General features: G+C 49.8%; 7 protein-coding genes across 11 annotated transcripts; 5 read left to right on the top strand and 2 right to left on the bottom strand.

The window, feature by feature from the left end:
* The first annotated feature begins 7,620 nt into the window (after positions 1-7,620).
* On the top strand, positions 7,621-31,658 carry micu1 (mitochondrial calcium uptake 1). Of its 2 annotated transcripts, XM_062463026.1 has the most exons (13): positions 7,621-7,779; positions 10,606-10,770; positions 10,855-11,041; positions 11,653-11,815; positions 13,396-13,439; positions 15,457-15,468; positions 25,735-25,849; positions 26,078-26,160; positions 26,277-26,477; positions 27,507-27,644; positions 28,751-28,859; positions 30,769-30,858; positions 31,021-31,658. In XM_062463026.1, the coding sequence occupies exons 2-13, from the start codon at positions 10,607-10,609 to the stop codon at positions 31,182-31,184; spliced, it is 1,470 nt and encodes a 489-aa protein (XP_062319010.1). In that variant the 5' UTR covers positions 7,621-7,779; position 10,606; the 3' UTR covers positions 31,185-31,658. The 2 variants fall into 2 exon arrangements, with proteins under 2 accessions (XP_062319010.1, XP_062319011.1); XM_062463027.1 differs by lacking the exon at positions 15,457-15,468.
* Positions 31,659-33,763: 2,105 nt separating this feature from the next.
* nolc1 (nucleolar and coiled-body phosphoprotein 1) lies at positions 33,764-47,825 on the bottom strand. Its single transcript, XM_062463025.1, has 14 exons — positions 47,635-47,825; positions 47,300-47,355; positions 46,826-46,965; positions 46,563-46,669; positions 45,910-46,030; positions 45,666-45,751; positions 42,656-42,776; positions 42,408-42,548; positions 41,986-42,090; positions 40,881-41,897; positions 38,163-39,044; positions 37,671-37,798; positions 35,554-35,637; positions 33,764-35,340 (listed from the first exon to the last, which is right to left on the bottom strand). Exons 1-14 carry the CDS (start codon positions 47,743-47,745, stop codon positions 35,182-35,184), a joined length of 3,258 nt encoding a protein of 1,085 aa, XP_062319009.1. The 5' UTR covers positions 47,746-47,825; the 3' UTR covers positions 33,764-35,181.
* Positions 47,826-48,003: 178 nt separating this feature from the next.
* Positions 48,004-49,071, top strand: mrps6 (mitochondrial ribosomal protein S6). Its single transcript, XM_062463024.1, has 2 exons — positions 48,004-48,526; positions 48,706-49,071. The coding sequence occupies exon 1, from the start codon at positions 48,165-48,167 to the stop codon at positions 48,522-48,524; it is 360 nt and encodes a 119-aa protein (XP_062319008.1). The 5' UTR covers positions 48,004-48,164; the 3' UTR covers positions 48,525-48,526; positions 48,706-49,071.
* Positions 49,072-49,353: 282 nt separating this feature from the next.
* On the top strand, positions 49,354-61,966 carry psap (prosaposin). Of its 2 annotated transcripts, none has more exons than XM_062463022.1 (14): positions 49,354-49,511; positions 53,948-54,087; positions 54,171-54,245; positions 54,559-54,684; positions 55,318-55,509; positions 55,597-55,740; positions 55,982-56,038; positions 58,031-58,174; positions 58,785-58,877; positions 58,988-59,171; positions 59,366-59,529; positions 59,625-59,705; positions 59,940-60,047; positions 61,064-61,966. In XM_062463022.1, exons 1-14 carry the CDS (start codon positions 49,478-49,480, stop codon positions 61,097-61,099), a joined length of 1,578 nt encoding a protein of 525 aa, XP_062319006.1. In that variant the 5' UTR covers positions 49,354-49,477; the 3' UTR covers positions 61,100-61,966. The 2 variants fall into 2 exon arrangements, with proteins under 2 accessions (XP_062319006.1, XP_062319007.1); XM_062463023.1 differs by having other exon boundaries at positions 49,382-49,503; positions 53,946-54,087.
* Positions 61,967-62,353: 387 nt separating this feature from the next.
* agpat4 (1-acylglycerol-3-phosphate O-acyltransferase 4 (lysophosphatidic acid acyltransferase, delta)) lies at positions 62,354-71,697 on the top strand. The gene is made up of 9 exons (XM_062463021.1): positions 62,354-62,525; positions 64,594-64,792; positions 65,109-65,278; positions 65,500-65,661; positions 66,221-66,374; positions 67,545-67,647; positions 67,839-67,914; positions 69,026-69,224; positions 71,133-71,697. The coding sequence occupies exons 1-9, from the start codon at positions 62,493-62,495 to the stop codon at positions 71,222-71,224; spliced, it is 1,188 nt and encodes a 395-aa protein (XP_062319005.1). The 5' UTR covers positions 62,354-62,492; the 3' UTR covers positions 71,225-71,697.
* Positions 71,698-71,756: 59 nt separating this feature from the next.
* On the bottom strand, positions 71,757-105,612 carry map3k4 (mitogen-activated protein kinase kinase kinase 4). Of its 3 annotated transcripts, none has more exons than XM_062463017.1 (29): positions 105,316-105,611; positions 96,965-97,149; positions 95,692-96,632; positions 94,037-94,636; positions 93,133-93,237; positions 92,428-92,583; positions 91,828-91,980; positions 91,260-91,417; positions 90,876-90,998; positions 90,537-90,636; positions 90,210-90,293; positions 89,567-89,836; positions 89,176-89,325; positions 88,578-88,739; positions 87,954-88,087; positions 87,748-87,826; positions 87,530-87,608; positions 86,985-87,078; positions 85,832-85,969; positions 77,782-77,882; positions 76,484-76,564; positions 75,845-76,036; positions 75,548-75,618; positions 74,803-74,919; positions 74,422-74,581; positions 74,091-74,213; positions 73,538-73,644; positions 73,208-73,387; positions 71,757-72,659 (listed from the first exon to the last, which is right to left on the bottom strand). In XM_062463017.1, the coding sequence occupies exons 1-29, from the start codon at positions 105,348-105,350 to the stop codon at positions 72,639-72,641; spliced, it is 4,899 nt and encodes a 1,632-aa protein (XP_062319001.1). In that variant the 5' UTR covers positions 105,351-105,611; the 3' UTR covers positions 71,757-72,638. The 3 variants fall into 3 exon arrangements, with proteins under 3 accessions (XP_062319001.1, XP_062319003.1, XP_062319002.1); XM_062463019.1 differs by lacking the exon at positions 105,316-105,611 and adding an exon at positions 105,018-105,175; XM_062463018.1 differs by lacking the exon at positions 85,832-85,969 and having other exon boundaries at positions 105,316-105,612.
* Positions 105,613-109,427: 3,815 nt separating this feature from the next.
* On the top strand, positions 109,428-117,162 carry kcnk1b (potassium channel, subfamily K, member 1b). The gene is made up of 3 exons (XM_062464564.1): positions 109,428-110,635; positions 112,389-112,784; positions 116,866-117,162. The coding sequence occupies exons 1-3, from the start codon at positions 110,281-110,283 to the stop codon at positions 117,111-117,113; spliced, it is 999 nt and encodes a 332-aa protein (XP_062320548.1). The 5' UTR covers positions 109,428-110,280; the 3' UTR covers positions 117,114-117,162.
* The last annotated feature ends 23,405 nt before the right edge of the window (positions 117,163-140,567 follow it).

The following is a 140,567-nucleotide window of genomic DNA, read 5'->3' as shown; positions in this document are numbered from 1 at the left end:
TGCTCACATCCTGCCCACTGCCGTGTTGGCCAGGGGTCCCACCTCCCTGCACGCTGCTCACATCCTGCCCACTGCCGTGTTGGCCAGGGGCCCCACCTCCCTGCACGCTGCTCACATCCTGCCCACTGCCGTGTTGGCCAGGGGCCCCACCTCCCTGCACGCTGCTCACATCCTGCCCACTGCCGTGTTGGCCAGGGGCCCCACCTCCCTGCACGCTGCTCACATCCTGCCCACTGCCGTGTTGGCCAGGGGCCCCACCTCCCTGCACGCTGCTCACATCCTGCCCACTGCCGTGTTGGCCAGGGGTCCCACCTCCCTGCACGCTGCTCACATCCTGCCCACTGCCGTGTTGGCCAGGGGTCCCACCTCCCTGCACGCTGCTCACATCCTGCCCACTGCCGTGTTGGCCAGGGGTCCCACCTCCCTGCACGCTGCTCACATCCTGCCCACTGCCGTGTTGGCCAGGGGTCCCAGCTCCCTGAACGCTGCTCACATCCTGCCCACTGCCGTGTTGGCCAGGGGTCCCACCTCCCTGCACGCTGCTCACATCCTGCCCACTGCCGTGTTGGCCAGGGGTCCCACCTCCCTGCACGCTGCTCACATCCTGCCCACTGCCGTGTTGGCCAGGGGTCCCACCTCCCTGCACGCTGCTCACATCCTGCCCACTGCCGTGTTGGCCAGGGGTCCCACCTCCCTGCACGCTGCTCACATCCTGCCCACTGCCGTGTTGGCCAGGGGCCCCACCTCCCTGCACGCTGCTCACATCCTGCCCACTGCCATGTTGGCCAGGGGTCCCAGCTCCCTGAACGCTGCTCACATCCTGCCCACTGCCGTGTTGGCCAGGGGCCCCACCTCCCTGCACGCTGCTCACATCCTGCCCACTGCCGTGTTGGCCAGGGGTCCCAGCTCCCTGAACGCTGCTCACATCCTGCCCACTGCCGTGTTGGCCAGGGGCCCCACCTCCCTGCACGCTGCTCACATCCTGCCCTTATCTATGTTAAAATACATTATTAGTACATTTTATTACAAATACCTTCTGCCACCTCTTTGAACCCCAGGTGAAAATGTCTAGATCCGCCCCTGCCTATGCCTAAAATGTAGGCATAGGCGACATAGGCATAGGCGACATAGGCATAGGCGACATAGGCATCTTGCCGGTAGCAGCAGGGTGTCCACGCACCCCCAAAAAACATTGGAATGGTGAAATTTGCGCAATCCGTTTTCTATCGCTCATTTGCACGTCATTTCAATGATATAATAGGTGCGTTCGACTTCATGCAGCGCCGCCGTCACCTGCAGCCGCCTGCAGCCGCCTGCAGCCCGGCTGACTTGAAGCAGCCAATGGCATTCTCAACTTCAAGGCCCACAGCTGACAAGGGGCCCCTTGAAAGACTCCATAAAAAATACTATATGATCAATAATAACTATAACTAGAGAGGATACAATTTCTGGAGAAATTGTAGGGTGTGCTTGCTTGGGTCGGTTGCACAGGGGTCCGTTTTTTAATGACATTTTTACAACTGATATTTCTGTATATTTTATATAAAAATGCATACTTATTATTTATAAAGATTACATAGATTTAAAAGCATTTTTTGTGCTGCTCGTTTACAACTGAAAATACGAGTGAAGTGTAGAATTAAATATGATGTCTTCTCATTTCCCCTGCAAGAGGCAGCCTCATAGCTGAATCAAAACGAATAAATTTGGCAGACCGGTGTAAAAATGGACCTAATCTCTATGACTTAAACGTCCTTTTAAGTTTTCCCTTCTCGTGATATGTTCAGGCATTTAGCCTACTCATATTGCATTCATTAATAAAGAACCCCCTTTGAAGATTATTCTACGACGTTACCCGGCAGTAGAAGCTAACTGAAAATATGCCCCCAAAAACGTAAATAAGCTTGACATTTATTTAGTGGAAAATCGCTCATTCATAAAAAGCTCACTGGTAGCAATCAGTCAGTAACAACGCAAAATGCGATTAAGCCCTGTGTGGAGAAGCTGCCCCGGTAAATTCTACTACTACGGCACAGTACTAGACTACAGTACTGCTGTGTTCGTCTTGGTAGCGATTGCGTTGGTTGAATCTGATTTAACGTTCCGTTGTACGGTTTAGGCTGAAAATAATTATTTTCATGAACAGATTGACAAAGTTTAGGCTGTGGCAATGAAGTTAAGGTTAGTAGTTAGACTTTTGATTTAAGTAAGGGGAGTGCCAACATGTTTGACTTCCTACAGCTGTGTAGATGTTTTTGTAGTGTCTCGCGTAGGCTACAGCGTTGCAGTGAGCAACACTGGTTTGAAACCACAGGTAATGATAATTTCACCCACAAATCGTTTACTTGTAATGTAATGTCATAATAAATCCTACAACGAAAATGTATTTGTGAGGAATGTTTATTTTAACGATTGAAAACAGATGCATCATAGACCACTGTAGTATGTGTTGCCCGGGCAACAGAGGCTAATGTCATGATGCTAATACTTCAGTGACATAGTAGACTACTGTTTCCGAAAGTAGATGTACTTCCTTAATAAAATCAGCTTATATTGTACATTACACGTCACAATTGTGTGTCATATCACAAAGTAAAATTAGTAAATAGTTATCACCCTGGCCTCTTTGCTTGTGGCGTTTCTGCAGCTGCCTTGCAGTAAAGCAGTTAGCTTAGCTATCTCCCAGAAGTTAACGAGCTGCTAAACTAATGTTCTGCTAGAGGTAGTCACGCGAGTTTTCGTGACGTTAGTGACGTAAGTAGCGTCATTGACTCTGGCTAGCAAGTTAGCCACCGTTAGCTTCACTTTTCGCCACAAAAACTTAATTTCCACTTAAACCATGCAACGGAACGTAAATCCCAATAGAAGCAACTCAATCGCTACCAAGACGAAACTTTTGACACCTAGGTTGTCTATGTAGGCCAAATATTGACTGAGTTTTAGGGGGGCAAAAAGAATAAAAATAATAATAATAATATATATGTGAGAGAACAAAGGTTGTTCCCTTGCCGAAGGCAAAGCACACCCAATAATATGTGAGAGAACAAAGGTTGTGCCCTTGCCGAAGGCAAAGCACACCCAAATATAGCTGCAAGCAGCAATGGCGGATTCCTCCAAAACATTGCGAACCATTGAAAAATGTATATTCTTCACAAATTGTCACTGTATAGAAAAATCCATACTACAGACTTACCAATGGGATACCAACTCTTAAATGCAATACCATCAAGATCCACAAGGGCCTTCGCTTCAAGCCACGGAGTGAGTGGGGGCTTGGTCAGCCCACACTTTCCTGAAATGTTGTGTATGCGTCTTGCCAAGCTTGCGCGTGTGTCAAGGGAAAGGCTGAGTGTCTGTGAGAATGTGGAGCGCGCGCACTGAGGAGCAGGGGAGACATTTCATTGGAAATTTCACTAGCAATTAGCCAAGCATGCATGTTTCAAATATTCACAAAAAATCTATATTCTCATATTTGTGTACTAAACATTCTCAAGTCTTCATATGAACTTGTGATTGAATCAGAGTATCAGTTTTGGACCAGCGAATGTGTAAAGCGTTATTTTAGCATTAGCGATAAATTCGATTTCCTTTATTTCAATCATTTTTGAAGATATTAAGTTGCCTTTGCACATGGGAACATGTTGTAGTGTCTTCCACGTGACACACCAGGTTTGGTGTTGATATCTCAAACATTTGCTGAGATTTGACCCAACTTCCTGTTTGGTTGCTTTGTTGCCAAATTTGATTGGCTGTACCAGACAAACGGCTGTGAAAATAAAAAATGTGTTGAAGAATTGAGTGAGGGTTGCTCTGACGATGATGTGTGCCAATTCTGGGGAAGATTGGAGAAAAATTGTAGGAGGAGTATGCTTTCAAAGGTTTTTTATAAAACCGGAAATGGCGGAAAATCTATATAACCGGAAATTGACGTCATAGGGTGCGTTGAACTCGTCTTGATCCAATGGTACCTCATTTTTGAAAATCAGAGTGGTCTAATGGGATACATGAAACTTGGTGTAGGTATAGAAGGAACTGTCCTTAAAGAGTGTGCCAAATTTCACAAAAAGTTATCCAAGGGTTCTAGGGGCTGCCATTGACTCCAATGGTACAAGAATAAAAATAATAATAAAACTAACAATAACAATAGGTTTCCTCCTTACAGAGGAATCCTAATAATAATACACATCGATTAAAAGTCATAACTTTCCCCAAAAGAATCAACAAAGATACCAACAGAGCGTTTATTCTATTTGTGTCAACGCAGGCTTCCCCTCTCACCCGATACTATTGTGGACTATTCCATCGATTGCAGCTACTGCGCAGCAAAGCACGTCATTTCAGTTGGTTAATATGAGACAGTAGAATAGTGAAGTGAATGAAAAAAACTATTTGCTAAAGGAAACGCAACTCCGGGAACGGAGCACAAAAGATAAAGACAAAAGAGGAGAGTAAACAAGTAGTTGCCAAACTGAAACTACAGAAGGAAACGTAATTTTCTCTCCACTGGTATCCAATGATGCGGCAGCTAGCACAAGTGCTGCTCAGTGAAGTTTGGCTAGCAACAGCAGCTAGGCTAGCTTGCTCGTAGCACAATTTACCAGGGTCAGCTTCTCCACGCAGGGCTCTAGACTGAGATCAAATTTGGCATTGTTACTAATGATCGCTTCCAGCAAACATTTTTTGAATTTCCCTCTAAATAAATGTCAAGCTTATCTACGTTTTTGGGGGCATATTTTAAGTTAGCAGATGGTACTGTTTGAATTGCGATTCCATCTGAAATACTGCCGGTGATCAATGTTACAATAGCTTGTTTCAAAGGGGGTTCTTAATGAATTAATGCAATATGAGTAGGCTAAATTCTTGAAAATATCACTTGAAGGAAAAACCTTAAGGTGAAATAGAGTCATAGAGGTTAGGACCGTTTTACACCGGATTGCCCAATATCTTCGTTTGAACCAACTTTTCAATTGAGGCTGCTATAGTTTATCAATATTCCCTCTTGCAGGGGAAATGAAAAGACAACCGTTTCATTCTACACTTCACTTTTTGTATTTTGAATTGTAAATGAGCAACAAATGTATGCTTTTAAATCTATGCAATCTTCATAAATAGTAAGTACACATTTTTATATAAAATATACAGAAATATCAGTTGTAAAAATTACAGTTAATAAACGGACTCATCAGCAACCGACGCTAGCAAGCACACCCTACAACAGGGCTCTTCAATTAGTTTGGAGCCGGGGCCGGTTCTTGAAACTGAGGCAAAGTCAGGGGCCGGAGGATATGAGTAATCACGGTAACAAATAAAGAAATTACAACAACATACTGAAGGAGTCAATATATTCTATTTTGTAAGTGCTTAACAACATATGCCCAAGAGGCCACATAGGCCCAAGGATTAAAAAATCAAAGCAGGTGAGCAATAACCAAGAAGACTAAGGGCGGTGGGGGCCGTGGGCTTAGGTCATTTTCGGGCCCTACCAACTATACATGACTTTAAAGGAGACATGACATGCTGTTTTTGGATGCTTTTATATAGGCCTTAGTGGTCCCCTAATACTGTGTCAGAAGTCTATTTCCCGAAATTCAGCCTTGGTACAGAATTACAGCCACTACTAGTAGTCCCACAAGGAGCTTTCCTCAGAACACGTTGTTTTGGTGTCTGTAGCTTTAAATGCTAATGAGGAGCGGAGGGGCGGCACCATGTGCTAATGTTTACAATGGATGTATCGCAAAGGCTGTAGCCCCGTTGCTGTAAGATGCCTCGAATTTGCCCATTCTCATCTGATAACCCTGGTTTGCAGAGGCACACACTCAGTCAGTCACAGTAAAGCTACAAAATGATATAGCGTTAGTTAACTTACTTGTCCGAGGTTAGTAGCTGGACGAAGGAAAGTTAGTCCTGATCCAGAATTTAATTTCAGCAAGGCCAGTTTTGTATTAGCTCAAGTTGAGGAAACTGTCGTGGCTGAAGTGTTTGGCGCAGACATACAAAACAAATGCGCCTACAACAGAAGTTGTGTAGGCGCATTTCCAGAGAAAATAAAATTAAGATACTGGGTCTTCAGAAGCTCGGATGAAGGAACTGTAAAAAGATTTTTGTTTTCCTTTGTACATCCAAACTGAGCAAATGTAATGCTTCGTTCGTTTGCAAGCCATGATGTCTCTCGAGGATAAAAACACTTGCACGGTCATAGCTCAGTTTCTTATGGGCGGGCCAGATTCTCTGGGCGGGCAAAGCAGAGAGAGGGGAGGTAACCTTCCTCCTTGTGCCGTAACAAAGAGGAGATTTTCAAACAGAGCAATTGAGCTTTCATTTTCTGAAAGGCGGAGAAGAACACCCAGGGCTTGGTTTACACATATCGAAAATTCTAGCCACTGGGGGACCAAAGGCAGGCTAGGGGAACTCATATTAATGTTAAATAACCTCCTAAAGTGAAGTTTTCATGTCATGTCACCTTTAAATAGAACAAAATGATACATACACAAGCTATATGTATTTAGAGCTGCACGATTCTGGATAAATTGAGAATAAAATAGAGATCACGATTCTGAACAAACAACTAAACAAAATAACATAATTTATGTTAATTGCTGAAGTCTATTTAAAATGTTTAATTAATCTGAATTATTAAAAAAAACTTGGTTTGAATGCATGATTCGACTACTTCACTTGTTTCATGGATGAATCAGCATTTTTGAACTAATCTCCTGAATTAACGATTCAATGACTAAATGTTCCCCAATGACAAAACATTTTTGTAAGTTATTATACCATGGTCTGGGTGAATACTAATCTAGTGCTAATCAATGGGGAGTCAGGTGGCTGAGCGGCCTTGGGCAAGACACTTGACCCTACTTACCTCGGGGGAATGTCCCTGTACTTACTGTAAGTCGCTCTGGATAAGAGCGTCTGCTAAATGTGTGCTACACATGCTGCGGCCGTACTGTAGCGTACTAGTAGGCCTATATGGCCGACCTTGTTCGTGAAAACCTTGATATTGATTTGGGGACAATGACATGGCTTGTTAGCTAGTCTTCTTGTCAAACATATTGTCAAATTATATTTACTGTTTGTCAACCGTACACAATGTTCTTGCTAGCATAACTTAGCTTTCCGGCTAATAGCTCAGTCCTCCGCTGCACGTAAACGGGCGGGGACCCCTACAGGAGGGGGCCCATGGGCTGGAGCCCAGTCAAGCCCAATGGTAAATCCAGCCCTGGTCACGAGTGATTATTTTGTATTTTTTTTTGTCATAGTCACGAACTGAATGACTTATGGTTACCGGAGGGGGGCCAGTCCAAAGCTGCTCGGGGGCCGGATTCGGCCCGCGGGCCGCCTATTGAAGAGCCCTGCCCTACAATTTCCCCAGAAATTGTACCCTCTCTAGTTATTATTATTAGGCTATATTAATAATTATTATATGGATTGAAAAGAGTGAGAATAGGAGTTAAGGGGGCCCCATGCCTGTCTTCGCCTGGGGCCCGCAAATCCGCCACTGACAGAGTCATACAGACACCAAGAGGAAAATTAAATGCTTTCCAGTGGAATACATAGTGTTTAGGTGAGAAAGGACCCACCGCATGGGGTAGAGCTGAGCGCCACTCCCGCCCTTGAAACGAGCTTCGTAGCGTGGGGGCGGCGCTCTGCTGGGCAATGCGGAACTAGTGCTCAGCTGTACGTCAGACGGCAAAAACAGAAAACACATTTGGAAACGTCGTAGTTAGTTTGATATTAACACAGAAATTCTACAAGAGCCTTCATATAAAGACGAAAGTAAGTAACTCATTTGCTGATTTAGCTGGCTAAGCAAGACAAATACGATAGTAAGATCATTTTTGTGTGCAGATAGCTATCTTGCTGGCTTGTTAGTTGACATTAGCGAGCGGGCATCTCTGGACATTGTTGACAGGTACAAGACAGGGACAGGAGGCGGATTCTGATTAGAGAGAAGCCCGCTTTTTAACCTAAATGGTTTTCTAATGTTGTCTGTTGTATGTCAGTCGCTAGCCAAATCCTGAATAGCAACAAAAACCTAGCATGATGTGTTAGCAGCAGGGAAAGATAGTTTGGGTATGCACGTTTTAGACGTTAGCGTATCTCAACGGCAAGAGAGGGGTCATCAAGTCACTAGATAACAGCGTCACCAATTACAGGAGTTAATGATGAGTGTAAATCTTCTTTTCTCCTTCATTTGCAACACATTTGCAAAACAATTGCAACACATTTGCAACACAGTGTATTTAAAGCGTCCTATTTTGAAATGCATTTTCAACATCGCTAAAACCATAAAAACCCGTCTGTCCCAACCCGTATTATACAAAAGTACAGTCCCAATACCAAATAATACTCTCTATTTGTAGGTAATTCAGATGGACTCTGCTTAATATGTATGTGTTACATACAATCTAAAATAATGACTGGAACATTAATTCCAACCATTTGAAAGACAGCTAGTTCGTTAGGTTTGAAAGAGAGTTCCCCTCGAGTGTAGAGGGTGAGCTGAATGTAGTTAGGAGTTCAGGGGGCTTTCAAAATAAAAGCGAACCATTGGAAGTTTGGTAAGTTTAATTTTTTGTTGGAGCCGAAGCACACGTCCACAACCCTCTTCACACCAGCTCCACCAGTTGAGAAACATTGAGGTAGAGGACCCATTATCCCTTCCACAGGGCCGCTTGGAGATGCCAGCAGAGAGATGCTCTGACTGGTGTGAAGCTCACTTCAAAAAGATTAGTTTCACTAAGTGGACAGCCCAGGTGGCTGCTCTGGCAGAGAGGAGCTGGCTCTAAAGTACCTGTCTGGCACGCAGCTGCACACTGGAGGAAACTGCTGTGCTGGCTGCTGGTGGTATGATGGTGTCAATGTGTGCATGTGTAATTGTGTGTGTGTGATGAAGATTGAGTGCATGTGTAATTTTGTGTGGGTCAGTGAGGGAAAATGTGTGGTTGGTTGTGGTTTGTCATGATTGATCCTGGTTGGTTCCGGAGAGAGATGAAGGGGGCAAGAGAGCGATATGGTATGGAGGGAGATGGAGAAGAAGGGAGGGAGAAAGGGAGATTGATGTAGAGATGGATGGAGGGAAAGAGAATTAACGCTGAGAGGCAGTATGATCAGAGAAAGGGATGATGGATAGAGAAATACAGAGCAAGAGAGAGAGAGATGCAGAGAGAGTGAGAGAGAGAGACGAACACAGAGAGAGGGAGACAGTGTGAGAGAGACAGAGAAAGGGAGAAACAGAGAGAGATACAGCGAGAGACACACAGACAGAGAGAGAGAACAGTTGGAGGTCCTCTTTATACCTCAGACACTCAGTCCTCATCAGTCTCTGATGTCACGCCCCACTGATCGCTCCAATTAGTCACTTTCTGCTGAATCAGTGCCACAGTCCCAGACGGGGTATCTTTAATGGAGGACCCTCCACACACACCCCTCCACACACACACCCTCCACACACACCCCTCCACACACACACCCTCCACACACACACCCTCCACACACACCCCATCCACACACACCCTCCACACACACACCCTCCACACACACACCCTCCACACACACAGCCTCCACACACACACAGCCTCCACACACCACTTCACTCTCACCCCCTCCAAACACACCCCTCCACACACACACCCTCCACACACACAGCCTCCACACACACACACACCTCCACACACACAGCCTCCACACACACACACAGCCTCCACACACCACTTCACTCTTACCCCCTCCAAACACACCCCTCCACACACACACCCTCCACACACACCCCTCCACACACACACCCTCCACACACACAGCCTCCACACACACACCCTCCACACACACAGCCTCCACACACACACACCCTCCACACACACACCTCCACACACACACAGCCTCCACACACACACCCCTCCAAACACACCCCTCCACACACACACCCTCCACACAAACACACCCTCTCCACACACACAGCCTCCACACACACCCCTCCAAACACCGAAAAAGGTCGTAACAGGGCAAGTTCTCCACCCTGACCACGAGAGGACAAACACATTCACACACACATGCTGCATACACACACCAGCATCTGCTGTACCCTCCTTAATTGTTAATCAGTTGTGCGTGACACTGTTGAATGAAATTACAGGCTTGTTGGAAATTAAGTTGGGAGATTATCAGCGTGGTGAGAAATGAGTTGTGGCCATGTGGAGGTCTGCTTCTGGGTAACACTGCTGGGCTAGCAGCAGCCTGGAGCTGTGGGATTGGAGGAGGAGAGGATGAGGAAGAGAGGATGAGGAGGAGAGGAGGAGGAGAGGATGAGGAGGATGAGGAGGAGAAGAGAGGAGGATTGAGGCGCAGGACAGGAGAGGTGGAAGGGAAAAGTAGAGCAGATGAGGAGGTTGAAATGAGGGAGAGGAGAGAGGTGCAGGAGGAGCATACAGGTGGTGTACTCTTTAGGGGGTATGGAGACATCTCTAGAGGAGTGGACTGTTCAAGTGCTGCTTTTTCTGGATGCTGTTAATTAGATTTGAGAAGGACTCAAATCCCCTTCGCTACTCTGTCTGTCTGTCTCTCTGCCTGTCTGTCTGAATAATGAGAATGGTCTCTTCTCTCCAGGATGTTCCGCTTGCGGGCATTGTCGGCCGCCACCGTGGGACTAGCACAGTTGTCTCGGCGTTACCATGGTGATGCCGTGCGGGGCTCTGGTAGGAGGAGACTGATGCTAGCTGCTCTGGTGGGCGTGGCGGGGGCGTCAGCCAGCACTGGGCTGCTCTGGACAAGGTAGGAAGACCTCTCCCCCCCTCCCCCTCTTCCCTCTCATACCCTCTCCCTCCTCCTCCTGATTGTTTGTTTGTTGACGTCCAGAGCGTACGCAGACGCTGGCCCCTCCGTCAGACACGCAGAGCGCCCCGAGGCGGAGGAGGCGGCGTTTGTGAAGGAAGAGGCAGAGTCGGAGGCGGAGTCCGAGACCTCGGTGGAGGCCAGCGGAGGAGAGGAAGAGGGGACGGAGGGAAAGAAGAAGAAGCCACGCTCAGGGTTCCGTGACCGCAAGGTAATCAATAACCCTAAAGACCCCGCCCATCAGCCAGCTGGCCAATCGGCTGGGCCGATATCCTGCTGCATCCTTCTCAGGCGTGACCTTACGGAAGGTGTCAGAAACGGGATTGTACTGTATGCAAATACAAGGGTTTATATGAGGGATGGGATGGTTCTGGAGAGGAGGATGGAGGAGAGGGCACAGGGAGAGGAGGACAGGACGAGATGAGAGAAGGGAAGGAGGAGAGGCTATGGCCATTAACCCTAAGCACACACCCACAATACATGATGGATAGAGAAGGAGAGAGAGGGAGAGCGACAGAGAGATTAATCGAGGGTCGGAGAGATGGATGGAAAGGGAGATGCAGAGACGGAGGAATGAAAAGAAGAATTACCCCTGCAGCTGCTGCTCCTGGTCTCGGGGCAGGAGCTGGGGAGCTCGGGGGGGGTGTGTGTGTGTGTGTGTGCGTGTTGGGTGGGTGTTTCACTGTACTTTTTTTTAGGCCCCTCTCCATCCCTCATCTCTCTCTCCTCTCCTTCCATCTCTCCCTGTTCTGTTCCTTCTCCCCTCCACTCCTCCCTCCCCTCCCCTCGACCCCCCCCTCCCCCCCCTCCATCTGGGTGTAGGTGATGGAGTATGAGAACAGGATCAGAGCCTACTCCACACCGGACAAGATCTTCCGCTACTTTGCCACGCTGAAGATCATCAGTGAGCATGGAGATGCGGAGGTCTACATGACGCCCCAGGACTTTGTACGCTCCATCACCCCCAACGAGAAGCAGCCTGAAAGTAGGCCCCCCTCCTCTCTGTTTCTCTCTCTCTCTCTACCTCTCTCTTTCTTTTTCTCTCTCTCCATTTATTTCTCTCTGTCTCTCTTTCATTCCCTCTCTCTCTCTTTCTATTTCTTAGTTTCAAATTTCTCTCTCTTTACATCTCTATTTCTCTCTCTATCTCTTCCCATCTTTCTCTGTCCGTCTATTTGGTCTTGAAGCTAAGCTTCCAGGCACTGGCCCAGAAAAGTTATAAAACCCTGTGTGTGTGCGTGCGTGTGTGAGTGTGATTCCTTAGGGCTGAGGAGATGAGAAGGGGTGATTCATGATCACCACTCACTCAGGGCGAGATTCCTTTCCTCCCCTCTCCTTCACTCCTCTCCCCTTCTTCCCTCCTCTTCTCTCCTCTCCTTTTACCTCTCCCCTCCTCCTTTCTGCCCATCTCCCCCTGTTCCTTCTCTGGTTCAGACTGGACTGAACTGGACTCTCTGTAGTTCTATCCCTCCATCTGTCTCCTGCATTTGTGGTGAGGGGGGGGTGCCTGGTAGGCCCGGCTGGCAGCCAGGAAGGGTGATGGAGATGGGGGGGGGGGGGGGGGGGTTAGGAGTGTGTGGGGGGGGTCGTATTACCAAACCCTGCAGTTGGTATATTAATTAGCCGGGTTAAACTAGAGCAGGACACAGCAGTCACGCACAGAGTTGTTGGGGTGGGGGAGAGATGGAGGGAGGGAGGAGGAGAGAGAGAGAGAGAGAGAGGGAGAGATATCAGATCAGGAGGAAAGCTGGGGAGAAGCTTCATGTAGCTGTTTCGTGTAGCTGGTCTCTCTCAGCACACAGTCTCTCCAATACTGGTCTCTCTCAGCACACAGTCTCTCCAATACTGGTCTCTCTCAGCACACAGTTTCTCCAATACTGGTCTCTCTCAGCACACAGTCTCTCTTATACTGGTCTCTCTGAGCACACAGTCTCTCTTATACTGGTCTCTCTCAGCACACAGTCTCTCTTATACTGGTCTCTCTCAGCACACAGTCTCTCTTATACTGGTCTCTCTCAGCACACAGTCTCTCTCAGCACACAGTCTCTCCCATACTGGTCTCTCTCTGCACAAAGTCTCTCCCATACTGGTCTCTCTCAGCACACAGTCTCTCTCATACTGGTCTCTCTCTGCACCCCCCTCCTCCTCCTGTGCTGGCGTTTGAGTGTTGGAGCTGTCGATGAGACCGGGATCTGCTGATGGCTGCTCTCCTGTGCTTCTGAGCCTCTGTGAAGATACAGTCTATAAATACACACACACAGTCCTACAGTACATACACGGATAGAGTATATTATTTTCTCTGGATGGAGACGACTACCTCAATGCTATTTTGTCCAAATCAACATTAACATTCTGTTTCATCTCTTTTCGCTTTTCTTCTCTCCGTCTCCTTCTCTCTCTTCCTCCCTCTCGCTTTCTTTCTCTGTATCTCTCCCTCTCTCCTATCTCACTCACACTCTCTCTCTCCTTCTCTCTCTTCCTCCCTCTCTCTTTCTTTCTCTGTATCTCTCCCTCTCTCCTATCTCACTCACACTCACTCTCTCCTTCTCTCTCTCCCTCTCTCAGACCTGGGTCTGGACCAGTTCCACGTAAAACGCTATGATGGGAAGGTAAGCTGTATGTGTTTGTGCGCGCATGTGTGTGTGTGCAGAACAGGAACAATAGGATGTTACCTGGCTACTGTAAAGGCCACCTGGATGAGGCTAGTGGTGTCTTTCATGAGGAGCCCTTTTCATTTATCCTCACAAAGTCTTGTCTGGGCTGGCCTCTCCTCCACCCAGTCCTCCTCCTCTTCTCCTCCTCCTCCCTCTTCTATTTCTCTTTTATGGTCAGTGACGTTCATACTGTGTGTGTGCGTGTGTGCGTGTGTGTGTGTGTGTGTGTGCGCGTGCGTGCGTGCGCGCCCGTGTGTGTGTGTGTTTATCAACATGCTGCTCTCTAGTTGGACCAGCCCACCAGGATAATAACTCAACCAGACAGTTTCTCTCACGCGTCCTGCCTCCTCCCCTCCTCCCTTCCTCCCTTCCTCCTTCTTCCCTCCCTCTCGTTCCCTTCATTCGTCCCTCCTCTCTCCCTTGTTCCCTCGTTCCATTCCTTCCTCCCCTCCTCCCTCTCTCGTCTTTCTTCTGTGGGTGAGACACAGGGATGGAGGGAGACAGGGGAGGGGAAGGGAGAAGGCGGAAGAGGTGGAGGGAGAGACTGGAAGGGTAACGGAGAGGGAGGGAGGGACTGAGAACCACTTGGTCTCATACACAAGACTCTAGAATGAAGAGAACGTTTTGGGACCACTTCCCTCTGCTCTCCTCTTCAGAGAACCATTCTCTGGTCTCAACATTCTGGATTATGATTGGTGTCTCTGTCCCAACACACACCAAGCAGTTTGTGCACTTTTCCGATTCATGTCCTCTGCTGGATCATGTAAATGTCACCCATATATCCAGGATTTCTCAAGCTTTAATACCAAACAAATCACTATGCTCTCTCTCTCTCTCTCTCTCTCTCTCTCTCTCTCTCTCTCTCTCTCTCTCTCTCTCTCTTTTTCCATCCCCGCAGTTATTTATATTACACATACTGCAGTAGCGTTATAAATATCTAGAACAGGCAACTGCCATTTCTGTCAGTCCAGAATGAGGGGGAGTGGGGAGGGGCGGCGGGGAGGAAAGGGGGGTTGAGGTAGCTTGGGTCGGGAGAGCAGGGGGAGGTTGGGTGAGAAGGGGGTGGTAGTGTGAGTCTCTCTCCCCTTGTGTGTCTCTCTGTCCAGTCTTAGACCCGTCTATGAAGACATGCTTCCTCCACAGGGTGAGTGGGTGTGTGACCCCACATCCCATTCCTTCACCAGATTGACTGTGTTCTGTCGGGGGCGGTCATGGGGTGTCTGTTCATGGGGGAATGGTCTTCCTCATCTCTTCTCCTGTGTGTGTGTGTGTGTGTGTGTGTGTTTGTGCATGCTTTATTTGGTAATACACATCTCCATCTAAATAGATGACCTCAGATCCAAGTGCATCATAAACTGCCCTCGTCTTAGTTTGATGTGAAAGTCTTTCTCTCACCACCTTCTCTTTGTCTCACCTCCTCTCTCTTTCTCTCTCTCTCTACACTGTTCTCTCCATTGGCTCTCACCCTCCGTCTCCCTGTCTCTTCTTCTCCCTCTCTGTCCTCTCTCCTCCTGTGGGCGTTCATTCAGCTGTTAAAGTGTAATATTGTTGTGATGTTGTTCTTTTAACTGTTCCTGTGCTTGTGCAGTCTTCTCTTCTCCATTTAACCAATAATCCTTCCATGTCTCCACCTCTCCTCTTCTCTCCTCCACCTCCCCTCTCCTCTCCTCCCCATCAATCACCCCATCCTTCCCTCCATACAATCCCTTGTTTTCTCCTCCCCAATTATTCCTCCCCGCCGATCCCCTTCTTCCTCCCCCCCTCTCTCTCCCCTCCCTCCTCTCACCCTACACTTCCACTTTCCCCCTCTCTCCTCCCTGTCTCTCTCCTCCCTGTCTCCTGTCTCTCTCCTCCCTGTCTCTCTCCTCCCTGTCTCTCTCCTCCCTGTCTCCTGTCTCTCTCCTCCCTGTCTCTCTCCTCCCCCACTCCCCCCTCCTCCCTCCCCCCTCCCTCCCTCGCCCCCCCTCTGCAGGACTTCTGGCAGGTATGAAGCGTGTGCAAGCAGCATGTGTGTTTGTGTGCTCCCCAATGAGAACTGCACTATGTCATCACTCTGCCTTCACCTCTCTGCCGCTGTTCTCTCTTTCTGTCTCTCTGACTTACTCTCTGCCCCCCACCTTCACCTATCAACATAACTGTACACAGACCTACCTGGATGCAGTCTTATCTAAACGTACCTGAAGACAGTCATATCTAGACCTATTGTACCTGGACACACACGCATACAAAGTTGCATACACACACATATAGACACACACACGGACACAGAGCCAGTGTGTCTTTGTCCCAGCGTAGTGTGAGCCCAGCTGCTTGCCATAAAGCAGATACCTGCTGCATTATTGAGAGAGGGCTAAACTCTTGTTACTCGATTATTCAGTACTGCAACACAGGGTCATCACACACGCGTGACCAGAGAACCATCCCACGCACACGCACCACACACACACACACACTTGAAAGCGGGGAAGCGAGCCTGTTTAATTGAAACTTATCTGTCAGTGCTGATGTAATAGAGTCATGTCCCTCACTCTCCCTTTCAGCCCTCCACTCTTCTCTTCCACTCCTCTCCTCTGCTCTTTCTCTCCCCCTCCTCTCCTCTTTCTCTCCTCCTCTCCTTCTCTCCTCTTCTCTCCTTCTCCTCTCCTCCTCTTCTTTCAGCTGTTAGTCCTCTACCATGCTTTGGAGCTGTGCCCTTCCCAGCATGCCTAGCTCATGCCTGTGTCTGAGGGTGTAGAGTAGGTGGTCCTCTGTCTGCATGGTGGTCTCGCAGGGCTGGCCACGCCCAGGAAGTGGAGCTGCTCTTCCTCTGCATGGTGCCAGCTCTCCTCGCTGCTGGGTCGACCACGCCGGCGCCTCGAGGGCCGCCATTTAATCGAGTAGTGAATAAAAGTAAACATCATGGGCTGCTGTATTGGCAGCTTGGCTATTTAAAAATGGCGGTGTTTTCTTACAATTCTCTCTGACCAGTCAGCAGTCTGCTGCGTTTTCACTAGGGATGCACGATATATCGGCGGCCATATCGGTATCGGCTGATAAATGTTTATTTTTTGCGTTATCGGTCCGATAAGAAAAGTTTGATTATAAATTCAAGCAGATAAATTATGGATTATATCCACCCGTTGAAGCACTTATTTTTTTCGGTCAGGCAATATATTTTATTTATATAAAAGAAAGTCAGCCAAAGGAATGTATAATTAATTGTCAAATTTAAGAAATTTTCTAATTTTGGTCAAAGAAAGATCTAGATGTTTTATGCAGTTACGGTTTTAATAAAAGCAGTTGTCCACTGTATATGTTTGCCTTTTGTTTTTGTAATCAGACTCAGGCTTTGTATTTATCGGCATGTATCGGTTATCGGCTTCCCAATAAAAAGTTATCGCTATCTGCCAAAATGTCCATATCGGTGCATCCCTAGTTTTCACGTCACCTTTTAGTATCGCTTCAGCTTGCATGGAGCCTCAACAGAGAGGTTCCAGGACAAGGATCAGGTAGCTACTAGGGACCAGGTTTTCTTGATGGAAAACCTGAACAGGCGAGCTGAGCCGAGTCGGCACCATGCAGTGGATAAGCGCTGTAGAGTGGTCCAATGTGCAGCCTGCATGTTTAGACTCCCCCACTAGCCCTCCCCAGTCCTATTGGCTGGTTATCTGACTTCAGCTGCATGGTCACTTCCTGCAGAGCATGGTTTACAAACACAGGAAGTCCTCTCCCCACATGTGGAAACACCTCCCACTTTCCATACCCTGCGGTCTTTCTTAACTGTGTGAAGCCACGCCCACTCTGCGTCGTGACCGGGCAGGAGAGGTGCGGCCTTTCACTCACCTAGAATGCTCAGAGGCTGCTACCATGGAAAACAACCTGTTGTGTACCACAGAAACTTGTTGTTTTTAACTGTTTAATTTTCAGCCGGACACCAGTGGAGACTGGTCTCTTTACGTTCTCTCTCTGTCTCTCTATCTCTTTCTCTTACACACACACACACACACACACACACACACACACATACCCCGCCCATCCTGCGGTCTCTATTCCAGGTTGCTAGCTGCACACCTGGCCTGCTAAAGTGTGCAGCTGCCAGTGCTTAGTGGCAGTAATGCTGAGCTGGAGGGTGTTGGTGTGACAGCAGGAGTGTGGATGAGTTTGTGGGTGTCGTACGTGACTGTGTGTGACCTTGCAGAACAGACCTAGCTGGTGGCTCGCCAGGTAGAGCGCGTACCAGGTAGTCTGAGACCTAGCCCTGGGTGTCCGGGTTCAAACCCAGCCCAGGCCATTTCCTGTATGTCCTTCCCACTATTCCATACGTTTCCTGTCACTATACACTGTCTCTATCCTAATAAAGCAGAAATGCTGAAAATATATCTTACATATGTCCCAGAATAGACCTGGCTTAGTTGTGTGTCAGTGCTTCCAGAGCAGTAACATCACAAACACAACCAGCCTACCAATAGAATAGAACAGAACAGACCAGACCAGTTTTACAACAGACTAGACTAGACCAGATCAGACTACAATAAACCAGAGTAGAACCACACTGACCCAGCTGTGATTGGAATTGTCTAACCTCTAGATACATTATTTTCATCTCTCTCCCCATCTCTGTCCTCCTCTCCTCTGTGGGTCCCAGACAGACAGAAGACCAGCCGTTCTTCGGCACCAACTGGAGATGAAAGAGACTAGAGAGTTCAGGGTCTGCCTGCAGACACACACGCAAACACACAACAAAGTTGCTCAAGGTCAGACAAAAACACTTGACACACAGTAACTCATTACACACACACAGACTAGACTCAACATCCCTACAGAAACCGACTTTTTCCTGTTAGAAGGGAGAGTCAGAGTGCTGTTTAGAGCCTCAGACCTCACACACAGCAGGAACAACAGACTAGGCATCAGACACAAAGCAGAAACAGGCTAGACCTCAGACACACAGCAGGAACAACAGACTAGGCATCAGACACAAAGCATAAACAGGCTAGACCTCAGACACACAGCAGGAACAACAGACTAGGCATCAGACACAAAGCATAAACAGGCTAGACCTCAGACACACAGCAGGAACAACAGACTAGACCTCAGACACACAGCAGGAACAACAGACTAGACCTCAGACACACAGCAGGAACAGACTAGACCTCAGACACACAGCAGGAACAACAGACTAGACCTCAGACACACAGCAGGAACGGACAAGACCTCAGACACAAAGCAGAAACAGGCTAGACCTCAGACACACAGCAGGAACAGACTAGACCTCAGACACACAGCAGGAACAACAGACTAGACCTCAGACACACAGCAGGAACAACAGACTAGACCTCAGACACACAGCAGGAACGGACAAGACCTCAGACACAAAGCAGAAACAGGCTAGACCTCAGACACACAGCAGGAACAGACTAGACCTCAGACACACAGCAGGAACAACAGACTAGACCTCAGACACACAGCAGGAACAACAGACTAGACCTCAGACACACAGCAGGAACAGACTAGACCTCAGACACACAGCAGGAACAGACTAGACCTCAGACACACAGCAGGAACAGACTAGACCTCAGACACACAGCAGGAACAGACTAGACCTCAGACACACAGCAGGAACAGCAGACAAGAATATACACAGAAGGGCAGTCCTGTGTGGTAGTCTTTCACCCACTTTCTTTATACCTTACTTTTTCCACTTGTTTCATGTATTTATTTATTAGTGTAAAGTTGTGTTTTTTTAACGATTTTAGGGGCATTTATAATCTTTTGATAGGAATAGTGTAGAGGGGACAGGAAGTGTAGGGGGGAGAGAGAGAGGGGCCGCCCCGGTGAGGCCTCAGCCTACATGGTGCATCTATCCTGTGAACCGCTGGGGCCCCCTTTACATCCAATCACCTCATTTTTGACTGGAGAGTTTGGGGTTTTGGGACGAGAGATTTTGTCTCGTTGGTGAGCAGTAAACCGAGCTAACCAAGGGAGACCCTTCTCCATCGATTTGTTGTTGCACATTATTACTTTGCTTTGTATTTCATTGATTGTTGGTCAGCCTTTTGGAGAAGATACCAGAACTTTACTTCTCTTTTTAAAATGTGTGTGTGCATTGGGAACAAACACAGTTCTGCTCTGCAAGCGCTCTATTACGATGTACTTTAAGAATTCCATTTGTACTTTATCAACATGTATATTTTCCCATATTTGGGATTGGGAGTTGGTCCCTATATCTCACTTCCTACAACACGATACAGTAGGAAAGTCTCTCTCACTCACTTCCTACAACACGATACAGTAGGAAAGTCTCTCACTTCCTACAACACGATACAGTAGGAAAGTCTCTCTCACTCACTTCCTACAACACGATACAGTAGGAAAGTCTCTCACTTCCTACAACACGATACAGTAGGAAAGTCTCTCTCACTCACTTCCTACAACACGATACAGTAGGAAAGTCTCTCTCACTCACTTTCTACAACACGATACAGTAGGAAAGTCTCTCTCACTTCCTACAACACGATAAAGTAGGAAAGTCTCTCACTTTCTACAACACGATACAGTAGGAAAGTCTCACTTTCTACAACACGATACAGTAGGAAAGTCTCTCACTTCCTACAACACGATACAGTAGGAAAGTCTCTCACTTCCTACAACACGATACAGTAGGAAAGTCTCTCACTTTCTACAACACGATACAGTAGGAAAGTCTCACTTTCTACAACACGATACAGTAGGAAAGTCTCTCACTTTCTACAACACGATACAGTAGGAAAGTCTCTCTCACTTCCTACAACACGATACAGTAGGAAAGTCTCACTTTCTACAACACGATACAGTAGGAAAGATTTTTGTCTCACTATCTCACTGTTATCTGTTTGGGCTGGTCTAGCGCAGCTGGTAATCAGTAATGGGGCTGTTCCCACACACTCAAAACACACACAACACACACTCACAACACACACAGGGCCTCATGTACTAACGCTTTTGCGCCCACTTCAGGCGTAGTTGTTTCGCAACGTGCGCGTAAACGCATGGCGAGGTATGTACAAACATGCAGGATGCGGGTTCTTCGCATATGCCTCCTGGCAGCAGTAATCCAAGCAAGACGAAGACATAGGCCAAGGAGACGAGCTGAAAGGATTTTTGCCACAAGGATCACACTTTTTCAGTTGAGTGAACACAAAATCATTTTGCGTTACAGATTAAACAGCCATGCAATATTACAGTTCTGGAATTTGTAATTTCGGTCAAGATGGCATTTTTTTTGTGTCTGTGTTTAATTCCGGTCTTGTATAATATTTACATTTGCTGTTACCTCAAGAACAAGCACATACATTTTGTTATCACAAAGTCTTTGTTTCCGCTGTTTTGACTTTGGTGGATGATCTATGATAGAAAGAGAGAAGGAGGCCCCAATTGCGCGTTTAAATGCTCGCAATTTATGGTATAGTGGGCAGAGAAAGGCGCTGATTACCGGGTGACCTGCGGGTTTGGTAAATACAACGTAAACTGAATTATCACAGCGTGCGCTTTCTACGGGGTTGGCCATGGCTCTGATAACGTTACATTTGCAAATGTACATACATGAGGGCCACAGTGTAGATTACAACCATCAACCAGTCAGGGCACAGATAAAGATGTGGACAGAGCCACTAGTGTCTAAAGGATGGTTGCTGTTTGTTCATGTTTTATGGGGCTGTCATCAGAGCTTCGAAGGTGCATGCCAAGGGGCACTCTGTAGAGATACTGCTCCATAAAACAACACACCACACACACACCATACACACAACAAACGCTTCGCGTTTGCAGGGCTTTGATTTAGACCTCGTTTATGTGGTGACTCCGAGTATCTGGCACCCGGTATCTGTCACTCGCTGTCATGGTGAACTTGGGAGATGTAGATCTCTCTAGATCCTGGTAGTTGGGAGACGTAGATATCTCTGGATCCTGGTAGTTGGGAGAAGTAGATCTCTCTGGATCCTGGTAGTTGGGAGAAGTAGATCTCTCTGGATACTGGTAGTTGGGAGGAGTAGATCTCTCTGGATCCTGGTAGTTGGGAGGAGTAGATCTCTCTGGATCCTGGTAGTTGGGAGGAGTAGATCTCTCTGGATCCTGGTAGTTGGGAGAAGTAGATCTCTCTGGATCCTGGTAGTTGGGAGACGTAGATCTCTCTGGATCCTGGTAGTTTGGAGATGTAGATCTCTCTGGATCCTGGTAGTTGGGAGACGTAGATCTCTCTGGATCCTGGTAGTTTGGAGATGTAGATCTCTCTGGATCCTGGTAGTTGGGAGGAGTAGATCTCTCTGGATCCTGGTAGTTTGGAGATGTAGATCTCTCTGGATCCTGGTAGTTGGGAGGAGTAGATCTCTCTGGATCCTGGTAGTTGGGAGACGTAGATCTCTCTGGATCCTGGTAGTTGGGAGGAGTACATCTCTCTGGATCCTGGTAGTTGGGAGACGTAGATCTCTCTGGATCCTGGTAGTTTGGAGATGTAGATCTCTCTGGATCCTGGTAGTTGGGAGGAGTAGATCTCTCTGGATCCTGGTAGTTGGGAGACGTAGATCTCTCTGGATCCTGGTAGTTGGGAGGAGTACATCTCTCTGGATCCTGGTAGTTGGGAGACGTAGATCTCTCTGGATCCTGGTAGTTGGGAGGAGTACATCTCTCTGCATCCTGGTAGTTGAGAGCTGACAGCCTCAGCTGAGTGGTATGTTAAATTCAGGAAGTTGCAGAGTGTAAATGTAGTATTTTGTTGCTGACCATAAAGAATGTGACAAAGCCCCTTAGTAATAGACTTCTAATTGTGTGTGTGTGTGTGTGTGTGTGCGCGCCTGGCTGGAGGTTCAGCCATGTGAGTAGAGCCGCATGAAACAGAAAGTCTGGCCTTCTGCACGCATGCCGAGGGCTGCCCCTCGCTGAGAAGTTAGACCACTGAAGTTTGGCCTAGTTGGGCCTCCATACACCAGGGAAGGCCTTGACGGTGTGAGTGATAAGGGAAATGGAACAAGGTGTAGCCTGGCCTGGTCTAACCAAGTTGGACTCGCCTAGCCTAACAAGGCCTGGCCTAGTCTGAATTAAGTTAACCTGGCCTGGCCTAACCTAGCTTGAACTATGTTAGCCTAGCCTACCCTAGTGTTTCTGCCTCAGCAGCCAGAGGAGCTATCCTTCTGTGACAGTGAAGGAGCGAGACTCAGCCTGCAGGACTCAGCATAGCGTGACCGATTTCCCTCTCTCACACACACATACATGTACACACACATGGGCGTACACACGCATACACAGGAGGCAGTACTGTTAATTGACTGCAGTAAGGATTGTAGTTATGAGAGGCTGGGAGCAGAGGAGCTCTGGGAGGCTTTGTCTGAAGCAGGACTTAATATGAGCTGGAGCACAGAGAGACTGTCTGCCAGCACACACACCATACACACACACACAATATGAGCTGGAGCACAGAGAGACTGTCTGCCAGCACACACACCATACACACACACACCATACACACACAGACACACCATACACACACACACACCATACACACACGCCATACACACACACGCCACATACACACACACACACCACGCACACATACACACCACACACACACAACACACACTATGCACACACGAAGGAATACTGACTCCAACACAGAGATCAAAGCGTTGCCTGTGTCTAGATTTATTGGCTGCCAGGTTTATCGGTTGTGAGTGTGTGTGTGTGCGTTGGACATCTCCCCTCGGTGTTGGACCCAGCAGAGTGGAGCTTCCTCAGAAGCCCTGGGTTAGCATCACGAGAGGGAGGGGGAGGGAAGAGCGGGATGGAGGGAGGGAGGGGTGGTGAGAGGGTTAGCTGATGAAGGGAGGGAGGGAGGGGTGGTGAGAGGGTTAGCTGATGAAGGGAGGGAGGGAGGGGTGGTGAGAGGGTTAGCTGATGAAGGGAGGGAGGGAGGGATGGTGAGAGGGTTAGCTGATGAAGGGAGGGAGGGAGGGGTGGTGAGAGGGTTAGCTGATGAAGGGAGGGAGGGAGGGGTGGTGAGAGGGTTAGCTGATGAAGGGAGGGAGGGAGGGATGGTGAGAGGGTTAGCTGATGAAGGGAGGGAGGGAGGGATGGTGAGAGGGTTAGCTGATGAAGGGAGGGAGGGAGGGGTGGTGAGAGGGTTAGCTGATGAAGGGAGTGATGGAGGGATGGTGAGAGGGTTAGCTGATGAAGGGAGGGAGGGAGGGATGGTGAGAGGGTTAGCTGATGGAGAGAGGGAGGGGTGGTGAGAGGGTTAGCTGATGAAGGGAGGGAGGGAGGGGTGGTGAGAGGGTTAGCTGATGAAGGGAGGGAGGGATGGTGAGAGGGTTAGCTGATGAAGGGAGCGAGGTAGGGATGGTGAGAGGGTTAGCTGATGAAGGGAGTGATGGAGGGATGGTGAGAGGGTTAGCTGATGAAGGGAGGGAGGGAGGGATGGTGAGAGGGTTAGCTGATGAAGGGAGTGATGGAGGGATGGTGAGAGGGTTAGCTGATGAAGGGAGGGAGGGATGGTGAGAGGGTTAGCTGATGAAGGGAGTGATGGAGGGATGGTGAGAGGGTTAGCTGATGAAGGGAGTGATGGAGGGATGGTGAGAGGGTTAGCTGATGAAGGGAGTGAGGGAGGGATGGTGAGAGGGTTAGCTGATGAAGGGAGCGAGGTAGGGATGGTGAGAGGGTTAGCTGATGAAGGGAGTGTGGGAGGGATGATGAGAGGGTTAGCTGATGAAGGGAGGGAGGGATGGTGAGAGGGTTAGCTGATGAAGGGAGGGAGGGATGGTGAGAGGGTTAGCTGATGAAGGGAGGGAGGGATGGTGAGAGGGTTAGCTGATGAAGGGAGGGAGGGATGGTGAGAGGCTTAGCTGATGAAGGGAGGGAGGGATGGTGAGAGGGTTAGCTGATGAAGGGAGTGATGGAGGGATGGTGAGAGGGTTAGCTGATGAAGGCAGTGGTGGTGAGAAGGTTGGCTGATGAAGGGAGTGAGAGTGGTGGTGAGAGGGTTAGCTGATGAAGGGAGTGAGAGACTGATGATGAGAGGGTTAGTGTGTGAGTGTGTATGTGTGAGTGTGTGTGAGTGTGTTTGACTGTGTGTGTGTGAGAGTGAATGTTGAATGAAGGACAGATTCTACATTAGGTTTAGGAGGCTAGTCCAGCATGTTCACCTGGAGTGTGTTCTCTGTCTCACACACACACACACACAACACACACACCCCATCCTGCTGCACCAGCTGGCTCTTGTCCCACTTTGGGTTCCCTCTATTTCAGCCCCAAATAATAATCTCTCTCTCTTGGGTGTGTGTGGAGGGGGTGTGTGGATGGCTGGAAGGGGTGTGTGGGGTGTGTGTGTATGTGTGTGTGAGTTATGAGGATGTGTGTGTGTGTGTGTGTGTGTGTGTGTGGAGGAGGGGGGGTTGTTCTATACCCATAAGCACTGTGGTTCAGGATTGTTTTAACCCATATCTTTTTCCCTCCTCTCCTTATTGGACCTGGTCAGACAGAGGTAATTCCCTGGGTACCCCCCCTCACCCTCCCTCCTCCCTCCCCCCCCCAGGCATGACCCCTCCTCACCCTTCACCCCCCCTCACTCCTCTCCCTCATATCTCCTCACCCCCCCCTCCCCCTATAGATCTCTCTAGTCAGACGTGATCTCACTGTGATGTGTATGTCACTGTGATCTGTGCATGTGGTGGGTCAGTTCTCATGCAGTGCTGTAGTGATACACATGTTAACCACCACATCTTCCACTGGTCTCCTCTGTGTCACCAAGTGTCTGTGCGAGCGTCCACGCGCTCCAAATGTGTTGTCAACATATGATGTCATATGTCTTGAGAACTATGATGTGTGTGTGAGAGCAAATGAGTGTGTGTGTGTGCGTGTGTGTTTCCGGCTGTGTATATTGGCTCCACTGTAAGTGTTGTATTGAGAACCCTGTCTAGCCCCCAGTAACCCTGTCTCCAACTCTCTCTCTCTCTGGTGTGTGTGTGTGTGTGTGGAGTGACCTCATGTGTACACTGCACCTGCATGACCGTCGGACTGTCCTCGTCTGCCTCTCTCTACCGTGTGTGTGTGAGCGTGTGTGTGAGCCTGCTCCTGAAGAAGAGGCTTGAAGGAAAGCTCTGTGTCGGAGCACACTCCTCAGATCACACACACACACACACACACAAACGGAGCTCCCCAGTCCTGACGGCTGTCGTGGAGGGCTGGTAGGCCTGTCCTGGACACACCTCTCACCTTCTCCTCTCCTCTCTCCTCCCTGCGAGAGCAGAAGATCGCCCAGGAGAGGGAGAAGTTTGCAGATGAAGACAGCATCTTCTTCTCTCTGGGAGAGTGTGGTCTCATCTCCTTCTCTGACTACATCTTCCTCACCACAGTGCTCTCCAGTACGTACCTGTCTCCCTGTTAACCTGTCTGTTTACCTGTCTGTCTGTCTGTCTGTCTGTCTGTCTGTCTGTCTGTCTGCCTGTTAACCTGTCTGTTTACATGTCTTTCTATCTGTTAACCTGTCTGTCTGCCTTCTTGTCTCTTTCTGTCTGTCTCTGTGTGTCTGTCTTTATCTGTAAGTGTGTGTGATAATAGGCTTCTAATGGTGTGTGTGTGTGTGTGTTCAGCCCCACAAAGGAACTTTGAGATCGCCTTCAAGATGTTTGACCTGAATGGAGATGGGGAAGTAGATCTGGAGGAGTTTGAGCAGGTCAGGAGACAAACAGCCTCTCAACACACACACACACACTCTGTCAACACACACTCTCACACGGCTGCACACTCTCAGCACACACCACACCTCACGCGTGTGACCTTTGGCCCCAGGTCCAGAGCATCATCAGGTCTCAGACCAGCGTGGGGATGCGTCACAGGGACCGCTCCACCACGGGCAACACCCTGAGGAACGCCGGCTGCAGCTCCGCCCTCACCACATACTTTTTCGGTCAGGACCTGAAGGGCAAGCTGACGATAGGAGCCTTCCTGGAGTTCCAGAGGAAGCTGCAGCATGATGTGCTGAAACTGGAGGTGAGGGTGGGGGGGAGAGGGGAGGGGATGGTGGGGGGAGAGGAGAGGGGAGGGGAGGGTGGGGGGGAGAGGGGAGGGGAGGGTGGGGGGGAGGGGGTCCACCACTGTAACATAAGACCTTACACCACTCTATACTCTCCTTGCCTCCATCTATTCTCCCTTCTCTCTCCTTATACCCTGCCCCCCTCTCTCTCTGCCCCCCTCTCTCTCTGCCCCCCTCTCTCTCTGCCCCCCTCTCTCTCTGCTCCCCTCTCTCTCCTTATACCCTGCCCCCCCTCTCTCTCTGCCCCCCTCTCTCTCCTTATACCCTGCCCCCCTCTCTCTCTGCCCCCCTCTCTCTGCCCCCCTCTCTCTCTGCCCCCCTCTCTCTCTGCCCCCCTCTCTCTCTGCCCCCTTCTCTCCCTGCCCCCCTCTCTCTCTGCCCCCCTCTCTCCCTGCCCCCCCTCTCTCCCTGCCCCCCTCTCTCTCTGCCCCCCTCTCTCTCTGCCCCCCTCTCTCTCTGCCCCCCTCTCTCTGCCCCCCTCTCTCTCTGCCCCCCTCTCTCTCTGCCCCCTTCTCTCTCTGCCCCCCTCTCTCCCTGCCCCCCTCTCTCTCTGCCCCCTTCTCTCTCTGCCCCCTTCTCTCCCTGCCCCCCTCTCTCTCTGCCCCCTTCTCTCTCTGCCCCCTTCTCTCTCCTTATACCCTGCCCCCTCTCTCTCTGCCTCCCTCTCTCTCTGCCCCCCTCTCTCTCTGCCCCCTTCTCTCCCTGCCCCCCTCTCTCTCTGCCCCCCTCTCTCTCTGCCGCCCTCTCTCCCTGCCCCCCTCTCTCTCTGCCCCCCTCTCTCTCTGCCCCCCTCTCTCTCTGCCCCCTTCTCTCTCTCTGCCCCCTTCTCTCTCTGCCCCCTTATCTCTCTGCCCCCTTCTCTCTCTGCCCCCTTCTCTCCCTGCCCCCCTCTCTCTCTGCCCCCTTCTCTCTCTGCCCCCCTCTCTCTCTGCCCCCTTCTCTCTCTGCCCCCTTCTCTCCCTGCCCCCCTCTCTCTGCCCCCCCAGTTTGAGAGGAACGACCCTGTGGATGGGAGGGTGACGGAGAGGCAGTTTGGAGGCATGCTGCTGGCCTACAGTGGTGTCCAGTCACGCAAGCTCAAACAGATGCAGAAGGGCCTGAAGAAGATGTTCAAGGATGCCCAGGTGCGTACGTGTGTGTGTATGTACGTGTTAGTGTGTGTATGTAAGTGTGTGTGTGTGTGTGTATGTACGTGTGTGTGTTTGTGTGTGTTTTTGGGTTTGGGGGTGGGTTGATAGGACAGGAGAATTTTCTGTGACAGTGTGTACGTGTGTGTGTGTGTTCGGGAGGGGGGTGGCTTGAAAGGACAGGAGAATTTGCTGTGACAGTGTGTAGGTGTGTGACAGTGACGTGTGTGTGTAGGTGTGTGACAGTGACGTGTGTGTGTGTGTGTGTAGGTGTAACAGACTGAAAGGTAATTCATCACTGAGAGGACAGCAGAGTCTGTCTTACTCTGCCTGCCTGCCTGTCCATCTCTCCATCTCTCTATCCCTCTCTCTCCATCTCTCCCTCTCTCTATCCCTCTCTCTCCATCTCTCCCTCTCTCTCCATCTCTCTATCCCTCTCTCTCCATCTCTCCCTCTCGTCTGTCTGCCTCTGCCCTGTCTCTCAGTAGCTAAAGAGACTAGAAACAGGGAGACAGAGAGAGACAGACAGACAGAGAGAGAGACAGAGAGAGACAGACATAGAGAGAGAGAGAGAGAGAGAGAGAGAGAGAGAGAGAGAGAGATAGAGAGAGAGAGAGAGAGGGGATGAAACCATAAGTGTGTCGTCGGTGTGTGGTTATCTGTAGTGTAGTAATGATGATAATAATGATAGTGCTGCTGTCAGATGTGAAGCCAACGACACTGCAGTCTGGGGGGGGGGGGGGAGATGGATTGGTAACTTGCTATCTTTCAGCTGTGTCTGTTAAGTTAATGAAATGAGTTATGAGCTATTCAGCCAGCTGCTTCTCTATGATCCACTCAGTTCATCAGCAGTGCCTGTGTATAGTACTAGTGTGTGTGTGGTGTTGGTTTGTGGAGCAAGTGTGTATGTGTGTGTTTCTTCTGTCTAACATATGTTCACACACACACACACACACATCTGCTGTAGTTCTTACTTCACTCTCTCCTTCTCCCCCTTCACTCTCTCCTTCTCTCCCTTCACTCTCTCCTTCTCTCCTTCTCTCTCCCCCTTCACTCTCTCCTTTTCCCTCCCTCCTTCCCTCATCCCTCTCTTCTGTGTACAGGGCATCACCTTTGAGGAGCTGGAGAACTTCTTCACGTTTCTGAAGAATGTCAACGACGTGGACACTGCTCTCAGTTTCTATCACATGGCCGGCGCCTCCATCGACAAAGGTACAAACATAACCTCTTCTATCTATATACCTCCCCCTCTCTCTCTCTCTCTCTCTCTCTCTCTCTCTCTACAGTACCTACCTACCCTCCTCTCTCTTTCTCTCTCTCTCTCTACCTCTCTCTCTCTACCTCTTTTTCTCTCTCTACCTCTCTTTATCTCTCTCTCTCTCTCTCTCTCTCTACCTCTCTTTATATATCTCTCTCTACCTCTCTATCTCTCTCTCTACCTCTCTTTATCTCTCTCTCTGCTCTCCCAGTGCAGACTGTCCGTTTAGTGCTCAGCCATCCAGATCTCTGCATCTCATTGCTCCTGGCTCAGCTCTCAGATCCTCTCCCCTTCTCCTCCTCCCTTCCCCTCCCTTCCCCTCCTCCTCCCCTCCCCTCCTCCCTTCCCCTCCTCCTCCCCTCCCCCTCCTCCTCCCCTCCCCTCCTCCTCCCTTCCCCTCTCTCTCTCTCTCTCTCTCTCTCTCTCTCTCTCTCTCTCTCTCTCTCTCTCTCTCTCTCTCTCTCTCTGAAGTCAGTGAATCAATAGTCTTATTGAGATTGTTTAATCATTCCTTCTCCTCCCCTCTCCACTCTCCTTCACTCTCCTTCCCTCTCCTCTCCTTGTGACATCCCCTGAGAGTCGAAGTGCTGAGATGCATACCATTTAGGGAGACTTTGTCAGGAAACTGCGTTTGCAGTGATGTGCATTTAATTAACAACAAAAACAATGTTTACACAGAAACTGTTAACAGCCCTGTTGGGCTTTTCATCTGGAAGCCTCACCCACATTCTGACTCTCTCCTGGTGCTGGGAGGGGAAGACTGTGACTCTCCTGGTGCTGGGAGGGGAAGACTGTGACTCTCCTGGTGCTGGGAGGGGAAGACTGTGACTCTCCTGGTGCTGGGAGGGGAAGACTGTGACTCTCTCCTGGTGCTGGGAGGGGAAGACTGTGACTGTCCTGGTGCTGGGAGGGGAAGACTGTGACTCTCCTGGTGCTGGGAGGGGAAGACTGTGACTGTCCTGGTGCCGGGAGGGGAAGACTGTGACTCTCCTGGTGCTGGGAGGGGAAGACTGTGACTGTCCTGGTGCTGGGAGGGGAAGACTGTGACTCTCCTGGTGCTGGGAGGGGAAGACTGTGACTCTCTCCTGGTGCTGGGAGGGGAAGACTGTGACTCTCTCCTGGTGCTGGGAGGGGAAGACTGTGACTCTCTCCTGGTGCTGGGAGGGGAAGACTGTGACTGTCCTGGTGCTGGGAGGGGAAGACTGTGACTCTCCTGGTGCCGGGAGGGGAAGACTGTGACTCTCCTGGTGCCGGGAGGGGAAGACTGTGACTCTCCTGGTGCCGGGAGGGGAAGACTGTGACTCCTGGTGCCGGGAGGGGAAGACTGTGACTGTCCTGGTGCTGGGAGGGGAAGACTGTGACTCTCCTGGTGCCGGGAGGGGAAGACTGTGACTCCTGGTGCCGGGAGGGGAAGACTGTGACTCTCTCCTGGTGCTGGGAGGGGAAGACTGTGACTCTCCTGGTGCTGGGAGGGGAAGACTGTGACTGTCCTGGTGCCGGGAGGGGAAGACTGTGACTGTCCTGGTGCTGGGAGGGGAAGACTGTGACTCTCTCCTGGTGCTGGGAGGGGAAGACTGTGACTCTCCTGGTGCTGGGAGGGGAAGACTGTGACTCCTGGGGGTGTCTCATATCCTCGGTAGTATTGATCCTCAGTAGGCAGAAGCCTCTTGTCTGGATGAACAGATCAGGTTCACCAGGAATGTCTCTGTAACTCTGTATGGTCATTCTAGATAAATCTGTTACTCTGTAGTTTCACACGATAATTTCTCGTACTTTTTCACTCTCTTCTGCCCTCCCACCTACCCACCCTCCCTCCATCCATCCCTCCTCTCCTCCATCCTTCCCTCCCTCCCCCCCCTCCAGCCACTATGAAGCAGGTAGCCCGGACGGTGGCCAAGGTGGAGCTATCTGACCACGTGTGTGATGTGGTGTTCGCTCTCTTCGACTGTGATGGTGAGCAGCTACTCTCTCTCTCTCTCTCTCCCCCTCTCCCTCTCTCTCTCTCTCTCTCTGCCTCATCCCTCTAGCATCCACTGCTTATTTACGGCTCCTTCCATCTCTCTCGGCCTTCATCCTCCATCTGCTCCTCCCCCTCCTCGTGTCCTCGTCTCCCAGGTAACGGGGAGCTGAGTAATAAGGAGTTCATCTCCATCATGAAGCAGCGTCTGATGCGTGGTCTGGAGAAGCCCAAGGACATGGGCTTCACCCGGCTGGTGCGGGCTATGTGCAAGTGTGCCCAGGACACGGCATGGGACTTTGCCTCCACCAAGACCCAGTAGGGAGGGGGGGAGGGAGGGAGGGGAGTGTGTTTGTGTGTTGGGTAATGTGCATATATGTGTGTGTGTGGATGCAGATGAGCGTGTGTATGGTGGGGTAGGGAGACTACAAAGGCCATCAAAGTCCTCCTCTTCAAAGCGGCGACCCTGACTAACGGTGAACTTGTTAAGACAGCAGCTCGTTAATATGTCAGCTCGTTAAGACAGCAACTCGTTAGCATAATCAATCACGCATGTCAATGTGGTTGGAGCTCTGCCATCCAGGGGCACATGCTGATGTTGCTGTTTGTGTCCTCAGCAGCTCTCCATAGATGCCCGCCCAAAGGCATTGTGGGTCTTCATATATTGACAACCTCCACGTTGTCTCTGCTTCACTCTGACAAGGCTCTGCTATTAAAGACTATTATTATTCCAGAATGACTTTATAAGACTGATGTATAAAAGAATGACTCCATAATAAAAGGATTATTTCCATAAGAGCGGATGTGTTGTGTCTGTCATGAGGTGCAGCTTTCATGTTCTGAACTGACACCAGCCACTTGACAACCGAAGAGGCCGATCTGAAGCTCTCTGCATGCGGAGATATGGGTGAGTACACACTCCCAAGAGGGGATTCTGTGCGTGTTCTGAAAGTGAGTGAAATGAAAGATAAAGAGGAGTGGGTGTGTTTGAGAGAGGGTATGTGTGTGTGAGAGAGATAATGTAGTGTGTGTGTGTGTGTGTTAAGAGATTGTGAGAGTGTTTGAGTGTAGGTTAGAGACTGTTAGTGTGTGTGTTTGAGAATGTGTGTTGGTGTGTGTGTGTTAGAGAGTGTGTTAGTGTGTGTGTGTGTTAGAGAGTGTGTGGGGGCAGCACCACTCAGCAGTTCTGTTAAATTGAAGTGGACAGGATGACCAGTCCTCGCCCCATTAAAACAATGTGATGCATTCATCATCTCCTGCACACACACACTTTCAACACACACTTTGTCTCAACACACACACACACACACTCAATACACACACACCCACTCTCAACACACACATACACACACACCCACTCTCAATACACACACACCCACTCTCAACACACAAAAAAAGTTCTCAACTACAGCGCCCTGAAACACACGTACCACTGCAGTGCCCTTAACAAACTAAACACACTGACAGTTTGAGACTTGAGTGGTCGCAGACAGGAAGCTTCAACAAGCAGAGTCCCATCCATCCATCCATTCCCTGCTACAGACTAGAACTGGACCAGAACCCAAACACAGGGACTAGAACAGGCTCAGCGAGAACCTTGCAGAACTGAAGCTTTTGTGGTTAGGACCAATACCCAGGGAGACTGGAGATGTCTCTGTGTGTGTGACTATATATGGCTGTGCCTCAGAGAGGCTACATGAGGGACAGTGCCTGTGTGGGAGAGCTCTGTGGGCTTTCCTCTGGTGTGTATAGAGGCCTGCTCCTGATGTTTACAGAGGCTTTGAAACACTGGAGCCCATAGATCACTGCCACAGACGCTGTGTGTATGGGTCTGTATGCAGGGCTTGAAATTGCGACCATTTTGGTCGCATATGCTCCTGAAATTGTATCTGTGCGACCTAAAGTATATTTGGGAGCATTTGTGCCAGTGAAAATAATTGTTAGTGAGAGCTGTTTTAATTTCTTTACATAACGCTCGCTAATTAGCCTACTGAACAGTAGGCCTATGTATAGGTTGACCAGATGTCCGGATTTCGTTCTCGCGTACACCACATGCCTCCTGTGCTGCAGATCACTGCACATCAGTCAACTCCTCTGCAAACCTGTTTCAAATTAAGTTAACAAAATCTGTCAAATATTAAGTCTTTCTATCGCATACTATCATACTAGTATATGTATACAGATACATGTAGCACAGGGGGATTTGAACCTGCTAGAGAGTGGGGGTGTGAAGGAACAAAACTGTTTGTACTACTGATAGTTGCATTTTAACGTTGGATTAGAATGTCTTGAACGTCTGTGAGAAAGCAAGGCAAACGCTCACAGGCCATCTCCTGGAGTTTTATATGACCTCAGCTGTGAAGGGGAAATCTTGCAGAATGTGAGAAACAAGACTGATTTGTTTAGAAATCAGGTGTGACCTGTATCCTGTAAGTCAGGATGGAGCCATACTATTGATTAGTTGATCATAGGGAGGACTTTGTGACACGTATACTGATTGGATCAACAGATGTCACCTCTGACCTTAGTCTAAACATGTCTCCACAATGGTCACTGTCTTCACTAAGGGAACCAGACCGTTGGTCACTTTAGTGACCAATCCATTGTGGGAACAATCCTTTAAATATCAGCGCTGAGGATCAGTTGGGCATCATAACTTGTGAGACGCTACTTCATATCCCATCATGGCCAGGTAACAAACAGCGTAAAAAAAAAAAAAACTGTTTTGTTGATGTAATGGTTGTGCCGTTAATAAATATCAGTTTGAAGGACATTCAGTTTAACGATTCTAAACTTTCCACCACGGGGGGGGCTCAAAAGCAGAGCCGCTGGTCACCTGATTAGTCACCTGACTGGTACATCATCCTATCAGCTCCAGAGGAAAACCACCCAACACAGCAGATCGGTCAAGGCTTTATTCCGTTCAGACTCAGTAAGAAAAACAAACTGAAACCGTAGTCTACAGGGGTACAGTTGAGATGAAACAGTAAATTAAAAGTGACTACTTGTAAAGATCCGGAGGTGGGTGTGATGGCGGCCTGGGGGGGGACGGACGGACTGTCCCTTGCAAGGACGCTGAGGACCACCAGGGGGCAGTCCTTCTGCAGCAGGACCACCAGGGGGCAGTCCTTCTGCAGCAGGACCACCAGGGGGCAGTCCTTCTGCAGCAGGACCACCAGGGGGCAGTCCTTCTGCAGCAGGACCACCAGGGGGCAGTCCTTCTGCAGCAGGACCACCAGGGGGCAGTCCTTCTGCAGCAGGACCACCAGGGGGCAGTCCTTCTGCAGCAGGACCACCAGGGGGCAGTCCTTCTGCAGCAGGACCACCAGGGGGCAGTCCTTCTGCAGCAGGACCACCAGGGGGCAGTCCTTCTGCAGCAGGGCCACCAGGGGGCAGCAGGGTGGAGAGGGTCACACCTGCGGTCTAAGGTGGTACGAGCATCCAGAGGGTATGGAACACTACTTCAATATTTCCATAAAATATCAGAACGAGAACCAGGAGTAGTAATGTAAAAACAGAGAAGCTGACACCTTATTTATACTACAGGAAACACTAGTGCGGCTGGTTAGTCTTCGGGGTTATGTGAATATCAACCTGAGCAGCCACACTCTACATAAAAACACAAAGCCTTGCAACTCTGTCATTCACAAGAAGATCAAACCATCCCTTCGAGAGGCTGAAGATGCAAAAGGTTGCTAAACAAATAAAATGCAACAATTCATTTGTAATTGCCAATGAAAAACACTCATGATAAAGCGCATGTTAAACTAACAAACCAATGCAGAAAGGGCCATGAGAAATGGATGCAGAATTTAACAGCAAACAATAAGGTAAAGGTGGCACCAAGAGCCACCTGGTGGCCATACGACATAACTACAGTCATAAGGACTTTTCAAGACATTACCCCTCAAAGGACATTACCCTTACAAGACGTTACCCTTGTTGATGCATTCATAGTTAGGCACAGAGGAGCAGACACCTCCCCTGTAGCATCTCTGTCACACCGCTAGTCAGGACAGCAGCATAGCTATCGATCAAGACTAGCCAGCTCTGCTAAATGTAGCCACAAGCTAGCCATTAGCTTAGATAGCTAGTAGCTTGGCTGACTACATGTAGCCGCTAAGCTAGCTTGCTGTTAGCTCAGTACAAGAGTTCAGTTCTTCAGTCAGGATGCTGCTGCTGGGAGATGGGGGGGGGGAGCAAATTGTCAGTGGGTGGAGGAAGAGATGGAGGTGTCAGGACTTGGGGGAAGGGGACATCCCTGGTAGACAAGGGAGGCGGGGGGGAGGGGACCAAGGAGGGTTGGGTTGAAGAGAACCTCAGTCACTGTCAAACTTGATGGAGTTGATGGTGGTGGAGATGGCGCCCCCTCGGTAGCTGCCACGCTTCTTCTTGGTCTTCTCGTGGCGGAAGGACTTGCCCTTGGTGAACCGCAAGACATCGTTGGCCTTCTGGCCCCAGTCACCGCTAGCGCCCATCTAACGGACAACAAACAGGTATGTCAGCTTTGTAAACATCGGGTCACCCTTGCATCACAACAGGAAGTTACTGTATGGACTCTAACGTTTAGAATGCTAGGAAGTGATAGCGACGGGAGAGGAGACGCAGAGATGCGCTGAGGGAGTTATTCTCGTGTCGTTTTTTTGCTGAGTCAGTGGAGAGGTTTCTGCGTGTCGGGGAGGGGAACTCACCTTGGCGTCAAACGAGTTGTCTGCGAGACGGTGATCCACCTCAACATCCTCCTCTCTTATTCTACGGAAAGGTACATTGGCAGTCTTTAGAGAACACAGGGAGACACACGAGACAGAAAATGCGTTTAGTCAGAATCCTGCAGTGCCTAGTCCCAATGGGCCATGCAGCTTTAGAGAAAAGACATGCATAACTTATTCACTGGTGAGCATTCAACAAACCACAACCCATCACATTGTAGTGAGGTCCACAAGACCACACGGAGCCAACATCTTGCCACACCTGAAGAGTGATTCAATCACATCAGAATCAGCCCTTGTGACACCCTCAGTATGCTGATTACCCACCAAACGCCGATGCAAAGGAACCATAGAATGGGGGGGGGACCTCCCCAATCTACCAAATCAGCCCTCCTGCTAGCTTGCAAGCTTCAAAGGGCCTGATTTAGACAACACGTCTCCAGCGACCATTTGCTATCCGTTTCGGCGGCGATTTGAACAAAGAACATACCTTGATCAGAACTTTTGAGGAAAGTTCTTGAGACTTTACCACAAGAGTACAAGGTGGAGAATTATGAGAGGGATATTTGTGTTATGTTTGTTACTTTGTTTTAATGTTGTGTTCACTGAAATCTTGATTCTAGTAACAACTCCTTCTTCCTGAAAGATAACCACGTCATTCTTGGTATCTACACGAAGCTATCATAATAAAACAATCATTCAACTATATTTTGTAACTGTACCAAGATGTCCAGAACAATATTTGAACCATCGAATGATCAGCCAGAGATCAGATCACACCTTTGGTAGGTGTGAAGGAAGGAGGGGGGAGTTGAGAACCCAGCTTCCCCCAATCCACATCTGACCCCAGACGGGTCCTCCCTCGAACTGTATAAAGCCCTAAGATGACCATCAATCTCTGACTCCAGCGAAACCGACCATGGCATGAACGCCATCAGGATTGGCGTTCCAAAGGACGTCGCCAAGCTTCTCCTGAGATTCAACTTCATAGTGAACGCGTCACTATCGGGACGTTTCAACAGAAGAACCAAAAACGCAATTCCAAATGCGACTTCACTGAGATCCCGCAGACTCAGTCACATGACCCAGCGCAGCCGCGCTGTGACTTCAGATTCTTCAAATGGACCTTTGGCGCGAACCGCCCTCAACATCATTGATCAACCCCTGATCAAACGTAACTATGGCTAACGCTCTTTCCTCCTCGACATGGCATTGGCGTGAGCTCTGTTTATGATTTGTAAGGATGTAATCACTGACTGTACAATTTCTGCCTTTCTCTAAGTTAGACCATTTCATTCTGTTCATTGAAACCAATCTCTCATATCAAACCCATAATCCAACTTTTCATAAGATCTGTTTACCTTACTTGAATAAATTCATTGTAAAGATATTTTGACGTGCGTGTTCACTGATGTTACGATTGGCTCTACTCTTAGAACGAATTCATTCCTAAAGATGAGACTGATTATTACATATTAAACATAGGATTCCCTAATGTCCTAAACCAATATTAGGGTGGTGCCCCAGACTTTATGATAAATTAAGTATTTCTATCTTTAAACGAGCAAACCCCGCTACAACATACACCACTCCACACATACACCCATGTATCCAAGCCATGCTTTGGTTACAGACTGAAGGGCAGGCTCCTGGAGAGATATCTGCCTGTAGGCTTTGCTAATCTAGCAAACCTGATTCTAATAATTAGCTGGTTGATCAGGTAACTGGTGTTGAATCAGGTCAAATAAGTGTGGCTGAAAAAAGAAAAGAAAAGGCAGGCAGGCAGGCAGGCAACTCTCCAGGGACAGGGTTGGAGCCCCCTGGGGTAGTTCATCTCTCCCATCCCAGACAGATGTGCTCAAGTTCAGAGCTTAGACAGACCTAATACCCCAAGCAGCCAGAGACCTGAAACCATATCTACAATCAGGGTCCTGCAGATACTACCACCACAACAATAACCTAGTTTCAGCCTTTTGTCATGAATCTACCTGTGAAAGATTTGACTGGTTGAACCATGATGCAGCTGTGTTAGCTCTGCACCCAGCAGCACCAGGGGGTTCTGGACTCAGAGCTCCAGACTTCATCCACACACTCCTCACCTTTGGCTTGACCTTGGGAAAGGTCTGTGGCGTCTTAGGGACTTTCTTGCTCTTTGGAGTCGTCACTTCTGCCTCCTCCTCCTCGCTGTCAGAAGAGTCTTCATCCTTTTTTCTCTTGACTTTTGTTCCTGCGGAGACAGAAGGAGGCGTTTGTTTTAAACTCCCCAGCCGCCCTGCTGGAGCAGTAAAACTGGCCAGTGTGAAACTGAGGCATGCTCCAAAGAGCAATAAACATGAAAAAACAACAAGGACATAAAACAAACAAGCTTGAACTTTAGCTAATGGGCTGTGCGAGGGGCAGGAGGATTTATGGACTACAAAATTCCACAGGAAGCATTAAGTCTTGGCTGGTTGTTCATGGAACAAAAATGCCTAGTGGCCAACCTGCCTGGTAAAAATAAAGGGTCCCATACGAGGAAGGGGAGCCTCTTGAGCTGTAGTCAAATGTTCTACCACTGACCTATACCCTTTAATTCCCCCACTCCCTCCTACCGTTTGTGATTGGCGTCACTGCTGCTAGGGTGGGTTTACCCTTAGCCGCCTCCTCCTCCTCCGATGAGCTGCTGCTGTCCTCCTTGGCTTTGGGAGGGGGGGCAGGAGTTGTCTTGGGGGTGGGGGCAGCCTTAACTGTTTTACTGTTTTCCTCTTCCTCCGAGGAGCTGTCGTCGCTGGAGGACGACTCCGCAGGCTTGGCGACTGCCTTGGTGGCAGGGGCGGTGGCTTTGGGCGTTGCCGCCTTCCCATTGGTCAGAGCAGGCTTTGCGGGAGTGGCTTCCGTCTCTGAGTCGGAGGAATCGTCAGAGGAGGAGCTGTCTGCTGTCTTGGCGGGGGCAGGGGTCTTTGTGGGGGCAGGGGCTGGGGTCTTTGTGGGGGCAGGGGCTGGGGTCTTTGTGGGGGCAGGGGCTGGGGTCTTTGTGGGGGCAGGGGTCTTTGTGGGGGCTGCTGCAGTCGTGTTCTGCTCTTCGTCGCTGGAGCTGTCAGATTCGCTGCTGGACTCAGGAGCTGCCTTGCTGGTGGGGGCAGGGCTCTTGGCGGCTGGTTTAGAGGCTGGTGTGGCTGGTTTAGAGGCTGGCTTGGCCACAACGGTCTTGGGCTTCACAGGCTCCTCCTCTTCCTCGGAGGAGGAGTCAGAGCTGCTCTCCTCTGCTGCTGCAGGTTTGCTCACAGGGGTGGCTGGCTTAGAGGCTGGTTTGGGGGTGGTGGGGGCCGAAGCCTTGGTCTTGGCTGGCTGCTCTTCCTCATCAGACGAGTCGTCAGATTCTGAGCTGCTCGCTGCAGCAGCCTTGGCCGGGGTGGGTCTGGGGGTGGAAGTGGCCGCCGGGGTGGGTGTGACAGGTTTAACGGGGGCCTCGTCGTCTGAGCTGCTGTCGGAGTCTGGGAACACAGGAGGACAACTGTTTGCAGATGCTACAGCTGGGCGATGTGACCAACAAAAAATTACCATTTGTTTGGTTTCAACTGATCAATAACAATCATTATCACAGGAGTTATCTAGCTAGCTGTGTGGGGTCTGGTACAGCAGTAGGAGTTAGCTAACTAGCTGTGTGGGGTCTGGTACAGCAGTAGGAGTTAGCTTGCTGAATCAGTCTCAGTTTGGTCAACAACCACATGAGTTTGTTCCTCTGCTAAACGATTGTTTTCCATCTACTGAAACACTACACAGACAAACAAATATGAAATATGTCTCGTGAAAATTCAAGATCATTTCATCATCCAGCCCATGCAGACACTATTTTTAACGGCATACTGGGGGGAAATTTGGACCTGGGACCTATTGATGTGCAGTCAAAAACTCAATGAAAACCAATGAGGTATAACCCCCCAAACAGTATGTCAGCTTTAAAGATCCTGTAAAGCCAAATCCATGATTTGCTTCTCAATACATTATATACACGTGTGAAATGAGTTCCTGAAAGCATGTGCAAAGCGCGAAAACTTTGTCGCACTGAATTGTGGAGTTAGACCGCAGAACAGTTTCTCTTCCGTTTTCAGATCAGGTTTTAATGGGCGGAGCCAAAAAAAGTACCCATCTACGTCATTTTGACCCATCTACGTCAGATCACTGAATGGCTCCTCCTGCTGTACTGTTATTGTAGCCTACATCAGCTAGCTAGCTAGCTTCAGGATGTCTCCCTCCACCCGCAACTGCATCTTCCCTGGATGCAAGAACTTCAGCTGCGCTGCAACGCCATTTAATTTCCCTACTGATGAGGAAAGGAAAAATAGGTGGATTGATTTTGTGAAGAGCCACGCTAATGGAAAGCTTCGGATAAACTCTGCAGTGACCATTTCACGGCGGACAGTTTTAACATGGACCAGAGACAGACCGGGTTCACCAACACACGGCTTCTCTTGCAGCGCGGCACCGTACCGAGCATCACCCCCCCCGGCCGTTCATCCTCCGGTCGCACCTGGACCATCCACCGCTGCCAGCAGTTCATCACGCAGTTCTATGTGCTTGTTATAATTATACTAGATAACTTTTCCAGAGGTATTTCTGCTATGAGTTAGTGCACTCCGCTAACTTGATATTAGGCTACTCGGTGTAGAATGATGGTATTTTGGTGAAATGGTAGCTAATGTGCTAGAAGTAGTTGGAGCTCACTGTCTGCTGTCTCCGGTGTCCATTTTTACTCCTGTGTTACAGCTCAGGGGAACATTTCATTTATATGCATCTGTACGTTTCACTCATTGAACAAATAAATTCAAGTTTTATACTGTTTTGTTCGGCTTGACGTAGCGTCCATTATCTGGGTCGTAGGTAAGCAGCGAGGGGCGGAGCTTCAGCTCCTTCAGGCGACACGCCCCCCCTAGTCTCAAGCAGAGAAGAGTGCTGACTTTCTCACGATTTCAAAGCCTAATTTAACACTTGTCTGTTTTTTTTCATTCGAATTTGGATGGGTAGTTAACACATTCTTCTGTGGTGTGGTGAACTTAAAACTCGTTTTCAATTCCACTTTACAGGATCTTTAACTGACAGCAGCTCTATAGCCAGTAAGTCATCATGTCACCTCCAAGACTGTCTAAACCCTTTGTCTAGAGAACAGGGCCACATTAGAAAAGGAGACCGGCAGAGCCAGGAAACGGAACCACACTGGTCTCCTGACAGGTCTCATCTGGGTCGTAGAATGTCTGATCTGGTTTTATGCCTGCCCACCATCACATATCCTTCTACTCTCTAAGAAGCTGTTAACTTTGTTTTTGACTCACCTGAGCTTGAGGACTCTGCCTTCTTGGCAGGAGGGGTCTTGGCTGGGGCAGCTTTAGCTGGGGTAGCTTTAGCTGGGGTAGCTTTAGCTGGGGTAGCTTTAGCTGCCGGCTTCTTGGCCTCCTCTTCCTCGGAGCTGGAAGATGAAGAACTCTCCTCTGCTGCAGCAGCCTTAGCAGGAGTCACCTTTGGTGGGGCAACTTTAGCTGGAGTAGCTTTAGCTGCCGGCTTCTTGGCCTCCTCTTCCTCCTCCTCCGAGCTTGAAGATGAAGAACTGTCCTCTGCTGCGGCAGCCTTAGACACCTTCGGTGGGGCAACTTTAGCTGGGGTAGCTTTAGCTGCCGGCTTCTTGGCCTCCTCTTCCTCCTCCTCCGAGCTTGAAGATGAACTGTCCTCGGCTGCGGCAGCCTTAGACACCTTCGGTGGGGCAACTTTAGCTGGGGTAGCTTTAGCTGCCGGCTTCTTGGCCTCCTCTTCCTCCTCCTCCGAGCTTGAAGATGAAGAACTCTCCTCTGCTGCAGCAGCCTTAGCAGGAGTCACCTTCGGTGGGGCAACTTTAGCTGGAGTAGCTTTAGCTGGGGTAGATTTAGCTGCTGGCTTCTTGGCCTCCTCTTCCTCCTCCTCCGAGCTTGAAGATGAAGAACTCTCCTCTGCTGCAGCAGCCTTAGCAGGAGTCACCTTCGGTGGGGCAACTTTAGCTGGAGTAGCTTTAGCTGGGGTAGATTTAGCTGCCGGCTTCTTGGCCTCCTCTTCCTCCTCAGAGCTGGAGGATGAAGAACTCTCCTCTGCTGGGGCAGCCTTAGACACCTTCGGTGGGGCAACTTTAGCTGGGGCAGCTTTAGCTGGGGTAGCTTTAGCTGGGGCAGCTTTAGCTGGGGCAGCTTTAGCTGGGGCAGCTTTAGCTGGGGCAGCTTTAGCTGGGGCAGCTTTAGCTGGGGCAGCTTTAGCTGGGGTAGCTTTAGCTGGGGTAGCTTTAGCTGGGGTAGCTTTAGCTGGGGTCTCCTCCTCCGAACTTGAGTCTGGGGGAGGAACAACAGATGAGCTTGCATGAACGGTGTGATTTTCTCTCCAGCAGGCTGAGAGTGCATCTGACCAGCAAGCTCCTACCTGAGCTATCAGAGCTGGACTCCGGCTTCTTGGCGGCAGGTTTTGGGGCAGCAGGTTTCGGGGCGGCAGGTGTGGCTGGGGGCGTCTTCACAGGGGCAGGTTTACCTGAATGGTGTGAGGCAATGTCAGACCTCTGGGAGAGCCAGAGAACCAGGTCTACCCCTTACAACCTCCTCACCCTCAACCCCTACCCTACCTCCCAACACCTTACCCCCCAGCACCTTAACACCCCTCACCCCCATACACAGGACTCCTGAGAGGAAGTTTATAAAACAGTAACAGGTGTGCTCAATGAATAAAGATCGATTTCGAACTCCTGATTGGCTAGTGAAAGCGGCCTCCATGTTGGTGCAGGCTGCTGTCTCTCCAGGCCTGCGGAGACGTCCTCTGAGGAAGGCAGCAGGACTGTGACGAGCCCTTACCTGCAGTCTTCACTTCCTCCTCATCGCTACTGCTCTCTGAGGAGCTGTCCTGGGCCTTGCTGGGGGCGGGGGCCTTGCTGGGGGCGGGGGCCTTGCTGGGGGCCTTCTTGGCGGCGGGGGGAGGGACAGCGCTGTACGGCCCTACAGAGACACAACACGGGGCATCAGCATCAAAGCGGTCAGTTCTTAAATGTGAAGTGTTCAGGTGTGATTGAACTTGGGACAAACATAACACATACACCCCTTACCAGCTTTGGGCTTTTTGCAGGGAGGAGCATCATCTTCCTCAGAGGAAGAGTCTTCACTGCTGGACTCATCTGCAGGGGGGGCCTTGGCTGGGGGGGCTTTGACTGCAGCCTTGGCTGGGGCCTGCAGAGAGAAAGAGAAGCTAGGGCTGTAGAGGAGTTTTCTGCTCTGGACCACACCTACTACCACCCCATGGCCAGTGGTGTTCCTTCATGACAGGGCTCTAGAGTGCGACCGATTTGGTTGCACTATGCGACCAAAATGTGTACGGTGCGACAATTTTTTCCTAGGTCGCACCGGTGCACCCAACCTCCTTGCATCCGCTGTCTCTCCACAAACTAAGCGTTTGTTATCTTAAGACGGAACTGACACTCATGGTTGGATAATATTGTGGTCTAAACCAATCAGAGACAGAGATGGGGCGGGTATTTGCCTCTGATTGGCTGTGGTCCACATATTCCTGTAGCTCCGTGCTGTGTGATTGAAATTACGACCTGAGCACCAGAGAGTCAGTTTAGCAGACCTGGGCATTGTATGGCCCGCGGGCCATAACCGGCCACAGGCTGTCTCAATCCGGCCCGCGTGAGGTAAATCAAAAATTTAAAATAAATAAATGTGTTGAGCGGTAGTAAATATGTAGTCCTGTTTATTACTTCTATAATCTTTCCTATTTGACCTACACCAAAATCTAAAATATTTATATAAATATTTACAGAATATCCTTATTCTTCTGATAACCAGTAGCAGCTAATCAAAATATATACTTTACTGCTTTTTACAATGGGAGAAAATAGTGAGCAAATTGATGAGGCCCTCCAACACATTTCAGGTTTCTCATGTGGCCCCTTGTAAAAATGAATTGCGGACCCCTGAGTTACGAAGCTGGGCCATGGAGCTAACCCATGGAGCTAGGATTTTGATGCTAGGGAGAGTGTGGCAAGATGATTAGGGCAAGAAGGCCAAATTACAGGTGTTGGCCATCTGAAGGGCATGCGACAGCAAGGTGGGACCCGCTATAAGACTGAGCCATGAAATGTTAGGTCTCAGTTCAGGGAAGCACTTTTAAACAGTAGCACTTTCTATTTTGAAATGTTTTATTTTGCTTAAAATGTTTTAGTTTGGTAGCTCAGTGAAGCACTTAAAATATATATATATTTTTTTAATATATATATACACAGTATGATTGTGCTTCAAATAAATATATTTACCAACACCTTATTCTTGTTTAACCTTTTCATGTTCCTGTTAAATTTGCCTGAAAACGCCTAAACAGCATACCCAAAGTAAATTGGAAGCTGTTCTTGAACCATTTGGAGTACATGCATGTAAATGATCTCTTTTGAAAGCTGACACTCTGAAGTTATGTCCCCTGTTGTCAGGACCCCTGTCAGTCCTTCTAGTGTTGAGTAATAGAAGCTTGAACACAAGGAAAGTGAAAATTTCTATTTCCGCCTAGATTTTGTTTTGAAAACAGAGGCCTGAAGAGGCCTAGAGGTGGTAGGTATTATCTGGAAGACTAAATTGGACCACAGGTTGAAGCCTTACCCAATTCAAATCAAAAGTCAAACATAATACCACAATATATTCATATTTGACACATGTTTTTATAAGAGTACATCCAGGAATTTTCTAAAAGGGTCTTTTGGAGACTCCAAAATGACCCTTTGTAACCAAGGTCAAGGTCAAATAAAAAGGTATTATTTTTCATAATTGTTATCTCTGGCCCATCTCTGGTACTTAGAAATATCATATATAATAGCTAAATCCCTAATTAGTAATACTGAAACACAAAAACTGAAGCATGAACACATTGGAGTGCTTTATCTGATTCCAAGGATTGGCGCACAAAGAACACTGATTCTGTCAACCATATTGCGCAATCGACTGTTATTTTGAAGGCTCCACAGACGCATACAAATGAGGTATTGGCATTTTCAGCTAGCTGTCAGCTACAAGGCTAACGAGCTAATTTCAGAGCCAGTCGAAGCCAGTTCGAGAAATTTGTTTAGAACGAGTGTGGGGGGGGGGGGGCGGGGGGGGGCAGGACGCACAGACCTAGTTGGCTTTAGAGGGCTGTCAACGGGGCATGGAAGCTCCTATTGGGTCGAACAAGGTGTCAATCAAAAGGGGAGGGTTCAACGGACATTTTGAGACCTTCATTTTGTAAATACTCCGTTGATAAATCGGAGAAAATAACACTTTTATGTGAACAAGTTGTTTCTTCCGTCGGCTAACTTGCATAATGAAACAAAGGATAATGGCTATTCATGAACGTAAAACATTGTATTTGGACGAATTACTTTACATGGTTAGATACTTTGAACCCTTGGGACTTACGCAGATCAAGTTTTGATGGCATGATTTGCACACCTGGACCTATTTGAACAACTTAGGGTGAGTACAACTTTTTTCTTTGGCATTGTTGAAGGAATGTTCACCGGAAAAAGACGTTGACTTTGCTTGCTATTGCGACTTGATCTTGAATTGGTTTATTTCAATGGAAGCACAAGAATCGTAGCTTTCCAACGATGTATAACATGTGTAGCGTCTAAAAAATATATTTTTTAGAATTTAGTGCGTCGTAACTGAGGAAGGGGGAGGCAGCATTTTTGTCTCGCGGGCGAAACAGGAGCGTAAACAGGTTAATATCATTTACATAATATATATGAATGTATATGGAGCGTGATAAAAAGGTGACCTTGAAATTGTGGCGACGCAAGGAAAAATTTGGGTGCACCTAAATTTTGTGCTGGTGCACCTAAATAAAAAAAGTTAGGTGCACCAGTGCAACCAAGGCAACAAGTTAGTCTGGAGCCCTGCATGACTAGACTTAACAGGTTGTAGAGCTGGGTGACGCCCGAGCCTGCACACAGCGCACCACAAGCAGAGAGAAAGAGGAAGGGAGACTAGACAGTGGGGGGGAGAAACAGAAGAATGAGATGGAGGGGGAGAGATTGAGATGAGGAGAGAGCAAGACAGGTAGAGAGGGGACCAGCGGGAGGTCTCTGGTACCTTGGCAGGCGTCTCGTCCTCGCTGGAGCTGTCTTCACTGCTGCTTTCCTGCTGCTCAGCGGCCTTGGGGGTGGGGGTTGGTCCTTCTGAGACACCAGGGAACACAGTCACCCAGGGACAAGGACCAGTAGGCAGACACCCCAACCACACACCCCCCTCTACTGAACCCCAGAAACCCACTGATGTGTGTGTTTGCCAGGACTTACTGGCTGCTCTGAACATGCGTGTGGTTCCCAGAACTTACTGGCTGCTGCAGCAGGCTGCTCCTCCTCAGAGTCAGACTCCTCACTGCTGGAGCTGGAGTCTTTCTTCCTGCCTCCCACCGCCAGCCCTGCCTTTGCTGGGGCCTTGACCGCTGCTGGTTTCTGTCAACACACAAGGGTTTATACCAGTGAGACAAGATCAGGAAATGCAGAAGTCCAGGTTGAAATCTCCACGAAAGTAACCTCCTGCTCCATGGTGACATCTTACATGGCTGAGTAGCAGGACTCCAGACTAACTTGGCATCAGTGCTACCACAACATCAACTCATGGACATCAACTTTCTCAGTTGGTAACAGCTGCACCTGAGTTGGTTGCAATCTTTTGTTTTGTTACAGCGCTATATGAATTACTGACTTAAGTTGTCTTCATTTTTATTCCCAAGTTTTTCATTGATGCAAGTTGTGAGCACGATAAAACATGCTTACAACAAGCCCGTTATTACTTTGTACGAGTAGCAGTTAATATGTGCGTATGCAATGTCCTTGTGTAAAAATTCAACATTTGAGAGTTGTAAGCAACTGCGAGCGAGCTACAGGAGGAGAGGGGTCTCCCAGCTACGGGAGGAGAGGGGTCTCCCAGCTACGGGAGGAGAGGGGTCTCCCAGCTACGGGAGGAGAGGGGTCTCCTAGTTACCTTAGCTGGAGGCTCGTCTTCAGAGTCCTCGCTGCTGCTGGACTCTGCTGGCTTTGCTGCAGTGGCCATCTTAGCTGGAGGAGTCTTCGCTGGAGCAGTCTTAGTGGCTGAGAGACAAGAGGAGAATCTAAGAACTACTTCCAGACAATGCAGGTGACAGCTTTATTAACATGTATATTAAGTATTCTTGGTGAACACACAAGCATGTGTATGATTCATATAATAGCAGATGAACTGTGGGGTCACAGGGGTCCAGTAACTACCTGAAGGAGCAACCTTGGCTGCCTCCTCCTCCTCGCTGCTCTCCTCGCTGCTCGAGCTCTCAGCAGAGGTCTTGGTCTTCTTGGCTGACGGGCCTCCTGCATCACTGGTGAGAGCTTTCCGCTTTTTAGCTTCAGGAGACCTAGAAAGTCACAAACATTACTATCACATCCAGGAGGACTGGTTTATGGGGGACGCATATCTTGTAATAGTTCGGGCCAAATCTTACACTATGAGTTACAATGAGACTGAAGGCATCCTAGTCACATGTGGTACTGCTCTGGGGGTTGCACACAACACTGGCAAGCATATTCTACGATTATCATACGGTCAAAACAGCGGCATTCAAGCATTAAATAAAAGGTAGTTCTGCAGGTGATCACAACCATAACTTAGGAATGCCTCCCCCCTTGATGTTAGAAGTGTTTAATCTTTTTAACCACGAGAAATCAAAAGGAGAATGGCAAGCTACTCACTTCACCCAGAAGTTGAATATGTCTTCCAGACTTTCATCATTGTTCTCACGCGGGTTCTGTTGGGAGAGAAATGGAAATAGCACGTGTTAATGACTCCACGGGATACCTCATACAAATCCCAACTATTCAACACAAACAGGCGTTTGCAAGGAAGCGTTTATCTATCAAACATTAGCATTAATTCTAGGTTGTTATCGACACGTGTTGCCACAGCAAAGTTGGCCTGCATTGCCAACTAGCAAGGAAGCTCGCCATATTCGCCAGCAGCAACTGCTAACTAATGGTGAAGAGATAAGCTGTGTGAGAGCTATAGATTTACGGTAGGAGGTACTTACCACTTTGGCCTGTTTAATAAACTGCTGCGCAGCCTTTGTGAACTTGTTTTCTAATAGAAATGAATAAACGTGCTTAAAGAGATCACTCGGCACCGAATTTTGCGCCGCCATCTTCACCACGCACGTTTGTAGAGACTCGACAAGCGTCACATGTGAGTTGATTACCTGGCGCACAATAAGGCCGTTTGCAGGTGGTCCAACGTTTTATTTATTATTAGGACATAATGGTCGTCCATTTTTGTTTAGGTTTACTTTACTGAATACTATTAAAATATGTTTTCCGGTAATAATTGTGTATTTTATCAATGTATATAAATCCTTACATGTTTTAAAGTTTGTCTCATGTATTTTACGTCATGAATACGTTCTCTACTTCCTCCCTTGCCTCATGCCATAACATGGTAGGAAAGAAGTCCTTGGTTGTGTCTCGAAGCCGTAAAATGGAATCAGCGAATCTCTAACCGGAACTATTCGAGCAGATTGATCGTTTATGTAATTTTTATTGGACGTTCATTTAAAATATTTGAACAATGCCGCGTTACGAACTTGCCCTTATTGTTAAAGCAATGCAGAGGCCCGAAACAGCGGCGACTCTGCGGCGGACAGTGGAGACTTTGATGGAGCGGGGAGCTATTGTGAGAGGTCTAGAGAACCTTGGCGAGAGATTGCTTCCCTACAATATATCTAAACACAACGAGCGTCACGCGCGTGGTGGGTACTTTTTACTCGATTTCCACGCTGCTCCCGCCATCATCCCAGGGTTGCTCAATCATTTACATCGAGACGTGGATGTTATACGACCCACCGTCTTGAAGAATGACACGGAGAGCTCCCATGAACATTGTTGTGGGACATCTGCCCCCATGCTCGATGACACTGTCCGCAACTGAGTGTAAGCCAAGCAACTAATGGGAGATGTCGCATACAGTTGATTCCTAATTCGTTTGGACATGAAAACAATCAATCATCATTTAATCCCATTATCTTTAAATGGCTACTGATGCAATGGAGTTATTGACATGTGTCCTGATTGGTCTGCTATAGCTAATCACTGTTGTTTTGTCTCCACAGTGCGTCCTATGCAGAAGAGCCCCATCCCCTCGAGTGTGCTGATCTACCCCGTCGTCGAGTCTGTTTATATATCATTATCTATCTAACTGATGTAATAAACGACACTTTTGTACAGACTGTTTGTTGCCTACGTTGCAGATTTTCAATCCACCCACTGTCTTGTGCCTGACAAGCTATGCTGACTCTAACGTCTGTGTTAAGAAATGTCAAAGAAGTCACCGATGTGATTATTTGCCTACTGAGCTTTTGGTCGGAATCATAAAAAGCTGTTTAGCATAGGTTACTGACTTCAAGTTGTGACATGCAAAGTTAGACTGTCTGTATGTGAGCAAAGAAAACGTAATGACAGTGATGGTCATGTATGTATAAATAAATAGATAATTCAACTATCCGTTGAGAAATTGCAGAATAACAGGAATACAACAAACGCGTAGCCTGTGTTTTGTAAAAAAAAAAAAAAAAAAGTAGGCTATATTTGATACATAAAAATAAATAAGGTCCATAAGAATATAAGGAATACTTTCATTGTGCAAATTATAGGCAATCATAAGTGGAGTGTCGCTATAAAGTGAAGGCCTAATTGTTAAACCACGCAGGCTACGAGAACTTAGAGCCGAGTCTCGTCACATGTCTGGAACAGAACAGTCACCTGATGATGAGACATGAATATATAAGCAACACAAGGCCGCAGCCCTGCATTGCAGTGTTAGGAAAACAACGTCGTCGGTAAACTTTCAAGCATTCTAAAGAGGACGAACAGAACGGTGGAGTCATGCTGGTTTTTGCCCTGCTTTTCGTCTCGTCAGGTAGTACAAATATTAATAACAATGCAGACCGTCTCTTAACGAAATAAAGGGCGTACTAATTCGTATGGACTGACACTTTAAAACATGGTATTATGAAACGGCAGCAGTGCTCTTTTAGTTCATTCCGGTTGTTGTCGGAAGAATAGACAAACTAGACTAACTTAACCAATATACTCAGATTTAAATAAGAGAATCCTTTACAAACCTCCACATTTTAACACTGTGGAGACATACTATTTGAACTTGAACGGTGAACTGCGACCTTTCCTAAAATCTCGACGAACTGCGTAGCTTGAACTGCTAATCTTAGCTAGCTGTAGCTAATGTTTATTGTACCTAACCAGACAGTCTCGAAACAAATTGTGCTAAATCCACTTGATTTGTGAGACTAACTAAAGTAGGTTGTGGTTATTGTAGATGGCAAGACATTTACAACATTTGGTATTGTTTTTTTTATTTCATTTTTATTCTTATTTGTGTTTGATAAACAAGTCATCAATACCAGTACACACACCCAGCCGTTCTGTAACGCGGCTTGTATAAAATCAAATAACAAATTACCAACATGTGTCCTTGAATTGTGGAGCTTCAGTAACAAAATATTTAATCTTGTATCCAAATGTTTATTTACTTGATACTCCGTCCCCAGGGCAGTTTGAGATGGGTTGCTAGTTCGACTTGGAGGGGAGAAAAAAATGGTTTTACTTCCCCTCTTGATATGAGTACTGGATCACCTGTTACTGATTGAACAAAGGTCACAGTTGTTTTAAAAATGTCCTTTCCTTTTGAGGATATGTTACACCGATTGGTTATACATTGATGGAACGTAAACGATCTTACAGGCCACCATTCCATGGTGACCTGTAGTTTGGTCATCCTACATCAGAACTTTCTGATGGCAGCTATAAACCAGTCATGCATGGCATGATTTTTCGATACAAACTGTGCTTGATTATTGCTTGGTTTGCATACTCTTAGAGGAACAATGTATTTATACATATTTTTACTTCCACATTGGGATTGTCTAGGTATCAGTTCCTCTAATGGAAGATACTTTGTACAGCTTTTTATTTCCTGTTTCAGATTCTGCTTGACATGTTCTCATTGAGGTCATCTTATGCTCAGCTTGTGAAACCTTCAGAGGTTCAGAAGCAGGTCCAGGGGACAGGGGAGCAGTGATGCCCTGCCTGAGGGACTGAGGGATAATTGTGCTAGTTCATCCCATGTTGTCAAGTGGGCTTCAGCTCAATGCTGTACATTAGACTGGCCTGACTGCTTAACTGCTACTAAAACCCCATACTGATTACCTTCTTTTACAGTGTAACAGATGTCTAGTTTGCTTTCTTTCACCATTTGCGTGTGTACTATTTGCCAGTTTCTGCTTAGTCATAGGAAGACGGGACGATGCAGAAACCTGTCCTGGACGCGGGGAGTCATTGAGCAACAACAGTTGGATCACATGACTGCTAGTCAAACAACAACAGTAGAGATTGGGAAGGCTGCAGGCAGGTGGAACAGGGCCATGACTACACTGTAGCATTCTTGTGGGAGCAGAAATGGATTATTCACTCCCACACAGTGAGAAGGATCACAAGACTGGGAGTCTGTGTGAGGCTCTGTTGGGTGTGTCTATCCAGGCCTATCTGCTCTCACATGAGGCTATCATCCCGGCCCACACAGCCACAGTTCAGCTGTGTGCGTGTAACAAGGGATCACCAAAATGACCTGCTCTGCATTTCAATTCACTCTAGCTGAACCAACCTAATTTTTGTGACTGTGCTGTAGGCTGTACTGGACCTGCTCCTGGGTTGGTAACACTCACATTCAGTCAGATTAATTTCAGAGCCCTTTTTTTACAATCAAGGTCACAGAGGGCTTCACAGATGCCCACAGGTCTGAACCTTTAGCTATCCTAAACCCTCAAGACGAGGAAGAACCCGCAAACGCTGAGAGGACAGAAGTGGAGCCCTCAGCAGAGCCTGTCTCAGGACCTCACTTCCGCTTCATGAGAAACACAATATCCCATTACTTGAGTCTCTTTCATAATCGGCTGAAGGTCTGTTTCAAAAGCCTGTAATGTAAGCAGTTGCTGTATACCTAAGTGTATGGACATTGACCAAGTTTTCGCACATGTAACAGGGCTGCAGTAATCCTGCAGGGGGGGGGGGGGGGGGGGGCTACTGTACTTTCCAGTGCTGCCTTTTATAATGTACTCTAACTAGTTATCACAAACATCTTCATGACAACATTGGGGAACTGAGAACAACCCATTTCTGTTATTCTGTAACTACTTTAGTTTGGTCAATGGCCCATTGTCTGAAAAGTTGGTTTTGATTTGACACACATGCAGCTTGTCACCCCAGACATTCCTGTCGGTTCTCACCCGGACTTGTTTAAACGTGAGCTGTAGAATGTTCTAAATTGGGTCTGTTGAGGACTGTAGATAATTATTATAATATATAATGCATTCTTTCATCAGATGGTTTTACCCAAAGTGACATACAGGGGGATTTAAACCTGCACCCTCTTCATCTGCTTGAATTTCTATAGCCTACCCATCACTGACCTGATGCTGCCTGTGACAGGCCTCTGGTTCAGGAGAGCTGAGCCACAACCTGTCCACTCGCATTAGATATTAGCTACAGTCTGGACAGTATAGACATCACTGTCCCTGTCTGGAGAGACTGTCCCTGACTGAATAGAAAAGACTACTCTGTCCCTGGCTAGATGGATGACCGTGTCCCTGGCTGGAGACGCTGTCCCTGCCTGGTCGATGGCTGTGATTCATGATTGGGCAGGCTTGCTCCTGGTTATGGGACTCTGTACCCTGGGTGTTTGATGGGAACAGGATGTTCGCAGCAGGTGTATGAAGGTGGATTGGGAATGCGATCTAACAGGATTTGAGTGCTTTTGCACTTAAGTGATTACAAAACACTCAGGTCTTTGAGAGCTAAACGTTAATTTTTGCCGTCTTTAACAGATTTGAGTTTGTTTGTTTTGGAGTAGCTCAAGCCGTTCTACAGTGGTGTATTGATACGTGGTGTGAACAAGCTCTGCAGCAGCATGAGTCAGCGAAGAGTGATGAGGAAGTGATTTGGTCAGCTATTCCCCTCCTAGTCCAGCCCTGACAGACCAGATGGGTCATTGGCTAATCTCGTCTGAAGCAGATCACATGACTGGACGACATCTGTATCCTCGAGGCCTCAGCTTATTTGTTTTACAGAATTGTGTACCCACAGGATTTCTGTAGGTAGAACAGGTTTAACTGGTTAGCAGAGATAAGATAACCTTGTAGTCACAGAATGCTGTGTCGTGACATGTGATAGATGACTGTGTTACACAGGAGCCAGACTCCATGATAAAGCACGGAGCCCATGAGCATGTCTAACACTGCTCTCTGTTGTCTAACACTGCTCTCTCTCTCTCTCTCTCAGCATGTTTAACACTGCTCTCTCTCTGTCTAACACTGCTCTCTCTCTCTCTCTCTCTCAGCATGTCTAACACTGCTCTCTCTCTCTCTCTCTCTCAGCATGTCTAACACTGCTCTCTCTCTCTCTCTCTCTCTCTCAGCATATCTAACACTGCTCTCTCTCTCTCTCTCTCTCAGCATGTCTAACACTGCTCTCTCTCTCTCTCTCTCTCTCTCAGCATATCTAACACTGCTCTCTCTCTCTCTCTCTCTCAGCATGTCTAACACTGCTCTCTCTCTCTCTCTCTCTCAGCATGTCTAACACTGCTCTCTCTCTCTCTCTCTCTCAGCATGTCTAACACTGCTCTCTCTCTCTCTCTCTCTCAGCATGTTTAACACTGCTCTCTCTCTCTCTCTCTCAGCATGTTTAACACTGCTCTCTGTTGTCTAACACTGCTCTCTCTCTCTCTCTCTCTCTCAGCATGTCTAACACTGCTCTCTGTTGTCTAACACTGCTCTCTCTCTCTCTCTCTCTCTCTCTCTCAGCATGTTTAACACTGCTCTCTGTTGTCTAACACTGCTCTCTGTTGTCTAACACTGCTCTCTCTCTCTCTCTCAGCATATCTAACACTGCTCTCTCTCTGTCTAACACTGCTCTCCCTCTCTCTCTCTCTCAGCATGTCTAACACTGCTCTCTCTCTGTCTAACACTGCTCTCTCTCTCTCTCTCTCTCTCAGCATGTTTAACACTGCTCTCTGTTGTCTAACACTGCTCTCTCTCTCTCTCTCTCTCTCAGCATGTTTAACACTGCTCTCTGTTGTCTAACACTGCTCTCTCTCTCTCTCTCTCTCAGCATGTTTAACACTGCTCTCTGTTGTCTAACACTGCTCTCTCTCTCTCTCTCTCTCTCAGCATGTTTAACACTGCTCTCTGTTGTCTAACACTGCTCTCTCTCTCTCTCTCTCTCAGCATGTTTAACACTGCTCTCCCTCTCTCTGCATTTCTAACACTGCTCTCTCTCTCACAGCTGTGGCCACCCCTCTCCCTCTGCTGGGTACAGAGCAGTGTGCTCGCGGCACCTCCTACTGGTGTCAGAATGTGAAGACGGCCTCCCTCTGTGGAGCGGTCGCCCACTGCCAGAAGAACGTGTGGAACCAGCCTCAGATGGTGAGCACCAGCCGTCAGTCTGTGTGTGTGTGGGTGTGTTACCCAGGTTTTTGTTGCTCACTATATTTTGTGTCCCGTGTCAGAAATCGGTGCCATGTGACCTGTGTAAGGAGGTGCTGGTCGTGGTGGAGCAGCTGCTGAAGGACAACAAAACAGAGGTGAGGGCTGCGTCTGATGTCATCAGTGGTGAAGGCTGCGTCTGATGTCATCAGAGGTGAAGGCTGCGTCTGATGTCATCAGAGGTGAAGGCTGCGTCTGATGTCATCAGAGGTGAAGGCTGTATCTGATGAGGTCATCAGAGATGGGTGTTTTTTAAGACCATATCTGTGATGGACATCTGAGTTTATATTCATAGATGACCTCCCTATTTGTGTAAAGTATCTAACCTGTAGCTTCAGATTAAAGACTAGTTTCTGATACCAAGGGGCCATTCGAGTATTTAGACGTGTGTGTTCGTACTCCCCTCCCCAGTCTGAGATCCTGGGCTACATGGAGAAGGCTTGCCAGCTGATCCCAGATCAGGGTCTGTCTGCGGAGTGTAAGGAGATGGTAGACAGCTACTACCCCGTCCTCATCAGCATCATCACAGGAGAGCTGGTAGGAGCAAACACCTGGGTCTCTGTAACACCACCCTGAACACACACCTGGGTCTCTGTAACACCACCCTGAACACACACCTGGGTCTCTGTAACACCACCCTGAACACACACCTGGGTCTCTGTAACACCACCCTGAACACACACCTGGGTCTCTGTAACACCACCCTGAACACACACCTGGGTCTCTGTAACACCACCCTGAACACACACCTGGGTCTCTGTAACACCACCCTGAACACACACCTGGGTCCTTGGGGACCCCTTTGTCAACTTATCCTCTAGACTGTCTTAGACACACAATCACTCACGCACACGCGCACACACACAGGGCAGAGGTGCTGTGAGGGGATCTGAATGGACTCCATTGAAGGCAGCTATCTCCCAGGAAGGAGAGAGGGACAGAGCAGTCTTTGTTTCCTCTACATCCTCAGTCAGATCTGAGCTGTCTGGGTTCCTCTGTTCATCTCTCTGGCTCCGCTACAGACAGCTGGTGCTCGGTGCCCTCTATGGACCTCACTGTCACCCTCTTTGTAGTAATGGTCTGTCGAATACAGAAAAGAAGACAAGGCTATGACTGAAGTATCTGGACAAAATGTATGGACTTGGGAATGATAACGTGTGTGTGTTGCAGGACGACCCCAACGTGATGTGTGCAGCCATGGGTCTGTGTGGCTCTCTGCGGGCGGCCATGGCTAAACTCCAGATCCAGACCAACGACATCTCCCAGCTGGACCTCTCCCAGGCCGCCTCCCCCTTCCTCCTCAACGTGCCCCAGCTGCTCTACCCCCAGAAGGAGGCCCCCCATAAGGAGGCCCCCTCACAGGTAACGACCCCCGAGCCCTGTAGCAGTCCCCCCCCCCCCAGCGCACGGCTGCAGCCTGCATTGACTCGTGTGACCGTGTGTGCGCAGGAGAACGGGGACGTGTGCCAGGACTGTGTGCAGTTCCTGACCGACACCCAGCAGCAGGCCAAGACCAACTCTACCTTCGTCGACAGTCTCATCGAGCAGATCGAGAGCCAGTGTGACCTGCTGGGGCCCGGCATCTCTGACCTGGTGTGTGTCTTGTGGGGGCTTTGCCCATGCTCATGGAGTGTTTGATTGCGTTTAACTTTGTCTGCTTTGTTTTCCGACCTGGACCCCTGTTCCATAAAGCGAGGTTTACCAAATACGCCAGGCTTATGTCAGGGAAAGTAACTAACATAAGCCTGGTTTATTTGGTGAACTTGCTTTATGGAACAGACCCCTGGTGTGTGTGTGTGTGTTTTAATAATGGTGTCTGACTGTTCTGTTGCAGTGTAAGCAGTACGTCAGCCAGTACGCTCCTCTGGTGGTGCAGCAGCTCATGTCCATGGTGAGTCCTCTTCCCCCTCCCAGGCAGCCTGGCTCTGTCAGGGGGTCATAGTTTCCCTTTGTGCTCAACTACACCTCCCTGACTGCTTCCTCCAGCGGCCATGACGGTCTGAGTCAAAGCTCCAGGGAGAATCGGCAGGTTTAACGGCCCAACTTGCCTGCTGGCATCATTCACATCTTTAATCAGTTATTTTTGTTTCTTCTTTTCCCCTCCTCCATTCCTTCCTGCTCTGTCCCCTCTGCTGTGGGCTGTCTGGGTGTGTGTGCTCCTCCCAGGAACAGGTAGGTCTGTGTGCTCATCTGTAGCCTCCATCTTAGCACCTGTCTGTCCTCTAGCTACTCACCTGTCTGTCCTCTAGCTACTCACCTGTCTGTCCTCTAGCTACTCACCTGTCTGTCCTCTAGCTACTCACCTGTCTGTCCTCTAGCTACTCACCTGTCTGTCCTCTAGCTACTCACCTGTCTGTCCTCTAGCTACTCACCTGTCTGTCCTCTAGCTACTCACCTGTCTTATTAAATTGAACTTAATCCCTGTGGCCATACAAATGCATGTACTAGTCGGTTGAGATTGTGGCATCTGTAACTTTGCGCAGTGTGGCTTGTCTGAACATGAGGGGGGGGATGTAGCTGTGTTCCTGTTGGTGTCATTCAGAATGACCGCAGGACAGTGCACTACATTTCCCAGCATGCCCTTCATAAACGGTCTTCTGTGGGCCTAACAGGGTCATGTTTCCCTCTGCTGGTCCTCTGCTCTCAACTCTGGACACCTGGGGGATTTGAACCCGGGTAAAGGTTTAGCTGGGGATTTGAACCCGGGTGAGGGTTTGGCTGGGGGATTTGAACCCGGGTGAGGGTTTGGCTGGGGGGTTTGAACTAGGGCTGTCAACGAATATTCTATATTCGAATATATATTCGAATAGTGGTTAAAAACAGAAATTCGAATGTGAAAATGAATATTCGAATGTAAAAAAGAAAAAGTTACAAAAATAAAAATAAAACACAACCGCGGCAGCAGCGGTGCGTCTGTCTGCTTTGCGGGTGGGAGCGCGCCTCAGCGTCACTGCTGACAGTTGCGTGGAAGATGGCAGAAAGTGCAGAACCCAGCTTGACCGCAGCAGAGAAAGTGATTGTAACCCCAAAAAATCTAAAGAGTGATGTCTGGAAATATTTTGGTCAGTTGATGGTAAACTTGTTGAGCCTACAGCTAAAGTAGTGTTAGCTTACCATTCAACAACTAGCAACTTGAGGCTACATATCCATGTTTACCACAGCACAGCTCGCTCGGAGCGTTCAATGTCGGTTCTATACTGTAAAACTTCAATGAATGTTAATAATATTTGTTTCAATCACTGAATGAAGCCTGCCATATTTGGGACAAGAATCGCAACCTTAAATTGCTTGCACAAAACTCTTGATCAGAACCCAGCATTTGTTTATTGTTGTCGTTCATTTTACACCTCTATGCGCAGAGAGCGCGACGGTGCGAGAGAGAGAGAGAAAGAAAGAGTGCGTGTGTGCGAGCGAGAGGCCAAGGTCTGCGGTCTTGGCCATTAGTTAATTTACTTTTTGTGTAGGTAATATGTTGTTAAATATGTTTAAACTTAAATAAATTAGGCCTACCTACAGTATACAAGTAGTTGTATTAATTTGTCCTGTTATTGACGTGCCTAATGGGCAACCAGAAATTCTAATATGTGTTTTTTAAAAAGGAATATTCGAACGTCATTTTTGAGCAATTTTGACAGCCCTAGTTTGAACCCGGGTGAGGGTGAAGTTCTGGGCAGTGAGGGTACCTGAATGCCTTCACCTCTGGAAGCATTCTGTGGCCATCTGCCTGATGGGTCCATGCATGTTTATGGATGTGGAGGACATGCATGCAGTGATGTGTGATAAGGACCTGACATGTGAAGGTCAGGTCATACTCATAGCAACCCTAACAGCATGTAATGGCTCGTCCAGATCCCCCAGTACCTGACTCTCCTCATCTCCATAGCAACCCAAGGACATCTGTGCCCGTGCCGGCTTCTGTACCGCCATGAAGAGGTCTGTGCCCATGATGTCCCTGGTGGCAGCCCAGGTGGTGCCCTCCGCCCAGATGATCCCTGCTACCAAGGTGGAGGTTCCCAAGCATGGCAAGGTCAGTCGAGCACAGAGTGAACTGTGTGTGTGTGCGTGTGCAGGGCTTAGTTTAATGGTCCCAGAAATCCAGTGATGCTATTAAACCTTCTAGATCTGCAGTCAAATTCTCCAACCACTGAAGTATGCTCAATCAGAATGTGATTTTGCAGAATACACAATTTCAGCTTTGACAGGCCCTGCCATGATGTTTTGGTTGTCTACATGTTAGGACCAACTGGCAACTGGCTTGTAGTCTAGTCCAGTGGTTCCGCAAGCCATAGCCAGGGGGACCGCGAAATCATTTGCCATCAATTATAACATTTTAGAATTGTGCTGTATCATTAAAAAGATATAAAATAATCTACAGATGGGTGACTATTTGCACCAATAAAATAAGCATATAGTTTTAAGAGCACAAAGGCAGGGCTCTACATGGCGCACGGCGGCCATTTAAATATGTGTGTGAGCATGGAAAATTATTTGGGCGCACAGGTGCGAGCGAGTTGGCCCCAAAAGTTTGAGAACCCCTGGTGTAGTCAACCTAGTCTTTATTGAACACTCTAGTATGATCTAAAACATGCTAAGAGTATGTTCTAGAACGTGCTAACGGTGTGCAACGTGTGTTCTAGAACATGGTGCGTGTCCGTGACTCTCCCCAGTGCGCCATCTGTGAGTTTGTGATGAAGGAGATCGAGGACACCCTGGAGGATGAGACCACCGAGGTAACACGCGCGCACACACACACCCCCTTCAGACCTGGAGACGGTCAGCTCATGGATGTTCTTGTCCATTCTATCCTAACACACCTGGGTTCCCTCTGCTCGTCCCCCAGGCGGACGTGATCCACGCGGTGGAGAAGGTGTGCTCGGTGCTGCCCGCCTCCCTGTCTGCTCAGTGCCGGGACCTGATCGAGGCGTACGGCCAGGCCATCATCGAGCTGCTGGTGCAGCAGGCCGACCCCAAGTCAGTGTGCACTGTGCTGGGGCTGTGCAAGGACGCCAGCCGCGCCTTCATCCGTACGCTCCCGAACCGGCATCGCTACACACACACACACACACACACACACAACACAGTTCATTCATCACCGTTCATGGCTAAACCTGAGGTGTTCTCTCACTAAACAACATGCCACGTGGTTGTAGTTGAGTCATGTGCTGTGAAGTACATGGAATGTTCCTGTCCACGTGTTGACCTTTTGACCCGTCCACAGCGGCGATGGACCAGGCCCGCTTCCAGTCAGGTGGGTACTGTGACGTGTGCAAGATGGCGGTCCGCTACGTGGACGGCATCCTGGAGCAGAACGCCACGGAGGCTGAGATCTCTGACGCCGTCAGGAAGGTCTGCAGCTTCCTGCCCGAGTCTGTCCGGAGCGAGGTGAGGAGGAGGAGGAGGGGTTGTGTTGGTGTTTAGTCGTGTTTGTTAGTCATACAACAAGTGGGGAGTGTTAACATCTCTCTGCTGCCCACTAGTGTGACCAGCTGGTAGAGCAGTACGAGCCCATGCTGGTACAGCTGCTGCTTCAGATGTTGGACCCAGACTTCGTCTGCATGGTGAGGACTTCCCCTCTTCAGTGTCTCTTCAGACAGTGCAGCTACACTGCAGTTCCTTTTTCAATAACATGATGGTTAGTTTGGATGTGTAACAGTCTTTGTACAGGATCTGGTGTTTTACATCATTGTCGACCGACCAAAGTTTAAAGGCCATGCCGTTCTACAAATAGTTCTGACCGAAGGATCTAACATGATTTAAACAAGAAGTAATGGTTGTGTGTGTGTGTGAGACAGAAGGTGGGAGCGTGTCCAGAGGCAGTGCAGCGTCTGCTGGGTGTGGAGCAGTGCAGCTGGGGTCCAGCCTTCTGGTGTAAGAACATGGAGACGGCCACGCGCTGCAATGTGAGTACCACGCACCCTACAGCCAGGCGTACACATTTACATTTAGTCATTTAGCAGACGCTCTTATCCAGAGCGACTTACAGTAAGTACAGGGACATTCCCCCGAGGTCAATAGGGTTAAGTGCCTTGCCCAGGGACACAACGTCATTTGGCACGGCTGGGATTCGAACCAACAACCTTCTGATTGGTAGCCCGATTCCCTAACCGCTCAGCCACTGACCCCATCTGAGTACGCACCACGGCCTTGCATTCCACTACAGACCTTTTTAAAAACTGTGTTAATTCGCCCTGTGGTTGTGTAGGACCAGTCAGAGCTGGTTTCCAAACCGCTGCACAGTAGCCTGTTGCTATGGGGCACCAGTGAGGACAGATCTGTATCAATACACTGTAGTGAGACACAACATCACACACCAGGTGGAACAAACAGATTTGCTCATCAAGCAGCTATTAGAATCAGGTTTGCTTAATCATATTAATCAATACAGCTGGGGTAGTAGTGTAACCCTACAGGAGGGTATCGCTCCAGGAGCAGGGCTGGAGTGTATCCCTACAGGAGGGTATCTCTCCAGGAGCAGGGCTGGAGTGTAACCCTACAGGAGGGTATCTCTCCAGGAGCAGGGCTGGAGTGTAACCCTACAGGAGGGTATCTCCAGGAGCAGGGTTGGAGTGTAACCCTACAGGATGGTATCTCTCCAGGAGCAGGGCTGGAGTGTATCCCTACAGGAGGGTGTTTCTCCGAGCAGGGTTGAGGAACCCTGATTAGTGACTGATTATTATTCATACTTACCTGGGTCAACACAGTACTGACCTCTGATGTACATGCAGTCCTGCCTCCAAGTACCTGCCTTGACTGCTGGGCTAAGAGGCGCTGTCCTAGACTGGATTCATAGTCACATAAGGGGACTTTTGGACCAGTGTGCACTACATGAAGACAGATATGTTGGGACTCACCAGCCCTTGGTTCTTGTCCCCGGACAGTCTCTCTAACCCGCCGTCCTTGTCTCCCCCTCTCCTAGGCGGTGAACCACTGCAAGCGCCACGTGTGGGTGTAGAGGGTGGCATGGCCAGGAGCACAACCAGCCCACTCGGACCTGGAGGACAATTAGGGAGAAATACTGTAACGCTGCTTTCCACTTTTAAATCAGTTTCTTTTTTTTTCTTTTTAAATCTTCAAAAGCCAACTGCAAGTTATGTTTTTGGGGAGTGAAACTGACCAGCCGATTTTAGTTGAGGGAGAAGTGTGTGTGTGTGTGTGTGTGTCGGGGAACGGAGGTGTCTGGTGGCCAAATAGATTTTCTCCCAGGCCAGGGGCAGGTAGGACCAGGGTTTGTTTTGGCCCAAGTTTGGGTCGGTTTGTTTTAGTTACAACGGCAGGTTGGGCAACCCAACCCTAAAAAAAGCAGATTTGTGTATCTATTAGTTGTACTGTAATGAGTCTCTCTAATGGGTGTTTTGTTTGTGTACAGTAACTTTCTCTAGCTATGGTTTCACATGTGGCTTCCAGGATGCTGTGTAGGGTGCAGGTGGGTTGAAGGAGGTCATACTCTGATAGGGTTGAGGCAGGCTGCTAGGCTTCCTGCCTAGTTCAGTATCCTGCAGCAAATAATCAACCACCCAGAACCACTCTCTATTCCTAACAGTTTCAGACACAGACAGATTTGTTTTTAAACTAGACTGATCGTAATACAAGTTGATCTGTTTTGTCAAAACTGTTGTGTTGTAACTGAGGTGAGGGAGAGGAGGGTTGATGTGTCCAAGTGACCCCCTCAGCACTGGCTCCCCTGTCTGGATTCTCACCCTGTGTTGTTTGTGATTGATAGCTTATTGTGTTCTGACACCCACAGATTCATATCTTGAGCCAATTTGTCAGGTGATCTGTTAAATCTTTAACAACTGAAATAAAATCTTCCTAAATCCGACTTGGTGTGACTTTTGTCTTCATAATTTCTGCAATTTGGTTTCTGGTGGAATAAAGGTAATTTTAATGTTCGATGGTTTTGTGAAATGCCGAATTTCTAAATTCATTTTACGTCTCTAGTGCGATATGAATGACATTATGTGAACTGTTTTGGATTGACAGTTTACCAACAGAGGGCACAATTGTTCCAAGAAATCAGCAGTTAAGCTTTGATAGGCGTAGCAATGTTCGCTTTTAAAGTAGTTGCATTTGTGACCGGCAGATTAGACTACGGTAGGCCTAATTGATTTAAATTGAGGAGTGGTGACTCAAATTTAGAGCTTAAGATCTATCTTCAAACTTTCCTTGACAGAGAAAGTTATCGTTTGATTCAAGCCACAGCTCCGAGTCCGAGAAATTGATTGGACATTTCCATGCAAAACAGGCTTCGTTTCCAGGAGCGCCTCAAAGTTTAGTGCGCTTCCCAGACCAAACCGGTTAGTCAAGATGTCCGAGGCATACTTGAAGGTTGGAAACTATCGATCCATATGCTTCCATCTTTAAAGGACGGGCACGTCTTGGTAAGGCACAATTAAGTGTTAGTGTCGCCTATATCACGCTTTTCTTTAGACTAAGTGTTACATGTCGCAAAAGTTTAAATTGTTCGAATGTTTCTTGAACCTCATCGTCTCTATTTAAAGACGTAGGCAAGTTAAGTTTTTGTTAAATTTTGTCAATGTAATCGTAATAGACACAAAAGGAGATTGGAGAAAGTCATGTGGGAATTAACCAGTTGGCGTGTTGTTCCTCCATAGAATTTCAATCAGTAATAAATGTTTTGTTAATGGTTATCAGCATAACATGTTATGGTTCTCTAGAAATAACGCCATCTGTCTTGAAAATCGAATGTTATTCACAGTGGCCTACCTTTAGCGCCACTTCGTCAGATAATTTTAGTATGAACAAAACTGTTCTTAACTACTGGTGTTATCAAAAAACAGCTTCGGGCCAAAACGGCCATGAATAAACTGCTAACTGCCTGTTTAAGAGTCCCGTGGCAGGGTTTATCGACATGAATCATATCTGCAGGAGACTGGAATGTTTACCTTTAAAAACACAACTATCCGATACTTGGCCCTGTCCCGCAGAAAGTTTCAACTAACGTTTTTGTTACCAGTGCAGTAGTTTTGTCGACATATTTTAACGTCACACAACTTGTCATTTGGAAAGCTCTTCATAGACACTGAGCAACTGTAGAAATTACTTTCAGGTGTGTGTGTGTTTAGGGGGATCCATCTTCTCTTTAACCCTCGTGCTGCCTTCGGGTCACATGACCCAAAGGTTCATAACGAACCATCGTTGTGTTTACCCAATTTTACCCAATACAAAAACAAATTAAAATAATTTTCTTTTAACCTTTGCAATGTGGGGGGTCTGAGACAGCCAACGGTTAAAAGAAAATGCTTCACTTTGTCTTTGTATGCGGTAAATCTGTCGCAATACGACGGTGGGTCACAATGACTGATGGGTCAGAATGACCCGAAGATAACACAAGGGTTAAGACTTGGTCAGTGTGTTTAGACATGTAGGTAAACCTGGAGCCTCCAGTCAGTCAGCCAGGGAGGGATAAAGGGAAAGCTTTCTGTCTGATGGTTATAGGGAGTGTCAACAGGCTGACTACCCTGCTCTAGAACAACACTCACTCCACCCTACACTGCTAACAGAGCCCTGCCCTGCACTAACACTCACTCCACCCTACACTGCTAACAGAGCCCTGCCCTGCACTAACACTCCCCCAGCCTACACTGCTAACAGAGCCCTGCCCTGCACTAACACTCCCCAAGACTACATTCCTAACCCCTAGCCCTGCCCTAGACTAACATTTACCCAGCCTCCTTAACCCTAGCCCTGCCCTAGACTAACTCACCCAGCCTACATTCCTAACCCCTAGCCCTGCCCTAGACTAACATTTACCCAGCCTCCTTAACCCTAGCCCTGCCCTAGACTAACTCACCCAGCCTACATTCCTAACCCCTAGCCCTGCCCTAGACTAACTCACCCAGCCTACATTCCTAACCCTGTCCTAGAATCACATCCTAGCCTACATTCCTAACCCTGTCCTAGAATCCCAGCCTACATTCTTAAACCTAACCTGTCCTAGAATCACATCCCAGCCTACATTCCTAACCCTAGCCTGTCCTAGAATCACATCCTAGCCTACATTCCTAACCCTATCCTGTCCTAGAATCACATCCTAGCCTCCATTCCTAACCCTGTCCTAGAATCCCAGCCTACATTCCTAACCCTAGCCTGTCCTAGACTAACACTCAACCCAGCCTACATGGCGGACACAGCCTGGCGGCCGTCTGTTTTTTGTTTTCATCCAGATGGATTGTTGCCTGGATTATTTTATAAACAGGATTTGCTTGATACAATCTAAGCCTTATAGATAAACTAATTAATACATTTACAAAAATAATCAGTAGAAATTCTTTACACAGTGTAAAATGGGAGGGGGGGATAAAAGACAGAGAGCTTTTGATCTTCAGGTTCTTCATCACTTCCTGCCGGGTTCGTCGGGACTGGAAGTTTGGTGTCTGATCACAGAATGTGATTGGCTGATAATTCCATAATTTTCCTTTCCTAAAGGAAGCCGTTTGGAGAGGAATGATGGGTGTGGTTCAGCTGCTAAAGTCCCAGTTCGTGTGTCACCTGATCATCTGCTACGTCTTCTTGGCTAGCGGCCTTCTTATCAACCTATTACAGGTCTGCACGCTCCCGCTCTGGCCAATCAACAAGCAGCTGGCTCGCAGGATCAACTGCAGGCTGGGGTACTCCATAGCTAGCCGTGAGTGCTGTCATCTGTGGGTGACTTTCTACTCTGAACAGTCCTGCAGACTTCAGGAAAGCTAGTTCTTTCTTGTTGAGTTTATAGATGATGCTTGGGCAGACAGGGTGACCTCGTTTTCAGCTCTGCCATGGCTACAGGCCTGGAGCGTTACCTAGCAACATAAGCAGTGTTGTGTAAACAGGAAGTTTGACGAATGATGATGTGATTTCCTGTTCTTATATGTGCCAGCCTTGACTTCTCGTGTGTGTCGGTGGGTGCTTGTGTGTGTGTTTGTATGTCGATGGGTGCGTGCGTGTGTGTGTGCCTCCCTTAGAGATGGTGGCAGTGCTGGAGTGGTGGTCCGGGACTGAGTGTACGTTGCACACGGACCCTGAGAGCTTCCAGCTGTACGGGAAAGAGAGCGCCATCGTTGTCCTAAACCACAACTTTGAGATCGACTTCCTGTGTGGCTGGACCTTCTGTGAGAGGTTCGGGGTTCTCGGGGTGAGAGAACAGTTGAGCTGAATAAGTGAACAAGATCAGTCTGTATTTTAATTGCTTTAGGTGTACCTGAGGGTTTTATTCTAGAGTACTTCTCTGGGCACACAAAATCCTATTCACAAACTGTCTAACTGTTAATAAAGTATCTGACTGTTATTAAAGTTTTAAATTGAGCTTTGTAATTCACACAACTTTCTCCAACGTCATCCTGTCCCTCCTGCCAGAGCTCCAAGGTGTTGGCCAAGAAGGAGCTGGCATACGTGCCTCTGATTGGCTGGATGTGGTACTTCCAGGAGATTGTGTTCTGTAAGAGGAAGTGGGAGGAGGATCGCAGAACTGTGGCCCAGAGTCTGCAGAACCTCAGGGACTACCCAGAGAAGTTCTGGGTACAGAACACATTCACATCCATCACCGTGGATCACGCACACATCTGTTGCTATAAACATGCATCTGTTTACAAGATACTGTTTACATGATGCTCATGATGTTGCTAGGTAACAATCCAGGCATGCAATATTATACTGTATGTATAATATTGTATAAAAAAGACATTCTTTTTATTTTTTCATTACATTTGATACATTTTGCAGATGTTTTTTTTTTTTTCAAAGCAAAGTAGTACTTGTACAGTAAATTAGGTCATAAAGGACAAAAAGTGCAATACTAACAATATTTTAGTTGTTAGTTGCAATGAACGGCCTGTATTTTTACCAGTCACAGTGGACCAATAACATGACCTCAGCTACATAACTCTAATAATCACATCTCAGATTGTGATCTTGGTGAACGGGTGGGTGGCCAGCGTGTCTGAAGAACACACACACACACACACACATACTTACCCTTACACATGTACCACATACAAACACACACACACACACATGCACCACAAATGCACACACGCCCTCACACACACCCCTGACCTCTGCCCTCTCACTCCTCCAGTTCCTGCTTCACTGTGAGGGGACCCGCTTCACCCCGGAGAAGCACCGTGCCAGCATGCAGGTGGCCCAGAGCAAGGGCCTGCCCAGCCTGAAGCACCACCTCCTGCCCCGCACCCGGGGCTTCTGGGTGACCGTCCAGAACCTCCGGGGAACTGGTGAGAACCCGACACAGGAGACAGATCATCACATGAACAATCACACATTCAGTCAAATGGCTGCTGTCCGAATTCAGGGACAACGCCCCTATGTTGGTGCCCATGTAGTTATTATATGACTGTGTTGTAACTGACCATGTGAATGTCAGGGACATTTTGTGGAGAGATAATATTGCTCCTTTAATGTATGAAAGGGGTTTTCAATACAATTTATATAACATCATATTTATTAATCATGGAGAGTTTAACACAATAACACAGAAACGCTATTCGCTAGACAATGCCATCTAGTTTCCTAGACAGAACCGGAGAATCCAGTAACATCAACACTTCCCAGCCGATGCACAATGAATCCCGAACCTAAAGACAGCACGCCATTTCATAGAACACAGTTCTCAAGAGTCATTGGTCCATCAGAACACAATCACTCAGCTGTCCCATGGCCCTTCTGTCATTGGCTCACTGCTTGAAAGACATTCCAACATCACAGCATCGTTTTCAAAGAACACAATCCCTCAGTACAATCAGCCAAAACAACAGTAATAAACTCTAGACCAACTGCCCAATGAACGTATTTCCCAGGTATAAAACAGCCAAGCTAGAGGTATCTTCTGTCCTCCATCCTAAGTCAGGAAATCCTGACTTAGGATTGCTCACCTGCTCACCTGTCCTTGTAAGGTCATTAACCCCCACTCAGTCTTAGTAGGGTTTTGTCAATACCAAAGCACTACAGAGACCATTCTGGTCCTGATCCCAAGGCTGATTCTGCTGCATTGCACCACGTTCTGACACCCCTGGGTTTGAATCTCAGACCTCAGACCAGCTTGTATCCAGGTCCTGGACAGCTAGCTCTGTTCTCCTTCAGACCCGTAGCGCAGAGGAGGACAAAGGTTTGAAGGACACCTTGTCACGTACTGGACTCTAACTGTCAGGAGAATGGAACTGGCAGGAGGAGATAACATTTGCAAGACAAATATAGTTGACCGCCCCAGATAGCTGCCCATGAACACAGCTACCTCTGTGTTACCTTTACATGGACTCATTTAGCAGACATTTTTATCTAAAGTGATGTCCAGATAGTGCATACAGTGAGTGTAGCTGATAGTCAAGGACCAGAACTAGAAGAGTGCAGTTCTAACATTTCAGTTCTCTGCTCTTCTTCCTGTGTAGTCGCTGCAGTTTACGATTCCACGCTGAACTTCCGGAACAACGAGAATCCCACGTTGCTGGGACTGCTCAACGGGAAGAAGTATCACGCAGATTTATATGTAAGGTACCGACAACAGTATCCTCTTCTATCGCTGTACAGTAACTCCCTTCTATAGATGAGAACTGAGTTGATTGGTGAAGTCTGATTTCCAAAGATCAAGTATGGGGACTGATCTCAGCCCATGTGACCCCCCTTCCTCTCCTCCATTTCTTGTGTGTGTGTGTGTGTGTCCCGCCCCCCTCTCTTCCCCGCAGGAGAATTCCTCTGGAGTTGGTCCCTGAAGATGAGGCAGAGTGCTCTGCTTGGCTCCACAAGCTCTACCAGGAGAAAGTCAGTATCCCACTGCAGATAATGTGCCTGTAAACCTCTAACACCGGGTCCTAACTGGATGCAAGCGCCCGACTATCACGTCAAATCAGACACTTTCTGTCCACACTGAATCCGGCATATTCACTTCTGTCACGTCATGTAAACTAGCCATGTTCCTATGACATGTCATGTCATGGTGTGTATTGTTAATGTTACTCCCCTAACCCTCATTTTGAGTTGATAATGTTGTTAACGGGTAACGTTATAGCCTAGAGGTTCATGTTAGAGGTTTTAATGTTAGAGGGTTTAATGTTAGAGGGTTTAATGTTAGAGGGGTTAATGTTAGAGGGTTTAATGTTAGAGGGTTTAATGTTAGAGGGTTTAATGTTAGAGGGTTTAATGTTAGAGGGGTTAATGTTAGAGGGTTTAATGTTAGAGGGGTTAATGTTAGAGGGTTTAATGTTAGAGGGTTTAATGTTAGAGGGTTTAATGTTAGAGGGTTTAATGTTAGAGGGGTTAATGTTAGAGGGGTTAATGTTAGAGGGTTTAATGTTAGAGGTTTTAATGTTAGAGGGTTTAATGTTAGAGGGGTTAATGTTAGAGGGTTTAATGTTAGAGGGGTTAATGTTAGAGGGTTTAATGTTAGAGGGGTTAATGTTAGAGGGTTTAATGTTAGAGGGTTTAATGTTAGAGGGGTTAATGTTAGAGGGTTTAATGTTAGAGGGGTTAATGTTAGAGGGTTTAATGTTAGAGGGTTTAATGTTAGAGGGTTTAATGTTAGAGGGGTTATTGTTAGAGGGTTTAATGTTAGAGGGGTTATTGTTAATGTTAGAAGGGTTAATGTTAGAGGAGTTACTGTTAGAGGGGTTCATGTTTGTTAGAGGTTAGTGTTAATATTAGAGGGGTTAATATTAATGTTAGAATGTTCATGTTAGATAGGTTAATATTCATGTTAGAAGGGGTAATGTTAGAGGGGTTCATTTTAATGTTAGGGAGGTTAGTGTTAATGTTAGAGAGGGTAATGTTAGTCAACATTAGTGGATAATGTTAATGTGGTTGATGTATGGGTAATCTTGGAGTGGTTGATGGCATCCACCTCATTCGTGCTGGTTTGTTTCTGTATTCCCCTCAGGACCAGTTCCAGGAGCTTTACGCCCAGACTGGCCGGTTCCCAGGGCCCACTTTGAGCCTCCCTCGTCGGGCCTGGTCCTTACTCAACTGGCTGGTCTGGGCGGGCCTGCTGCTCTACCCCTTGGGCCTGGTGTTGGCGCAGCTGGTCCAGTCCGGGTCCACCTGCAACATCCTGGCCTCCCTCTGCCTGTGCTCCATGGGTAGGGTCCTGGGTCACGGTTGGGGGGTATGGAGCGTGCTTCAGGACATCAGTAGTGATAACTCCTGAGTATCGTTGATGTTATAACCCCTGCAAATGATGTCCACCTGGGTTGCATCATCATCAACAGTTTGTCTGTGTGAATGAAGAGCCAACAAACCTGTGTTGATCTTCGTGATCTGAAACCGTTAAGCAGATCTGAGTCAGAGCATGCAGCTCCAGTCTAGCAGACCTGAGTCAGAGCATGCAGCTCCAGTCTAGCAAACCTGAGTCAGAGCATGCAGCTCCAGTCTAACAGATCTGAGTCGGAGCATGCAGCTCCAGTCTAACATACCTGAGCCGGAGCATGCAGCTCCAGTCCAACAGACCTGAGTCGGAGCATGCAGCTCCAGTCTAACAGATCTGAGTCAGAGCATGCAGCTCCAGTCTAGCAAACCTGAGTCGGAGCATGCAGCTCCAGTCTAGCAGACCTGAGTCGGAGCATGCAGCTCCAGTCCAACATACCTGAGTCGGAGCATGCAGCTCCAGTCTAACAGACCTGAGTCAGAGCATGCAGCTCCAGTCTAGCAGACCTGAGTCGGAGCATGCAGCTCCAGTCCAACAGACCTGAGTCGGAGCATGCAGCTCCAGTCTAGCAGACCTGAGTCGGAGCATGCAGCTCCAGTCCAACAGACCTGAGTCGGAGCATGCAGCTCCAGTCCAACAGACCTGAGCCGGAGCATGCAGCTCCAGTCCAGCAGACCTGAGTCGGAGCATGCAGCTCCAGTCTAACAGACCTGAGTCAGAGCATGCAGCTCCAGTCTAACAAACCTGAGTCAGAGCATGCAGCTCCAGTCTAGCAAACCTGAGTCGGAGCATGCAGCTCCAGTCTAACAGATCTGAGTCATAGCATGCAGCTCCAGTCTAGCAGACCTGAGTCGGAGCATGCAGCTCCAGTCTAACAGACCTGAGTCGGAGCATGCAGCTCCAGTCCAACAGACCTGAGTCAGAGCATGCAGCTCCAGTCCAACAGACCTGAGTCAGAGCATGCAGCTCCAGTCTAGCAAACCTGAGTCGGAGCATGCAGCTCCAGTCTAACAGATCTGAGTCATAGCATGCAGCTCCAGTCTAGCAGACCTGAGTCGGAGCATGCAGCTCCAGTCTAACAGACCTGAGTCGGAGCATGCAGCTCCAGTCCAACAGACCTGAGTCGGAGCATGCAGCTCCAGTCTAACAGATCTGAGTCAGAGCATGCAGCTCCAGTCTAACAGACCTGAGTCAGAGCATGCAGCTCCAGTCTAACAAACCTGAGTCAGAGCATGCAGCTCCAGTCTAGCAAACCTGAGTCGGAGCATGCAGCTCCTGTCTAACAGATCTGAGTCATAGCATGCAGCTCCAGTCTAGCAGACCTGAGTCGGAGCATGCAGCTCCAGTCTAACAGACCTGAGTCGGAGCATGCAGCTCCAGTCCAACAGACCTGAGTCAGAGCATGCAGCTCCAGTCTAGCAAACCTGAGTCGGAGCATGCAGCTCCAGTCTAGCAGACCTGAGTCATAGCATGCAGCTCCAGTCTAGCAGACCTGAGCCGGAGCATGCAGCTCCAGTCCAACAGACCTGAGTCGGAGCATGCAGCTCCAGTCTAGCAGACCTGAGTCATAGCATGCAGCTCCAGTCCAGCAGACCTGAGTCGGAGCATGCAGCTCCAGTCCAACAGACCTGAGTCGGAGCATGCAGCTCCAGTCTAACAGACCTGAGTCAGAGCATGCAGCTCCAGTCTAACAGACCTGAGTCAGAGCATGCAGCACCAGTCTAACAAACCTGAGTCAGAGCATGCAGCTCCAGTCTAACAGACCTGAGTCAGAGCATGCAGCTCCAGTCTAACAGACCTGAGTCAGAGTAGTAATCTGTCCTCTCCCCTGTTCTGCCCTCAGCTTCAGCAGGAGTGCGCTGGATGATCGGACAGACAGAGATCAACAGGGGCTCCAGCTACGGGGTGAAGGAGAGAAACACCTTGAACACCTGAGATGTTACCTGCCTTCAAACCAGACCAGCATGCTCAGACCCGCCTTCAAACCAGACCTGCATGCTCAGACCTGCCTTCAAACCAGAGCTGCATGCTCAGACCTGTCTACGCCAACACAATCCTGAGGCCAAACCTGCCTGCACACTGAATATGCTGATGCCAAAGGCCCTCATCTGCCCTGAAGCAGTCTAGTAGAACAGGACCAGCCCCACCGGACCACAGCCTTGCAGGCTGCAGATAGACTGTAGTTCAGCTTAATAAAATGGTCAGGTGTGTTTGTTATGGGTACTAGCTGTACATTTGTTTTTGTCTGCATGTTTGCAGAGAAAGCTTTGCTCCATTTCTACTCATAGTAAAAACAAATGCATTTCAAACCAAAGATACTGCATACATGAAGCTGTACTTTCTACATGCACTATTTGTCTGTTGCTTTGAAAAAAAAATATTCGACATGAATAAACATGTAAATGTAATGCATCTGCGTAGTGAATGACCAGACCACAGAGAAATGACGACATACTCAGTGTTTCTTAAAAAAAAAGGCTTGCTTTATTGTTTTTACATAACACATGAAGAGCAGCAGGGGTTCATACGTGTGTGTCAGTTTGCGTGTGTGTGTGTATATGAGTGTGTCTGTTCTCAGCAGCAGGGAGGGAGTGGGCTTGATTTCTCTCCTCTTAATGGTTATGCTCCGGTCATGTGACTAGCCCACCAGTCATGTGACTAGCCCACCAGAGAAGGTGTGAAGCTTTGCCCATGTGACAGCCCCAGACCAACTGGCTAACATGGGGCTCCTGGACCAGCCCTGGAGGAGAGATCTGAAGACTGAACTCAAACGTCCTCCCTTGTTTGTGCTTCAGCCTGTGAGTGTTGTACTGATGGCTGATTGCATATTTGGGTGGTGAGCTACACACTCCTAACACGAGTGTGTGTGCGTGTGTGTGTGTGTGAGGTCGCATCCACAGAGAGGGTTTCACCCCCCGCCCCACCACCCCCTCAGGTTAAAAGTGCCACAGCTTTGATCTTGTTCATATCCCTCGCTTTAGCACTTCCCATCTTCATGTTTTCTTTCTTCCATTCCCGGTGACATCATCAGAGGTGGAGATAATTACTTTATATTGTTTTATACAAGGATCCAAGCCCAATCCGTTATTACAGTATTTACAATTCACCCCCCCCCCCCCCCCCCACAAGAGGCCATATTAGGACTTCCTTCTTCCATGTTCCAGTTCCCTCTTAAATTATGAAATCTTCGTACAGTTCGTCAGTTAGGATGCATGTGCCGTCAGCCTGAAGTTCCACCTCCTCCACGTCCTCTTGCTCCAGTGACAGCTTCCTGTTACCCACAAGCCCTTGCCCAGCATGTACAGCAGTGCTACAGAAAAGTGTAAACATTCCAGTTTCAGGTTCCCCCTCACTCCTCATCTGTGCACACCTGGAGAGAGAGAGTGGAGAGCAAGAGAGGGAGAAGGGGGTCAGGGGGTGGAGAGAGAGGACTGCTGTTAAACCATGGTTCCATGTGACGCCTGTTATCCTGATTGAATCACACCAGCATGTGACTGACTGTGTGTTTCTCTGTCTCTCTAACATACAAGCGTGCATTGGTCCAGCGCATTCTCAGTAGTGATCACATGGTCATCATCATCTACTGGTGAACAGAGCTCAGTCACAAAGAACCATAAACAAGTATTTGAGGTGTGTTGGATTCACCTCAGAGGCTGAGCGGTTCCACTCTTGAGAATGGTTCAATTTGGGTGACCGCACCAGAACTTCCATAAACAAACACATCTCAAGAACAGGACAGTAATTCCTGTGCAAGAGAGAGACACTACTGGAGACCAGGACCAGCCTGTACACCAGGACAGGACTGGTCCAGGTCAACACCCCCAACTGTGCTTGTGAATCCAGGTCTGGCCCATGCAAACATGCCCTGTCACTTCCTGCCTGAACAGGAAGCCAGTGAGAGGTTGTCGCGGGACGGACCTTGACGAAGGGGTGGTCGAGCAGCATGCTGGCGGTCCAGCGGCGCTTGGGCTCGCTCTCCAGGCAGTGGGACAGGAAGTCCTTCCCCTCCCGGCTCAGCTTGTCAGGGATGGGCGGCTTGTGGCCCATGCCCACCTTGTACATGATCTGGAAGTTGTGCTCGTACTCATGCCATGGCCTCTGCGGGGGGGGGGGGGGGGGGGGGGGGGGACGTACAGAAAGAGACACAGGGTATAGGGAGAGACACCTGTAGTACCATGTATGGCCACAAGGTGTCCCCATCTGCCATCTGCTGATGGGGCGCAGCCTGCAGTATGCGTGCAGTCGTACCTTGCCGGTGACCATCTCAATGAGGACACAGCCCAGGCTCCAGATGTCGGCTGCACGGCCGTGACCCTCGCCCTTCGCCCGTGTGATCACCTCCGGGGCCATGTATGCTGGGGGGAGAAGACCGTCACTAGGACACAGGGGGCTAGCATACAAGGGGCTAGGACACAGGGGGCTAGGACACAGGGGGCTAGGACACAGGGGGCTAGGACACAGGGGGCTAGGACACAGGGGGCTAGGACACAGGGGGCTAGGACACAGCTCCAACTCTGATCATCAACACCGTAAACCTGCAGGACAGGTGGCCTCCACGGTAACAAGGTTGGTAGAACCCATGAGTTTGTGGGCTCTACTTCTAACATGCAGTGAGACTGTACTGGTGGTGCCACAGCTCCCCCTGATGGTCACATTCAGAGTACAGCAGCTCACCTTCCCGAGCAGGAACCACAAAAATATAACTACAAGCAGGGTTTTTTGGGCGGATGATTGCATCCATGCTCTATGCAGCAGTGGCCTCTAGTGGCGGCAGCAGGCGATGGCAGGCAGAGCGTCTCACCTGCGGTGCCCATGGTACTGTTCACCTCTCCAGGCATGGTCTGGGCGTTGTTCTTCAGCTTCACCGAGCAGCCGAAGTCACCCAGCTTGATCAGGCCCGACGACGTCAGGAAGATGTTTGCTCCTTCAACCAGAACAGCAAATAGCACTTCAGACAGCACCTCCACACTTCAGACAGCACCTCCACACTTCAGACAGCACCTCCACACCCCAGCTACACTCAAAAACAGGGCTGCAAAGTGGGCTATGAAGAGTTTGTGATAATTGTGTGCGTCGGAGTGAGTGTGTGTATATATGTATGCGTGTGTATGTGCGTGCGTGTATATGCGAACCTTTGATGTCTCGGTGCACGATGCCGTGCTCGTGCAGCACGTTGATCGCCGTGGTGATCTGCTTGCTGTAGAGGCGGATGACGTGCTCCTGAAGCCCCAGCCTGGACACCTCCTCCAGGGTGCCCTCGTCACAGTACTCCATGAAGATATACATCTCCTCCTGGCCCCAGGGGAGGAGGAGGAGAGGATGGGAGGGAGGAGGGGGAGAGGGAGAGGAGGGGAGGGAGGGAGGAGGGGGAGAGGGAGAGGAGGGGAGGGAGGGAGGAGGGGATCATAGTTAGTCTCACATGTAATCAGCTTTCATACAGATTTTAAAGGTGTCATTTCTGAGTATGACATGAAAGGACTTGTAACCGACTACACTGCCTGCCAGTTTCCTACCCGGTGGACCTCCACTCCAAAGTAGCGGACCAGGTTGGGGTGCTTGATGCCCTCGAAGATCTTCAGTTCATCTGCCGTCTCCTTGATGGTCTTGTGGTCGTTGGGTTGGAAGCGGATCTGTTGGACAGAGACCAGAACTAAGCGTTGCTAGACCTAACCCTCTACTGGGGCGCAGGCCCCGAATCATTATGCATACAGTTCAGGGACGCAAGTTTGATATCAGCTTTGGTAGGGACATCAATAGTTAATGCAAGTGTGCAGCTATTTATTTTGCCATAACTTGAGCGCAAATACTGTTTTTTGAGCTTTGTGTAATATAATACGTTGGACTCATGTTGTTGTTTGAGTCAAAATAAGATGACTTCGAAACTTTCTTTCGTTTCTTCATGTTTTCTTAGCCTGCCTCAGTTCTGACGTGCGTGCCGACACCTGGACTGATGTGTGCGTGCTGCAGTGGCTGTTACAGCAAGCACAGAAGAGCGTGCAGACACGGAACTCTGCGTCCACGCATCACTTTGTGTTTTTGGTTAAACTACGTTGATTTTACATGCGTTGATTGGATTCAAGCTAAATGAATGCACTGACTAATGAAGTCAATTGTTAAAACTCAAACTCTTTAAAAAGAAATCTTCTGGGGCACGTGCCCCAGTAAAAAGGGTCTAGCGACGGCCCTGACTAAGAGAGACCAGAATTAAGAGAGATCAGAACATAGAGGATTACCAGACAGAGGGGCGGGACCACATACCTCCTTCATGGCCATGAGCTCTCCTGTGTCCACATTGATACAGGTGTACACCTTCCCATACTGGCCCTCACCTGTAACGAGGGAGCGGGAGAGTGTGAGAGAGAAGACTGATAATGACATGGAGGTCTAGGAGGGAAGTATGGTCTGATCTACTTTGTTGCCCTAACTGCCCCATATGTTGTTACCCCTGGGGCAGTTCCATACCCCTATTGTTGCCCCTGGGGCAGTTCCATACCCCTATTGTTGCCCCTGAGGCAGTTCCATACCCATATTGTTGCCCCTGGGCCAGTTCCATACCTATCTTGTTGCCCCTCTGCCATTTGAAGGTGACCTTGCGCAGGCCCACGTGCATGACGTTGTCGTAGGACTTGGGGGTGTGGCACACCTGGCCGATGATGTTGCGCTGCTTCATGACGGCGTAGCGCTTCTCCTCAAAGGAGCGGATCGAGCTACGCACCGACTCCATGGGGTTCTGACGGGCGGCCGTGTCTGGGGGGGACAGAGGGAGAAGGAGAGGGATGGAGAGGAGAGGGATGGAGGGGAGAGGAGAGAGATGGAGAGGAGAGAGATGGAGAGGAGAGGGATGGAGAGGGATGTAGAGGAGAGAGATGGAGAGGAGAGGGATGGAGAGAAGAGAGATGGAGAGGAGAGAGATGGAGAGGAGAGAGATGGCGAGGAGAGAGATGGCGAGGAGAGAGATGGAGAGGAGAGGGATGTAGAGGAGAGAGATGGAGAGGAGAGGGATGTAGAGGAGAGAGATGGAGAGGAGAGGGATGGAGAGGAGGGATGTAGAGGAGAGAGATGGAGAGGAGAGAGATGGAGAGGAGACAGGAAGGAAAGCAGGTGAGGGTGGGGTTAAGAGAATGAACTGGTCTCTGATTTGATGTTTGACCCAGGCTGTAAAAGGTCAGGCGGTGATGTCATCACAGTTCTCACCTTTTGATTGGCTGAGGAAGGTGCGGAGTTCCCAGCTCCTGCGTGCTGTGCTGCTGGGGTCTCCCTTTGGGTACGAGGGCTCTGGAAAACAACATCACCATCAACACTAAGCACAGGAACCCCCTGGAAAACAACATCACCATCAACACTAAAGCACAGGAACCCCCTGGAAAACAACATCACCATCAACACTAAAGCACAGGAACCCCCTGGAAAACAACATCACCATCAACACTAAGCACAGGAACCCCCTGGAAAACATTATAACACTTAACACTATTAGAAACATCCCACACCCACCAGTATGACAGACAGGATGAGAGACAGAGAGACAGGATGTCAGGCAGACAGACAGGATGTCAGACAGACAGTGTTTCCTTTAGGATTTTTTTTTGCAGTGGGGGCAGGTCTGTCCAAACAACAAAAACAACAACAACTAATGTAATAGTCTACTGTCTAATAATTAATGTAATATTGTACATATTTTCGTCCCATTTCCCCTAAAGCAATAAGGTTAGGCTACTTAAGGACAGCCCTTTCAGTCATAAAGTATTCTTCTAAATGGCATAAATGCTGCCAATTAATAATTGAAGTGACAACTTATTGTAAATGGTCAACAGCCTAGCCTATCGATTAAGGTAGGCCACTCTAAAGCATGTGTCCACTGTCTGCTTAATTTGATCGGCTAAGCATTCTGTAGCAAATAATAACAATAAACCCACTATTAATGACATTATCTTAATGCAGTGTAATGCAGTGTAACTACTTCAGCATAATAATGCACCTAAAATACACACGTGAGCAAGAGCGTTCAGCAATCGCTATCGAATCAACAGCCACGTGCAATTTAGCTAGCAGGTGAAGAATACAAAACGAAAATCACCAGTTAATACAATTACGAATACAATAACAGGCTTAAATGAACTGACAGTATAAGTAATACGACATATATGGACGCACACACGCAATCTCAATTGCGGTGTGAAGCGTGTGTCCGTGCTATTCTCCGACATGCACTCTAGCAATCACTGCTGAGAGACGGCCTTTTGTACAGCCCTATTTCTGATACCGTGGCGGCAAGAATCTTGCCGTGGCAGGCCGCCACGCCAAAATCAACATAGAGGAAACACTAAGACAGGATGACAGGCAGACAGACAGGACGTCAGGCAGACAGACAGGACGTCAGGCAGACAGACAGGACGTCAGGCAGACAGACAGGACGTCAGGCAGACAGACAGGACGTCAGGCAGACGGACAGGACGTCAGGCAGACGGACAGGAAGTCGTCATCTCTCCTACCTTCCCTGTCCTCCGTGGGGCTGGAGTGACGACTAAGAGACTTGAACTGCAGCTCAGCAGCCACCGAGGACAGACGGTCGCTCTCATGGAGATTACAGCCCCTGGAGAGACAAGAGAGACCAGGGGAGAGAGAGAGACCAGGGGAGAGACAGAGACCAGGGGAGAGACAGAGACCAGGGGAGAGACAGAGACCAGGGGAGAGAGCCCAGGAAAGAGAGAGAGCCCAGGAGAGAGAGAGAGACCAGTGGAGAGACCAGGGGAGAGACCAGGGGAGAGAGAGTTCAAGGGAGAGACCAGTGGAAAGAGACCAGGAAAGAGAGAGAGACCGGAGTAGAGACCAGGGAAGAGAGACCAGAGTAGAGACCAGTGGAAAGACCAAGGGAGTGACCAAGGGAAAGAGACCAGGAAAGAGAGAGAAACCAGGGGAAAGAGACCAGGAAAAAGAGAGAGACCAAGGGAGACAGAGAGACCAGAGTAGAGAGACCAGGGAAGAAAGAGAGAGACCATGGAAGAGCAGAGGAAAAAGAGTGAGCAGATAATGAAGTTAGTAGACGGATCAGGAGAAACGAGGAGAAAAGGAGAAAGACCAGAACAGGAGAGAGAGCAGAGAAGAGAATGAGAGAGAGCAGAGGATGAATAGGAAGCAGGCAGGAAACATCAGTATCAATAGCAAGACTCTCTATACACTGTCATGCAGCAGCACAGCTGTTGGACTGCTGGTCTATTCTCTGTCCTAACTAACACACCATGACACACACACACGATGACACACAACAGTGTAGCAGGCAGTGTGGCATGCTTGCACAGGACAGGACACAGTATAGAGCAGGACACGTCTAGGAGGAACAGCCAGACAGGGCAGCATCAAGAGTTAGCAGGACATACACTCTCTCTCTCCCCCATCTCCCTCTCGCCCATTCTCTCTCGCCCATTCTCTCTCGCCCATTCTCTCTCTTGCTCTCTCTCTCTTAGAGGTAGTTTGTGTCTTTAACTCCTTGTGATGTATCAAACTACTGCTGTACAGTCAAGAGTATACTGCAGTCTTTACCATGGGAGAGGGTGGGCGTGGCTCAGCGGTTAGAACATCTGACTACAGATCTAGAGACAGTTCAAACCCCGCTCTGTTGGTCGCTTTGGATCATAGTGGCACCAAAATGAATATCGTATTAATGTTTCATATGAAGGTTTCTATATTGAGTGAGGACAGTCAGACTTGCAGGGGCCAGGCCATGCCTGCTCTATGGGCTCGGGTTCTGACAGTGAGGACAGTCAGACTTGCAGGGGCCAGGCCATGCCTGCTCTATGGGCTCGGGTTCTGACAGTGAGGACAGTCAGACTTGCAGGGGCCAGGCCATGCCTGCTCTATGGGCTCGGGTTCTGACAGGACCACTTGATCCTTGGGAGCTGGCAGAGGCACAATAACATCTGGGACTTGAGCTTATAGTCAAGCTGAAGCACCTCTTAATCAATAAGAATTTAGTTTGGGGAGAGAGGGAGAGCCCAGGGATGTGGGGGGAGAAGGGCATGGGAGGGATGTGGGGGAGAAGGGCATGGGAGGGATGTGGGGGGAGAAGGGCATGGGAGGGATGTGGGGGAGAAGGGCATGGGAGGGATGTGGGGGAGAAGGATGTGGGGGAGAAGGGCATGGGAGGGATGTGGGGGAGAAGGGCATGGGAGGGATGGGGGGGAGAAGGGCATGGGAGGGATGTGGGGGAGAAGGGCATGGGAGGGATGTGGGGGGAGAAGGGCATGGGAGGGATGTGGGGGAGAAGGGCATGGGAGGGATGTGGGGGGAGAAGGGCATGGGAGGGATGGGGGGGGAGAAGGGCATGGGAGGGATGTGGGGGAGAAGGGCATGGGAGGGATGGGGGGGGAGAAGGGCATGGGAGGGATGGGGGGGGAGAAGGGCATGGGAGGGATGGGGGGGGAGAAGGGCATGGGAGGGATGTGGGGGGAGAAGGGCATGGGAGGGATGTGGGGGGAGAAGGGCATGGGAGGGATGTGGGGGGAGAAGGGCATGGGAGGGATGGGGGGGAGAAGGGCATGGGAGGGATGGGGGGGAGAAGGGCATGGGAGGGATGTGGGGGAGAAGGGCATGGGAGGGATGTGGGGGAGAAGGGCATGGGAGGGATGTGGGGGGGAGAAGGGCATGGGAGGGATGTGGGGGGAGAAGGGCATGGGAGGGATGGGGGGGGAGAAGGGCATGGGAGGGATGTGGGGGAGAAGGGCATGGGAGGGATGTGGGGGAGAAGGATGTGGGGGAGAAGGGCATGGGAGGGATGTGGGGGGAGAAGGGCATGGGAGGGATGTGGGGGAGAAGGGCATGGGAGGGATGTGGGGGAGAAGGATGTGGGGGAGAAGGGCATGGGAGGGATGTGGGGGAGAAGGGCATGGGAGGGATGGGGGGGAGAAGGGCATGGGAGGGATGTGGGGGAGAAGGGCATGGGAGGGATGTGGGGGAGAAGGGCATGGGAGGGATGTGGGGGGAGAAGGGCATGGGAGGGATGTGGGGGAGAAGGGCATGGGAGGGATGTGGGGGGAGAAGGGCATGGGAGGGATGGGGGGGGAGAAGGGCATGGGAGGGATGTGGGGGAGAAGGGCATGGGAGGGATGGGGGGGGAGAAGGGCATGGGAGGGATGGGGGGGGAGAAGGGCATGGGAGGGATGTGGGGGGAGAAGGGCATGGGAGGGATGTGGGGGGAGAAGGGCATGGGAGGGATGTGGGGGGAGAAGGGCATGGGAGGGATGGGGGGGAGAAGGGCATGGGAGGGATGGGGGGGAGAAGGGCATGGGAGGGATGTGGGGGAGAAGGGCATGGGAGGGATGTGGGGGAGAAGGGCATGGGAGGGATGTGGGGGAGAAGGGCATGGGAGGGATGTGGGGGGGAGAAGGGCATGGGAGGGATGTGGGGGGAGAAGGGCATGGGAGGGATGGGGGGGGAGAAGGGCATGGGAGGGATGTGGGGGGAGAAGGGCATGGGAGGGATGTGGGGGAGAAGGGCATGGGAGGGATGGGGGGGGGAGAAGGGCATGGGAGGGATGTGGGGGGAGAAGGGCATGGGAGGGATGGGGGGGAGAAGGGCATGGGAGGGATGGGGGGGGGAGAAGGGCATGGGAGGGATGTGGGGGGAGAAGGGCATGGGAGGGATGTGGGGGGAGAAGGGCATGGGAGGGATGGGGGGGGGAGAAGGGCATGGGAGGGATGGGGGGGGGAGAAGGGCATGGGAGGGATGTGGGGGAGAAGGGCATGGGAGGGATGTGGGGGGAGAAGGGCATGGGAGGGATGTGGGGGGAGAAGGGCATGGGAGGGATGTGGGGGAGAAGGGCATGGGAGGGATGGGGGGGGGAGAAGGGCATGGGAGGGATGTGGGGGAGAAGGGCATGGGAGGGATGTGGGGGAGAAGGGCATGGGAGGGATGTGGGGGAGAAGGGCATGGGAGGGATGTGGGGGAGAAGGGCATGGGAGGGATGTGGGGGAGAAGGGCATGGGAGGGATGTGGGGGGGAGAAGGGCATGGGAGGGATGGGGGGGGGGAGAAGGGCATGGGAGGGATGGGGGGGGGGAGAAGGGCATGGGAGGGATGTGGGGGGGAGAAGGGCATGGGAGGGATGTGGGGGGGAGAAGGGCATGGGAGGGATGTGGGGGAGAAGGGCATGGGAGGGATGTGGGGGGAGAAGGGCATGGGAGGGATGGGGGGGGAGAAGGGCATGGGAGGGATGTGGGGGAGAAGGGCATGGGAGGGATGTGGGTGGAGAAGGGCATGGGAGGGATGTGGGGGAGAAGGGCATGGGAGGGATGTGGGGGGAGAAGGGCATGGGAGGGATGTGGGGGGAGAAGGGCATGGGAGGGATGTGGGGGGAGAAGGGCATGGGAGGGATGTGGGGGAGAAGGGCATGGGAGGGATGTGGGGGAGAAGGGCATGGGAGGGATGTGGGGGAGAAGGGCATGGGAGGGATGTGGGGGGAGAAGGGCATGGGAGGGATGTGGGGGGAGAAGGGCATGGGAGGGATGTGGGGGAGAAGGGCATGGGAGGGATGTGGGGGGAGAAGGGCATGGGAGGGATGTGGGGGGAGAAGGGCATGGGAGGGATGGGGGGGGAGAAGGGCATGGGAGGGATGTGGGGGAGAAGGGCATGGGAGGGATGGGGGGGAGAAGGGCATGGGAGGGATGTGGGGGAGAAGGGCATGGGAGGGATGTGGGGGGAGAAGGGCATGGGAGGGATGGGGGGGGGAGAAGGGCATGGGAGGGATGGGGGGGGAGAAGGGCATGGGAGGGATGTGGGGGAGAAGGGCATGGGAGGGATGGGGGGGAGAAGGGCATGGGAGGGATGTGGGGGAGAAGGGCATGGGAGGGATGTGGGGGGAGAAGGGCATGGGAGGGATGTGGGGGAGAAGGGCATGGGAGGGATGTGTGGGAGAAGGGCATGGGAGGGATGGGGGGGGGAGAAGGGCATGGGAGGGATGGGGGGGAGAAGGGCATGGGAGGGATGTGGGGGGAGAAGGGCATGGGAGGGATGTGGGGGGAGAAGGGCATGGGAGGGATGTGGGGGGAGAAGGGCATGGGAGGGATGTGGGGGGAGAAGGGCATGGGAGGGATGTGGGGGGAGAAGGGCATGGGAGGGATGTGGGGGGAGAAGGGCATGGGAGGGATGTGGGGGGAGAAGGGCATGGGAGGGATGTGGGGGAGAAGGGCATGGGAGGGATGGGGGGGGGAGAAGGGCATGGGAGGGATGTGGGGGAGAAGGGCATGGGAGGGATGTGGGGGAGAAGGGCATGGGAGGGATGTGGGGGAGAAGGGCATGGGAGGGATGTGGGGGAGAAGGGCATGGGAGGGATGTGGGGGGGAGAAGGGCATGGGAGGGATGGGGGGGGGGAGAAGGGCATGGGAGGGATGTGGGGGGAGAAGGGCATGGGAGGGATGTGGGGGGAGAAGGGCATGGGAGGGATGTGGGGGAGAAGGGCATGGGAGGGATGTGGGGGAGAAGGGCATGGGAGGGATGGGGGGGGAGAAGGGCATGGGAGGGATGTGGGGGAGAAGGGCATGGGAGGGATGTGGGTGGAGAAGGGCATGGGAGGGATGTGGGGGGAGAAGGGCATGGGAGGGATGTGGGGGAGAAGGGCATGGGAGGGATGTGGGGGAGAAGGGCATGGGAGGGATGTGGGGGAGAAGGGCATGGGAGGGATGTGGGGGGAGAAGGGCATGGGAGGGATGTGGGGGGAGAAGGGCATGGGAGGGATGTGGGGGAGAAGGGCATGGGAGGGATGTGGGGGGAGAAGGGCATGGGAGGGATGTGGGGGGAGAAGGGCATGGGAGGGATGGGGGGGGAGAAGGGCATGGGAGGGATGTGGGGGAGAAGGGCATGGGAGGGATGGGGGGGAGAAGGGCATGGGAGGGATGTGGGGGAGAAGGGCATGGGAGGGATGTGGGGGGAGAAGGGCATGGGAGGGATGGGGGGGGGAGAAGGGCATGGGAGGGATGGGGGGGGAGAAGGGCATGGGAGGGATGTGGGGGAGAAGGGCATGGGAGGGATGTGGGGGAGAAGGGCATGGGAGGGATGTGGGGGGAGAAGGGCATGGGAGGGATGTGGGGGGAGAAGGGCATGGGAGGGATGTGTGGGAGAAGGGCATGGGAGGGATGGGGGGGGGAGAAGGGCATGGGAGGGATGTGGGGGAGAAGGGCATGGGAGGGATGTGGGGGAGAAGGGCATGGGAGGGATGTGGGGGAGAAGGGCATGGGAGGGATGTGGGGGGAGAAGGGCATGGGAGGGATGTGGGGGAGAGAAGGGCATGGGAGGGATGTGGGGGAGAAGGGCATGGGAGGGATGTGGGGGGAGAAGGGCATGGGAGGGATGGGGGGGGAGAAGGGCATGGGAGGGATGTGGGGGGAGAAGGGCATGGGAGGGATGTGGGGGAGAAGGATGTGGGGGAGAAGGGCATGGGAGGGATGTGGGGGAGAAGGGCATGGGAGGGATGTGGGGGAGAAGGGCATGGGAGGGATGGGGGGGAGAAGGATGTGGGGGAGAAGGGCATGGGAGGGATGTGGGGGAGAAGGGCATGGGAGGGATGGGGGGGAGAAGGATGTGGGGGAGAAGGGCATGGGAGGGATGTGGGGGAGAAGGGCATGGGGGGGATGGGGGGGAGAAGGATGTGGGGGAGAAGGGCATGGGAGGGATGGGGGGGAGAAGGGCATGGGAGGGATGGGGGGGAGAAGGGCATGGGAGGGATGGGGGGGAGAAGGGCATGGGAGGGATGGGGGGGGAGAAGGATGTGGGGGAGAAGGGCATGGGAGGGATGTGGGGGAGAAGGGCATGGGAGGGATGTGGGGGGAGAAGGGCATGGGAGGGATGGGGGGGGAGAAGGATGTGGGGGAGAAGGGCATGGGAGGGATGTGGGGGAGAAGGGCATGGGAGGGATGTGGGGGAGAAGGGCATGGGAGGGATGGGGGGGAGAAGGGCATGGGAGGGATGTGGGGGGAGAAGGGCATGGGAGGGATGTGGGGGGAGAAGGGCATGGGAGGGATGTGGGGGGAGAAGGGCATGGGAGGGATGGGGGGGAGAAGGGCATGGGAGGGATGGGGGGGGAGAAGGGCATGGGAGGGATGGGGGGGGAGAAGGGCATGGGAGGGATGTGGGGGAGAAGGGCATGGGAGGGATGGGGGGGAGAAGGGCATGGGAGGGATGGGGGGGGAGAAGGGCATGGGAGGGATGGGGGGGGAGAAGGGCATGGGAGGGATGTGGGGGAGAAGGGCATGGGAGGGATGTGGGGGGGAGAAGGGCATGGGAGGGATGGGGGGGGAGAAGGGCATGGGAGGGATGTGGGGGGAGAAGGGCATGGGAGGGATGTGGGGGAGAAGGGCATGGGAGGGATGGGGGGGAGAAGGATGTGGGGGAGAAGGGCATGGGAGGGATGTGGGGGAGAAGGGCATGGGAGGGATGGGGGGGAGAAGGATGTGGGGGAGAAGGGCATGGGAGGGATGTGGGGGAGAAGGGCATCGGAGGGATGGGGGGGAGAAGGATGTGGGGGAGAAGGGCATGGGAGGGATGTGGGGGAGAAGGGCATGGGAGGGATGGGGGGGAGAAGGGCATGGGAGGGATGTGGGGGAGAAGGGCATGGGAGGGATGGGGGGGAGAAGGATGTGGGGGAGAAGGGCATGGGAGGGATGGGGGGGGAGAAGGGCATGGGAGGGATGTGGGGGGAGAAGGGCATGGGAGGGATGGGGGGGAGAAGGGCATGGGAGGGATGGGGGGGGAGAAGGGCATGGGAGGGATGGGGGGGGAGAAGGGCATGGGAGGGATGTGGGGGAGAAGGGCATGGGAGGGATGGGGGGGAGAAGGATGTGGGGGAGAAGGGCATGGGAGGGATGTGGGGGAGAAGGGCATGGGAGGGATGGGGGGGAGAAGGATGTGGGGGAGAAGGGCATGGGAGGGATGTGGGGGAGAAGGGCATGGGAGGGATGGGGGGGAGAAGGATGTGGGGGAGAAGGGCATGGGAGGGATGTGGGGGAGAAGGGCATGGGAGGGATGGGGGGGAGAAGGGCATGGGAGGGATGGGGGGGAGAAGGGCATGGGAGGGATGTGGGGGAGAAGGGCATGGGAGGGATGGGGGGGAGAAGGATGTGGGGGAGAAGGGCATGGGAGGGATGGGGGGGAGAAGGGCATGGGAGGGATGGGGGGGAGAAGGGCATGGGAGGGATGTGGGGGAGAAGGGCATGGGAGGGATGGGGGGGGAGAAGGATGTGGGGGAGAAGGGCATGGGAGGGATGTGGGGGAGAAGGGCATGGGAGGGATGTGGGGGAGAAGGGCATGGGAGGGATGGGGGGGAGAAGGGCATGGGAGGGATGTGGGGGAGAAGGGCATGGGAGGGATGTGGGGGAGAAGGGCATGGGAGGAAGGCAGTTGTGGGGGAAGTAAGGGGGGGCGGAAGAGGAGGGATGTGGGGGGAGGAGTGGTATGGGAGAAAAAGTGGAGTGGGGGGGCAATTAAATGGTACTTCTGCTTGTGTTCCTTGCTGACAGTGTGTGGTACCAAGTCCTGTTTGGGTAGGGGGGGCTACCTGAGGTCACTGGTGGGGGTGGTGCCACCAGGTGGTTTGGGGTGGCTGGGGTCCCCAGCAGGGCCTGGGGGGGCGGGGGCTGGCCTGGGGCCGGGGGGCCACAGCTGGGTCCGCAGGTCACATGGTAAACTCCTGGAACTGAGATAAGACACACTGAGGAGCTGGCTGGTGCTCTGGACTGGGGAGGAGCAGGGCGTGCGTGCGTGAGGGGCATGCGTGCGTGAGGGGCGTGCGTGCGTGAGGGGCGTGCGTGCGTGAGGGGCGTGCGTGCGTGAGGGGCGTGCGTGCTTGAAGGGCGTGCGTGCTTGAAGGGCGTGCGTGCGGGGCGTGTGATTGATAACGTGGTTGGGAGAGCATCTGTACTTAAGCACACTTCTCACACACACAACTTCCAAACCAAGCAATCTATTAAGTTCTAACTGAAATTGTAGGTGAAACAGACCCAGACAGTAATAGCAGCATAAGCGTTGATAGAATCCCAAACATTATGACAGCCCCTACAGGCTAACACCTACACACAGCAGTACTGTAGCTAGCGAGCTAACACCTACACACAGCAGTACTGTAGCTAGCAGGCTAACACCTACACACAGCAGTACTGTAGCTAGCAGGCTAACACCTACACACAGCAGTACTGTAGCTAGCAGGCTAACACCTACACGCAGCAGTACTGTAGCTAGCAGGCTAACACCTCAAGCAGCAGTACTGTAGCTAGCAGGCTAACACCTACACGCAGCAGTACTGTAGCTAGCAGGCAGCAGTACTGTAGCTAGCAGGCTAACACCTACACGCAGCAGTACTGTAGCTAGCAGGCAGCAGTACTGTAGCTAGCAGGCTAACACCTACACACAGCAGTACTGTAGCTAGCAGGCTAACACCTACACGCAGCAGTACTGTAGCTAGCAGGCTAACACCTACACGCAGCAGTACTGTAGCTAGCAGGCTAACACCTACACGCAGCAGTACTGTAGCTAGCAGGCTAACACCTACACACAGCAGTACTGTAGCTAGCAGGCTAACACCTACACACAGCAGTACTGTAGCTATCAGGAACATTGTTACTGACAGACCAATATTGAGAAATCAATAACATTCACTATTAATGGTTATTAAAGCCAGAGTGTTTCGTGTGTGTGTGTAACCCCAGTCTAACCTGAATCCCTCGGCATTGGCAATAAACAGGTTGGGATTGGGTGGGTCACTATGGCAACGAGGTACCTTGACGGGTCGAGGGCTATTCCTAGAGGCTGAGAGGAGAAGAGGAAAATGAGAGGGATGGAGATGTGGTGGGCGAGAGGAGGAGAGTGAATGAGAGTGGGAAGGAGAGGACAGGAGGAGGTGGTGAGAAAGGAAGGGAAGAGAGAGGTGTGGAGAAAGGAGGGAAAAGAGAGAGGGAAGGAGAGGGGAGAAGGAGACACAAACGGCAAGGTCAGGACAATTTGATATAAGAGGTCCTTGTTGTAAGGACAGACCATTCTGGGTGAATGGCTGACCTGAATAAACATCCAGGCAGCCTGATTGGCCCAATGACTGCAGGGCCCTTAGAGGTAAGAATAGACTGACTGGTTTGTAGACAACAGGGACATCCAGGTGGGGGGGGGGCAGGCTCCACATACACTGGCTCAGCTTTTCCTCATATCTACACATACACTGGCTTTAGCTCAGACATATCTCTGTGTGTGACTGTTTTTAACTCACCTATATACATGCCAGTGACTGGGCTGTGGGGCTTGCCAATCACATGACCAATGCACTCATTCATCAACGCCTGAAGGTTCTGCACAGGAAGGAAGAGAAAGGTTACGATGACAACATCAACCACAGGTGAAGTAAAACACCCTGCTGCTGAATAAGCTACTGATGAAGACTAAGATTGATTGACAGGCCAATCGACCAATCGATGGTGGCGTCTTTACCAGGAAGTCGTCCTCAGGCAGGGCTGAGATGAAGGCGGGCTCGATGGCCTGGAGGAAGTCGAAGCCTTGAGTGGCCCACCTGGAGAGGGACACACACCAACCACGCCGTGAGAGGATGGACAGACAGACGGAGAGCGAGAGCAGGGAGGGAGAGCAAGCAGGAGGGAGGGAGGGAGGGAGAACAGCAAGGCAGAGAGGAGTCTGACCTGGGTCTGGTCCCACGTCCGCTCTCACACTTTGTCAGGACGTAGTTCATCCACTTCCTGGCGAAGGAGATGTAGCGCTCTCCGATCCTCTGGCGGAACTCTCCAGACATCAGGCGGACGACCTCCTTGTGGTACTGAGGACAGACAGGAGACGTTCATACAAACACAACAGCCCTGCCTACACACACACACTGTCTCCTCAAGCACAGACAGCCATCACACCTGTTACAGCACTGTGACTATCTTGGTCTAGTGTAACACATTCTTGCATCGGTTGTGGTGGTCATTCAAATGTTCTCTTTCATCCGTCTGCCCCCTTCCGTCTGTCTCTCCTCCCATGCCTCTCCACCTCACCCTCTCCTCCCATACCTCTCCACCTCCCCCTCTCCACCTCCCCCTCTCCACCTCCCCCTCTCCTCCTGTGCCTCCCCCTCTCCTCCCATACCTCTCCACCTCCCCCTCTCCTCATACCCCTCTCCTCCCATGCCTCTCCTCCTACCCCTCTCCCCCTCCCCCTCCCCCTCTCCTCCCATACCTCTCCACCTCCCCCTCTCCACCTACCCCTCTCCTCCCATGCCTCTCCTCCTACCCCTCTCCCCCTCCAACCCTTATACCCCTCCTGACCTCGAAAGCGAAGTTGTAGCCCTGGATCATGGCCTCCCGGTAGTACTGCTGCAGGGTGGAGCACTCCGACTCGTCCACCTCCGCCTGGAACTCCGACGTGAACATGAACTCCACCTGGTCGATGGCCAAGCTGATCCTTATACACAACTGGAGAGCCTCGTTCTGGAGGGGGAGAGAGGCAAGGGGAGGAATAGAGAAGTGACGTTTGTGCTACTTTCCTTGACTTTCTCACTGGGGGAGAGAGAGATAGAGACATCCTTTCACAAAGCCTGCATCTGCCACAAACTAGACTGACAGGGAGGAGCACTGAGACAGCCTCTCTTGTCTAAGGACGTCTTCACAGGGAACACACTGATGGAGTGTGAGTGTGTGGGTCTCATTCGTCTCCCTGTGACTGAGGGGAACTCGCAAGGTTTACTGGAAACCCTATGGTTCTGAAAGTAGAACACTGAGCTGACTGAGGCTGTGAAAACAGTGGTTGCTTTGTTTGATGTGTGTGTGTGTTATATACATGTGTGTGTGTGCGTACATGTGGGCATGTTTATATATGCGTGTGTTTATATACATACGTGTGTGCGTGCGCATGCGTGCAGCCTACCTTGAGCTGCTCCAGGGCGCAGGCTATGAGAGGCTGGCTGGAGGTCTGCTCTCGGCTGAGGGACAGCACGTCCTCCATGGCCAGCTGGAAGGCCTTCCTCTGGGCCACCAGGTGGGCCGACTGCATCACGATCAGGAGCAGGTTATCCACCTGGGACGCACCACAACCACTCAGTCAGACAGTCAATCAGTCAGACATATCCAGTCCGTCGATTAGTCATATGGTCAGCTGATTAGTCAGTCAGTCTGACAATTAGCCAAGTCAATCAACCAGCCAATCAACTAATCAGTCAGTCAGCCAGACAATCAATTAACCAATTCATAAATCAGTCAATTAGTCAGTCAGTCAGCAGGCACCCACAACCACTATGAACTACAACTCCCAGACCTACCTTCATGGCCCTGAGTGTGTCTACCGTCTCCACCTGGGGCACCAGTTTGATGGTCTGGCCCCCCCACTGCGCCCAGCCTGCCTCCCCAGGCGAGCCCCAGGCTCCGGGCTTGCTCATCAGCAGGTAGGCCTCGTCCTGGCTCTGCTCCTCCGGCTCCTTGCTGCAGTCCTTCCCTGCGGCGGCATGGAGCAGCTGCAGGATCAGCGGGCGCTGCTCCATCAGTACGCTGGGGACAAACACCTCCAGCTCCTCCAGCCCCGGGATCTGGACCTGGGGGGAGGGGGGGGGGGGGAGGGGGGGGAGAGGCAGAAGAGGGAGAGAAAAGTGCGGGAGACAGAAAGAGATGGGAGGGGACGGAAGAAGAGGAGAGAGATACAGGGGGAGAGAAACAGTGGGAGAGATTCAAACAACCAGGATTAGAAACCCAGCAGTGAGATAACAGGATGAATGACACCGAGATAAAGCCTTGAGGTCAGAAGCACTCTGAATAGAATGTCTCCACTGATATATATGAGAGAGAGAGAGAGATAGAAAGATTGAGAGAGAGTGTGAGAGAGCGAGAGCGAGAACGAGGGAGAGACGGAGGGAGAAAGAAAGCACTGACATCAGCTCTGACATAATTGACATCATCCCTGAAAAGCACCTTGACATAGTTTCTTTCCATGAGAGCATCCAGGAGACTGGACACCCCACTGGTGATGCTGAAGTCTGCTGCTATCTCCAGATCCTGAGGGGGAGGAGGGGGAGGGAGGGGGGACACAAACAGAGGTCAGTACAGACAACATTCACAGCCTTATCTGTAATAACAGAAGGACACCGCAGCCTCAAACACACACACATGTACACAAGCACACAGGACAGATCTCACACACACACACACGTACACAAGCACACAGGACAGATCTCACACACACACACACACACGGGACAGATCTCTCACACACACAGAGGACTGATCACACACACACACCTTGCGGAGCATCTTGGCAAAGCCCAGAGCTTTGGATGCTCTCTCCCTGGCCTCATGGAACAGCTCTTTCAAAGACCTGCTGGTCTCGATGACCGACCGCCTGGACAGGGACGAGACCAGTTACACACACACACACACACACACACACCAGGGCTGCTTCATCTCTTCACTTTCATCACAGGAAGTAGCGCAGAACACTGGAAGTACATCTGTACACTTGGTTGTAAGAGGATAATCAAATTATTACAGAACGGCCTAGAGTACCACTACTAGACTAGAACCTCCATCTTTCCCTTCATCCATCCACCCCTCTCCCCCTGATCTCCACCCCCTCCCTACCTGATCTCGTCCGACACGTTGCTCGTCTCGTCCTCTCCGCTGCCCCAGAACTCGTCTCCACTCTTCTGCAGCCCCGCGTCCAGGAACTCCCCTGTAGACTTCAGCAGCATGCCGGCAATGTCGCTGGACAGGTTTATTTTAGGTTTATTATTATCAAATGCCTTTAGTCTGATGAACGATAACAATTAGTCATATAATGGGTAGGGCAGCAGGGTAGTAGGGCAGCAGGGTAGTAGGGCAGCAGGGTAGTAGGGCAGCAGGGTAGTAGGGCAGCAGGGTAGTAGGGCAGCAGGGTAGTAGGGCAGCAGGGTAGTAGGGCAGCAGGGTAGTAGGGCAGCAGGGTAACAAGGTGGCAGGGTAACAGGGTACTACAGAGCTACTGACCAGAAGAGCTTGCCGGACTGGGCCTCTCCTCCTCTGATGTAGGGGGTGATGACCTTGGTGAAGTTCCACTCCTCCTCCAGCAGGTTCTTCAGGCTGTGGGACGCCTGGGGCAGCTGCTGCAGCATCTGGATCCAGCTGTGCATGTAGTCAAAGTACACCTGTGCATGCACACACACAAACACACACAGACACAATCACGCACACCAAAGCCCAGATGAGATACTGATATATGTTCCTGTAGCACAGATGCTTGAAAACAAATCAAAACATCCTCCGATTTTTTGACTTGGCCAATCCAGTTCCTGGTTTATAAAATCCAGTTTGTAGAAGTGCCCAGTCTGGGGCTGAAGTACTTGAAGTACACTAGTACTTCTTTGTACTTTCTCACCAGGCCTGTTAGGAAAGTGTTAATGAGAGAAGAAACAGGCTCACGAGCGAGAGAGCAGCAGCGCTTCTCTCTAACGTTTACTCAGCCAAGCCTGATAAAGCTGTTTGCTGTCAGCTTGCAAGACTGGCCAGGGTTCTGGTCAGGAGGAAGTCAGTGTTGGGGTCAGTGTTGGGGTCTCACCACCAGCATTTTGTGCAGATCTTCTTCAAACTCATCGATGTTGGCGTTGGTCTGCAGGCCCTGGGCGTTGGTGACCACGCCCCTCAGCATGAACTGGTAGTACTGCTTCATCAGCAGCCCCCCCTTCAGCACCTCCTTACACTCGCGCACCAGCTACACACACACACACACACACACACACAAGGCAGAGTAGGCAATGTTGTTGAGAAGCACTTTTTCTCATATTTGCCCGAAAGTAACTTTACGTCTTGATAGCAACCAATATATAACTAAAGGTTTGACGGTAATATGAAATTATTCTGACATTTGTGGGCGTCGCAATACTGTAATAAACACGACCAATCATTAAGGTATACCCTGAATATTGATTGAACGGGTTACCTGTCTGTCTACCTACCTGCGCGCACTCTGCCCCTCCATTCAACGAAGGAAGGAGGTGGGATATATGGGTTTGAATCGTGTCAAAAAGAAGCTAAAATAGCTAGCTTCACGCAACTTGCCTACCCTGCCTTTAACACACACAAGGATAAACAAGTGCCTGAAGTGAACTGAAGTATAACCATAATTCAGGGCCTGTGTGTGTGTATGTTTACTGCAGACCTGCTTGATGCTGAGCAGAGAGGGTTCCCCGGCGGGCCTCTGTTCCAGACGCAGTTTGAGACACTCGTGGATGACGTTCAGCAGAACTCTGCAGAGAACCAGGAAGGCGGGACGGAACGAGGGCAGGTCCATGTCCAGCAGCTCCCCCCACGACACCTGCACACCACACACACGGTCAGTCAACACGCTTCCACCACACACACACGGTCAGTCAACACGCTTCCACCACACACACACGGTCAGTCAACACGCTTCCACCACACACACGGTCAGTCAACACGCTTCCACCACACACGGTCAGTCAACACGCTTCCACCACACACACACGGTCAGTCAACACGCTTCCACCACACACACACGGTCAGTCAACACGCTTCCACCACACACACGGTCAGTCAACACGCTTCCACCACACACACACACGGTCACTCAACGCGCTTCCACCACACACACGGTCACTCAACACGCTTCTATCACACACACGGTCAGTCAACACGCTTCCACCACACACACACACGGTCAGTCAACACGCCTCCATCACCCCACACGCTTCCACGACAAGCGGCTAAACGGGAGACTTAAAAATGAACGTACAATCTCTTAGTCTGCAGACAAAAGCTTTACCACTGAGCTATATAGATGTATTCATTTAGCATGCACTTTTATACATGTAAAAACGTGTCATCTTGGAAGAGTCTAGCTCACCTGGTCAGCGTCCAGGTCGGGCCGGCCTGGATCCTCACAGGACAGGTGCCTGGATAGCTCCGGCAGGTAGTCACTGTACAACATGGGGTCTGGGAAGTCTGCAAACTGGATGAGGAGAAGGGGAGGAGGGCGAGATTGACTTTATTTACTTTAACAAATTTCCACTCTGTAACCTCAGATTTAAAGAGTTTAATGACCTCTTAAAATCAGAAATGCTGCTAGACGGAGACAGGACATCATATCTTGCTGCCCAATATCTATCAACATGCCCCAACCTGAGGGAAAGTGAATGACCTAGAGACACTGAGCTAGTGTGTGTGTGTGTCTGTGCACTCATGTGTGTTTAATTAATACTTTGGCAATATTGTTGTTGTGACGTTCATGCCAATAAAACACATTTGAACTGAATTAAGGAAAAAGAGGAGAGAAGAAGGCAGACGGATAGAAAGAAGGGAGGAGAGGAGCAAGAAAATGGAGGTTTCAGTGTGTGTGTGTTTGCTTTGTGTGTGAGTAGATATGTTGTACTACTAGGATGAGTAGATGTCTAAAAGTTTGTGTGAGAGAGTTGTCAGCATATGTCCATGACCTGCAGACAGATAGCTGTGACGACGAGCTGTCTGAACTAGGTCATTATCACCCCGCCCCTGCTGATGGCTGGAGGAAACCCTGTTTCAACCACAAAGCGTGTCTGAATGACTCAACTGTTGTTACTCAGTTGAGTCATTATTACTAACAAAAAAACAAGCATGATTGTTTTTATTTGCTAAACACTATGCAGTGAGCAGAATGCACATTTTGCACTTTGAAGCCTAATCAAACATTGTTAAAAGCATTATTAGTCACAATTGCATAACTAAAAAGTCCAATCCATAACCTCAAATCCCCTCCCATCCCCTCCCCCTACCTCCAGGGCAGGAGTGTGGCTGAGCAGGGCGGCTCTGGCCCGCTGCAGGGATCGGTCCATCAGCTTGTGCAGCCTGAGGATCAGCTTGCGCAGGCCCATCTGCTTCAGGGCCTTGTCCACAAACGGCCGGTAGATGGCAGTGGAGCAGTACTGTCCCCCAGCCCCCGCCTCTCCAGCCCCCGCCTCCGCCGAGCCTCTCGCCGTCCCTTCCCCCGCCTCCCCAGCCCTCGCCTCCCCAGCCCCCGCCTCCACCGAGCCTCCCGCCCCCGCCTCCCCCCCCGCAGGCAGGAACTCCTCCTCGGACAGCAGGCTGGTGAACTTGGGCGTGAGGCAGGGCGACAGCTCCCCCCCCTCCTCCCCCGCGTCTCGCTCCTCGCCCTCGCTGTCGGCCGTGAAGGTGGCGGTCGAGTCGTTCTCCTCGTCCTCGTCCTCCTCTTGATCCTCCTCGTTGCCGCTGGAACAGCGGGGAGAGGGGATCTCGAAGACGGGCCAGACAATCCGGGACAAGTTTCTGAGGCCCAGCACGGTTGCCATGACACGCAGCTTCTGGTTGAGGTCCTGGGTGATGTTGAGCCATAGACAGAGAGCCTGCACCCTGCCCTGGAAACACACAGACACACAAGAGGATAGGAAGGATGTGTGTGTGTGAGGGTGTGTGTGTGTGTGGCTGCTGGTGCACTTCACAAAGCTGTGGTCAGGGGGCAGTGTTTTCCATTCATCGCTAGGTTGTGGCGCCCCCGCCATAGATTCATAAAGTTACAAAACACAACTTTTTACCAACGTTAGCTCTAACGAAGTTAACTGTCAGTCTCCCGGCTTACGACTATCTAGCTAGTGTTACTTCATAGCTAGCTAGCGTTAGCTCATAGCTAGCTAGCGTTACCTCATAGCTAGCGTTACCTCATAGCTAGCTAGCGTTACCTCATAGCTAGCTAGCGTTAGCCCATAGCTAGCTAGCATTAGCTCATTCTGAATGTTAACTTTGTTACGAGCTCTGACGCGTAACTATTTTTAGCATCTGAGGAGCAAGTTGCCTCATTATATAACCTTAGGCTGTAACATATAATCAAGTTGAGGGGGGGGGGGGGGGGCAGAAGGGGAGACAGCAGAGAAAGGCCCGGTAGGTCAGAGTAGTTTCAGAAGTTGGTGCATGTGGAAAATAATTACTTTGTTTATAGGCCAACTAGGTGCACGCAAACACTGTACATCAGGGTGGAATCCTGATGGCAGTATGACAGAGGTTTTGGAGATGTGTGCCAAACCTTGAACTCCACATGATAAACTGCATAATCTTAACTCAAAGAAGAGTACTAGTGTGCTCCAAACGCGCCTTTTATTTTAATTTGTTCGGCTGATTTACCTTCATTTCCAGCTCCAATCAGAGCCTCGCAACAGGACACTGGTTCACCATGACTTATTGATGAGACTTTTTCTATGTCATCTCCATTCATGCACAACCAATATATTTGATAAAAAATGTTTTACTCAAACACAAGGTTCCTCTCAATGTCGCTCTGACAAAGCAGCAGACTGATGGATTTAACGTTATAAATGTTCTCACTGGGAGCATGCCGCCGGACCCCCCCCAGTCTCACTACATGCTGTGTGAAGCACTGGAGGAGGTTAGGGTGTGTGTGTGCGTGCATGCGGCCCACCTGGAAGTCTCTGGCGGCGTACTTGTCGTAGTCCTTCTGCAGGGCCTGCAGGGAGGGGAACAGGGCCTCCACAGACTCCAGAAGCTCCATGACCCTCTTCACCTGCTGGAAGGCCAGCCGCTGCCTCTGCAGGTGCTCCCGGCAGCCCTGCCCCGGGCCCAGCGGGGCCGCCACATCAAGCGATGGGGACGGGCTGGCGCTGAAGCCCCACGGGTCCACCCCCACACGGCTGCCCTCCGAGGGGCCCGCGGCTGGAGAGCTGCCCGGCCAGGGTTCACTATCTGGGGAGGGGATGTCCTGACCGCCTCTCTCCACTAGTCCTGGTTCTTCTGCCCCGGCCTCCAGCTGTGTGCTACAGGGGCTGAGGCTGTGGTAGTCCACCTTGAAGTGCAGCACCTCCCTGATGATGTCGGGGATGGCCTGGCGGGCAGTGTAGAGGAAGAGATCCTGGTCGTGGACCGAGCGGTGGGCGTGCCAGGCCTGCAGCTCCAGCCACACCACCTCGTTGTTCTGGCCCATGAAGGCCGAGTTCTCCAGGCCGCGCTGCTCCTTCTCCTTCTTCTTGGACGACATGGAGGTGAGCTTGAGGAGCAGGCGCAGCGTCTCGAAGAACTTGAGGCGGTCGGCGGGGCAGTCGGAGCGCGAGGTCTGGCGGTGGGGCCGGGGGGCCAGGGCGTGGGGCATGCTGACAGGCAGCTGGCCCAGGCTCAGGTAGGGCTTCCTGGGGTCCATGCTGAGGGCTCCGAAGGGGCTGGGCCTGGACAGCGGGTCCAGCATGAAGGAGCCTTCGAAGGTCTTCTTGATGTCTCTGTCCGTGGAGCGCTTGGCGGAGCGCTGCTTCTTCCCCTGCTTGTAGCTGTGCTCCTCCGGGGGCTCCGACGGACGAGGGCTCTCCCTGTCCCGGGACCTCTGGGTTAAGGGGCTGGTGGGGTCTGGCTTGTCTGACCACACACACACACACACACACACACACACACAATTGAAAATGACCAAATACTTCACAATTTAGCGCACCTAGCACAATTAAAAACAAAGATAAGTGTTTTGTTTTGAGACTAAACAAATGCAGTTAGGGGCTGACTAACCTTCCTCTCCAAATCGTGACACATTTTGTATTTTGTTTGTTAATTCTACAACGCTACTGCAACAGCGCGGTTTCAAAAAAGCTCTGTTCGTGTCTTCCCTCCCCCTCCTACGCTCCCACCCCCCACCCCCCTTATCCTCCCCCTCCCTGCTCCTTTCCCTCCCTTCCCCCCCCCCCCCCCCCCCTCACCCTTGTTGGGGGAGCGTCCAGCCGAGCGGCCCTGGCTGTTCCTCTGGTGTTTCCCTGACATGCGCTTCATCTGCCGGGGGGTGCAGGGGGGGGAAGTGCTGTACAGGCCCTCCTCCTCAGCGTCCCAGGACTCGTCCTCCTCTGGGGCACCCCGGGGCCTGGCATCACCAGGGGGGCTCGCCTGCCTGGGGGGATGGGGAGGAGGAGGTTAGCTACAGCAGTGCTTCTCAAACTGGGGGCCGCAATGCTCTGGAGGACTAGCTGTTAGTCAGCAAGAGCCTCTCGAACATAAGGATAAGGAAAGAAGAATTTCACCATAGAAAGACGATATCGTTATAATAGGTGTGGGGATGTTTTCCAGTTCCAGAAGGCTGGGCTAGTGAACCGTTCAGGCAGGCCAGGAGGGCCCTGAGAGGATTCCCTCATCTCCGAGGGTTCAGCTATACTGCTCGTCTGTGGGCTTCTGTAAAGCCCTCTGTCACCACGCTTAGAAAATGCAAACAACAGTTAAGTAACGCTGAAGTGGGAGCTCATAGCGAGTGCCGGCCGGCTGAGAGAAAGTTTGGGCTTTTAGACGAAAGGGAAGGGGTTTGCTGGATGTATAACACAAGACAAAACAAGATCATCATCGCAAACCAGAATGCAGCACAATAATATATTTTACAATAATAATATGTTTTAGTAATTGTTGGATGTCAATATTGTGAATTTCCCACCCAGCCTTCAATCTCCGGGAGTCTGTCTGCTAGACTCTCAGCTGCGTGTGATTTGATAATCAAGATAAAACGACTTTTGTGCTGCATTCTGTTTCACAATGATACTGATGTGTCAAGGAGTCATCGGCGTTAAATAATCGCAAATACGAACCAAAATAATTGTGTCAGTATTAATAATAATTGTGTCAGTTTTAACAATAATTGTGCCAGTATTCATAATAACTGTGTCTCCCTTCAAGAGGTAACAAACTCACAGGTCATACTCCAGGTCAGCAGCCATACGGAAGCACCAAAGAGCGGCGGGTCAGAGGTCACGCCCCAGGGCTCTCTAACCTACGACCCCGGGCAGTTAGAGCTCATTATGCTGGACGTCTGCTGACGACTTCGCAGTCTCTGCAGCTGCTGACAACAGTTCTGTACAGCGCACCAGCAGCCACACGTGCGCACACAAACGTGCACACACACACACACACGTACAAACACACACACACCCACAATATATACCACAATATACCCACATACATGCTAAAAATTATCTCAACCCATTTAGACCTGAACCCTCATTGGTGTGCGTGAACGAGAGCTAGCAGTCAGGCTGGAGGATGATGGATATGAAAATAGATCTGGCGAGAGGTGAGATAGCAGCGACAGCAGGTCACCCACACACATCCTGGCCTCTATTCAGAGAGAGAAAGAGTGACTGTGGGTGACCTGGCCTCTATTCAGAGAGAGAGAGTGACTGTAGCTGACCTGGCCTCTATTCAGAGAGAGAGTGACTGTAGCTGACCTGGCCTCTATTCAGAGAGAGAGAGTGACTGTAGCTGACCTGGCCTCTATTCAGAGAGAGAGAGTGACTGTAGCTGACCTGGCCTCTATTCAGAGAGAGAATCCGAGAGAAGGGGGGTAGAGAGTGTTGATTTTCAAGTCTTTACTGGGCAGTCAGAACTGGCAGGTAGCAGCTACACCACCCTGGACATTAAGAAAACTGAAATCACACTGGTGCAGGACTCAGGAGAGAGAGACAGAGAAAGATACAGAGAGAAAGATGGACAGAGGGAGAGAGGGTAGAGAAAGAGAGAGGGGGGGAGACAAAGAGAGAGCAGAAACCAAGCTGTTGAAACACTTCCTTCAGAGTAAAAGGCGACCATAACACAAAGCAGCAGAGACAGGCGTGGCCACGCCTCTCCAGGTTGCGCTCTTTGTTCCGATAAGCTGCTCGGAGGAGAGTTTAACAGGATTAGAGGAGGAGGGGCTGACATGTCCATGAAAACAAAGGAAGAAGAGGGGAGAGAGGAAAAGAGGATAGGGCGAGAGAATGGAGTGTATGTGTGTGTGTGTGTGGGAGGGCAAGGTGTGTGTGTGGGAGGTCAGGGTGGGGATGTGTGTGAGGGCGAGAGAAAGGAGTGTGTGTGTGTGGGGGTGGAGGGCAAGGTGTGTGTGTGGGAGGTCAGGGTGGGGATGTGTGTGAGGGCGAGAGAAAGGAGTGTGTGTGTGTGTGTGTGTGGGAGGGCAAGGTGTGTGTGTGGGAGGTCAGGGTGGGGATGTGTGTGAGGGCGAGAGAAAGGAGTGTGTGTGTGTGGGGGTGGAGGGCAGGGTGGAGGGGGTACTGAATATCTTGATCCCTCCATCAATCAAGTGAAAGACATTCCACGTGTGTCTGTGCTGGTGTACAAGTGTTCGAGGACGTGTACAAGTGTGAAATTGTGACCATTTTGGTCGCATATCCTCCCAAAATTATGTCGGTGCGACCTCAAAATATATTTGAGAGAATTTGTGCCACCAAGTAAAAATGTTAATTTCAAGCCCTGTGATTGTGAACAAGTGTGCCTGAGTGGATGAGTCTGTGTGTGAACCAGTGTGTGAGTGTGTGTAGGAGTGTGTGTGATTATCTGCCTTACTAGATCACTTTCACAAGGAGCCTTAATCCCCCCTCCCCCTCGTAGCATTTCACTGGAGACAATGAGCACGAGCATCTACTGCCCATCTGCCCCCCCCCACCCCTGATCCCCCCCCACCCCTAAACCCCCCCCCCCACCCCTGATCCCCCCCCACCCCTAAACCCCCCCCCCACCCCCGACCCCCCCACCCCGTCACTGACAGTCACTCATTTCCTAAAGCACACACGCACACTCCACCCACTTACACAAACAGACCACATAATGCCGCCTCCCCGCCGTGCACACACACCCTAAAACACACACACACCCTAAAACACACACACACCCTAGAACACACACACGTACTCTGCCTCTCTCCCCTGGGACCCACTTTGGAGCTACAGACACCTGCTGCTGTTGGGCTGGAGACCCAGAAGACCCCAGATGCTGCAGCTACAACATCACAATGTAGAGAGACGAGGGGGAGCGGGAGGAAGAGAGGAGAGGGAGAAGATGAGAGGAGGAGCAGGAGGATCAGAAGGAGGATCAGAAGGAAGAGGGAAGAAGGAGAGGTGGGGGAAGATGAGAGGAGGAGCAGGAGGAGAGAAGAGGGAGGATCAGAAGGAAGAGAGGAGAAGGAGGGGGAGAAGGAGAGGGAAAGAGGAGAAGTAGAGGAAGATGAGAAGAGGAGCTGGAGGAGAAGGAGGGAGGAGAGGGAGGATCAGAAGAAAGAGGGGAGAAGAGGAGGGAGAAGAGGGAGGGAGGAGCAGGAGGAAGAGAGGGATAAGGAGAGGAGGGGGAGGATGAGCAAGGAGAGAGAGAGAGCATCAGGAGGGAGAGGACAGGAAGGAGGAACGGAGAAGAAAGATGCAGCTATGCCACCATGTGTAGAGAGCAGGAGGAAGATCTGTACTCCACCACCACTAAGCATTAAGGAGGAGAGGAAGAGAGGAGGAGGAGGGCACATTCCTGCCGCCTCCCTAATGAAGTGACCAACTTTTACAGAGAACAGGGATCTTTTCAGCACGCTGGTGTCATCGCAAGAACAAGTCGCACAAGTCCGCTTTGTGTGGCGCCGGCGGACGCTGCACTGGCAGAGTGAAACCGCTCCTGATTGGGTCAGTCAGCCTCCATCTGAGAGGGTTGCTACTGTAGGTCTGTTTACGTCAGAGTCCAGACAGAAACACTGTTGACTGTCCTACAACTGACATCAGCCTTAACCAGTAGTAGCCATATCGTTTTGCATATTAGCCAACGTAGCTCGATGCAAACTATTCCTCTCCATTGTTTTGTAGATGCGGTTGTGCTTGAGCATGCAAGGGTGTGTGTGTGCGTGTGTAGTACACGGGGTGTGGCCCTGGGCACAGTGAGGTGACTCAATCACTCAGGAATGGGACCGGAACCAGTGACATCATCACACTGCCCACTGTTTGTTTGGTTGCTATGAGACGCTTCTACGAAGCTCTGCTGGGCCCAAGGACAGTACAGGACACAGACACACCTTCCCAACTGACTGCCAATAAGAACCTCATGCCTGTGTGAGCTAGGGGGTCAGATGGCTGAGCGGTCAGGGAATCGGGCTATTAATCAGAAAGTTGCCGGTTCGATTCCCGGCCGTGCAAAATGACGTTGTGTCCTTAGGCAAGGCACTTCACCCTACTTGCCTTGAATATCCCTGTACTTACTGTAAGTCGCTCAGGATAAGAGCGTCTGCTAAATTACTAAATGTAAATGTAAACCATGAGTAGGCCATGTTCACCTCCCCCCCCCTCCCTCTCTCCCCCCTCCATCACCCCTTCACACATCCCTGCCTCCCCACGCTGACACCAGTTGAATTTCCCCTGCAGATGGCGTCTGGCTTCTCTCAATGGCTCATCTGACAGCCAACCAGCTCAGCAGCACAAGCTGCAGGGCTGCTGTGGCCCCTCCCCTCAGACAGGCGCTCTGAAGGGTAATAACCAGCCAGTGGGGCGGAAGACAGAGGGGCCGGGGGCGACCTTTGAACCCACAGCCATCATATCCATTGTGCCAGGCAGCAGCATTGTGAGGGAGGGGGCGGGGGGGCACGTGGCCGGGGGGCAGAGCTGAATGGCTGGTCACAGCTGCCGACTGAGCTTGCAGACACGGGGCTACACCACAGGAGCCCACGAGGGGGGGAGACGTGGGCAGGAACTCTTTCTTTTTGTCGGGGGGGGGGCTTTCCGAGCTAAATGAGTCATCCATGGTTCCCAAACCCGTTTATGAGAAAGCTGTGTTGTGTACCTGAGAGGGGAGGGAGGGGGGGGGATTCCGATAGCAGTTGCTAAAAGGAAATATGTTGCACAGTCGCTTGACACTTCAGTCAACAAGCTAACCACGGGTAAACAGAAAAGGAAGGAATATGCAGCCGGAAGCAAATTCAGCCACTCAGAATTTCCCAGAAGTGCAGAATAATAACCCTGAGGCCTGCTGTTTGTCAGTTGAAGCCTGTTTGAAACCTGTCTGTGAGAGAAATGGCCACAAGTCCTCGACCCTCAGCAATGATGACAGCAAAGATCAAACAACACGATCAATGTGGGAAAGAACATTTATCAATTACGTATTTTTATGAAATATATTTTACATCGATCAAAGTCCAGTTCCAAGCAACATAACATGAATCCTTCCAGAAACTGAGCTGTATCCTCATTAAAAATATCATCAATATTGTGATTTGCTCCAGTGGCATTGGGGGCAGAGACTGAACAGACATCAATCATTTCAGAGACTGGAACATAGTTTATTCTAGGTCATAGATAGCAGCTATCTAGCTAGCTGTGGCTTCAACATCAGTTATGTATGTAAACACTGACAACATTGAACAAAACGCAGATCAAGTTATGCAGAGAAAAGCTGTAATAACTCAACTACTAGTACAGCGTCCCATCACCTCACATTTAAATACAAAATGTCGAGCAAAAACACCGTCAATATGTGGTTCAGTAGTCTACTGTTCATGTTCAAGAAAATACTGTAGTTAAACTGAGATTTAAATACAATATCCAAAGCATGCAGGGTGTCTGTGCTGCTCTGTACTGCAGGGTGTCTGTGCTGCAGGGTGTCTGTGCTGCTCTGTGCTGCAGGGTGTCTGTGCTGCTCTGTGCTGCAGGGTGTCTGTGCTGCAGGGTGTCTGTGCTGCAGGGTGTCTGTGCTGCAGGGTGTCTGTGCTGCTCTGTGCTGCAGGATGTCTGTGCTGCAGGGTGTCTGCGCTGCAGGGTGCAGTGTTTGTGCTGCTCCTCGTGACCCAGCAGGGTGAAGGAGCAGCTCCTCGTGACCCAGCAGGGTGAAGGAGCAGCTCCTCGTGACCCAGCAGGGTGAAGGAGCAGCTCCTCGTGACCCAGCAGGGTGAGGGAGCAGCTCCTCGTGACCCAGCAGGGTGAAGGAGCAGCTCCTCGTGACCCAGCAGGGTGAAGGAGCAGCTCCTCATGACCCAGCAGGGTGAAGGAGCAGCTCCTCGTGACCCAGCAGGGTGAGGGAGCAGCTCCTCGTGACCCAGCAGGGTGAAGGAGCAGCTCCTCATGACCCAGCAGGGTGAAGGAGCCTGCTACTCCAGGGAGTGTGTGCCAGTCCGTCTGCCCTGGAACAGTGTAAACAGACAATAATAATGGACTGTGCAGCCATAGACCACTTCCTTCCAACAATATATGCACACAATCCACATGAAGGTGCAGTCGTTTCCCTCTCCCTCTCTGCCGCTCTCCCTCACTCTCAGAGAGGGGTGGAGAGATATATTCAGGAAGTGTTGCCAGGATTCCTGAGTGTCAGGGCATTAACGAGTTCTAGAACATCTAGCCACAGATGGCTTTTACAACCAGAATCCAGCAGATCTCCCACACACCACGCAGGAAGTCACACGGATCTTCTTCACACCACACAGGAAGTCCCGGCATCAGCAGTGTGGGAGTCTGCTAGAGGAACAACCAGGCCTCAGAATGAGGCCAGAGGCTGACAGACAGGCCTCAGAATGAGGCCAGAGGCTGACAGACAGACAGCCTAAAACGCTGCTCACAACAGATCTCTATGTGTCCGTCTCCTGCAGACATGAATACAGCGTGCTGTTCCACAACTGAGACATTCTGTACAGATGTGACCTGAACTTGGAAGAGCTTCGCACAATCATTTGCGTTGTTGGGTCTCCCTGCTTCCTGCAAAAGTACTTGGGAGGGGGAAGAAGGGGTTGTAGGTGGTCAAAATGCCATTCGACAACACGTAATTCTGTACTCTGCCTCAGTTTTCTACGTTTTCCTGCAGAACAGCGTCTGGAAGCACCCAGTGAGTTCCTGTATCTGAGCGAGGGGGTCCTCCAGTAAACTGACTCCAGTCTGCTGGTGATCTTGCAGGCAAACTGTAATAATCTCACTGCTTCCTGGAAAAACATGCACTCGACTGCAGCTCTTAGCTACCAGTGCCAATATATCCTATTGCATACTATTGCATAAGACCAACTATGCTAAGCATGGTGTAGCCTAATAAAAAGAAAATCTCCAATCAGAGAGTAATGCGGATGGCGGATGGACTGGAGTAATCCAAACTGGCTTTAGTCGAACCATGAAAACATGACGGGGAAGGGGGGGGGGGACTTGCGGGAGACAAAACATTGGATTCCAGAGAATCTGTCGCCACGAGTCAGGGGCAAACACGCGCAATGACGTCGTTAGGGTCAAGAAAGACGCGAGTGGCGTCAACATTAAATAACAAGCATTCCACAACAACATAATAAATGAACTGTAAGAAGCGCAAGAAAAACACGAATAAAAATAATTGTGCAAATACAAATAAAAAGTAAAGTTATTATTCAACAGGTGAGAATCCAGAAATACAGCAAACGGTACTTGCTAAACATAACAAAAACACAGGACACACCTTTACACAACTGCCCCACTTCTAATATGGAAAATGACACATTACACATTTAAAAGTTAGCAATCCTACACGCAGCAGTAGACACGTGAACAGCCCAGATGGATATCTTTGACAAAGGACTTGACTGCTCCGGCCGCTCCGATGTCAGCTAAGCACATTTGCGGTGTTTACATGAACAATCACAGCCTCCACGAAATTCGAGTAGCCACTACATTTCTGCCTTCGTACACCAACACCAATTTCAATCAGGGAGACTGTATAGTCGCAAAATAACCAGTGTGTGTCCAGAAGCTATCTGCAACTTATTATGCCTAGAAATGCAAAAAAATAGGTTTAGTTATAATAAACTAAACACATGCATTCTACAGGGGCCACACAATGCTCTACAACCTACGGATCTCTTATGGGTAGAAGTATGTTGCTAGCTAGGAAATCAATTATGACACTTCGGAAAACTGCAGACAATAACTCGAGTCGACGAAGCGCCCGACTATTCATTTAGCAGCTAACGTTCGCTAGCTAGCCGTAAACTGCTAGCTTTTTCACGTTGTGCAGACTTGGACAAGTTATAAAAATTACCTCTTTCACACGGCAGGCATTTCCTCCAATAGTCCAAAACTGAATAACAATTAGAAAACCTGTACAGACTTGCGTTTATAAGACGCTAATTATCTCATAAAAGTTTGCAACTTCAACGCTGCATATTTACAAGAACTGCAACTGCACGCGGACCACTTTGTGACAGGAAGATGACAGCCGGAGTTGCGCAGGCGCGCCCATTGGCCCACTTCATTTGTCACACGGAGCTCACAATGTGGCAAGCGCCAGATCCCGGCTGTGTAGTTCTCAATATTCCTCAAACTATCCTTTCGCATACCTGCTAGGATCGTCGTTAGGGTCCGGGGGTTCCATTGCAGGGGGAGGGCTCCTCGGTTCTACACGTGCATGGGCTCATCCATGTCCCGACAAATGTAGTAGCTGTTTGCACGTTTGCTGTTTGCAAAGGCGTCAAATTGGCGTCTTTTCAAAGCACTTTTTTTTATCCACCCGCAGAGTTAGGACTCGCCCGTTTGCGCGCTGTCGCCATCAGAAAAGCTCTTCTACGGCAACTCGTACGGTACAAGTTACGACACTGGCGATGATCTTCGTGCTGCCGTTTTTTTCGTTCTCACTGTCCTCGATTCTCGTCTCTTCTATGTAAATATAATTATTCAATTATTCAGTCACAAATAGTAGGCCTACTTACATACTTTTGAACGTTGACATGATATTTTAACATGAATATGATGCTTTTTCAAGCCTCACATTCTCAATCCGTGAAGCCAGAACATAACCGTTCTAGTTTTCATCTTATATCGATGTGCATGAACTCTTTCTAATAGATAGGAGTCTGGGTCATGACAGACATTACACTTAAACATACAATAGGTACGATTTTTTGTAGTAAAAGAAGCTCAGTCTTGTCCCCTCTAAACATGTTGTGTAATCTAACGAGGCCCTCTGAAAGGTGTTTAGCAACACAGACAGCTCAGTGCCAGTGGAACAAACATAATGTTTGGAGCTGTCGGCTACTTTCAGCCAATTATATTCCAACAATTCTTCTTCGAGCCAATCACCTTCGGCGAGGCGGGCCTCTCTCTTTCGACGATTTTGACAAGAATTCGGGGCTGTGTTTCTCATTTTTGGAAGTATTTTATGACGTTACCTACTGGAACTCAGAGCCACCTGCAGAATTAATGACAAGCGAAAACATTGAATAGTTGTGTTTTTAGAAACCCTATTCAACTGGGCATATATTTTTGACATGACAGTGACAGAGCAAATATATCAAGACAGCGAGGAGAGGTGGGGGGGTTGGGGGGGGGGGGGGTGTTACAGTGTAGGCCTATACGGTACCGGTTACCAAAAGGTGTTCTTTATGTCTTGCGGTTTTAAACACAAGGTGTCACTGAATCATCACAGTCCGATTCTCCCGCAATTGAAATGACATATACAGTAACCGACTCATATCTCTGACACTTCAACAAAGTTTTCAGTCTCTCTTTTAGATAATTTGACCCACCCGTCCCTCATTTGACTCTTCATCTGTCTGAATAAGTGAACAAGCTGCTGGTCCACAGCGCCACCTAGTGATTTCCTTCATGCATGACATCAACTCTTTCTGACTTAAAGGCAGGTTAAGTAAGTTTTTAAGCTAAAGATTTGGGCTTGAGTTGGAAATGATTCAAACCTAAATATCCCACCCCCTCACTTCAAAGCCACTCCCCCAAACACATGAACTGTAGTCAGACATCAGTAGCGGTTTTTGGCATGGGCGAAGCGGGCAGCCGCCCGGGGTGGAATGAAGAGGGGGGCGCCTAAACCTTGCCCAGGGCACCAAATGTGCTAGGACCGCCACTGACAGACATGTAGCCCATCCAGTCATTGCATTCAGTCCAAATGCCATGTAAGCACTGGGCGTGTTTATTACAGTCATGCAACGCCCACAGACATCAGATTTATTTTATTTAACTGTCAAACCTTTAGATTTATTGGTTGCTATCCGAACGTGAAGTTTATTTCAACAAATATGACAATAAGTGCTTCTCAACAACATTTCCCTGCTTTCAAACTGTCTAGGTTAAATTACCCCATGGTTAAAAGTCATGCTTAACTAACCAGTCCCAGTCTAGATTCAGCCAAATCTTTGCCCATGTGTTATTTTTAATTATTATAGTAAATCCTGGCTTTTTTGAGCTCTAATGGTCAAAACCTTGAAGACATAGGTGACGTTTAAGTCTTTTGAGTACTTTGACGTATGGCAGGGTTCGTACCACAGGGTCCACCGGGGTCCCACGTATCACAGGATCTGCGCCATGTTGAACATCCAGCTGGTCCGGTTATGCGCTGTAGAGTTTCTCGCCGTGCTCCTGGCTTCATCAAAGATCTGTGCCGTCTTTGACGTAAGCAAAAAATGGGGTGCTGGTTTCCTCATTTCGGATTGGTTTCAAACTCTGTAATACTAAATTATTATTGGCCTTGTTTATGTATCACTTTGAGTGCTTGAGAAAGCCCAAATATGAATATATACAGCCCAACAGGGCGGGATTTTACATTTTGTCATTTAGCAGACGCTCTTATCCAGAGCAATTTACAGTAAGTACAGGGACATTCCCCCGAGGCAAGTAGGGTGAAGTGCCTTGCCCAAAGACACAACATCAGTTGGCATGACCGGGAATCGAACTGGCAACCTTCGGATTACTAGCCCGATTCCCTCACCGCTCAGCCAACTGACTCCCAGGATGAGGCTGGCATGTATGAGTTTGGTTACACTTTAAACTGTTTACATCGATTACATTGTTTTGGAAATGAATAAAGAAATGTCTCTGACTGCCCACTCTGTCATGGAAGTTTAGAACTCATCCTGGTTAAAATAACAATTTTAAATGCATGTTGTATTCATTAATTTGTGCCTCAGTTTAACTACAATCTTTAATTTATTTTTAATTATTATTAAAAATTTTAAGCATACACAGTGAATTAATATTACCAAGGGTAATAAATTAGCAAGTAATATACTGTATATATTTATACTGTGGACAACATCCCAGCAGCTTGGAGGATGGAATGACCTACATGTCGTGGAATGTAACCCGACAGAACATGACAGTCACAGACACGCGGGCTGAATTAGAGAACAATAGAACTATTACGAGGTCAACATCATCTTTACTTCAACGGCTTGTTCTATAAAGCATTTCTTTTCCAGTTTACCATTAACATATTACTTTTTCAGGGTCTTCTTTGCCAATCCCAGTTTGCTGATGTTACACGTTGTGGAATAAGCATGTTAGTAACTTGGGGAGGCTTGCTGTGCAGGGACAGTCACAGAAGACCAAAGGGAATCCTGGGCCCTGAGGTGTTGTTCTCAAGTCACTATTGTCTTCTTCTCTATCTTCTCCGGTCCACAGACGTCCACAGCAGTGGGCCTGTGAAACCCACCCTAACCCCAATCTTGACCCGGAGTGCGAATCATTTATACCTAATGCATATACCAAGCAAACTAAACCTATTTTATGACAACTGAACGAGAGAACCATGTCCTTGTACTCAACTTCACTGCTCATCACTGATTTAACTTTCCATAAGAGAAAGGATCTTCCTGTTGTATCAGGATGTTTGCCATCCATCAAGAGCACATAGGCCTACTGTACATTAACCAGACCACATTAATCAACCCAGAGAACTGTCTGACCTCATCACTCCTGTCTCTGCTATCCTCGTCTTCCCTTACCCCAGGGCTTATCATTTAGCACACAACCTTGGACTGGCTCACAATTACTCTGGCCCTGCAAAGAATCTCAGATTCCCCACACACTGACCTTGAAATGTCACACCGGTTCAGACCAGGGCTATTTGGAGGCCTTTCTGACTAGCAGAGCATCTGGGGCAAGGAGACAACAGGGGACAGTTATGCTCACTCATGTCAGTCACTCTGCAGTCCTACTGCTGAGGAAACATGAGAGGCTTATTCAGGTAGAAAAGTAACCTTCTTGGGAAAGGTGTGGGATCATATTGTCAATATAGAACAATGCTTTAAAATGTAATAAGTTAGAGAATAGGTTGAGTGAGGTACCCTCACAGAATGAGTTATGTAGGGGAAGTTTATGATTACATCTTCACTCGTGATTAGTAAAAGAACATCACTGATATGTTTTACTTCCTGTTTTCCTGGTATCATACTACACTCTGACCTGCAAAACAAGAAATGTATCAAATAAAATGTGCCTTAATGGCAACCTCTGAACGGGGAAGTCAGAGGATAATAGCTACATTGACTGACAAAGGCACCCTGACGGCTATTCACAGACTAACAGGTTAATCTCTTTATCTTGAGAACATCGCCCCACCCTGAGCGGCTATCTGACGCGCAGATAGGCGTGGTGCGTCTACATTTAGATATAATAAAGGGCATTGGTGCAGTTCAGACTAGCTAAAGTCTGAGGTGAGGTGTGGTTTTGTTGTACTCCAGCGTTTGGTAATGACCTCACTTGTGCACCAAACCGAGCGAAACTAAACAGCTACACGCGAAGTGTTGCTTTCAGTTGAGGCAGTGAGAGAGAGAGAGATAGAGAGAGGAAGAGAGAAAAAGAGAAAGAGAGAAAGAGAGAAAGAGAGAAAGAGAAACCTGTGAAGGGCAAAGACGAATGTGTCGAAATAAATATTGGTCATAGGTCGCCTGATAAAATTGATTATCGATTTGAACTAACACAAGTTCACAGTGCACAGATAAGGGTTCGGGCTATAAAACACGCTATGGAAAATACCGTGACCGACATTGAAATGAAAGCCTGTCTGTCCCCGTTTGATTTTGTGATTTTGTATAGGAAGATAAAATATTATCGACAACAAGGTTCGCTTATTTTAATATATATTTTCACAGCATAATAGGACCTACTAGCCCTGTGCCACAGGCATAACATGAGGATTTTGTTTCACCGCATCCTATCTCGACCATTGTTGTTTTTGTATAGATAAAACAAGGCTTATTTAACAGCAGCTACCGCTTTCGATGACTTGGCTATAGAGGGCCGTCTGTTTCTATACCTGGGAGGAGAGAAGATGAAAACATACGTCACACATCCACCCTCGACTCGGCCGCCACATCACCCAGCCTGCTTCCAGAAGCAGGTTTGGTGAAAGTCAACCGAATACGGAGACCACCGAAGATAAACACCGCAAAAATAGACGATAATTATAACTTTGGTCGTCAACATTGACAGAATTGCGCTGGACAGAAGATTATAATCGTTGACGCCGGTGCAAATTTCAACATTGTAAAAATCGAGGGAGAACTGTTAAAATGTTACAGTCGTTAACCAGTAACTCGTGCGTTAGGTTGATCCAGAGTCACAAATCGACGTGGTATTTTTTGTTTTTAGTTCTAGGATACCTTCTGTATCTAATATTTGGCGCTGTTGTATTTTCCTCGGTGGAACTGCCGTATGAGGACCTGCTAAGACAGGAGCTTCGAAAAATAAAGAAGCAATTCCTCCAAGATAACGAATGTCTGTCGGAGGAACGCCTCGAGGAGTTTTTGGAGAAGGCACTGGAGGCTAGTAACTATGGAGTTTCCATCCTTCAAAATGCTTCGACAAACTGGAACTGGGACTTCACCTCTGCGCTGTTCTTCGCCAGCACCGTACTGTCCACCACAGGTGAGTGCCACTGCTGGACATTCACAACAAAAGGCTACCTGAACACAGCAGCCGCTCTCAGCCCGGAAGCCATGGGGGCAGTTTTTTCAAAATAGTGAAATTACGTCTCCCTGTCAGGCCTAGGCATGTGTTGAGGTGCTGCATGGTTATGGTTACTACTGTCTATTGTTTAAACGTTTGCCAAAGTGGTTCAGGTGTAATACAGGTTATCGCGCCAGGTGATATATAGGCCGCATTTTTTGATGCAGGTTGAGGCGACGCTGAAATGTATTCCTCCACGAAACAGTACCCACATGAGAGCAGGATACATGAGCTTTCTCAAAAAGCCTGACACGGGCATTATTTTATGGGCCAGGCGTTAAGTAAGGTTATGGAAACATGACGATGAAAACGTCATTTAAACATGAAAATCATACAAACACTGTCATTCAGCTTCACACCTTGCATCATCAGCTCTTGCTTCGAAAAACATTCATCCACTCACTTACGGTGAGTGAATGACAACCTGAGCATATTCATTAACCCGTTCTCTCAAACAACCACCCCAGTTCCTAGAAAACCTATGTGTTTCACTTTTTTTTTTAATTAGCGGATATTGCACAAAACGGTGGCCGAGCTTTTACAGTCAGACACGTGTAGTCTCGACAACTCACTTCGAATAAACAGTTTCGTTATAACCGCTCGGCTAGTGCGGAGTGAAGAAAACGACCTACCGCTGCCTCAGCTCTCCATGTTTAGATAACAGACCCCGGATAGAGGGCGAGGACGTGGGGCCCTGAACCCTAGATTATAGTTTTATCCTTTGTTGTCTAGACAACAGCTCACAGATAGCTGATGTCGCCCACCTGTCTCACAGTCATTTACGGTAATAACAGTGGGCCTGCGTGGGAGGGTGTCAACCTCGAGCATGGAATGCTTTCATTCAGGGGTGTGTCCTTGTTGACCGAGGCTATGTAGCAACTGCTTTATAACTCAATAGTACATGTTTTTATGGATGTGAAACAGAACTGAACTTTATTTATTCAACAAAAATAGAACAGAACTACAACCACAACAAATAGAACAGAACCGGAACAGTTAACATAGTAGTAAAGTTAAGATGCTGGTGTTCAAGGCTCTCTTAGTATTAGTAATGCATTTAGCATGTTCTTGCCAGAAACACAGGCATGTTGAACCTTCATGCTATAGGTCCACTTGTCCAAAACAGGCCACCTTGTGTTATTGACATGAAGGTCACCTGGGTGTGACAGTGCCCTGGAACAGACCTGTATCTGACAGGCTGCTGACATAGCTTGGCTGTTGCTAGTAGAACCACTGGCTCTCAGTTGTAGATGTTAAACACCAACAATGGAAGAATGATCGTGGATGTCTGAATTGCGTCACTGCTCCATCTGTGTATGTGGGTGTCTGTAGACAGGAAATGCCTCTCATATTTCACAATCTGGGTTCTGGAATTCTGTGTGTGTTGTGTGGGTACACGTATTTTAGGCTTTTATACAAATGTTGGTGTGGATAGGATATTCCACTCACATACCCGTATGTGTCTTTCTGTTCTAATCCTACTCTCTTTCCTCCTCATCATTTTTCTCCTCCTCCTTTTCTGTCCCCCATCTTTTTTCATCCTCTCTTCTCTCCTTCTCTCCTGTCTCTCCCCTTCTCTCATCTTCTCCCCTCCTCCTCTCCTCCTCCTGTCCTCCTCTCCCCTCCTTCTCTCTCCTCCTCCACTCCTCCTTTCCTCCATCTCTGTCTCCAGGTTACGGCCACACAGCTCCCTTGTCAGATGGAGGCAAGGCCTTCTGCATCGTCTATTCCGTGATCGGCATCCCCTTCACCCTCCTCTTCCTCACCGCCGTGGTGCAGAGGATCATGGTCTTCAGCACGCGCCGGCCCGTCATGTACGTGCACACTCGCTGGGGCGTGTCCAAGCCGCTGGTGGCCGTGGTGCACGCCACTCTCCTCGCCGTCCTGGCCGCCTCCTGCTTCTTCCTCATCCCGGCGGCCATTTTCTCTGCCCTGGAGGAGAACTGGAACTTCCTGGAGTCGTTCTACTTCTGCTTCATTTCGCTCAGCACCATAGGCCTGGGAGACTACGTTCCAGGAGAGGCCTTCAACCAGCGCTTCAGAGAGCTCTATAAAGTGGGGATCACTGGTGAGTCTGCATCACGACTGTCAGTTATCAGTGGTGTTGACGTACAGTATGTCAGGATCCAGTCATTCTTGAGGGATGGCTGGTATATCAGCAGAGTTTTAGAGAGCTCTCCCATCAACACATTTACTCATTAGGCAAAGTAGGCAAGCGCCTGGGGCCCCCAGCTGCCTGGGGCCCCAAGCTGCCTGCTGGGGCCCCCAGCTGCCTGGGGCCCCCAGCTGCCTGGGGCCCCCAGCTGCCTGGGGCCCCCAGCTGCCTGCTGGGGCCCCTTGAAAGACTCCATAAAAAATACTGTAGGTTCAATAATAACTATAATAATAATACTATTGATTAAAAGTCATAACCTCCCCCAAAAGTATCAACAAAAATCGCTGCTCGTTAGTGAGGAAAGGGCCAGTTCAAGTTGTGTGTAGCTGATTGGTTAAACTCACTCATCAGGTATGTAACAGGCCACCCGCATCAATGAATAGCTAGCTTTTTGTTGGCGTAGCTGGTAGTGCACGTGCCTGAGATGTTGGAGGTGGTGAGTTAAATGTAACGCCTGAGTGTAGGCGAATATCGGTATAATATTGAGTATTCTTCCGACAGGGGCACGGCCACGTCTGTTACTTAAGCACATCATTTTGTGTGGTTGTTGTCTGGTTGTTTAGATTATATGGATTGAAAAGGGTGAGCATAGGAGTTAAGGGGGCCCATGCCTGTCTTTGCCTGGGGCCCGAAATCACTAAAACCGCCCCTGACGAGGGGTCAGTGTAGTTGTGCTGCTTGTCATGATTGCTGTGGACAGCGATTACACACAGCAGTTAGCTTATTTCTGAAGCAAAGTAGCTCTTAGCACAATCAATTTAAGTTCTTTGATGAAGCTCTGTTTTTTTTAAATGGCGATCACAAATTCAGTTGGTCTCAGTTTGTCATGATAATCCCCCTAGCCCCTGACATCCGTGGAAGGGTTCAAGGCCAGTTCAGAAGTGGTGCTGCTCTGGAACAAATTCTCCTGGCCGGGAGATGGTTCTTTTTCTGTCAAACGCAAAGAACAAAGAACTGATTTGAGATTGGGCATCAGCTCCAAACCCTTCTAACTGCCTTGGTGGAAAAGGAGTGACACACTCACTCACACACACGCACTCACTCACACACGCACTCACTCACTCACTCACACACACACACACACACACACACACTCACACACACACACGCACTCACGCACACACACACTCACACACACACGCACACACACACACACTCACACACACACACACACACACACACTCACACACACACACACGCACTCACACACACACACACACACACACACACACACACACACACACACACACACACACACACACACACACACACACTAACTAAGATAAATTAACTGTGAAGTTACATATTTAAGTCAAGAGCCTCTGTGTCATTCTGGACAGCACCCTTTCATTTGCACCCCATATTCAAAACATCACCCGGACTGCATTCTTCCACCTCCGCAATATCTCCAGACTGCGCCCATCACTGACCCAGTCCAGCACCGAAATCCTGGTCCACTCATTTTTCACATCCCGCATCGACTACTGCAATGCCCTCCTCACCGGACTCCCCACCAAACTCATCAACAGACTGCAAATCATTCAGAACTCAGCCTCCCGGATCATCACCTGTACCAAATCATCGGACCACATCACTCCTGTACTCATCCAACTTCACTGGCTCCCTGTACAATACCGCATCGACTACAAAAACCTACTCCTCACCTATAAAGCTCTCCACAATCTAGCCCCCACTTACCTCTGCGACCTCCTTCACAAACATACTCCCTCCCGCACCCTCCGCTCATCCTTTTCTGGACTGCTAACCATTCCCACGTCACGCCTCAGTACCATGGGTGCCCGAGCCTTCAGCTGCTCAGCACCCAGGCTCTGGAACTCCCTTCCCCCACACATAAGACAATCAGACTCCATCACATCATTCAAGTCTCAACTCAAAACTCACCTGTTCAAACTGGCTTACTCTCTATAACTGGACCCTGTGCACTTCAATTGTTTTTATGTTGATGTTTTGTTTTAATGTTGTTCTTATCTTTCATGCTTCTATCTTTTATCCTGTATTCTTTATTGTAAGGTGACCTTGCGTGACGTGAAAGGCGCCTCCAAATAAAATGTATTATTATTATATTTAAGAAACTCAATGTTCAGTTAAAACCCTAACTGGTCCATTTCAAATGTAACACGGGAAGTGGGAAGTTACTGATGTAACACAGCTGCAGAGCCCTGTGAAGTAGAGCGCCTGGCTGTGTTCTGGCTGTGCTCTGTTCTGGCTGTGTTCTGGATGTGTTATGGATGTGCTCTGTGTTCTGGCTGTGTTCTGGATGTGTTCTGGATGTGTTATGGATGTGTTCTGGCTGTGTTCTGGATGGTGTTCTGGATGTGTGCTGGCTGTGTTCTGGATGTGTTCTGACTGTGTTCTGGCTGTGTTTTGGCTGTGTTCTGGATGTGTTCTGTCTGTGTTCTGGCTGTGTTTTGGCTGTGTTCTGGATGTGTTCTGGATGTGTTCTGGCTGTGCTCTGTGTTCTGGCTGTGTTCTGGAAGTGTTCTGGCTGTGCTCTGTGTTCTGGCTGTGTTCTGGCTGTGTTCTGGATGTGTTCTGGATGTGTTCTGGCTGTGCTCTGTCTGTGTTCTGGATGTGTTCTGGATGTGCTCTGTGTTCTGGCTGTGTTCTGGATATGTTCTGGATGTGTTCTGGCTGTGCTCTGTGTTCTGGATGTGTTCTGGAAGTGTTCTGGCTGTGCTCTGTGTTCTGGCTGTGCTCTGGCTGTGTTCTGGCTGTGCTCTGTGTTCTGGCTGTGTTCTGGATGTGTTCTGGATGTGTTCTGGCTGTGCTCTGTGTTCTGGCTGTGCTCTGTGTTCTGGCAGTGTTCTGGGGCACATCCTGACCCTCTGCCTGGCATGAGGCTCAGAATAGACAAGCAGGCAGATTTAATTTATTAGGGGCTTGCATATTTCATGTGAAATAGTCTCGGTGATTTTTGATGTCTGCTGGACCTAAAATACGAGCAGATGTCTTTTCTTAGGTCCCACATCTCTCCTCATTAGTGTGGTCCGTTCAGGACCTGACAGACCTGCATATGGGGCTGTGCAGGTCTGGCCAGACTGGCTGTGTTGATGCCAGTCTGGCTGCTGGAGATCTGTTTGCATCAACACTCTTGTCCTTTGTACGATCCTGTTTGTAAACTAATACTTTGATTGTCAAATATGTGGCTTGCTAACGCTTTCACAACATTAGCAAATTACTCTGGCAGGAATGCCTCATTCAGCAAAGATCCCTATTGATTCTTCTTGCTGGGTTTGGCTCTCTTTTACTCTCCCTAGTGGTGAGAAAGAGTCACTGCTATAGGCCTCAGACCCAGCTACAAAGACCATGCTAGTATGATAGCAATGCTAACTTAACACCTAGTTTAGTAGCTACCTACGTAGGCAGCTAGCTCCAGGTGGGTTGCACTGAGCTGAGAAGTTATGTTAGCCGCTAGGATAACTAATAATAATACATTTATTTATTTAAACAAAGCAACATGAAGGGGGTTTTGAACCTGCAACCATTTGATCAACAGTTAGTTGCTCTATACCACTGGCCTCTCCTCAGGCCCCTTAGCTCCAGACAAGCTGAATGGTCTGCTGGTGAGCTGCAGAACCTGTCTGCAGTCTTTGCCACCTCTCTCTCCCCATTATAGAGGAGATGCAGAGATCTACAGACACCTGCTCTCCCTGCATCCCTTCATCTCTCTCCTCTCTCTCGTTCCCGCTCTCTCTCTCTCTGTCACTCCCCCCTGCTCTCTCACTTTCCAACCACAAGTATTTCTTTTCTGCCTTAGCCTCTCTTTTACAACTTTCTCTGCCCCTCTGCTTTTTCTGACTTTCCTCCCCCCTCCCTCCTTCTCTCCCTTTTCCTCCTCGGAACAGTTACTTATTTTCCTGGTTCTAATTATGATGTTGCCGGTACTGTTGATCCTCTGTAACCTAATGATTTCTCTCTCTCTCTCTGTATGTCTACCTCCCTCCCTCCCCCGGCCTCCCCCTCCCTCCCCCAGTCTACCTCCTGCTGGGCCTCATCGTGATGCTGGTCGTCCTGGAGACGTTCTGCGAGCTGCAGCAGCTGAAGCAGCTGAGGCAGATGTTCTACCTGAAGAAGGAGAAGCCCCAGGACCGCCTGGCCATCCTGGAGCACGACCACCTCTCCTTCACCTCCGTCTCCCAGGGCTCCGCCCTGCGCTCCCACAAGCCCGACATCAACACTCCCGTCCTCACCTCGCCCTGCGACGACCCCATGATCGGCTAGGAGGAGGGATGGACGGATGGAGGGGTGGAGGAGGAGGCCTGACTGGAGGGGGAGGGAGGATGAACCTGGTGGGGAGGGAGGGGGGAGGGGGGGGCTGGAAGGGAGAACGTTTGACTGGGTAGGTGGGGAGGTTGTTCATGGGCATGGTGAAGTATAGCAGCATCAAGTCCATACACCTCAGTTGCAGCTAGTAGCTTACAGTACAGTAACCATTCCAACCCACTGTAAGATCTCTCACAGGATGCTGTTATCCTCATAGCCCCTAGGGGGCGCAAGTCACTTCTGTAATCACAACATTGCTACTGTCAGCTGTTTTGCTGCATAGGGGCGCGTGTGTTAAAATATAACAGGACGTAACCAACGCACATGTAGATGTTTCCTGTTTTAAGGGTCTTCTGTAAACAGCATCATGTAGCCTGCGGTAAGGAGCTCACAGCAGCCAACAGGTGGTAACAATAGCAGACCCATCTGTAGAGGAATCATGCATTTAAAAGTAACTAAACAACAACAACAGTTTCTTAGACCCCTATGATGAATTCTCATGCATGGCTCAATGCACAACTCAATAATCCTGGTCTTGATTCCAACAAATCTTTCCTCAAGTGTTATTTTGGATGATTTGGTGGTAAAGCTCAGCTATTTTAGTGGTAAAAAAAAAAGAGTTTGAAGACATTTGTGACGTGTGAGTGTCTATTCAAGGGACTCTTACTTTCCCCGGAAGCTTACCTTTTCACCCAGAAGCTTACCTTTTCACCCAGAAGCTTACCTTTTCACCCAGAAGCTTACCTTTTCACCCGGAAGCTTACCTTTTCACCCAGAAGCTTACCTTTTCACCCAGAAGCTTACCTTTTCACCCAGAAGCTTACCTTTTCACCCAGAAGCTTACCTTTTCACCCAGAAGCTTACCTTTTCACCCAGAAGCTTACCTTTTCACCCAGAAGCTTACCTTTTCACCCAGAAGCTTACCTTTTCACCCGGAAGCGGTTTTGTTTTGAGATAATCTCAAATCTTTGATCTAATCTAACATGATCAGACAGGTGAAAGCTTGTATTCCTCTATACAGGTAATGCCAACCCAGTCATGTCAAAATATGTGTTTTCTTAGACAACCAAAGGATTCAAGGAAAGAGGGATGCGATGAAGGGAGGAGGGATCAAGGAAAGGGCTGGCCCCTAGATTTGCATAATGAGCCAGTGTCAGGAGTCATATAGCAGGCGGTGCTACTCGGTCTTACAGAACAAGCGCCCAGCTGGATTGGTTTTGCACATTGTACCACACAAGCACAAAAACACGCAGGATATATGATATCTGGGGAGGGGGAAACACATCAATACAGACTAGACTCCTTGGTGCAAGACCAGCGATGAAATGATAGATCTATATTTCAAAAATGGAACTGAAACCATTTGTAACGTGTTTTGGACCGAAATAGCTCTATTTTTGGAAAATGCAGAAGGAGGGGATGTTTACAGATGTGTGATTGTAATTTATGGAGGTGCTGTTGTATGAGTAGCATGTTCTCTGGAAGACCAGAGGGACCCACCTCTGGCTGCTGCCGGTAGCAGCTCCAGCGAGGCCTCATGGTTTGCAAACAGACAGCTACATTACGTGATGGCCAGCAAGCAATGCAAGCTAATCTGAATTTATTTATTACGACTCATTCCATTTAGCAGGAAGTATGTTTGCTTGTAGCCTACATATTTGTCATTCCGTATTTGGAACACATCTTCGTGTATGTTGGAGTAGAATGTGTGTGAATCTATACTGTACAGAAATCTAGAATGTACAGAGTTCTAGAATGTTTCACCGTCGCACTGCGGAAGAGCTTCGAGGCTTTAACTCTTCTAGAAGGCACCTTGTTTTAACAGCGATGTTAACTACACAGCTGCGTTCATTACTTCTTGAAAAAACGAAATAAGGAGAAGTCTGTCATTTCATACTTGCCAAAAACTTGTTCTTCAAATTTACAGGCATGTTTTAATTGTTCCATAGATGTGTTGCACTGTTATCTTAGAGGCTTGTTGGAGAGTGATGTGCCTCATGGTGCCTCTGAGCTGCACCAGCCGTCTGCTGTCAGCTGTGGTTCTGTGTTTTTACTTGTGTTTTAGTCCCTGTTAGTCCCGGTGTGTTCAAAACTTCATCCTTAAAACTTGAAAATCCTATGTAGTTTGGTGCATTTTTTTGAAATGGAAAATGCTTGGTAACACTTTATTTACAGTCCATCTGTGTATAGTACTTGCAAAATAGATTATTGAATAACCATGATCAAATGTTGCTTTTAAATAGCCTATACATAACCAGTTTATCAGCATAGATGCACTTGCTATTCTTCTATCTATTTGATAATTTGAGAATGTTTTGTTGATCTACAGATATTCTGTCTACATTAAGAACTATACAGGCTAACTTATGTGGTACCAACGCTTTTTCTCTCTCTGTCATATTTTTTGCATTTAGCAGTGGTGTATTGTGCAAAACATACCGTAGCTAGCTTTAACACATTGCCAGCTTAACATAACAGACAGCTAGCTTTAACAGATGGCTATCTTAAATATATAGCTAGCTTTGAGAACTTGCTTTACAGTAACAGATAGCTAGCTTCATTCTGTAGTCTGCAGGCCCAGGCCTCGCAGCAGGGTTCATGTGAAGTTCATTCCTGTGTGAAGGTGTGAGGTGTACATGTGATCTGTGAAGCTTCCTAGTGTCTACAAAATAAAATTCTGCTGTAGTACGAGTGACGCTGTTTCTGTTGAGCTACTGCCTTTTATCTTCTCTTCCTCTCCTCTCTCCTCTCAGTTTTCTCCAGCTTTCTCAGTCACTGATAAACACCTCTTATTCTATCCCTTTACTTCTCGTTACCTCTCTTTCTTCCTTCTCGATTATGCTGTCTCTTTGATGGGCACGCTTCTCACCTCTCTCCCAGACACCATTTCTGTCTTTGTCTCATCTCTCTCACTCTCCCTCTCTTATCTCTCTCTCTCCCTCCCCCCCTCTCTCTCTCTCTCTCTCTCTCTCTCTCTCTCTCTCTCTCTCTCTCTCTCTCTCTATCTATCTATCTCTTTCTCTCTGTTCCTGGAACTGATTATCTGAAAAGCTGTAAGCCCAGGCTGGAGTACAGAACCGTATAACAACACATCATGTTTACTGTAACTACCTGCAGTATCCTTGTCATCTTTTCATCCATCACTCCTTCCTCTCTCATCTCTTTCTCTGTCATCTCCCCTCCTGGTGGGGTGGTTCCTGGTGTGATGATCCTGACTATCTGACTATATTCCAGATGCTTCCTGTGACTGCTGCCTCTTCATCTGACACCCTCCCACCCAAGAGAACGACACATGATAGACAGACAGACAGACAGACAGATAGATAGATAGATAGATAGATAGACATAGATTCATAGATGGATAGATGACATGAGAGAATGAAAGAGGGAGGCAAGGAGAGAGTGAGAAAAGGATAGAGGGGAATGTGATAAGGGAGGAGAGGGAAAGATAGAGTTAGAGAAAACAAGAGGCAGGGAAAACGAGAAAGGGAAACGGAAGGTGAAATGTGAAAGAGTGAATGATGTTATGAAACAAATGCATGTCTGCAGGAAGGAGACAAATGCAACATGACTCCAGGTACCAGTCCTGAGAGAGAAAGAGGGGGAGAGAGAGAGGGGGAGAGAGAGAGAGGGAGAGAGAGGGGGAGAGAGAAAGAGGGAAAGGGTGAGAGGGAGAGAGAGAGAAAGAGGGAGAGAGAGAGAAAGATAGAGAGAGAGAGAGAGAGAGAAAGAAAGAGGGAGAGAGAGAGAGAGAGAGGGGGAGAGAGAGAGAGAAAGAGGGAAAGGGAAAGAGAGAGAGAGGGGGGGGGGAAAGAGAGAGAAAGAGGGAAAGGGAGAGAGAGAGGGGGGGAGAGAGAGAGAGAAAGAGGGAAAGGGAGAGAGAGAGAGAGATAGAGGGGGGGAGAGAGAGAGAGGGGGAGAGAGAGAGAAAAAGAGGGAAAGGGAGAGAGAGCAGTGGTGAGACGTGGCCCAGAAAGAAGAGAAGGAGGAGGAGAGGAGCAGATGGAAACGCTTGCTTTGATCTTTGCGGCCCTTGAAGTGACGTCTCCTCCGACAGGACGGGCAGGGTTAACATCCTCGTCTTCTGGGGCTCACAGGGAGGGGGCTGTGTGAGAGACCCTTTGTCTCTTAGGACTGATGAGGCTGGTCAAACACAGGCCGAATGAAACAGCATGATTAAAGACAGACATGATTAAGGCATTCTTAAGAGAACATGAGAGGTTGGGATTTACACTTCAGACTAAGGGTCTGTTGTGTGTGTGTGTGTGTGTGTGAACTGTATATATGAGAGAGTTTTAGTGTGTTTGTACATGTTTTTATGTGTGTCTGTGTTAGGGAGTGTCAGTGTGGTGTGTAAACATGTGTGCTCGAGAGAGTGTTAGTGTGTGTGTACAAATCTATAAATGTGTGTGTGAGAGTGTGTGAATGAGAGAGTGTTAACGTGTCTGTGTGCGTGTCTGTATAAATCTGCATGTGTGTGTGTGTGCATCCCACAGTTTGAAGATGAAAGGCTGAAGTGCAGAGAGGAGTCAAGGGGCTTTTCTTGTAACTAAGTCTGGGGAGCTGCTGTGGCTCCTGGTGCGGTGGGGACAAGACTGGTTCTGATGTGTGTCTCTGACTGAGCGGAATAATGGTGTGTGTGTGTGTGTGTGTGTGTGTGTGACTGAGCCGAGTAATGGGCTGTGTTTTGTGTTCATGATCAAGCAGAACTGTGGTGTGGTGTTGAGTGCCTGTGACACGGGTGTGTACTGCGGTGTGGGGTCAGGACCGAGAACTGGAATGATGTTGTGTGTGGGTGTGCTTTGGTGCGGGTGTGTGCACGTGTGTTTGAGGTGTGTATGTACAGTGTGTGTGTGTGTGCTTGTGTGTGCATGCCTCCGCTGACAGCTCTGAGTGTTCCAGCCAGCGATGTCATCTTTCTAACAGCAGAGTAATAGTCTCTGGCACCCTGGCTCCTCTCATTCCAGCGTCATGCATCAACATCACCAGTCCTGGGATCAGGCTGCGCTCACATGAAGGGACGACAGCTCCTGGCTCAGCTTCCATCAGATGTCTCTCTTCCTCTCTCTCTTTCTGTCTATCTCTCTCTTCATCTCTCTTTCTCTCGATCTAGCACTCTCTCTTCATCTCTCTCTCTCTCTTTCTCTCTATTTCAGAAAGAGAGAGAGTAGGCGTTTTGGGGTGGGGTCGCTCGATGCAAGAGCAGTGTTGCAGGGGCTGGTTGCAAATTGAGTTCTCGTATTGTAAGCTGGAGGGAAATATGGAGGAGTTTGTTGAGGTGTGGGGGGTGAGGGGTGCCTTGTGCACGGTGGATGGGGAGGGGGGTTTACAGCTGAAGTTCTGCATAGGAGGGTTTTTTATTTTAATTTTTGTTTTGCTTTGTTTTAGTTTGATTGGAAAGGAACATTTTTGAAATGTATAAGTGAAATGGGTTTGGTTTGAATAAGAAATGGCTGGTGTGGTGAAACTGCTTGGTTAGCTGGCAGCTCTAACTGCCCAATAAAGGTATCTTTAAAAGTTAAAAAGTCTCTCTCTCTTTCTATCTCACACTCTCTCTTTTCCTCTCTTCATCTCTCTTTCTCTATATCTCATATTCTCTCTCTTCTTTATCTCACAATCTCTCTCTTTCTCTCTCTATCGCACTCTCTCTCGTTCCATCTTTCAGGCCCTCTCTTGCTCTGTTCCTTTTGTTGTTCTCCCAAGAAAGGGAGTGAGAGATTTTGACGTCTAATTTACTATACCAGAGCATCACTGTTACAGTTCTTCTCAGTTGTTAGTAACACACAAAAAGCGCAAATTCTGCACAATTTGCACAACCTTCACTTCATGTACCAATCGCTCAACCCATTGCAGCGCACAAAATGATGTTCCCATCACACTGGCCGGGGACCTCAACAATGGCGCGCTGGCCAATGACATTTCTGCCCCGGCGCCTCCTCTTCACCAGGTTGAATCCAACCTCATCAATGAATATGTATTCATATAGCTCATTAGCTGTGTCATTCTCCTGGATCCGCTGGAACAGACAGCATGATAATGCAAGTTATAGTATGGACACAGATGGGTCAACATAGTGGACTACAGTGAGACACTGTAGAAAAGGAACAATATTGGATTACAGGTACAATACATGCATGTGTCAGTGCTGAATCTATGGGACTTACAAGCACAAACTCTCGCCGTAACTCCTTGATGTGGTCTGTGTTTCAGTCGAATAGGACCCTGTACACTTGTTTCATCCGCATGGCATTCCTGGGGCATTCCATTCCCCCATGTTTCTGAATGTGACATGGTCAGCCAGGATCCTGGTTTGTATCTGTTGGAGTGTGATAGTGTTGTTTTCACGAACCATTTTCACAATGTCAGTCTCCTGTTTGGCTGTGAAAGTGCATGTTCTTCCTCCATGGTGTGGTTCTCTTTCAGTCCTGCAAAATTGATATGCAGTATTTCAGTACACAAGGCAAATATAATTCATACCTGTTCTCCATTGTAAAGGTTCTAATGATGGCAGCAACTGTGAAGCGGCTGAGATTTGGTTGGACCCTCTGGCCAGCCTCCCTCATGCTCAAACCATGGTTGAGCACATGGTCAACCATGGTGGCCCGAATCTCATCAGATATCAACGTTCTGTTTCTTCTTTCTCCTCTTCCTCCTTCTTCTTCTCCTCTTCCTCCTCCTCCTCATCCTCCTTCTTCTTGTCGTCCTCCTCTTCCTCCTCCTTATCCTCCTCCTTGTCATCCTCTCCCTCCTCTTCCTTGTCCTCTTCCTTGTCCTCTTCCTTGTCCTCCTCTTCCTCCTCTCACTCTTACCCCTCTCCTTCTCTTCACCAAACAAAACAGAGGCTCAAGGCCCTTTTTATGCTGCAGTCCTGATCGCTCACCAGACCTGAGTGTTTAGAGATTGGAATATTTGTGTGTTGTAGGTTGATGCTTTGAGACTTTACTTGAGAAGTGTGTGCAACAACTGAACATTGTGTGTAGTGTTTTGACAACAAGGTGATGTGTAATTGACATCAGTGTGTAAACAAGGAAAGTCAGAGTCTAATGCAGATAAGGGAGTGTGAAGTAGTGCCAAATTGGGTCGAGAAATTGGTTCATGAAGTTAAGGTTGTGAAAATGGTGCCAAATATTTGCTTTTTGTGTGTTAACAATTGTGAAAAACTGTAATGCGAGCACGCACATTTACTTACAATACGTTTTTTTGAGCTTCATGTAATATTGTTTTGATGTTTTAGTCAAAATAAGATGATCGGTAGGCCTATCATTTAGAAACTTTCTTTAGTTTTGTAATGTTTTCTTAGCCTACCTCAATTTCTGAATTTGTTCCGGGATTATCAATCTAAATGAATGCACTGACTAATAAAGTAAATTGTTAAAACTTTAACTTTAGATTTTAGTGGGGCACAGCAGATTTATACCAGGGCACCTGCCCCAGTAAAAAAGGGGTCTAACAACGCCCCTGTGAAATGTAAGAGGCCTCTACCTTTACATTTCTGTTCCTCACTCAAAATTGTCCTTCTCAACTTTTTAATAAAGGAAACAAAAAGGTCTAAACAAATGTACAGAGCTTGGTATGTATATTGGGCAACATTATCCAAATGTACAGAGCTGTGTATGTATATTGGGCAACATTATCCAAATGTACAGAGCTTGGTATGTATATTGGGCAACATTATCCAAATGTACAGAGCTGTGTATGTATATTGGGCAACATTATCCAAATGTACAGAGCTGTGTATGTATATTGGGCAACATTATCCAAATGTACAGAGCTGTGTATGTATATTGGGCAACATTATCCAAATGTACAGAGCTTGGTATGTATATTGGGCAACATTATCCAAATGTACAGAGCTGTGTATGTATATTGGGCAACGTTATCCAAATGTACAGAGCTGTGTATGTATATTGGGCAACGTTATCCAAATGTACAGAGCTGTGTATGTATATTGGGCAACATTATCCAAATGTCCATCCAGTTCCACATGAAGGGCCTCCCGCTCCCCGTGCCGACCTCAAATGCGGCTCCTCACGTTGTGTCTGTTCATCCTGCCTGTCTGCTGAGAACACACACCTCACCCACACCGCTGCAGCCTGATCTGTCTGTCTGCTGAGAACACACACCTCACCCACACTGCTGCAGCCTGACCTGTCTGTCTGCTGAGAACACACACCTCACCCACACCGCTGCAGCCTGACCTGTCTGTCTGCTGAGAACACACACCTCACCCACACCGCTGCAGCCTGATCTGTCTGTCTGCTGAGAACACACACCTCACCCACACTGCTGCAGCCTGACCTGTCTGTCTGCTGAGAACACACACCTCACCCACACCGCTGCAGCCTGACCTGTCTGTCTGCTGAGAACACACACCTCACCCACACTGCTGCAGCCTGATCTGTCTGTCTGCTGAGAACACACACCTCACCCACACTGCTGCAGCCTGACCTGTCTGTCTGCTGAGAACACACACCTCACCCACACTGCTGCAGCCTGACCTGTCTGTCTGCTGAGAACACACACCTCACCCACACTGCTGCAGCCTGACCTGTCTGTCTGCTGAGAACACACACCTCACCCACACCGCTGCAGCTTGACCTGTCTGTCTGCTGAGAACACACACCTCACCCACACCGCTGCAGCCTGACCTGTCTGTCTGCTGAGAACACACACCTCACCCACACCGCTGCAGCCTGACCTGTCTGTCTGCTGAGAACACACACCTCACCCACACCGCTGCAGCCTGATCTGTCTGTCTGCTGAGAACACACACCTCACCCACACTGCTGCAGCCTGACCTGTCTGTCTGCTGAGAACACACACCTCACCCACACCGCTGCAGCCTGACCTGTCTGTCTGCTGAGAACACACACCTCACCCACACCGCTGCAGCCTGACCTGTCTGTCTGCTGAGAACACACACCTCACCCACACTGCTGCAGCCTGACCTGTCTGTCTGCTGAGAACACACACCTCACCCACACTGCTGCAGCCTGACCTGTCTGTCTGCTGAGAACACACACCTCACCCACACCGCTGCAGCCTGACCTGTCTGTCTGCTGAGAACACACACCTCACCCACACCGCTGCAGCCTGACCTGTCTGTCTGCTGAGAACACACACCTCACCCACACTGCTGCAGCCTGACCTGTCTGTCTGCTGAGAACACACACCTCACCCACACCGCTGCAGCCTGATCTGTCTGTCTGCTGAGAACACACACCTCACCCACACCGCTGCAGCCTGATCTGTCTGTCTGCTGAGAACACACACCTCACCCACACCGCTGCAGCCTGACCTGTCTGTCTGCTGAGAACACACACCTCACCCACACCGCTGCAGCCTGACCTGTCTGTCTGCTGAGAACACACACCTCACCCACACCGCTGCAGCCTGACCTGTCTGTCTGCTGAGAACACACACCTCACCCACACCGCTGCAGCCTGATCTGTCTGTCTGCTGAGAACACACACCTCACCCACACCGCTGCAGCCTGACCTGTCTGTCTGCTGAGAACACACACCTCACCCACACCGCTGCAGCCTGATCTGTCTGTCTGCTGAGAACACACACCTCACCCACACCGCTGCAGCCTGATCTGTCTGTCTGCTGAGAACACACACCTCACCCACACTGCTGCAGCCTGACCTGTCTGTCTGCTGAGAACACACACCTCACCCACACTGCTGCAGCCTGACCTGTCTGTCTGCTGAGAACACACACCTCACCCACACTGCTGCAGCCTGACCTGTCTGTCTGCTGAGAACACACACCTCACCCACACTGCTGCAGCCTGACCTGTCTGTCTGCTGAGAACACACACCTCACCCACACCGCTGCAGCCTGACCTGTCTGTCTGCTGAGAACACACACCTCACCCACACTGCTGCAGCCTGACCTGTCTGTCTGCTGAGAACACACACCTCACCCACACTGCTGCAGCCTGACCTGTCTGTCTGCTGAGAACACACACCTCACCCACACCGCTGCAGCTTGACCTGTCTGTCTGCTGAGAACACACACCTCACCCACACCGCTGCAGCCTGACCTGTCTGTCTGCTGAGAACACACACCTCACCCACACCGCTGCAGCCTGACCTGTCTGTCTGCTGAGAACACACACCTCACCCACACCGCTGCAGCCTGATCTGTCTGTCTGCTGAGAACACACACCTCACCCACACTGCTGCAGCCTGACCTGTCTGTCTGCTGAGAACACACACCTCACCCACACCGCTGCAGCCTGACCTGTCTGTCTGCTGAGAACACACACCTCACCCACACCGCTGCAGCCTGACCTGTCTGTCTGCTGAGAACACACACCTCACCCACACTGCTGCAGCCTGACCTGTCTGTCTGCTGAGAACACACACCTCACCCACACTGCTGCAGCCTGACCTGTCTGTCTGCTGAGAACACACACCTCACCCACACCGCTGCAGCCTGACCTGTCTGTCTGCTGAGAACACACACCTCACCCACACTGCTGCAGCCTGACCTGTCTGTCTGCTGAGAACACACACCTCACCCACACTGCTGCAGCCTGACCTGTCTGTCTGCTGAGAACACACACCTCACCCACACCGCTGCAGCCTGATCTGTCTGTCTGCTGAGAACACACACCTCACCCACACCGCTGCAGCCTGATCTGTCTGTCTGCTGAGAACACACACCTCACCCACACCGCTGCAGCCTGACCTGTCTGTCTGCTGAGAACACACACCTCACCCACACCGCTGCAGCCTGACCTGTCTGTCTGCTGAGAACACACACCTCACCCACACTGCTGCAGCCTGACCTGTCTGTCTGCTGAGAACACACACCTCACCCACACCGCTGCAGCCTGATCTGTCTGTCTGCTGAGAACACACACCTCACCCACACCGCTGCAGCCTGACCTGTCTGTCTGCTGAGAACACACACCTCACCCACACCGCTGCAGCCTGATCTGTCTGTCTGCTGAGAACACACACCTCACCCACACCGCTGCAGCCTGATCTGTCTGTCTGCTGAGAACACACACCTCACCCACACTGCTGCAGCCTGACCTGTCTGTCTGCTGAGAACACACACCTCACCCACACTGCTGCAGCCTGACCTGTCTGTCTGCTGAGAACACACACCTCACCCACACTGCTGCAGCCTGACCTGTCTGTCTGCTGAGAACACACACCTCACCCACACTGCTGCAGCCTGACCTGTCTGTCTGCTGAGAACACACACCTCACCCACACCGCTGCAGCCTGACCTGTCTGTCTGCTGAGAACACACACCTCACCCACACTGCTGCAGCCTGACCTGTCTGTCTGCTGAGAACACACACCTCACCCACACTGCTGCAGCCTGACCTGTCTGTCTGCTGAGAACACACACCTCACCCACACCGCTGCAGCCTGATCTGTCTGTCTGCTGAGAACACACACCTCACCCACACTGCTGCAGCCTGACCTGTCTGTCTGCTGAGAACACACACCTCACCCACACTGCTGCAGCCTGACCTGTCTGTCTGCTGAGAACACACACCTCACCCACACCGCTGCAGCCTGACCTGTCTGTCTGCTGAGAACACACACCTCACCCACACCGCTGCAGCCTGACCTGTCTGTCTGCTGAGAACACACACCTCACCCACACTGCTGCAGCCTGACCTGTCTGTCTGCTGAGAACACACACCTCACCCACACTGCTGCAGCCTGACCTGTCTGTCTGCTGAGAACACACACCTCACCCACACTGCTGCAGCCTGATCTGTCTGTCTGCTGAGAACACACACCTCACCCACACTGCTGCAGCCTGACCTGTCTGTCTGCTGAGAACACACACCTCACCCACACCGCTGCAGCCTGACCTGTCTGTCTGCTGAGAACACACACCTCACCCACACTGCTGCAGCCTGATCTGTCTGTCTGCTGAGAACACACACCTCACCCACACTGCTGCAGCCTGACCTGTCTGTCTGCTGAGAACACACACCTCACCCACACTGCTGCAGCCTGACCTGTCTGTCTGCTGAGAACACACACCTCACCCACACTGCTGCAGCCTGACCTGTCTGTCTGCTGAGAACACACACCTCACCCACACCGCTGCAGCTTGACCTGTCTGTCTGCTGAGAACACACACCTCACCCACACCGCTGCAGCCTGACCTGTCTGTCTGCTGAGAACACACACCTCACCCACACTGCTGCAGCCTGACCTGTCTGTCTGCTGAGAACACACACCTCACCCACACTGCTGCAGCCTGATCTGTCTGTCTGCTGAGAACACACACCTCACCCACACTGCTGCAGCCTGACCTGTCTGTCTGCTGAGAACACACACCTCACCCACACTGCTGCAGCCTGACCTGTCTGTCTGCTGAGAACACACACCTCACCCACACTGCTGCAGCCTGACCTGTCTGTCTGCTGAGAACACACACCTCACCCACACCGCTGCAGCTTGACCTGTCTGTCTGCTGAGAACACACACCTCACCCACACCGCTGCAGCCTGACCTGTCTGTCTGCTGAGAACACACACCTCACCCACACTGCTGCAGCCTGACCTGTCTGTCTGCTGAGAACACACACCTCACCCACACTGCTGCAGCCTGATCTGTCTGTCTGCTGAGAACACACACCTCACCCACACTGCTGCAGCCTGACCTGTCTGTCTGCTGAGAACACACACCTCACCCACACTGCTGCAGCCTGACCTGTCTGTCTGCTGAGAACACACACCTCACCCACACTGCTGCAGCCTGACCTGTCTGTCTGCTGAGAACACACACCTCACCCACACTGCTGCAGCCTGATCTGTCTGTCTGCTGAGAACACACACCTCACCCACACTGCTGCTGCCCGGCCTTGCACACTTAACCCAGAGTTCATCAAAGCAAGAACACACACCTACACACACAAACCTAAATGAACACCCACACCACACATAAATGAGCACGTACACACACGTCAGGAAACGTGTCACTCGTCGGTGTATTAGAGCAGAATAGGGGTCTGGGAGCTGTTGCCTGGCTCTAAAGAGATGGACCAGAAATATCCTAGTCATTAATATTGCCATTTGATCTCTCCTCCTCTCTCTCTCTCTCTCGCTCTCTCTCCCTCTCGCTCTCTCTCGCTCTCGCTCTTGCTCTCGCTCTCTCTCTCTCTCTCTCTCTCTCTCTCTCTCTCTCTCTCTCTCTCTCTCTCACACACACACACACATATACACGGGTGTAGGTACAAACACTTAAAAACATACTTACACACTGGCAGGCAGGCAGGTACAAACCCCCGCCCCCCACACACACACACAGCAGGCAGGATGAAAGAGCCCCGGGGTTTGTATGCCACTGTTTGGTACTGAAACACTGAAACACTAAAACACTGGAACACTGGAACTCTGAAAACCTGAAACACTAAAACACTGAAACACTGAAACACTGAAACACTGAAACACTGGAACTCTGAAAACCTGAAACACTGAAACACTGAAACACTGAAACACTGGGACTAGGAAACTCTGGAAGACTAGAAGGCTGAAAAGCTGTACTTGGACAACATTTATAACATGTTGTATTTAAGTGTATTTAAAATGGACAATTACAATCTGCTATCATAGGTAACCTGTGAAGACAATCTTACTGTAATATTTCTGCATATGGAATCAGTTTTTAGAATGTGGAGAGTGAAAGATACATTTCAAATGTATTCAGTACCGGTCCTAGCACATTTGGCACCCTAGGCAAGATTTATCTCGAGCACCCCCCCCCCCCTCGGAGCACAAATCGGGGTGCCGGTCTGGAGGAGCAGTTCAGGGATCCCTTCCTCCAGAGACGCACACCGTAGGCTAAGCACAGTTACACTGTAAGAACAGAGATCAAGGTAAACACTTGTACGTGAATGAAAGAGAGAGGTTTTCAACGTGACCTCAAACATCAAGACAGTGTCAGCCTGATGAAACAGGAAGTCAGTGTCAGCCTGAAGAAACAGGAAGTCAGTGTCAGCCTGATGAAACAGGAAGTCAGTGTCAGCCTGATGAAACAGGAAGTCAGTGTCAGCCTGAAGAAACAGGAAGTCAGTGTCCGCCTGATGAAACAGGAAGTCAGTGTCAGCCTGATGAAACAGGAAGTCAGTGTCAGCCTGATGAAACAGGAAGTCAGTGTCAGCCTGAAGAAACAGGAAGTCAGTGTCCGCCTGATGAAACAGGAAGTCAGTGTCAGCCTGATGAAACAGGAAGTCAGTGTCAGCCTGATGAAACAGGAAATCAGTGTCAGCCTGATGAAACAGGAAGTCAGTGTCAGCCTGATGAAACAGGAAGTCAGTGTCAGCCTGAAGAAACAGGAAGTCAGTGTCAGCCTGATGAAACAGGAAGTCAGTGTCAGCCTGATGAAACAGGAAGTCAGTGTCAGCCTGAAGAAACAGGAAGTCAGTGTCAGCCTGAAGAAACAGGAAGTCAGTGTCAGCCTGATGAAACAGGAAGTCAGTGTCAGCCTGATGAAACAGGAAGTCAGTGTCAGCCTGATGAAACAGGAAGTCAGTGTCAGCCTGATGAAACAGGAAGTCAGTGTCAGCCTGAAGAAACAGGAAGTCAGTGTCAGCCTGATGAAACAGGAAGTCAGTGTCAGCCTGATGAAACAGGAAGTCAGTGTCAGCCTGAAGAAACAGGAAGTCAGTGTCAGCCTGATGAAACAGGAAGTCAGTGTCAGCCTGAAGAAACAGGAAGTCAGTGTCAGCCTGATGAAACAGGAAGTCAGTGTCAGCCTGATGAAACAGGAAGTCAGTGTCAGCCTGAAGAAACAGGAAGTCAGTGTCCGCCTGATGAAACAGGAAGTCAGTGTCAGCCTGAAGAAACAGGAAGTCAGTGTCAGCCTGATGAAACAGGAAGTCAGTGTCAGCCTGATGAAACAGGAAGTCAGTGTCAGCCTGAAGAAACAGGAAGTCAGTGTCAGCCTGAAGAAACAGGAAGTCAGTGTCAGCCTGATGAAACAGGAAGTCAGTGTCAGCCTGAAGAAACAGGAAGTCAGTGTCAGCCTGATGAAACAGGAAGTCAGTGTCAGCCTGATGAAACAGGAAGTCAGTGTCAGCCTGAAGAAACAGGAAGTCAGTGTCCGCCTGATGAAACAGGAAGTCAGTTTCCGAGGAGAGGAGCTGCTTCATGTGAGCTGTAAAGACTAGCTCCCCAGCCACAGCTGGGAATACCGTTAATTTAGCACCATGGGCGGTTGGTTTGTATATGTGTGTGGGTGTGTGTGTGTGTATGTGTTAGTGTGTGTGTGTGTGTGTGTGTGTGTATGTGTGTGTGTGTGTGTGTGTGTGTATGTGTGAGTGTATGTGTGTGTATGTGTGTGTGTGTGTGTGTATGTGTGAGTGTATGTGTGTGTATGTGTGTGTGTGTGTTGGCGGGGGTGGGCATTCTGCCACCTGCCCCCAGTGCTGCCCCCAGTGCAGAGGCATGAATATTAATATCATGTTCTGGGTCTGTGTCAGGCCTCAAGCAGACACACGCACACATACATACATACACACACACACACACACACACACACACACACACACACACACACACACACACACACACACACTAACACATATAAACAGACACACACACACTCAATCCTCCCACACACTAGTAACCCTGTAACTTCCAGTTTTCTTATCAGGACAGTCAACTCTCAATTCTTACACTGTCTGGTAGCTGTGTTTCTGTCTGGCAATGCCGTGTTGTGCTGTGTTGTATTGTGTTGTATTGTGCTGTGTTGTGCTGTTGTGTTGTGCTGTGTTGTATTGTGCTGTGTTGTGTTGTATATTGTGCTGTGTTGTGTTGTACTGTGTTGTGCTGTGTTGTGCTGTGTTGTGTTGTATTGTGCTGTGTTGTGTTGTACTGTGTTGTGTTGTGCTGTGTTGTGCTGTATTGTGTTGTGTTGTACTGTGTTGTGTTGTGTTGTGCTGTGCTGTGCTGTGCTGTGTTGTGATGTGTTGTGTTGTGATGTGTTGTGCTGTGTTGTGATGTGTTGTGTTGTGTTGTGTTGGGCTGTGTTGTGTTGTGTTGAACTGTGTTGTGTTGTGCTGTGATGTGTTGTGCTGTGTTGTGTTGTGATGTGTTGTGCTGTGTTGTGATGTGTTGTGCTGGGTTGTGATGTGTTGTGCTGTGTTGTGATGTGATGTGTTGTGCTGTGTTGTGCTGTGTTGTGATGTGTTGTGATGTGTTGTGCTGTGTTGTGCTGTGCTGTGCTGTGTTGTGTTGTGTTGTACTGTGTTGTGCTGTGTTGTGATGTGTTGTGCTGTGTTGTGTTGTGCTGTGCTGTGTTGTGCTGTGCTGTGTTGTGATGTGTTGTGCTGTGTTGTGCTGTGTTGTGCTGTGTTGTGTTGTGTTGTACTGTGTTGTGTTGTGTTGTGCTGTGTTGTGCTGTGTTGTGATGTGTTGTACTGTGTTGTGTTTTGCTGTGTTGTGCTGTGTTGTGCTGTGTTGTGATGTGTTGTGATGTGTTGTGTTGTATTGTGCTGTGTTGTGCTGTTGTGTTGTGCTGTGTTGTATTGTGCTGTGTTGTGTTGTATATTGTGCTGTGTTGTGTTGTACTGTGTTGTGCTGTGTTGTGCTGTGTTGTGTTGTATTGTGCTGTGTTGTGTTGTACTGTGTTGTGTTGTGCTGTGTTGTGCTGTATTGTGTTGTGTTGTACTGTGTTGTGTTGTGTTGTGCTGTGCTGTGCTGTGCTGTGTTGTGATGTGTTGTGTTGTGATGTGTTGTGCTGTGTTGTGATGTGTTGTGTTGTGTTGTGTTGGGCTGTGTTGTGTTGTGTTGAACTGTGTTGTGTTGTGCTGTGATGTGTTGTGCTGTGTTGTGTTGTGATGTGTTGTGCTGTGTTGTGATGTGTTGTGCTGGGTTGTGATGTGTTGTGCTGTGTTGTGATGTGATGTGTTGTGCTGTGTTGTGCTGTGTTGTGATGTGTTGTGATGTGTTGTGCTGTGTTGTGCTGTGCTGTGCTGTGTTGTGTTGTGTTGTACTGTGTTGTGCTGTGTTGTGATGTGTTGTGCTGTGTTGTGTTGTGCTGTGCTGTGTTGTGCTGTGTTGTGATGTGTTGTGCTGTGTTGTGCTGTGTTGTGCTGTGTTGTGTTGTGTTGTACTGTGTTGTGTTGTGTTGTGCTGTGTTGTGCTGTGTTGTGATGTGTTGTACTGTGTTGTGTTTTGCTGTGTTGTGCTGTGTTGTGCTGTGTTGTGATGTGTTGTGATGTGTTGTGTTGTATTGTGCTGTGTTGTGCTGTTGTGTTGTGCTGTGTTGTATTGTGCTGTGTTGTGTTGTATATTGTGCTGTGTTGTGTTGTACTGTGTTGTGCTGTGTTGTGCTGTGTTGTGTTGTATTGTGCTGTGTTGTGTTGTACTGTGTTGTGTTGTGCTGTGTTGTGCTGTATTGTGTTGTGTTGTACTGTGTTGTGCTGTGCTGTGTTGTGTTGTGTTGTGCTGTGTTGTGATGTGTTGTGTTGTGATGTGTTGTGCTGTGTTGTGATGTGTTGTGTTGTGTTGGGCTGTGTTGTGTTGTGTTGAACTGTGTTGTGTTGTGCTGTGATGTGTTGTGCTGTGTTGTGTTGTGATGTGTTGTGCTGTGTTGTGATGTGTTGTGCTGGGTTGTGATGTGTTGTGCTGTGTTGTGATGTGTTGTGCTGTGTTGTGCTGTGTTGTGATGTGTTGTGATGTGTTGTGCTGTGTTGTGCTGTGCTGTGTTGTGTTGTGTTGTACTGTGTTGTGCTGTGTTGTGATGTGTTGTGCTGTGTTGTGTTGTGCTGTGTTGTGCTGTGCTGTGTTGTGATGTGTTGTGCTGTGTTGTGCTGTGTTGTGCTGTGTTGTGTTGTGTTGTGTTGTACTGTGTTGTGTTGTGCTGTGTTGTGCTGTGTTGTGCTGTGTTGTGATGTGTTGTACTGTGTTGTGTTTTGCTGTGTTGTGATGTGTTGTGCTGTGGGTTGGACAGGGATACTTTCATGCTGGCCACCACAACACGTCCTCTAGGTGTTAAAACAGCTGAGACAGGTGTATTTTCTGTATTGCTGACATTGGCAGTTGGCCAGTATCAAATTCACTCACACACACAGGCGCACGTACAGTACATACGCACACATGCACACACACCCCCGCACGCACACACATGCACACACACTCACACACACTGCAGAGAGTGTGGAGTGAAAACACATTGACACACAGCAAGCTCAGAGAGAATACACTGGAGTTGAGACAGACTGACAGCAGGCACAGTGGGAGAGATTAGGGGACGACACGGGGGAGGGGGGAGGAGGGAGGGGGGAGGAGGGGGGAGACTGGAGAGCGTGGAGAGGAGGTGAGAGAGGATGTGAGAGAGGGAGATTGGGGAGTGGACCAGAGGGGAGAGAGAGATTGAGAAGTGGACTGGAGAGGAGAGAGAGAGATTGGGGAGTGGACAGGAGAGGAGAGAAGAGAGAGAGATAGAGAGATAGAGATAGAGAGAGAGAGAGAGAGAGAGAGAGAGAGGAGAGAGAGAGAGAGAGAGAGAGAGAGAGAGAGAGAGAGAGAGAGAGAGAGAGAGAGAGAGAGAGAGAGAGAGAAGAGAAGAGAGAGAGAGAAAGAGAGAGAAAGAGAGAGAAGAGAGAGAAAAGAGAGAAAGAGAAAGAGAGAGAGAGACATTGGGTAGTGGACCGGAGGGAAGAGAGAGTGGTGATTTTCTGTCCTCCTTTGACTTATCCAATAACAACGTTGTTCTTCTGACTGCAGGCTCAAGCATCACTCTGAGGAAAGTTCTACTGTCTGAAACTGTTTAATCTCTGCTCTCCCTTTCTCCTCATCTCTGCTCTCCCTCTCCTTCGCCATCTCTCTCCCAGTCAGGAGGAGGGGGGAGGGGAAGGCCTGGCAGGGGGACCACCCTGTCATTCTCTGTCTTCCCTCCGTGAACATGGAGGGCGTGTGACTGCGTGCGGAATTCTACAGCTCTTTAGCCATCTTGTCCCGCCCCCAAGCTCTGCATGTGAAGCGCAACAAGCGCACTCATGAATATTCATAGCAGACTGGAAGCCTAAGTGCACTGATGCAGGGGTCACATGACCTCTGTGGGGTTCAGAGCTGTGCAGCAGGGAGATCACCCCGGCACTGGACTGTCTTCCAGAGCACAGGAGGTCATGGAGCCCCCAGTGGTGAGCGGAGGAGGTGCCGCAGAGGACGACTGGAGAAACTGAGAGCGTTCCAGGAGGGCAGGGAGGGAAATGTGTCTGGATGTCTGCGTGTCTCCCTCCTCCCTCCTCTTCTCTCTGTCCCCCTCCACCTCCCTCTTGTCCTCCATCGCCTCTCCTTCTACCTGCTCTTTCTCCTCCCTCTTGTTGTCCTCTTCCCTTTCTCTCCCTCCTCCTCCCTCCTCCTCCCTTCTCCTCCCTCCTATTCCCCCCTCCCCCTGCCAGGCCTTCCCCTCCTCCTCCCTCCTCTTCCCCCCCTCCTCCTGCCAGGCCTTCCCCTCCTCCTCCCTCCTCTTCCCCCCCTCCCCCTGCCAGGCCTTCCCCTCCTCCTCCCTCCTCTTCCCCCCCTCCCCCTGCCAGGCCTTCCCCTCCTCCTCCCTCCTCTTCCCCCCCTCCCCCTGCCAGGCCTTCCCCTCCTCCTCCCTCCTCTTCCCCCCCTCCCCCTGCCAGGCCTTCCCCTCCTCCTCCCTCCTCTTCCCCCCCTCCCCCTGCCAGGCCTTCCCCTCCTCCTCCCTCCTCTTCCCCCCCTCCCCCTGCCAGGCCTTCCCCTCCTCCTCCCTCCTCTTCCCCCCCTCCCCCTGCCAGGCCTTCCCCTCCTCCTCCCTCCTCTTCCCCCCCTCCCCCTGCCAGGCCTTCCCCTCCTCCTCCCTCCTCTTCCCCCCCTCCCCCTGCCAGGCCTTCCCCTCCTCCTCCCTCCTCTTCCCCCCCTCCCCCTGCCAGGCCTTCCCCTCCTCCTCCCTCCTCTTCCCCCCCTCCCCCTGCCAGGCCTTCCCCTCCTCCTCCCTCCTCTTCCCCCCCTCCCCCTGCCAGGCCTTCCCCTCCTCCTCCCTCCTTCTGTAAGCATGTGGCTGCAGTCAGCAGATGTCCTGAGGTTAGAGGATGGGTAGCTCTTGTCATGTGGTTCATACATAACATATCAGACCTCCATGTAGGACATCCTTTAAATACGAGGAAACTCATAAAAGACTTAGTGTCTTCCTCGAATCCCCTCCCTGGAGATGTGTGAAGTGTGTGGTGTTTGTGCATGCATGTGCGTTAGTGTGTGTGTATGTATGTGTATGTAAGCATGTTTATAAGTGTGTGTGTGTGTGTGTTAGGGTAAGTATGAGAGGCCGTATAGGCCATAATTCATACTTGGTCTCACATACATGCCATGACCTCACATATATACCATTATACTCTCACATATATACCATTATACTCTCACATACATACCATTATACTCTCACATATACACTATTATACACTCACATATACACCATTATACTCTCACATATACACCATTATACTCTCACATATACACCATTATACTCTCACATATACACCATTATACTCTCACATATACACCATTATACTCTTGCACATAAACTGGCATACTCTCTTACACACACAAAAATACCGTCTTATATGCACCATCATAATAAAGTATGACAATATATGTAAGAGACAAATAGTATGTGTGAAACAGAAAGTTATTATATGTAAGAGAATAACAGGATGTGTAAGAGAGAATACTTATCTATGTGAGAGAGAATACTTGTCTATGTGAGAGAGAATACTTGTGTATGTGAGAGAGAATACTTGTCTATGTGAGAGAGAATACTTGTCTATGTGAGAGAGTTTGATTGAAACGGAAGGCAGTTTGATTGAAAAGGAAGTAGTACTGAATTCTCAGTTCCTGATTGGCTTACACATGAAGAAGGATTTGGGGTAGATGTAGCTAACGCCCACCTTCCCTATCAAGACGAGACTGAGTGACATGATAAGATGGCAGAGAGTGGGCGGCTTAATGAAGCCATTGGACTCATTAATAACATTTTATTAACATTTTATTAACATTTTATACTCCAAATGCTGCGGTACTACTCTGAAGGTAGTCTCGACGAAGAGGTGGGGGAGGGGCGAGAGGTGGGGGAGGATGGTTGGTCTGTCCAAAGGGGGTCTGACCCAGAAAGGTCATGTTTACCCTGGCTAGCTGTGCAGGAGTCACATGGGTACATGATGGGCACCTGCCCAAACTACAGAGAGACGAATAGTCAGACAGCAAGTTCATATTCATGCTTGTCTTCATGTGAAGGGAACTGCCAGATAGATAAACACACACATGAATGGGCCAGCTAAACAGGTAAATACCTTGTTAAATTTCATTCACATTTTCGGAATTTATGCTACCACCTCACTGGCTGAGACTTTCCCTCACCGCCACCACCAGCCAATCAGAGCTGGCTTGTTGCACTGTCTCTGGGCCGGAATGGTCATTAAATATTGATTCTAAGGAGGGAATGGATTTACGTTGTGTTCAAAATGGTGAGATGTTGACTGGACACCAGGGAGTTATGAAACATCAGCATGATACCCAAGTCTGGTGGAACAACAACCAACACAGTTACAGAGAAGCAATCATCCACTCTGGAGGACAGAGAAGCTGAGCATTCAAATATTAAAGAAGCAGAACTGCTCACAAATGTTGGTTTGTGTTTTGCCGTCTTAATTCACCCAGCATGTAACTCACAGCACATAAGACGTGGACACGTTTAGCTCGGTGGTTAGAGGGATTGACAGCAGCTCGAGAGTTTGCAGGTTCAAACCCCTTCCACACACGTTGCATTGCATTACGTGTTTAGGGACTCAGGTGGCTGAGCGGTTAGGGAATCGGGCTAGTAATCTGAAGGTTGCCAGTTCGATTCCTGGCTGTGTCAAAATGACGTTGTGTCCTCGGGCAAGGCACTTCACCCTACTTGCCTCGGGGGGAATGTCCCTGTACTTACTGTAAGTCACTCTGGATAAGAGCGTCTGCTAAATGACTAAATATAAATGTATAGTGAACACATTACTGTCTAGTACAGTGCTGTCTAGTACAGTGCTGTCTAGTACAGTACTGTAGGGCAAAGTGCACCAAAACAACTTTCATACTCTCTCTTACTTTCTCTCTCTGACTCCCTCTCTCTCTCTCTCTCTCTCTCTCTCTCTCTCTCTCTCTCTCTCTCTCTCTCTCTCTCTGTCTCTCTCTCACACTCTCTCAATCTTTTTATCTCTCTCACACACACACACACACTCTCTCACACACTCTCTCTCTCACTCGCTCTCTCTCTCTCACAATCTCTCTCTCTCACACTCTCTCACACTTTTTCTCTCTCTCTCACTGGCTCTCTCTCTCACTCTCTCTCTCTCTCTCTCTCTCTCTCTCTCTCTCTCTCTCTCTCTCTCTCTCTCTCTCTCTCTCTCTCTCTCTCTCTCTCTCTCTCTCTCACACGCTCTCTCTGTCTGCCCATGGTGGGGTGTATTGGTCTATTGATGACTTGGACTGGAGGCCACTGTTATGCTAGAGTAAGCACAGGTTCCTCTGTCGACAGGGACCTGCCAGCTTGGGCTGGCGTTCTTCAATCGATGCAAAACCTATCATCAAAAAAAGATGCAACCCCCTGTGTAGTTCTCCACCTCTCTCCATCCCTCCCTCCACCTCCCTCCACCTCTCTCCATCCCTCTCTCCACCCCTCTCCACCCCTCTCTCCATCCCTCTCTCCACCCCTCTCCACCCCTCTCTCCATCCCTCTCCGCAGTCTGGGAGCCACAGGATGCAAACGCAATGCAGGGAGTGGAACGTAGAGCTGGGACGCCCAGAGGAGAGCACCCCCTCAGCACCAGGTACACACACACACACACACACACACACACACACACACAGACACACACACACACACTGCCCGCCCTGAGACACATGCGATCTGGGACTCCCTACCTAGAACATGCCTCTAATCTGAGGGAGAAATGGAAGGATTTACCATTGGCATGTGCTAATCCAGTTTTACCTTTTTAATATTGTACATTGTAATATCCTGGTTCTTCATTTTACTATAAGGATGTATGTGAATAAGGTAAGACTTGTAACTAGAAAATGTAACTACCCTTCATTTATAACTAGTTTTTAATCATGTAACTGGTGCTTATTCATGTAACTAGTCCTTAATCATGAAACTAGACCTTCATCCTGTAAGTGGTGCTTCATCATGTAACTACCCCTTCATTTATAACTATTTCTTAATCATTTAACCAGTCCTTAATCATGTAACTGGTACTTAATCATGTAACTGGTGCTTAATCATCTAACTAGTCCTTCATGTAACCAGTCCTTAATCATGTAAGTGGTGCTTAATCATCTAACTAGTCCTTCATGTTACTAGTCCTTAATCATGTAACGGGTGCGTAATCATGTAAGTGGTGCTTAATCATCTAACTAGTCCT

This window comes from Osmerus eperlanus, chromosome 6, assembly GCF_963692335.1.
Source record: "Osmerus eperlanus chromosome 6, fOsmEpe2.1, whole genome shotgun sequence".
Classification (NCBI taxonomy): Eukaryota; Metazoa; Chordata; class Actinopteri; order Osmeriformes; family Osmeridae; genus Osmerus; species Osmerus eperlanus.
The sequence above is the reverse complement of the archived record's forward strand: the minus strand, read 5'-3'. Positions and strand labels throughout refer to the sequence as shown.

Coding starts and splice junctions, on each gene's coding strand:
- micu1 (XM_062463026.1), top strand. CDS start 10,607: ATGTTCCGCTTGCGGGCATTGTCGGCCGCCACCGTGGGACTAGCACAG. Junction 25,850..26,077: donor CCTCACCACAGTGCTCTCCA/GTACGTACCTGT, acceptor GTGTGTGTTCAG/CCCCACAAAGGAACTTTGAG. Junction 28,860..30,768: donor CGGCGCCTCCATCGACAAAG/GTACAAACATAA, acceptor CCCCCCCTCCAG/CCACTATGAAGCAGGTAGCC.
- nolc1 (XM_062463025.1), bottom strand. CDS start 47,745: ATGGCGGCGCAAAATTCGGTGCCGAGTGATCTCTTTAAGCACGTTTAT. Junction 46,670..46,825: donor AGCCAAGGTTGCTCCTTCAG/GTAGTTACTGGA, acceptor CTTGTCTCTCAG/CCACTAAGACTGCTCCAGCG. Junction 39,045..40,880: donor GGCAGAGTCCTCAAGCTCAG/GTGAGTCAAAAA, acceptor CTGTGTTCCCAG/ACTCCGACAGCAGCTCAGAC.
- mrps6 (XM_062463024.1), top strand. CDS start 48,165: ATGCCGCGTTACGAACTTGCCCTTATTGTTAAAGCAATGCAGAGGCCC.
- psap (XM_062463022.1), top strand. CDS start 49,478: ATGCTGGTTTTTGCCCTGCTTTTCGTCTCGTCAG. Junction 49,512..53,947: donor CCTGCTTTTCGTCTCGTCAG/GTAGTACAAATA, acceptor TCTCTCTCACAG/CTGTGGCCACCCCTCTCCCT. Junction 59,530..59,624: donor CCGAGTCTGTCCGGAGCGAG/GTGAGGAGGAGG, acceptor GCTGCCCACTAG/TGTGACCAGCTGGTAGAGCA.
- agpat4 (XM_062463021.1), top strand. CDS start 62,493: ATGCTTCCATCTTTAAAGGACGGGCACGTCTTG. Junction 64,793..65,108: donor GGGGTACTCCATAGCTAGCC/GTGAGTGCTGTC, acceptor TGCCTCCCTTAG/AGATGGTGGCAGTGCTGGAG. Junction 67,915..69,025: donor ACAAGCTCTACCAGGAGAAA/GTCAGTATCCCA, acceptor TATTCCCCTCAG/GACCAGTTCCAGGAGCTTTA.
- map3k4 (XM_062463017.1), bottom strand. CDS start 105,350: ATGGAACCCCCGGACCCTAACGACGATCCTAGCAG. Junction 96,633..96,964: donor TGGACGCTCCCCCAACAAGG/GTGAGGGGGGGG, acceptor GTGTGTGGTCAG/ACAAGCCAGACCCCACCAGC. Junction 73,388..73,537: donor TTGAGATGGTCACCGGCAAG/GTACGACTGCAC, acceptor CCCCCCCCGCAG/AGGCCATGGCATGAGTACGA.
- kcnk1b (XM_062464564.1), top strand. CDS start 110,281: ATGTTACAGTCGTTAACCAGTAACTCGTGCGTTAGGTTGATCCAGAGT. Junction 110,636..112,388: donor CACCGTACTGTCCACCACAG/GTGAGTGCCACT, acceptor CTCTGTCTCCAG/GTTACGGCCACACAGCTCCC. Junction 112,785..116,865: donor CTATAAAGTGGGGATCACTG/GTGAGTCTGCAT, acceptor TCCCTCCCCCAG/TCTACCTCCTGCTGGGCCTC.